This window comes from Trachinotus anak, unplaced genomic scaffold, assembly GCF_046630095.1.
Source record: "Trachinotus anak isolate AG129_WGS33_773 ecotype Australia unplaced genomic scaffold, CSIRO_AGI_Tana_v1 ptg000023l, whole genome shotgun sequence".
NCBI lineage: Eukaryota > Metazoa > Chordata > Actinopteri > Carangiformes > Carangidae > Trachinotus > Trachinotus anak.
In genome coordinates, this window is record NW_027273874.1 from 2,315,324 (window position 1) to 2,437,219 (window position 121,896).

The following is a 121,896-nucleotide window of genomic DNA, read 5'->3' on the forward strand; positions in this document are numbered from 1 at the left end:
CTGTTTGTACGAGTGGTGGTGATTGCGGGCTTTCAGCTGGATGAGCCTGCATCGCTTTCCCACAGAAATCAATTAAACCTGCCAATGCCCATCGATCTGCAAGGCACACATCGACCCAGCTGCTGTGGGATTAGAGGTGTCGTGGGGGGTGGGGGTGTTACTGTCTTCGTGTTAGCGTCTCAGTGAACCTTGACATAACTGCACATCATCTCCTCCTTACTTCCTGGAATAGGGGGCTTGTTAGCCTTTAGAGTCTCCAGGAAGTAAGCTGGGCTGTAATTGAATAACAGTCAGGTGGCTACATCAGTAAGGCTCGGGAGATGTGTTCCCTCCTCTGTCAATCCACTTAGATGATAAATGCTTCACACAAAAGTGTTTTAGAGGGTAAAGCTGAGAGGGTCTGCACAGTCTGACCAATTAGAACAAATACTCATCTTGTAAGATGAGGATTAGTGTGAAATGACAAAGACAAAACTGACAGGAAGCAACAAGATAAAGTATACATATATATATATATATATATATATATATATATATATATAGTTTCTATTCCTGTGAGAATAACTTGGCTTTCTGATTGCACATTACTGCTTGTATCAACCATAAAAGAAGAAAAGTAATGAATTAATAGTCTACTATACATGTCGGGTAACAACCGACCACCCAAGCACAGCTGCACCATTCTACTGAAAGAAAATAAAGCTTTAAGTATGATAAAACCAACATGAAGAACTTCTATCAGATTCTATAGTGGGCCCTGTAATTGCAAGCTTATGACAAAGTATCACTACGACTGAATTAATGACCATGCGCTCATGCGTGTCGGGGTATAATGCTTTAGGTTCACTGACTGATGAGATCCATTACTCTTAAAATTAAGTTTAATGTTCCTTTGGGCAGCAGGTGATTTTGACCATCAGGGTATCCGCCTGACTGGCTCTGCAACACAGTGCTATCACCGAAATGGTGCTGCAGATGTGAGCAGGCATGTATGTTTTGTGCACAAGTGTGTGTCTGCTTGCGCGCCATGGCAAGCATGAGTGCCAACGCATCTTGATTGTCAGGGTGTGAGTAGTGTTTATGAGAAATAATAACGCGGGAGTGAAATCCCGGCAGCGTTTAAGCTGGGGCATTAATAGAGACAGAGACATTGAACCAAAATGTATTATTCAGCACTTAAAAGCACAGAGCATCTGCTCAAAGCAGTTTAAAGCCCCTGTCCAATTCCACTTCTGCTTAATATTTCACGCACTCGCTGATGGGTAGGTACGTAGCTTTAGGACCTAATAGAAGTGCCAGATATTGTGCACACACTGGTGACCTTGAAGAACAGAGTGGTCAAAGGGAGCTAAAGCTGTTGTGTTGTGAGGTGTCAGTATGAAAAGGGCTTTTGTTGTAGCCTTTGGATACCTCAGTGCTGGGAGTATTATTTTGAGTATGTGTCAAAATATACTTCTTTTCCCCTTTGTTACACATGTTCTATCATCTCTGCAAGTGGAAGACAACAGTGCATCTTGGATTATTCTCCTCCTTTCCCTCACTTTTGCAAGCACACACACAGAAAAGCTCCAAGTCTCCTTTGTCTCCGGTCCCAATCTCCGAGCCCACACACAAGCCGACGTCACTTTCATTCGAGCCAGCCTACAGTATTTCCACTGGATGACACAGCGGCACCAGCAAACAGATTGCAGCGCCAGGATATATCAGATATCTCTAGGAATGTGACATTTATGGGTCTTGTTTTTCTTCCCCATTTTGCATAGAATCCATTCAGCTTTCGGAGTCCTTGCATCACCCCTGACGCCTGTCAGAGAAAGTTTGAGCTTTTGACTGAGCAGTTGCTAGATATTAAGGCAGGGACCTCATTCCATTTTTGTGGTGCTGACCAATTCTGTGCCCTCAGGTGGACGTGCACTTTCCACTTGTACTTGACTGCACATTGCCCGAGGCAGACATCTATGTATGGCTCCACTCTCAGCATCGTCAGACCTGCGCGCTGCCAAAGAACAGCTAAACGTCTGTGTACAGCTCTTAAGTGTTTTGCTGGAACAAGATGTGTGTACTTCATTTGATTCATGATCAGGTAAGACAGCAGAAATGATGGGAAGGAATGGTTAATGGCACTGGTTCACTGGTTCACTGGCTGTTAACATAAAAAAGGCATCACTCAGGTACAGCATGGAGAGTTTGGTTTATTTAATGTGCAAAGTAAATCCTGGCTTGATGTGCACTTGTTCTCAGGGAGTCTTCAGATTTGACTGCAGATTAGTGACTCATGCACAATGAGCCTCTGTAAAAAAAAGAATAGCATTGCTGCGTTGAATTAAACGACAGTGTTTATTGTTAGGCCCTAAATGACTAAGACTTGTCTGTCTAAATGTCACTTTTATACACAGACAGAAAAGCATCAGCTGCTTGTGGGCCATAAAAGAAGATTCCTAGATTAATGACGTCAAGCTGTTTAATACTTCCCCAAACATACTTGCATAATTTTTTCATAACGTCCTATTTTAGTGTAGGTTTCTGTGCATTGTTATGTCAAGCGTTAGTGCAAAGCGAGCCAGATGAGTCAGATGTATCATAAGATGAATGAATCAGAGAAAAAAGGAACTAAATAAAAGGAAGTAAAGAGAGCTATAACAGATAAAAACATCTACAGATTACCCTGTCCCCCAGATCTTGCAGAAATAGGTTTGTCTTCAACTAGTTATATATTTTCATTTTGAATAAATTTCTTATAAATCTCATATCTCAAGTGAATATCATATTTATACAAATTGATTTTTTGCAAACATCAGAGCATTTGATAAATGAAACAAGCATTCCAGGTCTTGTCTTTTTGGTTGTATTGAGAATCAAGCCCATAAACAATAAGTCATCAGAAAAATTTAAATCTATCAAAAGAAGATGCAAGTACTTATAGGAGGGGCAATTAGGATAATAATTATGGTTATGAGTCTTATAGCCATGTTATTATCAATATGCTTGGATTGTATGTGTGACTTTAGCAATATGCGAATTCTGTGTCTTGGTTTTGTTGATAAAAACGAGCTGCTGAAGGTAAAAAAAAGAAAGTCCAGAAAATGGCTAAATAAAAAGTCCACTAAGTGCGGACAAATCTTAGCAAATGTAGCAAATGCATCAAACCTTTTAGCTTTGTTGTAGTACTGAGTTCACAGTGTTCTTCAAGAGTTACAATAACAAGAAAACTTTAGTGGCCTTGAAAGGTCTCGCAAGCTCCTCTCCAGTAGTACTGTTGTAGCTTTAGGCTGTTTTACAGGCACTATTTTGTTCCTCGAGACAGTAATGATGGGGATGATACTTTCAGTAACAGTGATGACGCAATTACCATCACATACTGCTCCCCCTAAAGCCAAAATCTTCCCTTTCACTTAATGACATTTTGGTCCGTTTTGACTTAAATATCACCCATGAAAATTGTATTTGGTTTAAATGATGCCATGAACAACTGAGTGGCAAGGCTTTCCCAGTGATTAAAAATCTCCTTTCCAATTCAAAACACCCACCATTGTTAGCGAATGAAAGTCCATATCATACTTAACAAATACTACTTAATAAAATGTGCCCGTAACTGACTCATGTTCCCATCGTACCATTGTGATGTACTGTAGTTGTACTTGGTTAGATTTTTGGACAAGATAACTCATAAATGCCACCCTAATTCTTCAGCCTTAAATGTCAGAGCTTTCCTGCAAACATTTTGGCACAGTTGATTATTCTTTTCAATTTCAACATCTAAAAAAAGCTTTGCTAAATATATTCTGAAGCTGAAATCGTGGGAGCGAGTAATGGCATTGTTTTGTCACATTTTTTGTTTCATGCGCAACACAAATATTTAGAACTTTGAAATAAGTGTAATATTTCCTGAGCTGGTATCAGATTGCTACAACAAAGCAGGTATCGAGAAATATTGACTTTTACAGTGAAATGAATGTAGATCCACTTTGAGATCCAGTTTGAGCAGACAATATCCTGATGAATGAGGGCCATTATGTGTGGCAAACTGGGTGGAAATGACAAAGAAAAAAGTAATAAAAGTCTCTGGCCTTCAAAAACACAGCAAATTTCCTTCCTGAGACCAGACGAAACCCAGATGCAGACTTACAGATAACCTCTGAACACATTGGTATTAATGCTGTGCAGATATTAGTTAAAGAACATCCTCATCGACAGTTTTTAGAGATTTCACCATCAACTGTGATCAAATATTAAGACCACCATGTAGACAGAGAGCGGGATTAGAACTCTCACCTCTACCCTCAGAGCTTTTAGTCCACTCTGGGGGTGCTTTAGTTCACAAACCATAGTTCTGGCAAGTGTCGCTGATGACCTTTCAAATTATTATATCTAGGTTTGTGAGCTGCCCCAAATTCCCAGATGCTTAAGCCCCGAAGGCTGCCAGGCTTGAAATACACTGGTGGAAACCCAGGTAAAAATATCACCACTTAAAGGAGTTACTTGTAAGTTTTGCTATTGCTACATAGCCAGTGTTAGAATTAACAGCTGTTTACTTACCAGTCTAGATGAAACATTACAAATTTGGCATCAAACTTCATTCCTTTACTCTCCAAGAGCTGTTTCCAGCAGTGGAAAATAACCATCTTATTTTGCTTCTATTGCTATTACTTCTTTTCTTGTACTGAAGATAGCACGCTAACCAGCTAGCTAAGGCCCGGCTGAATCGTCTCATAATTTCCCATTATCATGTCACGGTAGCGTCCACGCCATCCTTAAGAAGTAGCACCTCTCACAACCTCTTGTCTTGTAAATGCAACCACGACTAAAACTGTTTTGCAAGTCTGGTAAGTAAACGACTGTTAATGCAAACGCTGCCAATGTAGCAATAGCAAAAATTACAAGTAGCTCCTTTAGCCTCTCTAAGCAAACGGGCTTGCTAAGTGCTCGCTAGTCGGAGTCACCGGATGTAGACTGGGGGTACAAGCCTATTGTTTTCAAAATCCCCTTTACTATTGGAAAACAACAACAAACTCCCTGCTAGCAGAATACATACATTTTAGCCATTTTAACAACGGTGCTCGCCTCCACACGGGCAAACAAGTTCCCCTCAGACACTTTTTTTGCATCGTCAGCTCAGCGGCTGCTCAAGACAACTGTGATTGGTTTAAAGACTTGCTAACAAGCCTGCGTGTTTTTCCCCTATAGCAGAATGATCTCGGGTGCAGCCAGCTACATGTAAACTTGTTAGCTCTGTCGCTAACCGGACAATTAATTCATTCAACATTTATCCAAAATACAAAAGTTGAGCTGTTTATACCCACACAGGGGATGGTTAAATAATGGTGCATGCTGGAAGGCTACAAAAGCTTCCTCCATTTCAGCTTTTCTGTTCGCTCATAGGTCAGCACTGTCTAAATGGTTTGCTATTAATCAATGCCACATAGTCCAACTCAACATGAAAGATTTGCAAGGATTTGACGCTCCCCTGTGTGCAAAACCTCCTCATCACAGTGATTTGATTTTCGCAGAAAGTTTCACCGTTCTAAATGTCGGCGTGGACCAGGTCCTCAGGTAATGTTTCAAATACAGGTGCGGTGAATATTTAGAGCCAAATTTGCCAGTCCTATCAATCACCATCAGATCTCCGCGTGGCAAGGGAAAATTAAGAAGGAAAAAGTTTTTTTGTTTTTGTCAGCGTCGGCTTGTAGATCATTCAGGTTTTTTGTTCTTTGTTTTTTGTTTTTTTTTTGTCCTCTGCTCCACTTTGATCAGAAAATTCCCAACTACTCTCAGCTGGAGCACAGTGCCAGTTGTCACCTTCGCTGTGCATTTCATTCCCTCTAATCAACCACACCTGGCGATACACCTGGCACTCTTGTCATTAGCTGAATTCCCTGATTGCGCCGAGCCGCCGGCCTCCCTGTGTCTGACTCGGATCTTTTGTTCAGCCAGGCACGCGCAGGGGTAGACGCCGTTCTTCTGCAGCTTCGGAACGGTTCCACTTGCAATACACTCCCTCGTTTCTTTAATTTAAACGTATATTCAGAGATGTGTGTTGTGTGGGCGCAGTTAGGAGCAAATTAACCTCGGAGCTAAGACACTTACAGATCTCATTAAGACGGAGCTGCAAGGGAACATGAAGTTGCTGAGAAATCTGGTGTGTTTCAGCTCCCCACTAACTGTCTTTTGCTCTCATTTCCTCCTTCTCCCTACTTGTTACCTTTCCCCTCCTGGATGAGATGAGCTCTGCCGCCATCAGACCAGGGGAATGAGGTGACTTTACTTGAGAAACAGTAGGATAGAAGTTACCCGCTAAAGAGGCCTTAGGGAGGAGGAGGGAGAGAATAATAATCATGAGATGCTGCTGTGTCTTAAGAGGGCTTCCCGCTGAGAGAGGAGAAAAAGAAAGACAGTCTCCCTCTTCCTCACACCCTTTGACATCCAGGAGTGCGGGAAATAGGAGATTGAGCTGGAGGCAAAGGAGGGCAAAAGCAGGGCAAAGTATAGAGGGAGGCAGAGGCTTTATGAATGTAAGTGTGAGTGTTTAGGGAGGAGAATCGTGTGCCCTGTGCCCTCATCAACAAGTCTCCTTATCCACCAGGGTGCAACGGCTCCGCTGACACAATGAATAATTCCCAATGTCCTCTGGCCCTGGCGCTGACCTGGCAAAGAGACCATAATTAATGCATAGGCTCTAGCTCTCATCAGTCACAGATGAGAGGGAGTAGATGCAGATTTGGATTATTAGATAATATTGTAGGAAGGACAAAAACTTACATTCGCAGCTGCTTCTTTGTCTCAGCTGTAAGTGCGCGTGGCACCTCCACAAAAAAGCCATTGTTTGGTATGCACATCAGTAAGTGCTTGCATATGCAGACTGCGACAGTTAGTTTAACGTGCCCAATGTCATACAGATATCCAGCAATGTCAAGATTTGTATTTCTCTGTGTTTCCAATTTCATGAGACAGTGATGCGTGACAGCGGTGACAAGAACTCCAAGGTGCCGCGCTGCCCAGGTATTCACAGAGCAGTGCTGACATAGCTGTTGAATTTTGCTTTTTCCCCTTCCTATTTCACTTTTCACAAAAAAAAAAAAAAAAAAGAGAGAAACAAATGAGATTTCAACTGTCATCCAAAGCTAAAATTTCCCCAAAGTTTGGGATGAGAAAGCAGGGGACTAATGTGAAAGCCAACAAAACCATCTGTTTCCATCAGTTTGATTAATATTTATGGTAATCTAATAAATCACATACGCTGAAACCTCTGCTATTACATATTTATAGACATTAGTCAACGTTCATTAGTGAAACTAAAAGATCATCTTCCTACCATTTACATTCAGTGTAGAACTACATAACCTCTGACCTTCCACCGTTTAACTACAAGGCTAATTCTCTTTCTCTCCGTAGTCCTGACACCGATCACCCTGCTTCTCCGACCAGCAGGTGAAAACAATCCTTTTTCTCTTCTCGCTCCATTTCATTCGTTATTATGTTAATTAGATTTTCCCTCCAAAGTCAGCTTTGAATTGGGTATGTCTGCCGGTGATTAGCTCCACTCCCGTCCTCAGCTGCGAGTTGAATACAGTATCAGGCTGCAAACGAAGGCAGCACGAAGGAGCGTCTGCAAAACCCACCAACTTCCCCTCCCCATGGGCTCGCCCTTGCACATGTCCTGAAATAAGAAAATCTTATTGATGTCTGAAATATAGCTGACCCATATCTGTGAAGAGAGATCGGGGTTGTATTTTCCTTCAATATGTTTTCCTTTCAACCCTCATGCATGCAAATGACGGCCCATTTGATACATGCTGGGAAAGAGAGAGAGAGGGAAAAAAGAAAAGAGCACTCGCTTATCTGTTCATTTAACTGCTGAACTTTAAGAGTGCAGCTGGTTTGCCCATGAGAGTCTGGGCTATTTGATGAGGTTTTGAAATGTGTTCATTCAAAGTTTCAAGTTTGAAAAAGTTTGACAGAATTAAAATATTATTTTTTTCTGTGCATCTGTCCAGCCCACCTGCTCTTCAACAGGAGGTTAGGTCAAATCGTGCCACGCAAAGTAGCAGCTCTTCAGGTTGTTAATTTAACCGCAATTTGTGCTGTTAAAGGGATACGCGGTTCAATCCCTCCTCCTCCTGGAGCCATTCTGTTGTTTTTGTTACAACAGTAACCTATTTTTCCAGAGGAAGGTCAGTAATTCAGTCCACTCAATCCCCAAAGAGAAATATGACATTGTTGGGGCACCACACCCCCTGAAGTCCAACCATCACCACAGGTGGAGACGTGGGGTTCAGAGGCAATGTCCCTGATTTCGAGTCTTAAGTTTGAATGCATTTGTGTTAAGTGGGGTGTTAAATTTTTCTTGCCCCCCAATTTTATGGAATTCCAATATTAAATTGTTGGAGTACCCCTCTACTTTTCCTAAAATCTCAGTAATTATCTGACATAGAGGGATATCTAGTGATAAGCTGTTACCCTCACCTTGTCCTCTTTATGCTGCTGAGTGAAAACAGACAGGTGTATGGCTACGGACGTTGCGTTATTGCTCCACCGCTCGCAGGCAGCCCAGATGCTAGAAAGCTGTCGAAACTGGCTTGATCCAGGTTTGGGGTTAATTAAACTTGCGAACCCCACGGCGGGGACGGGCTTCCAAGGCCAGGACTGAAGAGGACACAAGCTTGAGGTCAGCAGGACCTTGTTAGGTGAAGCACAGGCTTGACATAACAGCGATGGGAAATGGTTTGTAAGGTTCAGAGAAGGGGCAGAATGAGTAGGCCACAGCTGCACTCTGGGAAGGTGAAAAATGAAACTGCTTTAGCAGAGGCGTGGGAGTGCAGTTGATCCAGCCGCCGAGCAGGTAGCATCGCAAGACAGATGATTGCCAGCAACCCCCTCCGTTCAAGCCGAGTGTTGGTGAGAGACGCATGTTGGATGAGCAGCTGTACAGGAGCTTTCTGCTTCCTGCCAGCTTGTTCAGCAAGGTGACCTTAAACTAGTTTGGCAGTGGTCCCAAGGCCCAAGCTGTGAATCTCACAGGAGGGTTTAGTGGCAACAGAAATCACTCTGCCACTCTTGCCAACAATTATGAGGGCCATGTCTGTGAACTCACCACACTTTTTACTGTCCGCGGCCTCTCACTGAAAATGAAACAATGCAACTGAATGACAGTGAGAAATTACACCTTGGGTTTAATCTTCGTTTTGGCTGGTGAAGGATATCAGCAGCATCTACAGTATGTTTTATCACTTCACAGGCCATTCCAAGCTTGACATAAATCATTGTCACACAAGTGACAGGTGTCTACAATTTCATGTGTCGTGGAAATATATCGGCTAATTTTAGCAATCATGTACCTGCTGAAACTTTTTAAATGGCTTTGTTTGATGTACAACCACTGTGCGTTGCATTAACATCTGTGGTAGCAATGCGACTGTGTGATTTTCTCACCTGAAGATCAAGAGGTGCTTCACTCCCAAGTTGTCTCATTAGCACTCGGTGCAGGAATATGGGTATGAAATGACATACTGTATAGTGGCAACCATTATCATAAGCTAATAGGTCTCTTCTGACATTTTCAAGTAACTTCAGGCATGGAGCCATAACTACTGCAAGAATAAGGACTTAAAAGTGAGCCTTTGGGACCAGGAGCCGATCAGTGTGTCTCTATGCATCAAGGACCCCTGTCTCAAGGGTACTCTATTTTTCTCCAACAGAAAGGTCTTTGTGTTCCAAGTCTCACTTAACACAGTGAATATCTCACATCTCCCAGGAAGGATCCCCACAGAAACTGCAGTTAGTTAAAGTTGGGTGTTCTGAGATTATATCATTACCACTTTGGGCTATGAAGTGTGTCTGTGTGTGTGTATTTGTAGACTTTTGAGTACCAAATGTTGTAATAAGAGAGATGCTGCAGTGACACAAATTTATCTGAACAAAAAGCCACATAGTATGTACTATGTGGCTACTATAAGTATGTACGGAGTCCCGAAACTGACATATTTAAAGGTTATTCTATACACTATTTTGTTCAAGCTTTTGACATTATGAAACCTGAAGGATGACACAATTAAGTTTTTTCCCATTCTTAAAAAACATGACAAGAGACTTTTACATGAAGATGACATAGATAAATGTATTGAACTAAAATGCTTTACTGTTATAAGAGTTTAATCAGTGATGCTACGGCAGTGCGGGATAGAGATAACTCACATTACTTGCACCGGCTGCTGTAGTTTTATCACAGAAGTTAGCTTCAGCTAGGTAGCTTGCTAAAAACACTGGTGCTCAGTGTGTTTTCAGTTTAACTAGGTAACAACACAGTCCTATCAATTGCTCCACTGATGTGTGACACCCACACAAACCCTGGACCAATCACTACTCTGGCCATACATGGACACGCCCATTATGTTATCATATGATGCTACGTATTATTACATTACAAGGAAAGCAGATAATTAAAAGTATGCAAAGATATAGGAAATGATTTTTACCTAACATTATTTTCATTGATAAATATAGAGTTATATACTTGTAACATTTTCTTATACACTTAGCAGCCACTTTATTACGTACACCTATACAATCTAATGCAGTCCAATACAACAGCTCAGTCGTGAATTCCACCTTTACAATATATGTATGTGTGCGTCATGTGATTACACAGCTTTAATGTGGATTTACGTGTCAAGAGAAGAAGTTTGAATTGCTGAAAAGGGATTATCTTCCTCCCCTGTGTTTGGCTTTCCATCCTAATGTGACCTTTAGGAGAATTCCCCATTAGCCGAATGGGAGGCACAGAGCGCATGTTGTGCAAAGGCCACTGTGAAGGAAGCGTAGCGCAAAGGTCTGACAAAAACCTCACTACAGATGCCTTAAACAGTTGGACTGCAGCTATTGATTCCTGTGGAAAGCACTCTTAGCTTTAACACCCCTGCGTTGGGTTGACTGTGCAGGGTTACAGGCCGTCTCATTGCAGGAAATGTTGTGTTTTTCAAACTTATTTAAGACAGTTTACTTTTGAAAGAGTGTTACAAGAAAAATGTAATGTTGTAATTACAATGTACTAGGTAATTGTTGAATTATCTTCTTCATTTCTCCTAAATGTCTGATACCTTTTATATTGCAGAAAACATAAAGACATTTTTCCTGCTTGTTTTGTTTTGTCAGAGGCAATAGAGTGGAAGGTCACTTTGCTTTAAAACAGCTTCACCTCGGTCAAAAAGTCCTCACCAGAAGTAGAGATAAGCAAAACAAGCCCATTCTTATAATTCAAGGTAATAGCTTTTTCATCTCATTTACATCAAAAAACAATCGGGTTCTTCTTTGCAGCACAGCCATGTGCTGACATTTACGGCTGTTGGTGAATCTGTGTGTTTGAGAGAGAGAAATACACAGACAACGGAGAGAGGAGAGGGGAATAATTAAAACTTGAGGGAAAATTAGCTTTTATCTGTGTGGGTTTTTTACTTTTTTTTTTTTTTCTTTTTATGGTTGATGTTTGGCGGTTAAAAGCCACCTTGTTGAGGTAAAAACAGAAATAAATGTGTGCTGAGTGAGTGCGATTTGGGATTTAAAAAAAAAAAATGTTTTCAACAAATATAGCAGTTGCTAACAGCAAGAGAGAGACGAGAGCGAATGCATTGGTGGTTTAGGAAAATTAATAACCTTTCTTGTCATAACAATTATTACCTGATGAGTCATCTTTTAGTAAACAGTGCAAATTCAGTTTGATCCACCTGAAAGGCAACCAATTCAGTTATTCATGTAGAGTTTTGTTATGGTGCGAGAGGTGAAATGCATACTCCAGTTGAATATGAATTTTAAAGTTGAAAGTGGCTTTATTTGGCATGAATTGCCACTGGTGAACAACGTACTTCACCATTTCAGTCAAGACTAGGGTTGCCACCCGTCCCATGTAATATGGCATCGTCCGGTATCTGAAAATAAAATGTTGCTTCTGTCTTAAATCAAAATACCAGGTAGCTTTTAAATCTTAGTCCTTAATGCAGTTGCTTGGATTTGAGTCCATCTTGTGTCCTTTTGCCCCATGTTGACTTCTCTCTTCTCCAATAATAAGGTTGCATCCCATATTTCTTCACATAGAAGGTGGCAACCCTAGTCAAGACTAACCTATCTTACAATTATCAGATGGATTGCCATACAATTTTGAACAGATATTCATTGTCCCCAGAGGATGAATCCAAATAAATTTGGTGGTTCCCTGGCTTCCTTTCACGAAGGTCACTTTTGTAGTTTTTAGCATTTAGCATTTGCTCATTTTTAGAGCAGTCATGGGTCTCAGCTGATGTATCTCAATGACTTTGGTGATCTCCTACCTCCTAAGGTTCACATTTGGTTTCAAATTAAATATTAACAATACTGGATGCAATGAAATTTTTATCCAGAATTAAATGGTCCCCAGAGGATTTCTACTAATGACTTGGTGAGGTTAACATTTTTGGTTTTCAATTAAATGTCTCAGCAAATTTTGTAGGCATTCATGTTCCCTGCAGGATGAATTATTATGAGTGTGGTGATTCTTTACAGTTTCCTTTAGCGCTGTGCAACAGATTAAACCTGCAATACCAGAGACATTCACATCAGCCTCAGCTGTACTTTGAGTTTAGTGCTAATTAGCAAATGTCTGCATGCTTATAAATAAGATGGTCAACATTATTCCTACCAAACATCAGCATGTTAGCACTGTGACTGTGAGCATATTAGCATGCTAACATTAGCATTTAACCGAAAGCAGTGCCATTCCATGTGCTGCCTTGCAGAGCTGCTTGCATAGTTGTGGACCCAGTCTGTGGTCAACAAAACATACAAATCTATGGTTGTTATTTTCCGCAATAGTAGCAGAATGATTGCATTTACAGTACCTATGACTAACACAATATGTGCTGTGTCTTTTAAGAGAGAGTGTCAGACTGTTACTAGGCAGCAGGTGCATTATGTCAGTGCACATGTGCCTGCATTTGTATGTGCTATATGTTCATCCTTTTTTTTTTTTTCAGTTTAAACTTGAGTCTTTGATTGTGGCTGAATCACCTTAATCACAGATTATTGTTAGATGCACAATGGCAGTCAGAGAGACTCACACATAAACACATCCTCACACCTGCTCATTATCATGTAGACATATTTCTAAAATGGAACCACTTTAGCTGCATCAGAACACAGTGTAAAGCGCTGGTGTGAACATGCACCCTCCCTCGCTCTTAACAGGTACCTGCCTGGAGCAGGGAAATGGGGTTGTGATTGGACAACCTGTTCTAGTCAGGAGGAGAAAAAAAGGAAAAGAAGGGGGAAAAACAAGCCAAAGTGTATTGGATGGTGAAATCGAATCAGGAGAAAAAGTGAAACTTTTGATCAGAAAGTTTGAGACTGATGATGGCACTTCTCAAAATGCCATGTCCCAGTCAAGAAAACTGTTAAGTCTGCAGAGGAGTGCCCCCTTCATTTCATACTAGCAAGGAGCTTATTGCAATAATTAAATGCAATTTGGGGAAAGCATGGTTATGATGAGTGGGTAATAATAAACAGGGCTGAGGCTACAAATAATGACCATGAGGTGATGTGCTGTGTATTTTTATTTTTATTTTCTGGGAATTTGGAGGTTTTTATAAAGAACTCATTGAATCCCCATCATAATTTAATTCCTTGCAGTGTGCAGAGTGGCTAACCAGTGAAAACCATGCATCTATATATTTTTTCAGATAAACTTAAAGGGACATGCCACTGATTTTGCACATTAAGTTTTCTGAAGGGAGCTTTTCCAAATGTTGACGATGTCATCAGAGTTAACTGTGCTTTGGTCTCAGACTTAAACGGGTCTATAGAAAAAGGCTATCGCATTGCATTCTGGGAAATGTAGGTGTGAGTTTGACCTAGACTAAGAGAAAAAAACTAGGATATCTGAGCCTCTGCTTTGTCTCTTGTCAGTCCCCCGAACTTATAAAAGCACAGTAGTTAAGTAGTAGTTTATGGGTTGGGAAATTTCTACTACTTTTTAGGCAAAATAAACAATTTAAAAACCACTTCGAATTTTTTTTTTAATTGCAAAGTTTTGTTTGTTTTTTTTTTACAATTTAGGCTATCGAGTGTGTCTATGACTGCACAATTTAAACAGTTGAAATTTGTTGTTTACATTGACAAACAGTAACTAAGTAAAATTTTAAAAATTAATTCAGTGTCTGTTTGTTTTTTTTTTTTTGTTGTTTTTTTAATTACAGGGATTTGAAGTCGTGACATCAGTATTTCTAGACAGCTTGGCTATAACCCTGAAAATATATATACAGTATAGTTCCATATTGAAGCCTGTGTTCTGTCAAGTACAATCATATTTACCGTCTGATCTTTAGAAATACATGTCTTCAATATCAAGAGTACAATATTCAAAATGCTTTTTATTAATTATCTGACCAAACTAGGTATTTTATTTCCTGCCTGTTCTCTACAAATGAATTTTTCTTTTCCTTTAATTTATTTGATACACCTATCCACACAGGTCTCCCTCATAGGACTGTATTTGCATTGATTCGCTTGTGGATGTTTTGTTGCATATCCCAGGTGCAAGTGAAGCCTTGAGCGGCGCTCTTATCTGGAGCAAGATTACATACAGTGAGTGAAGGTGTGAGACATGCCCTTAATCTATGTTAATATTAAAAGCCTGATAAATGTGAGAAGGGCCTCAAATGGGAGTTGGGATGATTAATACTGTTTTATTTATGGCAGTCATATTCTGTGGTGTCTGAAATATTGTCCTGCACGGATAACAGCAACAAGAGAAGTAAAGCAGGGCAGCCGACGCACTAACTAAAGTGTGTTGAATTATCCATGTGCAAGTTTCATGTTTTAGATCAACCACTCGCGCTGGAGAAGAGAGGCCATCAACAGTGTTTGTGTGTTATTGTGCCACCGCTTCAGGCTGCAGGTTGACCTCCTTGTGTCTGTGGCGATCACCGGAACTCACCTTGAGAGCCGTGCACACATCTCATCATCTGCACACTGCTTCTTTGAAAACATCTGGAGGAAAACACACCCCTCTCTCCGCTGCCATCCGTCTTTCCTCCGTCTGCTTCCCTGTCTTTTTCCATTGGAACTTGGGCGTTTACTGCGGCCACCTTTACAGGTGTCGGAGGTGATAGCTCCGATTGGCCTCACACTGCGTCGCTGCGGTTGTTGTTTGGTTGTGGTTCGGCTGGCCGAGTCATGATCACGATTGGAGCCTGATTCCACGTCCACACTGTGAAATCATCTTTGTTCAATCAATCTGCTCTTCCATCCACACTGCCGAAGAAAAGGGAGGGTAAATAAAAAAAAAAAGCCAGTCTTGAGTAATTATGTAGATGGAGGAAAAAAAAATAGCTTTTTTTGAGAATGGTGACATAGGTTGGCAAATAATTAGTTTGGCTGGCACACACGCTTGCTGTTTTCCAACAAAAATAGAAGGAATATTGCCAAATATATCTGAATTATCTGCACATGGCCTGAGAAAAAGTGCGTGGGCAAAGTTATGTGCTGGTGGAGAGCTCAGACAATCAGGACTTCAGTTTCAGATTTGGAAGATAAAACCCAGCAGACATACTCGAGCTTACTTCCCACAGCCACAGGAAGTAAGCTACAGTATGACTGCATCACCCGCCTCCAGGTGGCTGAGGTATGTTTTTATTGTTTCAAGATTTTTTGGCACGTTCCACCCCACCTCTTCTAGTACCTGTCACCCACAATATATTTTTGTCAAATCATCAAAAACAGCCCGGGCTTTCCAGATGGTATCCCATAATATTTTGTCCTAAAATAGGCTATATTTTGTCCGTGCCGATTTGTTGTGACAGGAAGGTTTGGCCTGCTTTCAGACAGCTTCTTCAGCATGAACAATACTCAAGTTCTTAATGCAAATTTCCACCAATAGCAGCGCTTAGAAAGTGCGTGACTGTCATGAGTGATGACTCTTTGTTGTCAGTGAAGTTGTCTTGATGACTAAACATTTCATAATAAGTTGGGGGTTTTTTTATGCCATATTGTTTGACTGTGAATGAGTGAGTGATTCAGCAACCATCCCTCGCTAATGACAGTGCTTTGCTCTGAGTATTAACTGGTCTATGCTGCTCTCTTTGGCACCTGTTCATTTTGTTTTTTGTGTTGTGATTTTGTTTTTATTTCGGCATTTTAAATCTTCCATATGACTGTATAGTCATTGAGTCATGCAATAGACTACTGGCTCTGCCACTTTAGGGTTTGCATACTCTTATTTTTCTTTGAACTTTTTCCACACCCAACTTAAAGCAGTGTCCTTCAGTCATTTTCTAAAATATTTTCTCGCTTCATGATTTGAAAATAGAGGGAACCAAAACACAGACAGTCAAATTGTTTCCCCTCAAACATGAAATGAAATGTAATTTTTCAAAATTTCATGAAAATCCAAAAATATTCTATTTGATGTGCAAAAAAATAAATGACTAAACAGTGTAATGCTCAGCCCACAGGTGCACTTTGAAAAATGCAGTATGGCAGTAACACATCATCACTGCAGAGATGACTGCATCATCAACATCTCATCAGTGGAGTCTGCGATACTGTGCGTGGTGAAAAAGCAGACCTGGCTCTAGCTCCACGAGTATATACAGTGCATACCTGTACACACAAACATGCGTGCACTCACACCCACTCAAAACATTGCCAGTGTTCTTTCATTGTCAGTCACAGCTCTCTATACTGCCAAACCTTTCACTTTGCTTTGTCACATTTTGCCACTGTGGTGGTCTTCAGCTCTTTTCAAAGCACACCAAAGCATTTAAGTAAGTCCTGTAAAGGAGGGGATATTTACCTCGGAGCCGTGCCTGTTGTTTCATATTGCAGCTGTGGGGCTTATTATATATGCAAAAGTTTGCACAAACTGAACAAATTTGTATCACTTCTTAGGAGCTAATTTCCTACAACAGACTAAAGGGAATCAACCGTCATACTTGTAAAGTATCTCGTGTTTGTTTCTGAAGCATAATGTATCAGAAATATGTTCTGTATTTGCAGAACAAAATCCGTTAGTTTGTTTTGTATTTGCAAACCACAGGGTTTGTTGGTGAATCGTAGTTCAATTGTAAACACATTTCTTAAGTTTTGGCTCGAAATTAGCTCCATACACTCTGCTCTTTGAAGTGGCGGTTTTAGGAGGGATAAATCTTGGGGACTGGAAGCTGTCGGCGTCGACAGTGAACGTGATAATGAGACGTTTTGACAGTGACACACATTGCAAAGGTGAAAAGGGCAACAGTGATAACTAAAAAGACTGTTTTAGCAGCGCTGCAAACAGAAACTTGACATAAAAGAAAGTTCAAGTTTGCCACACAAACTCTGAACAAGACATATATTTTTTCCAAAAGAATGGCCTCCCTCTATCACCACGTCTATAACCACACCCGAAATATAGAGATATTTTCACCTCCTCAATGATTATTTTAATCAAACCCCCCCCCCTCCCCACTCTCTCTCTGGGATTTCACAGAGGCTTATCAGGAGGCAGGCTGGCTGGGGATCCGTCTTGCTTGGTAAGGTGTAGAGTCTCGGGGACACAACACCTTTCTGAAGCGCCGCACAAAAACCCTCAAGCGCTGCTGAGAGTGGCAGATATCACTGCACCCTGCAGCTCCATAATCACAAGTACATACATTTAGTCAAAAATACAAGGGACTTTGCTGTTGGGCAGATAATGACACTGCCAATCGTGTGAAAATGCATGACTAAAGGGGGGTAAAAATAACCAAGGTTACGGAAATGGGAAATATTGTCAATGGAAGATATACAAATAAAGCCCCCCCCCCCCCAGGCAAACCACTAATCTTCAAATATTTCACATGATTTGTAATAATGTATAGCATGACAATCCAGGCAGGGCATGCTATTAATCTACGTTGAATTGAGACAGTACAGCAAGGAAGCTTACATCAACCAACATCACTAACAAATGTGTTTTTGTTTTTCGTTTTTTATTACTGCGATGGTAAAAAATGGTCTAAAGGGCATAATGTATACAGACGGGCAGCTACTGTAAGCCATGGACACTTACAGAGAGGAGGAGAATTTCGCTGAGATGGTAAAGCACAGACTGGGACACAGTGAGTAATTGAAAACATCCCAGACAGGATGTGGTTACAAGGGAGATAGATTACACTTTGTTGAAAAGGATGTGAAGGAAACTAATGAGTCAGTATTTCAGTAATTGTCCTCTGCTAAGAATAAGCGTCAACTGAGACAAGTCTGAGACAGTGGGCCTCTCTTTAGACGGCACCGAGATCGCCGTGTCACCAAACCCTAATTGCAAGGTGACCATTCTATTTGAGAAACTCGACAACGATGCCGGACTCAGATGATGGGTGACTCTGCTGCAGCTTTTAATGAGCCGTGCTGCTGTAAACATGCTTCCATGCTTTTCGGTGGTAATTATCATAAAAGAAAGAACCTTAAGGCATATGTTAAAACTTTTTCATTATTCTTTTGCTGATATTGTTTGTTGTTGTTCTTCCTGTGTACTAGTTCAATCAAATAAACTGTAAAAGTGTCCAAAGAACACGGTAATTACTGTAACTTTTGCTTCATGGTAAATCACCCCTTTTAACACAACATTTCAAATGAAAGTAATAGTTTCTCTTAAGTGCAACACACACCAACAGTGCTGCGGAGTGTCACTTTTCATGTGTCAATTGACGCCTACATTTGAGACCAAGCACATCATATACAGACAGAAAAATTAGTCAAGGTACAGTAACTAGAATGTGCCGATCTGGGCGGCAAATGTGACAAAAATTGTTGCTTTTCTGGCGAGCTGAAGCGAGTCAACCATCAATGACGTCTGACAAGGCTTCACCGTTGTGTGGGTTTACATAGAAATTAATGAGTGGGAGTGCTGCGATGCGTGTCGTACGCTGCTGCCCTTAAACCTGCACTGATATTTTTATACAAACACTGAGTCAAATGGCTATAGTATAATGTAAATGGTGTTGCTCTGGGTGACGACAATGTCCCTCAACTCTGTGAACAACTTTAGCATCTCTGAACTCATTGTTTTGTTTTTCACATTTTGCAGCTTTACCAATTTAGTTCAGTCTCAGCACTGTCAACATCGTGTTCTGCCCACAGCAGGCACCTATTATAAGGATAACGGCTCCAACAATACGCTGTGTACTTCTTTCCCTGCACCAAACAGCAGGCAAAGTTGGCTAAAAAAAAAAAAAAAAAAAAAAGCTGGTGAACATCTAGGAGCATTTAGCAGCCTAAATGAATGTAGTTGATGTAGAACAGAGTTTAAAAGAGACTGGATATTGGACTTGTGGCCAACTTGTTCTTCTGCCCGGAAAGTGGCCAAAAAATAAAATATAGTTTGAAGCTGAAAATTATTTCTGGGGCAAGGGCAAAAGGGAGGGGTTATGCATTTAAAATTTTTGCTCAAGGAAAAGTGGTCCATATTAGTTGGGAAGACAGATACATATATATATTATTTTCAAGTACTAGAGGGAAGGGTTTCACAAATTGTTTCTGTGTCAGGGAGTGGATCCATTAAAAAAAAGAAAAATGATTGTTTCATTTAAATATATAATTTTCAGTGATTCTTAGTGATTTAGCATCCACTTCAGATATAATTTTACAATAACTTTTGTTATGTGTGGGTACTGTAATACCAAGGACCATGCATTTTTGATTTTCTAAATCAAATTGTTATGTTTTTTTTTAACTTTTGTTGACATTATGTATTTTGCTTATTAGTCTGGTAAAGCCAATGATTCAATAGAGGGTAAGTCATGCTGCTGCTGTGAAAAAGCATGTTTTTTGGAATAAACAGCCCTTTTTATGATTAAGCAAATAAACAGTCAAGGCTCTACAACAACCATTATGACAAATGTATCGTGACCATTTTGACACCTGCGGCAGAAAGTATTGTAACAGAGTTTAGCCGCCTCCAGCAGCCTGTTCAATAGAACTCATAAGAAACTGTGATAAAAAAAAAATAAAAAAAGAAGCCGAGCACTTTGCAGGCCAAATCAATTGATTTTTATGGTACCAGAGAGATAGATGAAAAGATGTGTACGTAGAATGTGGATACTGATGAATTGCCGGGCCAAGTGGATTTTCACAACACCTGACAAGATCACGACTCAAGATTCACCACTTTCAATCCCCTACAGGAGAGGGAAATTGGTGAGGCGAGAAGAAAAAAAATCCAATGGTCAAAATGAAGAGATAAATCAGAGTGAAACAGTTCTGATAATGGAAGCTGGTTAAATGTCATTGGCTGAGAGCAGTGGCCATTAAACTTCTGATATAATATCCTTACATGACAGAATGTGTTAACAAGGTTATGACAGGAGGTGGCAGCTGTATTTCACACGGTTTCATCTGTCATGAGTTAGTTTTACACAAACAACCACTGAGAAGCTGTTCACCCCCATAAAGTCTTCAACACCCACCCCTCCTCTTTTCTTTCAAACCACAGGTATCATGATGCTTGTTAAAGAAGACTGACATGATTGTGCTCCAGAAGGTCAAGGACGGCTTCAAGATCCAATCATCAGTGTCCTGTAGACGAAATTACAGCCAGAAAAGAAGACAAGATGTAATGGCCAGCTCACCATAGTGTGAATGTTCCCTCGTAGAGGTTGCTTCTGCGTGAATTTCAGTAACCCCAAAAACAGTCAAACTTATCAAAGTCACCATGTTAACTGTGACAAAGCTTTTAGGCAACTTTGAAGCATTAGAAAATTAGCCATTCAAAACATATGCAAAGGTCAACATTGGTCAGGAAGGGGGCGGTCAGCGTATAGCATGATTCATGACCATAATTTGTGTTTGAAAAATTAATAGGGGGTGCCTGATAAATCATCACCCAGACCATCCTTTGACAAAATCACTGAACTGCCATAATCTTCTGTGCCCTTTGAATAGAGACACATGCTGACTGCAAGGTCAAGATGAATGGGAGAACCATAAGCACTTCTCAGTGAGAGGAGGACGCAGACAAGGTGGTGTGTATATCGCTCAATAATGACATTTAATATCGACCACTTGTTGCCCATCTGAATGGGTCTCTCCTGAGCTGGACCTTGAAGTGCTAACGTGTACTCTTACACATACTTAACCTAGAACAAAGAAAAGAACATAGCAAATAATGTTTGAACTGGCTGTGAAACATAAGCCCTATTATTACTTGAGACTTCAAGTGGCAAGAAAACAGCAGTTTGAGTACATCTGGCCTCTTCAATTTAATATGCTTCCTGCTGGAATGGATATTAGGTTTGAGATTATTTAAAATTCCACGATGGTTTATATTTTGGTATTTCTGCTATTGGTATAGTTTGAGGTGGCCATGGATTTACTCTGGTATTTATTTTTAAATTAGATACGTATTAGGGTACCCTTAATTGTGGTCAGCTTGTAATATGAAACAAGGACATCCTGGTCCCCTCTGAAAAAATTCAACCAAGTACAGAATATTATCATCCAGCTGTGCAGCTCTGTAGCGCACTTTATCATCTTCCAGCTCCTTGATTTAGTGTTAAAACCCATAACTTTACTGTTTGGGTTCACTGTTATGCATCTTTTGAATCTCCAGCAGCAGGCAGCAAAAAAAAAAAAAAAAAAAAAGTTCTGATGAACTTACTGTCTATTATCTTTCCATCACCAAACAGTAGACACACAAAGTTAACAACTAGTAGCTAAACATGAACAGTAAACAATGTTTAGCATTTAGTGACTAATAACTATATGCGTTTTTTAGAGATTGCTGGGGACCAACACTGAAAAGTTAATATTGAAGTCACTTTGCATTTGTCAGGTGGAGAGAACTCCAAATGCTAATGTTGCTCATGTCTACTGGAATAGGCAGCTGGCAGCTGTTTGCTAACCCATATCATTGGCCATATCGACTTTATAAGGTGATAATATGTTCATGTAAATTCAAGTGTAAGGACTTTAAATTAGTAATTCACCTCTTGTATTTTTTGGTAATATCCTCAGGTCATTAAGCAGTAATTGCAGATGAGTTTGTACTGTGATGTCTTTGGTGTTCAGCAGTGATGGCCATTGCTGCTAATGCTAACTGCAAATCCCCACATTTATTCCAAACAGAAAATGTAAAAGCTTTATGCTAATTGACTGAGAACAGGCTGAATTGCATTGTGTTGTGTGTGTGTGCGTGTGTGTGTATGTGTATGCACCAGTATGGTGCAAACAGCTATATCTGAATCCAATTCTGTTAGCATATACTGTATATGCTATTTCTGTCACACTCACAGTTTTAATGTGTGAAGTTATAATAGGGACTGTAAAGATATGTAACTGGCAGCTGTCCTACATAATTGCACATCACGAAAAAAAAAAAAAAAGGAAACGCAAACAGTGTTTTAAATGACAATGACCATGTGCTAGAGGCCTTCTGTGCCCAATGCTGCAAATCATATGGTGAGGGAAAGGCAAGTTATGCTTCATGCAATAGCAGCCAGAGGGCAATGTCCAGCACCAAGGCCTCAATATCTGCTGTGTAACATGTGATTATCCTATCTCTCAGAGAAAAAGCCTCAACACAGAGGCTCTGCCTTCACAGCAGATTAATCTTCAGTAGTGTTGATGCTAAGCTTGGACGCAGTGCAATCTTCTCATTGCCAGAAAATGTTTGATTATAGTTTAAAATATTGAAACAGCTTGAGGATTGCTTGGGTTATCTTGCTCAGCACCCGCAAAGTTGGATACATCACTGGCAAGATAAGATAAATAAAGTGCCCCATGTGTTTTCTTCAACTATTTAAATGTAGCAGACTACCACTTTTTCCACCTTTTTATTTCACTCTACGTTACAGCTAACCCAATGGATTGCCAAATAACCATTAATAAGTGCAAACACACATGTACTCATCGGCTAATGTGCACCTGCAGCCTCTCCAAACCGTACGCATATGTGCACGGAAGTGTCCATATTTATTTTGGTCCCTCTCTCTCACTCACTCTTCTTCGGTTACTAAAATAGGAATATCAGCGATGAGCAGTGCAGCTGGAGACAATAAACTGGTAGAAGAACCAATTACCAGCAGGTGACAAGCTGGTGGTTCACGGCTTTCAACATGTCATTATCTGCACATCGACATTTCCAAGAGCCCTGACAGGCCATTTCTGAGGCTGCCATGGCAAGCCACCATGATAAAACCAGAGAAGAGAAAAGGGAGGTGGGGGGAGAGAGACCCTAAGCCATTCATAAGTCTCCCTCCTCTCAAACACTCACTTTCTTGACACAAGAAGCAGGAAGCATGCAGGTGCACACACACAGGCAGAAAAGAGAACTTCTTTTTTTTTTTTTCCATTTACTTCTTTACCATATAGATACAAACGTAGACATAGCTCTCATTTCCGCCCACCTCCCCTGAGTTGTCAAGCTGCTCAAAGATTATTCCCTTTATATGTGAAATGGTAATTGTATTTCTCTAATCTAATCCCATTAGAACCCCGTACCTCCTCTGCAAACTGCCCCGAGGCAATTACACAAAATGTCAATGAATTAAGTAATAGCTTGGTGCCAAGCCAGGGGTGCTCACTGTTGATCACTGCTGTCAGCAGAAAAACGCATCTGTCAACAGCAGTGCGCATGCCCGCATGGCTACACGTACACACCACACACACACACACACACACACACACACACAGTCACTGGTGTTGTTCTGCAAACCATTTAACCTCTCTGTAGGACACACACGCACACATTGCTGGCACTCTACAACCCATTAAACTCCTGTCCGGAACACACAAGCACGCCCAAACACACACACACACACACACACAAAAGAGAAGAAAATGCAGCTGGTAAAACCAAGTGTGTTGCTCTTTGTGGTGGAATATGTCCCTGTCCCAGAGTGCGCTGGCTTCATCTGTGTTACAGATAAGACACCACAGAGGGCAAAATATTCTCAGGACTTGTTTAGCTGCAGGCGTGGAATACAAATGGAGGTATTATGTTTGTAACCACTGTATACAATAAAGGATGACAGCTATTGAGGCTACTTTACACAAGCATTTGCACATAGGTCATGCTTTGCTAAGCACTCGGCTGGATAGAGGAGGCTTTGTATACGTGATATAAGTGACTGGGGAGAGGTGACTGGAAGTCAATTGGAGTCAGTGCATGCAGAGAGTGAGAAACAGGATTATTACAGTTCATGGTGGATGGGAAAACTGATCAAGCTGAACCAAAGTTAAAGTATAAGTGCCAGGTAATAAGGTTTCAATATGGTTTATATGATATTTCAAGCTGCTTTTAGGTGATATTTGATGGAAACCATTCATATTATGTATCAGCTTCGGTGAACAGTGCGGTAGATTTTCAACATGGACGGCAGCCTGGGCTCCCTCCACAACCTTTAGCTATATTTTATGATGCTGAGACAGAAAATGACTATAAATACTATCTACAGCATTAATACTGTAGGTTACTTATAGTATTATTAGCAGAGATCACATTGCAGTAATTACCATCCTCCCTAGCAGGACCTTTAGGTATAACCAGACAAAACATTATATTTCAGAAGAAGTAAATCGAGGTCAATGTTTTTGTAATAAATGAAATATTTCCTCCCAAATGTTGTGAAAAAGGTCCATACCTCCTTTGATAAATAAACACAGGTTATATTGCATGGAACTACAAATTCCAACATCAAGACTTTTATCACTATGAGGAATAATATGTCACATTTGGCCATAACTGTTGTAGACAGTATTTACAACTATGAAAAGGTTATTTAGGCAAAATTATGTTTTAAATTCAGAATGAATCACATAGAGCAACAAGTGTTTGGTTTGAATGCTGCATTTGTGTCACTCTCTCCAATGAGATAACGTGCTCTTGCACGTATGCATGTATTTTTAAATTCTTCCATAATCTCAGTATAGAGGCTCAGGTGAAATGTGTTCAGGTGTTAATGTGGAAGTATCCATCCATTCAGCTCTGGAGGACATGTATAAATCTTCTAGAAGCCAGTTTCTGCTGGGTTCTAGGTATGAAATTGAGTCAGTGGCTCTGTAGCTGTGACCCACTGAGGTGAAGTGGAGAGAAAAAAAATAGCCGTTCCTAGCCAGTGGGACGCCTCAACTTGAGCTCAGATGCTGTCACTATTTGTGAAAGTCCGATTTGGGCCAAAGCAAAACAGAAAGGAGAAGAAAACAGCAAGTGGTGCTGATTCAAATGACAAGCTCTGGAAATTATTTGTCTTAAGGAGAGGAGGAAGGAGTAGCTACTCACCATCTTATCTGTGAAAAGCCGGAACGCAATTAAGTTGTAATTTTTTTCTACACCTTTCACACCTTTTGCAATCCAGTTTGTGGAGTTTCATCTACAACATTTACTTGTTGCATTTTGATGGATAAATTACATATTATCACCATGTATCCCCAGCCAGCTGTCGAAATCCCTTGTTTGCCTGAAACGAGCTTTTCACTGATCCTTGAAATACCAAATGATGAGCAAATAGATGGAGGCCTGACACAAAAGCAAAGACAGAAAAAAGTACTAAGTCATAAATATACTAGAAGATCCAGTCTTTTTTCAGACCTCCTGCTTATATGCGGCAATTACTTCTGCCCCAGCCTACTACAGGATGAGTGACGGCTGTTTGGGTATAACTAAGCTGAAGCAAGGTGAGTATGCCAGTACAGCTCCTACCCCCAGGCAAAAAAAATTTCATCCTGTAGCCATCAGTAGGTAATGTGATATGGGATGAATCAAATCCCAGCCAATGTAGCCTTGCAATACCTTCTAATTGTTTTTGCAGGGACAACCACAAAGTCAAGGTTACTCACCAGCTTCAGATTACTTTGTCATTTCAGTTACAATCTATAGGCCAGGAAAGACGTTCAAATAATGATAAATCTGTACCGTACCTTACTGATGAGCAGAAAAGTTTTGTTTTGCCTCTCAGCTGGACTGCTTGTGTCCAGGATGAGCTTTTCATTTGTCTTCCTGGCTCATTTGTGTCATTTCCTGGTTGTCAGCTAATTTTTTGGCACTGGACTCAGCAGAGGATTTGCTGTTAAACGCACATTGTTTATCATTTCTGCATATGCATCTTTGCCTCATTTTTTTAATCACAGCAAAAGCGCAATGGAGCACAGATGACACCATTTCCTGCCCAGTGGCACCATCTGGCTGTAGAGGATTCTTTTAATTCTCTTTCTCATCCTCACCGCTTCCCTCCTGCTCATTTCTCTCACCATCCTCTTAGAGCTTCCTCCCTGGTCATTTCTCTGGCTTCACAAACATCCTCAGACAGCACTCACAGTGTGGTTCTTCGTCCATCTCCCGCTCTCTCCCTCTCCCACTTTCTTCCCCATACTTTCCCTGCATGCCCATCCCTCAGTGTTCGCCCCCCTCCCTCGCTTCGCTGTTTTTCACCCCATCTCTGTTCGTCGCTGACAGCTCCGCTCCTCAGGAGCACTGAGGGGAGCAGAGAAAACAAAGATTTGGTTCAGTGGCTCTGATCTTGATTTTCTGCAGATTGGATGGAAGATTAGGAGGAGCTTTTATTCATACACCACACAATCACTTCCCCCTGCAACTGCAAACCATGACTGCCGACCACAGGGGTTGCAGCTATCAGCACAAATGTGCCATCTGTGACAGGGCGTCGCTGTGTTTTCTACCTAAAACTATGACTAGTTGGGGAACACAGTGTACTGAACACAGGTCCCAGAGAAGCGGGTGTGAAATGCAGGATGGGAAAGAGAGTGAAACAACGGCACAAATGCATATGAGCCTAAAGTAAACTATCACATCACAACAGGACAGAAGAAATGAATCAATCCTAGTCTAACATCTTTGTTTTGCTGAGCTTAGGTTTCTTAATAGACACAACAAATTACACTTTTGCGATCCAGCAAATTTCATTTCCTTTTTTTTTTTTTTGTCAACCACGAACAGATATGAACTGCAAGCCATAGCCTTTGAAGACAAATATATGGTTAGCGTTTGCAGGAATGTACAAACCTTCATTCTCCTACTGAGAGATTCACACTGAGAAGATGAACTGGAGGAATAAAGGCAGCTCGGTGAACTCAGCAGTAATCCTGAGATTTAAGGGGGGGGACCGTCAGGAGAGGACATTGTCGTGACAAGCCGGGGTTGCAAGGCTTGGTGTGATATAGATAGTTACTTATGTGTGAAAAAACTTTTAAGATAGCAGAGATTATCTTCAATAGTTTAGCTTCATGGTTTATTTTGCCTCAAATTTCGACCAGCTCTGGTGCACTGTGTCATTCTTAGGTGACGGGCGAAGGCACAGCGAGCCCAAACAGTGAACCCGGCAGGTTTCCGGTGAGCCTCATTTCAATTAGGCGCTCTGTGACGCCTGCCATCTCCACAGTCATTGATCATGGCTCTGCACAAGCCCTGCTTTACTCGCCACATTTACTAGAAAGATGTGGGGAAGTTTTACTTTATACTTTCATAGGTGGCAAAGAAATCTCATCATGACAGATATTTCCTTCCCCTTTCAGCCTAAAATAGGGAGTAGTGAGAGGAAAGAAAAGACAAGGAGAGAAACCAGACACACACTCATCAGACAGGGCTTTCAGCTTCTCCTCTTTCATCTCTCCGGCTTTATTTCTGCTTTGATTTTAGATTTTAGAACACCCTCTCATATTCTCAAAAGCTGGAGATACCATAGCCTAGGTGGGCAAGATTACAGCAATAAAACTGTGTCTTGTAACACCAGCAATATAACTACTTGCTCATGTAAAAGGGAAGAAAGGGAAATAAGGTTATAATTCAAAAGAGCTGGGACCAAAGAAGCCAACTTTCAGGTTAATATTAGCTGGGTAGTGTGGAATAAACATATTTGAGTAATGTTATCTATTTATTTAGCATTTGCAGCCATGCAGGCAGCATGGCTGCAAATGTGTTGGTCGGTACACCCATGACTCTCAGATACCAAAATAAATTTGTGCTTGTTTCCTTCTGGCCCGGTATACGCCCAGTTCCATGGTCTGAATCTGGCCCAGACACGGCATATACACATTTTTCCCCCAGGAGATCAAGGAAGTATTTATCTATCTGATCTATCTGAAATACTGTAGTATTTATCTACCTTTCTATGATTGTCAGATGCTACCTCCACATCTGGACCAAATCTTGCACACACAGAAAATCCTGACTCTCTGCCGGAAGTTACATTTTTCAGTTTGTCTTCTGGGGCTAACGACAGGTTGACATTTATGGCTTGCATTGTATTTTCTGCTAATTAGCAAATATTTGCATGCTCACACACCAAACTAAGAACAAAATACCAGCTAAACGCCAACATGTTAGCAGTGTCATTGTGAGCATGCTAGGACACTGTAGCACTTGGCTCAAAGCTCAGCTATTCCCAATTACAGGCTGTACTCCCATCGCTAACGTGAAAGGTGTACACAAATGTGTTACACATAGACTCACTAAACATTTGTTGTGCTTCAACAGGTACCTTATCCATCACTGAACACCTCTTGTAACAGTGGCATGGGCAGTTTAATACTGGCATAAGTAATACAGTGAATAAGGGGACTGAATGCTCCAGTCTCGTCAAGCTAGCAGCTACCTGCTGTGTTTTTCGGGGAGCGCCCAGCGTGGCGCTTTCCTGAAAAGCCAAAATCTGTTTCTAAAGCACTTGAAAAGTTGAAACCCCTCCGATTGTGAGGCGAAGCACACGCTGCACAGTAATCTCAGTGTTGTAACAGAGAAAACGGACAGACAGTTTCCGATTCAGACGGGAAAACACTGGAGGCATTTACAGATAGATGAAAAAGAAATGGAATGAAGTCAAAGAAATCGTGTGGCAAAGGCGTGCCAGCTGCCTTCCTAGCGCCACGTGAAGAGAGAAAAAAAAAAAGATCAGGCTCAAATTTGGTTCCTATTTCTTTTCTAAGCTTTGGCAGGGGCTCCCCACTGTATCTCCAGCTTTCATCGTTTCTAAATAATAGTGTAGACTTCTCACTTTTAATTTAATTTTCTGGGCTCAGGTTTGCTCACTTGGGTATACAGATAAAAATGCACCCACCTGTAATCTCCCTTGAGTCCTCACCAGAGACCTGACCTTAACAATGCAACATATTTGACTTTGAAAATCAAATTACATATTCGTTTCACATAAATATACATTCACATCAGTGGCAATTTGGGGGGAAATAAATGGGGCGTTTACATCCTCTGTATTGATTTTCCCCAAAAGTGCTCTGGCAGCAAATCAGCTTCTAGTGCTCTAAGTGTTCTCTGCTCCATGTCACCACTCATGGAGAGAAAGAAGTCGACTGTTTTTCACTCACGCTTTTATTTCATTTTGAATTCAGCATTTTTATCCAACTGGGAAAAAGAAATTTCAATAGTTCAGAAGTCATTCTGGGAAGTCAGTCATCTCCCAATCCTCCCTCCTTCCTGCCTTCTATCTATCTCCTTCCTGGCAGTAATTGTGTCCAGGGCTAATAGGTGCTTACATTAGCACATTTATACATTATTCATGCATCTTTTTCGGAGTGAACTGTACACAGTCTTATGAACTGAACATAGCATATGCCTCTAACTTGTACCTGTGTTTGATAAACAGATGGCTGGGGCCAGGTATGGCTAAAATCAAACAATTATTTAGAAAATAAATTATTTGTACAGAGGAAGGACCGCAAAAGAAGCTACCTGCTAGGCGCACTGTGCAGGTAGCTTGTGTCTGTGAGTGTGTTTACATCAGCACATACGTCTATACACGCCCATTTGTGCAGCGTCCCTGTCCAGGCCCGTTCATTTGCACGTCTGACCTTGGTGTCCTCTCTGCTTGGCACTGAGATGAGAACCCTGTCTAATCACACTGAGCCATGCTTCAGCTCCTGCAGGATTTGGCTCGCCACCACCCTGACAATTTTTGACTCCACATGGCCCTTCTGTGGCCCGACAGCTAAATACCAACACATGCTGCTATCAATAGCGTTAAATGCCAATTACATGCTCTCCCCCAGACTTTACTGGCAATTAATGGCATTGGAGAGAAGCTGTCCTGTTACATGTTTAATAGATGTATGCACTGTCCTGTTGTTTTTGTTTGTAACCTTGTGGCAGTCAAGTGGACATTGAAGTCACATTCATTCAGTCACAGACTCAATGAATACAGTAAGGGACCTTCCAAAAATGATTCAGGTGGAGTGCGGGGGTTTAGACTCTCCCCATGACTTATAAAATGAAAGTCTAAATGTTTTAGTAACTATGGAAGAGCAAATAATAATGTGTGTGTTATCAGCTTGCACTTTTACAGAAACAACTTTTGTCCTTTGCACACGACAGCCATTTTTGATAATTTTACTCCTTGTTTAATTAATTCATTCAATAACTGTTTAATAAATCACATTGGAAGAGTAAAATCTGGCACGAGTAAAAAGTTAAAAACCCTCAGTTGCTTGCCCAAAACATGTTGACCACTCTACCCTCAAGGGGGAAAGAAATTCAATAATTTGTGTACGGTCCCTAAATAATGTTTTTACTGCAAGTTATCATTTGGAGATTATTATTGAAAATTAAACCCATTTTCAGTGCAAAACCCATTCAGATATGCCTATTATTCCAAACTAATAGCACTGCTGGTATTTAAATGAAATTAAAAAAAAACATTTCCCTGCTGCAGCATGTACTCAGATCAAGCCCCTCTGCTGTGCCCAAGAGGGATAAAATGGAACGAGATGCTTTTGTTTCACTCCAAAACAAAGCAATCATTCAGAGATTGATCTAATGCTAGAATAACTGCTGGCACTGCAAATGTATGACGGCTTATTTTTCCACTCCATCACTCTCCATGGTCACTAAAGACCGGACCAACAGCGTCGTCCTAAGGACATGCCGGTGTAATTGGCTCACTGGTTGCCTCGATTGAATTCTACCAGATGTTTCCATTGGTTAAGGTCAGACTAATGTGAGCACGAAGGAAGGAAGTGGAGTAGAGCTGACACAGCTACAGCAGCTAAGCTAACACAGTGGTAAGAAAAGTGCAGGGAAGACAACATTACGCCTTGCTGGATGAAAAATACAGTGGGTGAACCAGTGCATTTTACCCATGCTTCACTGGTCAATAGAGTAGAGAGTGATATTAAAACTGTTTTGTCAGCACTCACGGTTTCATAAATTGGTAACAAAATATCTTTCGTCCATTCATGATTTAGCAGCACATCGATCTATCTGCACCTTCTTTTCAAGTGTGCATTCTGGGAAACTAACCAGAGCTGAGCCGACACGTATAGTCTGTCACTCATTCGGAACTGGCTTGATGCAGACGTTCACATAACAATGCCTAACACGGTATAGTAGAGGGGAAAGATAGAGACAGCTTGGAGAGAGCCGATGAAAAATATGGGCAGTAACAAGGAACAATAACAAATGCTGGAAGGTGATGCAGACTACACAGTCAGCCAACATCCACTATTTGCTCTGGGGCCTGGCTGGTCTTCGTGCCAATTTCTTTCTCTGTCTGTGTTTGGGAGACAATATCACGTCAAACTTTCTGCCAGAATGAATCTGATGATTTATCGTGTCCTCGGTTAGCAGCAAATATGGTTACCTTGTAAAACAATGTGTGTTGTTTGACTTTCTCTCCCATACAAAGGAAAGGGATATGAGAACAGCAGCGGTGCCAAGAGACATGTTCTATCTTCAACTGTGCTCAATAAAGAAACTTAGCACTGCATGCTAGCTGCTCCGTGAGCTTTAGTTAGCGCTAAAAAGTTTGCCTGCGTTATCGTGGACGGGATTGAACCAGGACTCTCATGTAGAGCGGGTACATCCACGTCACAGGACTCTAATATGGACTCAACAGAGCGGGTGTATAATTGGAAGTAACTTTTTCCTTTTGTGACACCGTGTTATTGTCCTCCAGATAAAGTGTTAGTAAGAGCTGGAGCGATGTGGGGCTCAGCATTTACAGAAAGCGCTGTATTTTTCGGCACCGCATTGTCTGCAGGGGGTTGTTTGTGATTGTGTGGAATTGCTGATCCATTTTCATCACACGAGCACCCCCTAAAAAAAAAAAAAAAAAAAAAACAGCGGAGTTGTCTGTCTCATTAGCACATGTGTGAGATGGGTCTGGATTCTGAGGAGAATCCACTCAGCAAGAAAATAATAAGGGATCGCTGGCTGCCCTCTTGGAGACATTAAACAGGGGGTGAAAATATGGAAAGCTATACAGTTACAGTGTGTCATTCGTAAAAAAAAAAAAAAAAAAAAACAAGACACAAAACTGCACACTAGTAGAGCATCACCTGCATCCCTAATACATGGATTTGACCCACAATGCAAATTTCCCAACTTCAAAACTCAATCAGTTGCAGCTTCAGGCTCACAGACATAACTCATATTTGTTCTTAGGACAACAATGACGTGAGGGGAACAAGATAAGGAGAGGGAGTTAGGAAGGCGAATCCGGATTGTGCTTTTCCACTTGGTGAGGGTAAATTATGGAAAATCAGCTTACAGTAATCCCAGCACTCGTTGAAGGGGGGGATCATCCCAGGCGACTTGACATCATTGTGCACTTTTGAAAATGATGTGCTTGTTAGTGAGGAGCCTTGAAACACACTTGGGCTCGTATTTGCTGCTTCATAGCCATTACTGGAGCCTATTTGTTGCCCTTTATGCATCTCTCCTGTTTATTATGAACTCTGCATTCATGGGCTGTGGCTTTGTTGTTTGGATGTATTGAGCATACACAGTGGATTAAAAAATTAAATGATAATTAACGGCAGTGAGGTTTTGTGTTAGTTGCCATCCTGCACAGATCTAGCAACCATCTGAATTCATTAGCTTTTGTGGCTATGAATTGACGGCCTGTGTAAAGATGGCTGCCTCCTGAGCCTCCCCACAGTGCCGCCAATGTTTCTGAGCCCCCATACGATCTTCCACCAGATGTTGATGCTCACGTCGCGATGGCAGCTGAGTCACGGCGTCACTTTAGAGAGCTACCATATGTCTACACCTAGGGCACATTCTCACCTGGCGTGTTTACAGCCTTTTATTCAAAACCAGCAACATCAACTGGAACGAGTTTGTTTCATTTAGGAAGGTGAGAACAATGCTTTTCAAACTGGGATTTGCTGACAGTAAACTTGCTGAAATGCCTTAAAATTAGAGCCTCTTTCGATCATAGCGAAATGCAGTTTTATGGAGGTTATGTTTTCACCTGGGTTTGTTTATTTGTCAGCAGGGTTACGCAAAAAGTGGTGACCAACTTGCACAGGTCTGTGCTCTGTGAGGGCCATTATACTTTTGAATGTGAACATCCTTTTACCAGATGCATTCATATAGCTCTTAGAAATACCATGACCTGGATGACTGACAGTCTTCACAGACATCCTTTTACCGTTTACAAAAGGTACCAAAGAGAATTTAGCTGCAGACTCTTGTGCTTTTCATAGTATAGCAAAAGGGACAAACCACAAACTGCAGTTTGCACTGATGCTCATATGTCTTTATTTTAGAGAAATATTGCATTCACCTTTATGGTTTGAATTAGAAGAAAATATCAATACCACTGTCGTGCCTGACACTAGCTAGCAGCTAGCTGCAGGTTAGCTTAGCTCAGTACAAAGACTGGAAACAGGGTAAACAGCTAGCCATCTACCAGCACCTCTAAAGCTCAGGAATTAACATGACATATCTTCTTTGTTTCATGCACACAGAAAAAAAAATGTATAAAAACAACAATTTTCCATTTTATATGTGAGACTATTTCTCAGCTACTGATTTTGTTATATTTGGATAGAGCTAGTTTCTGTGCTAAGCTAAGCTAACTGGCTCCTGGCTGCAGCTTCATATTTGGCATACAGCAATGGGAGTGGTATCATTCTTTTCATCTAACTACTGGCAAGAAACCAAATAAGTGTATTTGCCAAAATGTCAAACTTTGCTTCAAGTCACAGTGCAAACACAATGGGTAGTTCAAGCAGTGACTGATCAGACCTATTTGAATTATTAAAGAAAGAAACATAAATGCACTTAAAAAAGTACAGTCTATTGATTGAATCTAAGTTGTTTTGTACCCATTTTAATTTAATTTGTCATGTACAGTAACATATTCCAAGATTTACTTTCATTATAATCAAGACAAGTAATGTTGTGTTTGACAGCAAGACATATGGTATGAGAACAAATCAGTATAATAATAATATTACACTATAACAACATTATGCTACAAAATGATAGAAATCACTTAAGACGTTGCTGTCATTGTCCATTTTCAGTATTTGCAACGCTTTAATGCATGAATAGGTAAGACTCCATTTATATTGCATTAATTCTTGTGTTAAAATTTAGAAAAGATCTAAAACTACAATCTTTCTGTAAATCAGCAGTTGTCCATCCCTTGATTATTTAAGTGCATGCTTGATTTCTCCAGCACCTGCCTAATGCGTGCTCATACTGCATATGTCTGCAAGCTCTGCTCTCTTTTTCCTTATGTGATAAAAGCCGTACAGCATAAGCATTAACACACACCCAGCCTTCTCCCCCGGGGCTGTTTAATCTACCTGCAGAGTTTATAGATAACGGAAACCATTTTCAAACTACGATGTTCATGACAAGCTATGCTTTTTAAACAATTGCTACTGTTGTTAATTTGAACTGCAGTCACTACAAACTAGATGTATACAATTTTCTACATCTGTACTCTCATAGAGACATAGATAACACTTTTTTTTTTTTTATCAGTGACACAGTCGGCTTTAATTTAAAAGAAGAGATTAACATTGATTTCAGAGAAAAAGTGAGCTATTGAACACTTCACCTCCTCTTAAGAAAAACAGTTGGCAATTTTCTTTTTCCTTCTATCCCCTCTAAGACAGAGTTTTAATCAAGAAATGTCTCCAAGTAATTATGCCAAAAAAAAAAAAAAAAAACAAACCAAGAAAAACAAGGGGACTCCATGAGTGGATTAATAAGCCACTTCCTTAAGGTAGCAAGTGTCACCTGTCCAATTACAAGAGAGGAATAGCTCAGTAAAATCACTTGACACATCCTTGCACTTAAAGTAAGAGCTTAAGAAACCAACAGTGAAAAGAAAACTACTCAGAGACCAACAGATCTTGATTTTATTTCCAGTATTAATCTTATTAATCTACTAATTATACTATCTTTTTAATTATCTACAAATATATTTATGACGAAATGCCCATTTGCCATTAACCATTAACTGATGCAATTTTCTTTTTTTTTTTTAACAACAAAAAAATGCCACTCTGTTTGTTTTGTAGACACATTTTCACAGTTATTTCAGAATATTGGATCAGTTTATAGTGTTTTCCTCCATGTTTGATTCACTATCAATCTATTTCAAAGGCAGCTTCTGTCTGTCTTTCTGCTTGTCCCCAGCTGGGCTGTTTGCTTACTGAAAAACTACAACCCTAGATTGAAAAAAGAAATCCCCTTTCTCTACTAAACTAATGAAAAAAAAAGAATAAAGAGAAACAGATCCCTGGTTTGCTTCTTGGGGATCAAGGAGAAGCGAGTGTGGAATTTGTCTGGTTGGGAAAAGGAAGAGGGATTTCTGGTGGGTGTGCAGTCTATTTTCATGAAGCCCCAAGACGCACAGTTGGCGGTGAGGTTTTTGACCTTCACTGGGAGGTTGTGGAGTTAGTGTGCGTGAACAGGCCTCCATGGCCCCTGTTATGAGTTGATGATGGCTCATGTGACACTTCTGGTAGTCATGGTGATGCAGATGGCAATGATGATGATGAAAGATGACAGCACTTGTTTGCGATGGCAGTAGCGCTGATTTTGACTTCACCTATTAGTGATGGAGAAAATGAAACAGACATAGAGGAATATTTGTTTCATAATTTTGGAAGATACACATGTTCCCTTTGTTGTCAAGAGGTAGATGAGAAGATTAATGCAATTCTCACATCTATATATAGAGCCAGGAGTCAGTTAGCTTAGCTTAGCATAAACACTGGAAGGAAGGGGAAACAGCTAGCCCGCATCTTCTCAAGGTTCTGAGTGACTTGGGATTTGAGCAAAGCCACATTAGCTGTATCCCCCTTTGTTGCAGTCTTGATGCCAGGCTAAGCTAAGCTACTCGACTCTCAGCTCTGTAGCTAGCATACAAACACAGAGTAGCATCAACCTCCTCATCAAATTCTCAGCAAGAAAGTGACTGACTCTATTTTCCCCAAGAGAACCCTGCTGTGAATTCACTGTCATCCTCTTTTATTGGAGATGACAAGGATTTACTTAGCTATGATCAGATGATAAGAAGTTGCTGCAACTTGTAGGCATATTCCAAAATTCATTTGGATTGAAAACATTTTTTTTTTTATGAATATAAAATATGCAACATTTAATTTTTTTTTTTACACCATGCACTGTGTTGAACATCACGTACAGTCACCAGAGCACATTTATATTTTAATTTTAAACTTAGTCATATACTGGATCCAGTCTGTAATTTATAATTATGTAAGTCACCACATGGGACCAGCGTTTGCCTAATGACCATCAAGGCAGCAGAGACTCTGAGGTTTAGATGCTACAGCGTCGTGGGTAGAGTGCTGTAACTGGCAGAGATACAGAGCCATTTGTTTTCCCTTGATGTGATTGGCTCACAGTCAGATAGATTATACAGTAGCCAGCAGAGACAAACAACAAGCAAAAGCCAAAGTATAGGCTAAGCGAGGCAGTCGAATGTTAATACCTCAAAAAGTTACAGGTATCTTTGACAGGTGACTTTGATGTATCTTATCCACCAAAGAGTAATTTTATCAGTATTTGGCACCTGACAGGTGGGAATGCCAGACTGGCGTGTAGGTGGCAGATGGGTGGGCTTCCGCTCTGTCAGATGACCATATCCTCTGCCTCTGTATGGCTCAGCAAGGTGTTATAAGTTATCCCCTTCCCCCCCTACCATCCGTCCCACTGACAAAACTTTCCTTCTCCGCTCTCTCTCTCTCTCTCTCTGCCCTGTCTCCTCTCACTTTTTCTCTCTCCCGGATCTGTATGTGCGTGGGTCAAGCCATTTGGTATGAAAAGCATAGGATCCGACATAGCTTGGGTTTGTTTGGTGAGACGGGATTAGCTCCTATGTGTCTGTCAAGCAGACAGTGTTGGAGACAATTCTGCAATATCCGTATATACTGGGAGAGTGTGAATCCACTTAAGCGCTCAACGTTTGCTGAGGGGTTCAGACAAAGAAATTCAAGAGGCTTTCGTCGTCCTTGTTCTCTCGCCTCCTCCATTATTCCTTCACTCTCTCCATGTTATTTTCATATCACACAATGGTGGGTGTGTAATTTCTCAGCTCACTAACACATTACCTGAAAGTGTGAAATGTTTCTTCATTCAACAGTGCACTCCCTATGAGGGAAAGAACTGAGTTGTGTGTGAAAGACAAGATTCCTTCTAATTCCCTTACATGTGTCGATTCGATTTCTTTCTCTTTTTTTTTCCACGCCCAATGCCACTCCCTGCTTCCAAACACTGACCTGTTCATTTCCATAAGAGAGTCACATAAAGGCCTCTGATCCTCATGCTTTGCCTCCTCAGATGGACATCTTGCACCTCATGAATTGCTGATGCATTGTGGGTTTAACAGACCAGCTCCAGTTCTTCCAGTTATAATGCCTTTCAAATGCTGATCCAGGATGCCCTTGCCACAACAGAACGGGCAAAGCCGAGAAAGCCTCAGGACAGAGTGGGCTGCATAAGACACTAACAGAGAGCAGAGAGGAGAGCAAAGCTCTATTGGATAACTGCCTGGCTTTTTCCACAGCACTTGACCCTGGCACACACACCTCCCCCTCTCTTCCACCTTCTTCTCTTCTTCAGCACCGGCAAATGAAGTGTCCCTGCTCTCGGCTCTGATCCTGAGAACCTATGACAGCCAAAGCCTTCCTGCTCTCTGAAGTAAGCCCTGGCAGCAATAGGCTAGTGTACTATTCCCCACTCCAGCCCAAGCCGCAAGGCATGAACACGGGCGAAACAAAGCCTGTGTGACTGCAGTGAACAGAGAGACGGAGGGAAATGAGCGGAAAGGAGGAGGATGCTTGACCTTACTTGTCAGAGTGTAACTTAAAGTGAGAAACGCTGCTCTCTCACGCTGGGAGAAAGAAAAAGTCCAGGTTCTTTTTGCTCCCACCTTCTAACAGGTCATACTTTATCGAGGCCTTATTGCATGTAACTACTGGTTGTTGATGTTAATAACTCCTTTGTTGATGCTTTATAAGAGGTAAATTTAGATGTGATGTATTTCCTCCACTAGCCTCTTGAATAAATCTAAATAGCTTATTATAAAGTGAGGAATTAGTCAATTATTAACTTTATTGATGATGTTAAATAAGTTTTAATCAAATGTTAGTTAAAACGTATTAACTAATTTATTAACTAATTGATTATCTCACAACATGGTAACAGAAAAGTCTTATTAATAGATTAATATTAACTTCCTCAACTTATAACTGCTTCTTTTATTAATGCTAATGAATCATTTATCAGTGCTTTATAAATCAGTAATTAGCCTTGAAGAAGAACAGCATTTGGGTCACCATACCAAAACAAACCTCTTTAATTCATCTAGTAAGAAACCTTTTATTAATGACATATTTACCATTATCTTTTAATGTTAATGTGTTTTTTTATGCGAAATTAAAGTTAATATTCATGATAGATACCTAAAATGGTTCACAACCTGGCAGCCAAAAAGTTGTCACCATCAGTAACTTATAAGGCCCTTTTAGAGTATATACTTTATTATAAAGTGGTGCTGAATTTTCAGGTTTATTTTTAAATGTACTACACTTGTGATTCATCCTCTGGTCTGCTCTGGTGCAGGCCAGAGCTCAGAGCTTCCACCCATTACAGCCTGTGTAGCCTTTACAAGGCCCCTTACAAACAGATTATCATCAATCCACAGCGGTAAGGCAATCATGTCTCTCTAAGACAGATTGCTCTGTTAAGGTGCTCCATAATTTAATATCCTTCTCATTTTTCATCTCCCTTCTTTCTCTCCCTCCTTCCCTCCCTCCATCAGCCTGGCAAAGTCATGCTGAGTTCCTTAAAATGTATTAAATTATGATGTGTCATGAAAGTAATTCTCTCCCAGGAGTATGAATCACATGACGGATCCCTCTCCGGCCTTACCTTTGACACAGTGTATGCACATAGCAGGGTAATAGATTAAAATTAGCTTCAACTTCCTTAAATTATTGACCCTGGCCCCTGTTTTTTGCCTCCTGTCAGCAATCAGTTTACAGCGAGGTGTGTGTGCTGATGCTAAATGGAGGGAGGGAGGGAGGGGTGGCAGGTGGAGGGCTTTACTTCACCTTGCCGTCAGGCCGGCCTGTTAGTCCTTCCTGAAGACTTTTGTCGAGCATGTGGGGAAATGAATGGATTAGTGGTAGGTGGGACTTAAGTTTCAGTGCTACAACACTACATCAATGAAATGGCTTGTTGGTGCACTCTTAATAATGTACCTTTAAAAATTCATGCACGGAATTTGAATTAATTCAATTTTTAATACCCACCATTTATTATTAAGCCTTTCCCAATGAATATTTCACATTCTAATCTTATTAACAGGACAGTGTTAAGACTTCCTTTGCCACACAACAGATTTTCCCTTAACTCGTGTTTACCCATGATAAACCCATTCTGGGACAGTCTCCAATATAATTCAGTCTGGACAAAATGAGGAGATTGGTATGCATGGTACTCACGTTAAAAGGACATGTGTGCAACTGCCCATTTGTTTGCTTTATTAAGTCTGGAAATATGGCTTCAGTGGAATTTCACCACGTCCTTGACCTTTAATGTAACATACATTTGTACTTTGAGAGATTTGGCTCCTGTAATGCTGATTGGGATCTGTTTGGATTTAAACATTTCTTTAGCCGCATGCACACTCGACATCTTTTGGTACTCATGGGCTACAGCTAACCGGCCACAAGGCTCGGTTTATGTGCCAGTGTTTTATTAATTCCCAACAACCTGCAGCAGAAACAGAAAACAGTGATTTCTCCTCAATTTCCCCCTAGTTGCCTCTCTGTACAGACCCTGCTCATCCCACAGGCTGTTTGAGTGTTCTCACTGATATATATATATATATTTTTTTTTCTTCTCTCTCTCTCCTCTCAAGCGACACAATATCTTTGTTTACGTGGTGATATCCTCCTAGAGGGTCAGATCACCTGCGTTTGTATACACAGGTCACATCTGTGGGGAGTTGTCAGCAGCTCTCAGTGTCTCTAATGAACTCCAGCCGTTTGACTGACAGATGGGTTATAGGGCCGGGAGTAAACTGCGGAGCGACGTGCCGAGCTGCTACGTGTGTGACTGATTGGATACAGGCTTAATGAAGCGACACACACACACACACACACACACACACAAGCTACACAGTGTCATGGATCTGTTTGGGGGGCATGTTTGGGAAGGGGAGGGGGGTTGTTGAGAGTGTGAACACTTCTGTATGTCACATGTAAATGTTTGTGCCGTGGTCTTTATGAGCGCACGAGGGACAGAAACTCTTTTTGCAATAGTGCGAAGTGTGCGTAGGTTAAGGTAGTAATTCCAAACCAACTCTTACCCCAGCAGGTTGTTCTGCTAGGGGAGGGGCGCGCATGGATGAGTAATGAGTCATCTGTAACACTTGGACAGTATGTGGGAGTGTGTCAAAACTAGATGTCTAAACGTACTGGATAAAAGGTTGAAACAGACAGCCAAAGGATAAACAGTTGACATTTCCTGCTGCAAACTTGACCAAATGGCCCCAGAACACTGACAGCTGTAAGAAAGCATTATTGCAACCAAATCCACATTTAGATAAGTAACAGAGCTCCTTTTGCATCACTTCCCTCGAACACTGGGACATGATGGGTGGTGTTGGTGAAGGGTTACTAAAGTTCAAATGAAATAAGGTCAGGAATAAGTGATGTATTCACCATCCGTAAAGATCCACAGTCTTCTTACCCAAACTACACGGTTGTATATGGCCCCAGACTGTAGCAGTATAAGTTTACAGTGTATATGTTGAACAGCATGAACTTTGTCCTTCTTGTTGTGTATTTGGCGCAGAGGACTGCCCGGGAAAAAGCATCACTCATATTCCTCATCAACAACAGCTCAGCAGCCAACACGGGGGAATCCAGGGCAATATAAAAGAAAATAGTGAACATCTCATACGGTGGCTGTCCCTCCATACTTTTTTTTTTGTTTTGTTTTGTTTTTCATTTTTCTCCTTTAATGACGAATACTGGAACCTCAGGTGTGTAGTACCTCGATCTGTGTGGCTTTGTTGTCTTGTCAGTGTCGTGACTTTGAAGTCATATTTTACGCCGCACAATGCTGATTTCCTTTCTTTTTATATTTATTTATTTATTTGCCCATGGCAGTCCAATATCATTATTTCCCCCCCCCCCCCCAACGAGAAAGAATGCAATGACGACGATAAGGGAAGAAAAAGAAAGAAAGAAATCCTGCCTGTGCCAATTTTTCCGCCGATTCTTGACTCATCTCAAAACTCAGTTACTCTTTCAATTATTCTAAACCAGAAAGATCCCTGCAAAGAGGTGACAACACTGACAAAGCTAGTGCAACATCTATCAGCTTGGAAATAATTTGATGTCAGTCACTTTTTATTTGTTGCATATCGAGGATAGTGGTGACAGAATTGATTCACAGTGACGCATTTTTCAGGGGGAAACACGAAGAGAGGAAATGAGAAAAGGTTGTGATTTACCATGCAGCGATTTCTTTATTCTGTCCCTCAACTTAATTGGAGTAGCCCAGCTAGCGGCTCACATAGCCCATCAGGTTGTCAGCAATGACAACAGAGACTTTCCATGTTCTTTCATTATAGAATCTAAATGTATTTATGATTTGCCCCTCAAATCAATATCACATCTTTGGTTGAACTGCCACAAAAATGGCAGCTGGTGTGCGCAGCAGCTCATCGTTTCGGCTCCGACTGACAGGAATCCAGAGTATGAAACGCTGCAGCAGATTTGTTAACAGCGAGCTCCCAATTTGATTTGATGTAATCCTGTTCCAGTTCATTGTGGGGATCTGAAGCTGGAGCAGAGACGGAGCCGGAGAGCTTATCTTAGTGTCTGTGTGCTGCAGGCTCAGTTGGCTCTGAAATCTGTGGTTTGATATTCAGCGCCGGCCACCGGGTCGTACTGCACCAGAGATCTCTCCTGCCACTCTCAAAAAGCAAAATAGAGACATAAACGCACATCCACGCTAACCCTGCAGGCACCTGGTGCGGTCTTACGTGTGCACACACACACTCACTCTTTTCTTAGCCGTACAGTATATTCTCCGCTCTAATGACTCTGTTTCACTCTCTGTTCGTGGCTGTCCAACTCTGACTGCTGCTAATGCTGCCACTGCTGTGTTAACAGTAGATAAATGGCACCGCTCACAGTCTAGATTACATTAGATCTCCAATCAAGAAGTAATGGGTGTTGTCATGGCAACCACATCCAACAGGCAAGGGAGGATGAGTGGGGAATTGGGGGGGGTGGGGGGCGACAAGGTTGAAGACTGTCAAATGCTCAAAGGCATCATATATTTCTGATTCCAATTTAAAATGAAGCTTTTCTCTAAACCTCTTTTATTTAATCAGATGCAAAGGGTACAATTCAAAAAAAAATCTCTTATTCTGTTATAACCTGTTTGTGGCTGCAGAAGCTGTTTTTTTGCTAAAAAAAAAAAACAAAAACAAAATATGAAGCCTTGTCTGATAAATCTCTCTGGGTGCAATATGAAATAATAAACGGGTCGCAGTTGGTCTTTATATTTTGCTCACTGGGCTTGTACAGGCCATGCAAACATGCACACGTGCACACACATTCTTGTATCTGGGGCAGGCTGTTTGGCATGAAGTGTGCGAGTCTCATTTCTTTTCATACTTTTTAATTCTTCTGACAAACTTCCACCCCTCTGGATATACTTCACTGACAAACAAAACACATCTGAATACCTCCTCGCAGGAAGAGTGTCTTTTATTTCTCCACTTGCACTAACCCTCGCAGACTGACTCCAGGACAGTGATCCAGCACACACTGAACTGACAGCGTGAAAGGCTTGATAATGTTTGCCCCAGAAGATACTGATAAATTTTATTGGATTGCTTTGTCTCATGTGACCTGATGTAATGTGACAGGAAAGTGTGGTGTTTGTGTCGAGACAAGAAATGTGTTTGTAATACAGATGAGATTCTGCGTCTCTCTGGAAGTCGAGTGTAATTTTCTCAAGAAGTCAAGAAAATAGTCAAACATCTGCTTCAGGATTGATAGTCCATATCTCTCTTAATGATCCACCCAGCCAAATGATTAAACTTCTTCTGTCCCACTATTTCTTTCTGCATCCTCACGTTACACTTAAAACACTCGGTTTGACCACATTTGCACTTGATATCACTGCAGTTTGTATCTCGATGCATTATCTCCCATACAGAAATGTAATATATGACATGTGTGCCTATATCAAGAGTAATGTTGCCTCTATGGAGATACTTTATATCCTTTGGATATCTGAAGATAAGTTGTACATTTATACCATATATGAAATACCTATAGTAAAATGTGTATATGTATATATATTAAAAATATCTATAAAATGATTTTTATGTTATTATATGTTGCCACCATATATGTAAACTACATATATTTAATTCATATATTTATGTTTATATATGTTTGTAAATGGGCTAGCTACTCCTCTGTTAAGCTAGTTAGCAGAAGTTGTAGTTTTGTTCTTTTGTTTGTGTTTTTGTTCTTGACTGAATTTAGCTACTGCCTCATTTTTGTGGAATAACTAACTGGAGATGTTGGCTCATTGCCGTGGATATTTTCCAGTTACTGATTAACTGTTGAGGCAGCTGGCCTCAACAGTTAGCTTGAATTTAAGGCATGTTAACAAAGTCGGATTCAGGTCTTAAGCCAGTTTTGACGTGTAGTTTTGACCTAATCAGAAATGGCCAGTGAGAGCAAAGTCAAACACAAAGGCAGATAATGAGGACAATTGCAACATCATAGGCAGCAAAGTTGTTATAAAGACTCCTGCCAATGTTAGCACTAAACTAGTCTCAGGTTTAGTGCCTTCTACCACCGACTGACTCCAGCTGCCTGACTCACCCCCACAATCAGTTTCTGATGACCCTCAATCACTTTTAGGTGTCCACACAAGCGCGCCCCAACTAACTGACGCAGAAAAGGTGCAGTTAGTCTAGGTGACGTTTCACCTGGTCGGGTGCTCATCAAACTCAGTTCACCCGTATACAGTATTGTGTGACTGATTATTTGTCCATGTCCGAGTTTTTATGCTGAAAGAGGTATTATTTCAAGCTTGAGTTCGCAGAATTTGTGGCCTTCAGTGTTTTTCAACTTATTTTTCTCACCCCGTCTCCTTTCTTTTGTATGGTCCAAACAGCAAATGCTTCATGGCAAATAAGGCTGATTCAGACAGCTTTATCTCTGTTTTTGTGTAATTCTGAAAGGTGCTTTCTTATTCAAGCAATCTACAAAAACAACCTCATTTAAAATACCGCAGCTGCTGTGCACTATTTCTTTGATAAACACCATTTTTGTACATTTGGAAACCTTGACATTAACTTTGCTGTTTTCACCCAACTAACCACACTGGCTCTTTAAAAAAAACGGGAGCAAACTGCTTATGTCTTTGTAAAATAGAGACTGAGATTTGCAGAGCTGCCAGTGACATTTGACTTGTCAAACTAAACTCTACTGCAGAAGTGAATTTTTCTTTTCTTTTTTTTTCTTCTTTTTTTTTATTTCCAGCAAGTGACAACAATGCACTAACATCTTCAGCTTTTTTTTTTTCCCTTATTCCTCCCACACACTTGAAGCTCTCTTGTTTTCTTCTTCTATCACAGTTGAGAGGGAAATATCACCTCAGGTCTAACCTCTCAAATGTTGGGAAAATGCTCACAACCTTGACAGGAGCTCTAAACATTTTGCCCCCCCGGTAAATATTAGGCTTTTTGTGAGAGAGAAGTCTTGGAGGCAGCCGCCACAGAGCCGGAGGGCAAACATGCAAACCTTGATTAACTTGTGTAGCGCCTGTTTTTCCCTAGAAAGTCACAAACTCTGCTCGCTAATACTGTCGGTTTCTATACATTGTTGTTTTTTTTTTTGTATTTGAAGTACTGCTGTTACAGAATTGTGAAAAGAAAGGCAGAGGAGTTTGCTAAATGAAAAAGGAGATGACTGGTGAGAATAAATATGGCAACATTATTTAATATAGGTATGATTGAAATCTTGTCTGGTGCATTGTCAGGGGGGACTTTACAGTGTTTCTATTACGCTGTCAGATAGATAATGGAATATGATTTCAAAGGGTTTCAAATGCACTCCAGTGTAGTACCACAGTCATTCGCAGTCACCATGATAGGACATTATTGGTGAAATATACTGTATCTAATATCTTCACTCAGGCAGCGGAGAGCATAAAATAAACCTTTAATCACTGAAGAGTGAACAGGATGTCCAAAGAGCCACTAAACTGTCCAGATAAATAGGCATTATGTGTCTGTGTGTGTGTGCTTCTGCCAGGTGTAGCTGTGTGGGTTTCTGTTGCATATACTGTATGTGAAACACAGTAGTAGCTTATTTATTTATCTATTTATTCATTATTTTGTAAATTGTGTTTTCGAAAAAGAAAAGAGAACAGGGTATTGTTTCAGCAAGTTTAAACAACCAGTTAAAGTTATAAAATGGTTTCAGAAGTTATCAGGGAAGCAACGGCAAACCAGTCGTTCTGCCGTAGTAGACAGGAGACAAAGAGGAAATAATACTGTAAAAAGAAACTGTCTTTCACAAATATATACATCTTAATATACCCAGTAGTTTTCAATACATACATTAAAACTGGAGTAGTGTTACAGCCACCTGGCATTGTAATACAGAATTCAACAAATTTAAATGCTGAACGCAGCCGTGTGTAGCTGAGCACGTCTGTGTTTTTGCATGTTCCGATTCGAAGGCCATTCTGCTGTTTTCTGATTAAAGCCAAAGGACCAGAATGCGACATTATGCATGTAATTTAAAAGGTGTGAATTAAACACGCTGAGATTTTTGACATATGGACATTTGCACCACCCACCTACATCCCCTCACACATCCAGGGATGCGTAGACACAGTGCCGTGCAGGTAGAGAATCAGGGCTATAATCTATATCTTTTTTTGCCTTGGGTTATAAATGTCCTATCAAAACTTTTTTTTTTTTTTTTTTCACACTCATATATAAGCTGTATCTATATTGTCTAATCCTAAGGATGCCACTTTTCTTTAACCAAAAGGATGTAACAGGAGACAGCTGTGTGACACATTGATGCTGCCCAGTTTAAGCTCAGTATCCTGTCTGCCAACCTCTGGGCTCCAGCTGCATGGTTGTTTAGACTGCCATTGTCCCTTTACAGTATCTACAAAGATACACATAAAAAAAATAAAAAAAAACACAATACAGCTTCACAATTACCTCCCCGCACTCCCTCACAAACACACGAGCTCGCTTGCCACCCAGCTCCTCAAATGTGACATGAACAGGGAGTTCATAATTAAAGGCTGTTTCAAAATACCTGCCCAACTATTCCTTTGGAAATATGGTTTCATAATGAGAAAGTAGTCCACAAAGGAAGCCCAGCCTCTTTGTCCCCATGGGAGGGAATAATACCTACCTTCATTAATTATGACTTAATGAAATACAAAATTGCCCCAGGTGCTGTTTGACTGACAGGTAGTCTTACAACAGAGGAAAAGCCCCTTAAATGTATATAGGCCTTGCAGTACAACGTTACCCTCTAATTGGCAATTTATCACCTGCTCAATAGTCAGGATTGCTTTCTCAATCTGTGGAGGTATTAGCAATAGTGTTTTTCAACATCCAGATTAATTTCTTAAAAGCACGCCTTAAAAAAAAAAAAAAAAAAGTGTAAGGCTTGCAAATAAAGGGATGTGATTTAAGGGGGAGGAAAGTGCTCATCTTGGAAGTATTGTGAAAGGGCTCCAAGGAAGTGATAGAGAAAGACAGAGAGAGGGAAAGATAGGAAAACACAGAGAGAGGCCAGGAGCTTTAAACTAGAGTGAAATAAATTTGCTTAGTAGGTACTTCTGTTGGAGTCGCCTCCACTGAAAGAGGAGATCAATCTTGCCGGTTCTGCACTGCCATTTCATCTAATCCCTCTCTCCATTTTTTTCATGAGCTTGGGAATCTGTCATTCACAGGCCATTCATTTTTAATACACTTGCCATTAATAGATACTATAAATACTCTAATATGTATGCTTTATATATTGGCCCAGCTGAGCTCGCATTCCACTGCCAAACACTTAGAGGGAAGTAAGTTAGAAATTATTATTCAATCAATCGATTAGACAATCAATGTAAATGACCAACAATTCTGATAAGAAATAAATAGTTCACATCATATTTTAAACACTAATGTTAAATATTTACTGGTTCTGGCCCAGTCTGGTTCCAAGTGTGAATCTTTCCTGGTTTTCTTCATTGTCTAAGATTATTAATTGAATATGGTTTTGGATTGGTTGGGAAAAACAAGACACTGGAATATGTCACCTTGGGTTCTGAGAACCTGTGATGGCCATTTTCCACATTTTCTATACAGAATACACATAAGTCATGACCTGACTTAGATAGATTTCTTCAAACCCAAATGAGACTGACTCAAGTGGCATCATTGTCTGAGGTAAAAAGACTTTTCCCTTTAATGTTGATGAAAGAAATGAAAGCATTTATATGGTTAACCTAACTTGATATATATATCATATCAAGCAGGAGCAACCTTCACTGGCTGATTCATTTGCATTACATTTACATTACATTCAGAGTCTGTTGCACAATAATGACTTGATTTCATCCTTGATTAAGTTTCTTTCCAGGTGTTTGGACTGCATGAAGCAGGAAAAAAAATGACATGTTTTTATTTGTCATTATAATGTATTATAATTACTGTTGGTTTTTATTCAGCTTGCGAACATATACAACACATGAAGCGCCTGAGCTGTCAATGCTAATGTGATATTGCCAGTAATACACTATAGAGCTGCTGGCAAGGGAGGAGTGCATCATGCCTGTGTCAAGAATACTTTCATTTCAGTAATGGATTGTTTAATGAAATTATATTTTAAAAAAAATACTGTACCAATGAGTAAAAGAATCATTCCGCCTTGATTGTGTTTTGAAAGTAGGTCCACAAATTAGCAGTGTCAACACACTGACATGTTATCTATTGTGGTATTTAAAAATATAGAGATGATAGACTTGTGTGTGTGTGTGTGTGTGTGTGTCCTCCAAAAACTCACCAAAAAAAAAAAAAAAATGATATGGTCTTCCTGTGAAAATCCAATCCAGCAAATGGCTCCAGCCACTTCACATCCACATCCCTCACCGGTTGTTTGTTAGCACTGGCAAAACTTTTTTTAAGTATGAGGTAATTAAAAGGGGAGGGGGGGGGGGGGGTAGCTGTAACAAAAGTACACTGCAATATCCTCACTAAATTGTCTGTAATGGCGAGGTGAGCCAGTTGCCTTAATTAGTCTTTCTTCGTTCTCTCTCTCTCGTGAAGTCATTAATGTCGACATGAACATTTTTCTCTCATTTGAATGGGTAAATAATGAAGGCGGAGTGACAGTTGGGGAGGGGGGGGGGCGGGTATGGAGGGGGTGAGCTAGTCACAACTTTTTAAAGCAGCAGGAAGGCAGCAATTAACAGGATCTGACAACCCAGGGGGACGCACAAACACACACACACACACACACACAAACACACACACACACACACACTCAGTCGCACAACACACACCCAAATACACTCAAAATTACATTCACTACATACTAACATACAGAGCCAGTGTTTGCAAACTTCCGACCAGCATAATACTCGAACACATGAAGGAATTAAAATGCAGTGTGTCTCTGCTGAGTCACCTTTCTTAGACGTGTGTATTATATAATAAAAAATCACACGCCCACTAAATCTTTCCTGAGCTCATTTCGATGCTCCTCAGTGTGTCACTGAGACCTTAAGTCTGGACTTTTCGTCAAGGTGAGAAACCTCACATCAAAACAGTGTGCGCTCTCTCAGAGAGATAGACGGACCGTTGTTCAATTAGCAAATGAAAGCTGTAATTGTTTGGATGCTGCTCTCCTCCGTAAATTTAGCAGTGATAATTAATTGTAGCGAGTAAAAACACTCATCAGGGAGATGAACCATTAGAAAGGTAGGTAAACAAACCCTGTCTATTATGGGTGAGTGGCTGATAAGGATTGATGAGAAAAGTTTTAATTTCACAGGAAAATAAAAAAGTGGAATTGGTAAAACTTTTGCCACCCTCGATCCAAATGAGAAGCATCTGCCCTCGGGTCAAAAAGTGAATGAGTTGTCACAATCAAGATTTCATTACATTAACTAAATCCTTATTTTCTCTTTCTTTGCTTGATTTGTCTGCTCCGTTGATTGCACATGCAAAAATAATCCAGTCCCATGTAAGTCCACTTTTTCTGAAACAAAATTAAAGCTGCGATACATCAAATTTTTAATGACATCAAACTTTGTTTTTGATAGTATCTGTGGTTTATATTTTTTTAGAAATAGTAACTCAACATATTTACAGTCCACAATTTCCTCTTTATGAAGTTGTTTTCCTTGTTAGCGGCAGAGCCTGCCATTCCTGCGCAGGATCCAGATTGCCCTCACACACACACAAGTGATTCACAGGAAGAGATGCAACATGTAATCCAGCATTACTGATTTGAAATTTAGCTCTCTGATATTAGCTTCAGTCTTTACAGCTCCCTGTCACAGCCTATGACAACAAACCACTTCCTTCTGCAGCTACTTTACATTGAAAGCATTCAACAAGCAAAACAAGGGGTGGCTTTTATTGTGAAATGGTGACAGGAAACGCAATGAATTTACAACTATCTTGTAATTGACACAGTTTTCTCATAATTATGAGACAGTGGGTTAATTCCAATGTGTTTCCATACCAAATTAACTAGGCCTAGAATCTTAAGGATGAAAACTATTTTATATGTATCTAAATTTATAATATTTACTTACAGTTTCTGTGACCGGTGCTACCTTCAATATCAGGGGTGTATCTCAATGCTTGAGTTCACCGCTCACTTGTCTAGGGCCTCCGGCATTCATTATTCATTAGGGACTTACCAGAATGTAGCTAAGAATTGTGGGTGAGACTGTTGTTTAACACATGCAAATGTGAAACCACTGTAAAAAAAAAATTCAATTGTTCTGCTCCACAACCCAGCCATGATGAGCAATTATCACATGCTGTCTAAATTCTGCCACCTTTTTTTTTTCTTTCTCCCGTCTTGTATTAATTCAAGTACGAGTAGCAAAATGTAGTTATCGTTAAGGTGCACTGTGATGTATAGGCTAGAAAGTTCTTTCAAGAAGAAAGCAATCCTTCATAAACAACATGAGTCATCACTTGCCCCGTCTGCTCCCGCGCTCTTACGTTAATTTTGTGTCAAGGTATGAAATGAATTAATTCTCATTAGTCTCAACGTAATATATGATGGTGAAAATGAAATATTCAAGCATCGCAGACTGACGCACCTCAGCAAAGTACGTCACCGGGCGAGAAAGAGGGCAAAAAGAAAGTTGAGTGAGTGAGTGATGGGTGGCGGAGCCAGAGGGAGGACAAAACAGAGCGGTGAGGGAGGAAAAATGGAGGAGTAGATGGAGACTGCCTGATTGGAAAATGGATCGGTGACAAAACGCCACAGCTTGGAGCTAAGATTAGGATTCCATCTGTCTTGAATGAAATATTCAAATATACGCTGAGAGGAGGCATATTACTAAAAGGATGGATGTGGAGAATATATGAAACAATGACAGGCCTCTTTACATCCAGTAGGGTCAGCACTCACCCAGACTGTTATTTAGCTTGGAGTTGGAGAGCTCGCATATTCCTGAGGCATATGTGCTGTTGCATTGGTGAAGAGACTGATAGGAACAAATTAATATGTTCAGACACAGTGAACAGTTGATTATACATAGATCACTCAGAATGAGTCGTGTAGCTTAAATCTGCTGTTGGGGCGTTCAGACCAAAAACAGCCATGTCTTCTGAAAGATGCATGGGGCGTGTTGTCTCCGATTCTGGTGAAACAAGTCAATACAATCCAGGAAAAACAACAAGAAAGAGAGAGTTAGTCTACAAAAGCCTGCTTGTGTAATAGATCCATGATTTATAAGACTTTTGAGGCCGCAAGTAATATAAGGAAGGAATCTACAACTTTTTCACAGCTGTCTCTTCGCAACCCAATCACCAGACAACACTGATACTACACAATTCTGCAAAACCCCAAATGACATTCAATGCCAGCATGTTTTTACATCCAGTGCCAACATCTTTTACATTCTTACTTTCAACTACAATATCTGCACAGGCACCTCTAAGATACGGTATGGTTGAGGTTTGGGAAAGACTGCGGTTATGGCAAATAAACTAGGGTTAAAGTATGGTTAGGGTTAGACAATAGAAAATGTGAAGGTTAAGGTGAGGCAATAGTTAAAGTTAAGGGGCGAATGTGCTTCCTGAGTTCAACAGTTTCTGTAACTTTCTAACCAAAAACCTGACAGTCAGTCTGGGTTAGTTCATGCAGTGTTTGACCACCCGTGCCGAGGTAAGAAAGATGGCATTGTTTGAACTTTCTTTGATTCCTCTAACTTTTTGGATTCTGACACAGGAATGGGAATGGAAACTGACTTGCTTGCTACCACTTTGACCTCCACACCCTCACTTTCTACCTCGCGAAGGGGTACACTACTTGCAGCACTGGCACAGAATTCTGGACGTACATCATAAAGTGAGGAGTTGTCCAATACGGATGCCATTCCCAGGATACTGGGCTGCTGTCTGAACATGGCCACTCGTACTGGACAGCATCTCTTGTAAAAGTGTAGAGTTATTAGTCTACAGTAACTGTGCTGGGTGGGTGTGTGGATCAGTAGTTGGGACTATAAGGTAAAAAGTAAAAAATAAAGATTATAAATAAAGTTTGAAAAGAAGTGTAACCCTACAATTACCTTAGGAATCTGACTTCCTTGTCTGTGGTCTCTTGAAGCACATTCTGACAGCCTGAATGTAATCTCTATTTCATCCAAATTTACTGACACTGATTCCAGCTCTTTCCAAATGCGGAGTAGCTCAATGAGCCTTCTGAACATAAAGCCAAAAATCTATAAAAGCTCTTATTAACAACTTTCACTGCAGCCTTTATAATTCTTGACACGAAGAAGGAGAAAAACAGAAAAAAAAAAAAAACATGTTCCCCCAAAACAGTGAAATGCTGTTTTCCCACAAGGCCTCTGCATGGCAGCCAATTTGTAGCAGATTTTTTTCACAGGAGGATAAAGAACACAGATGACCTCTGCAGTTATTACAAATCAGAGGAGGACCCTTGGTAATAAAAGTACTGTATGAACAGGGCTTTTGAAAGATAAATCAAAGGGCATCCTTTACAAGAAATTCCTTAGTCCCAACATTTGTGTCATTGCAGTGATGTTGAAAAAGACATTGGTGCCAGCACCTGGGCAACTGGTTGGAAGCTGACCTCTGACCTCTTGTGGAGTATGAGCAGGAGGCGTGGACGAAATTGGGGCTGCTGGGGTAGGGTTCGTGAGAGACTGCCAGTTAATTACTGCTCAGTTCAAAAATGTATGAAAAAAACTCAAGCTCATCCTGTCATATTCACTCATGTTGTGTTTGGCTGCTTCACCTGCTCTGTCATCCAGCATCAGAGGTGGACCGTGGACATAGTGATTTGCATGCTTTAAAGTAATTTAGGAGTGACCTTCAAAGAGAAGGCAAATAGTGCAAAACAAATAAGGCAACCAAAATGTCAGGACTGTTATGGGAGATGGGGTGTCATTAGGAAATGCACCATAGCAGATCCACCTTGATTCCTGAGAATGGGGATCTATCAAACCAACAGTGAGCCTCATTACAAAGCAATCAGATGAGATGCATCCACACATATACGAAGAGATGACATTGTATGAGGAAATGCTTTGGTGGTATTTTAAATGTCATATCGTTATTATTTCTTAGATGAGGCTTTTCCATGGGGTTGACAACTGAGGACTATGAAGATTTTCTTTTGAGAAAAAATAAAAAGTTTGATTTAATATAATTCCCAAGTAGGAATAGATAGTTCTGATTGGATGATGGGATGTACAGCTAGGATTTCTCTAAAGCAACATTTAGTTGTTTTTTTAAATTAATGCACGAATAGACCATAAATCAAGCAATAAAAACAACAAGATTAAAAAGATCTTAAGATTAAAAAATACATTTCAAGCTGCTCTATTATAATTTAAAATTATAATTTTATATTAGTCGATCATTTCATTTATTTCATTTAGTCATTTAGCAGACGCTTTTGTCCAAAGCGACTTATAGAAAGGGGAACAATCAAGGTTAAGTGCAATAAGAAGTGTTAGTGCAGCAATAAGTGCTAGTGACGATTCTTTAAGTGTGGATTTGTCATGTAGTGCTAGGAGAGAAGGTGCTCTCTGAAGAGCTGGGTCTTCAGGAGTCTTTTAAAGGTAGAGAGGGACGCCCCTGCTCTGGTAGAAAGTGGTAGTGCATTCCACCAACGGGGGACAACGTGAGAGAAGAGTTTGGATTGCCTTGAACGAATGGGTGGCAGAGCCAGGCGTCGTTCGTTAGAGGAGCGCAACAATCAAATACATTTCATGTGAAAGGGACCACTCGTAGTGATGAATCTACGGGGAATTATCAGTCATCTGACTCTGCAAGAGTTTTAAGACCAGAGCAAATATTGGTCTTGTATTCAACAGGTAGCCAGAGGCACGGCTCCAAATGAATACTAGTGATGCTCCAGATGAATGAATGAGTAGCCGTTTGCTAACAATTTAGCCACTTCAACTTTCTGCTGCCAAAGTGGTCAAAAAAATCTACTCACACTGGTTTAAAACAGTTTACCTTGTGCTAAAATCACAGTAGCATGAAAAGCAGTCTTCATAAGTATTTGGGGTTTTTTTTGTCCCTTAACTTGCTGCATACTTTTACTAAATATGGCTACATAGTAAAAATAAGTATAGTTTCAGGGTGGAGTAAGAGCCACCAGTTGTATTATTCATTGTACATTTGCTGTACTTTTTTCAATCTGTTGCAGGTTATATTTCAGCAATAAAGCAACTCATCATCGTATCATGTCAACGATGCGTAATAACAATGTTCACATGCTGATGCAGAACTATACACAAACGTTAGCTCCAGCTGACCAGCTGATGGTGCTCAGTAAAAATCAGTCAGCAAAGTTTTTGCAAGTCATCTTCCCAGGAACATGAATGTCTGTATATGTGTACGAAATGTTACAGATCCAAGAATTGTCAAGACATTTCAGTCGAAACCACAAAGGTCAAATGTTTGGTGGTGCTGTAGGGAAAAGTCAGGGCGTCGCAAAAGTCATTGAGGTACATCCTCTTGGGGCTATGAACGTAACTGCAAAAAATAAATAAATAAATAAAAGCAAATAATTAGGTGTGCATGTCTTTGTTTTCTAACAAACTCATCTTGATCTCACCTGATGGTACTAACTGCTCGGTGTGCAACACTGTGCGAAATTAAGAGCAGTTGATGGTACCAGTGTGTGTTCGTCTACGACATGCTCAACACACGCAATTAATCAGCTCTTGTAAAGGGCATTAAAACTGGTACAACTGTGATCAAGTTGTTTGAAAAGTTCAAACTTCTTGTTTTTGTTTTATTTTTGTTTGGAAATAAGCCCCCCCCCCCCCCCCCCCCCCGCCCTGTTCGGTAAAAGCAATTAGACCAGTCTGCCACAGTGGCTCACACATAGCTGCATTACGTCAAGGTGAACAATTATCATTTTGAGATGAATAAATTAGAGGAATGTAATTAACAGCCCATATTGAGTAGATGCCAGCCCAAACTCTGGCATTTCAGAGGTGGAGATTTAATCACGGCTCGGGTGCTTTGAAAGACCATTGCTTTCAGTGGTTGTGACAACTGTGGGGGCATGCGGGGAAGAGGAGGGTGGAGCTCGAGGCGGAGCACAGTGACTGTGGAGGTTGTGGAGCCGAGTCCTGCCGACTCCTGAAATAGCCCAGACAGCCAATCGCTCACATTTGTCCTGACTATGGTGAGATAGCACCAGGCCGGAGTCAGCACCAGGCAGGGGGACTTCCATTACACCTGTGAGATGGGAGATGGAGCATTCGGATAAGGAAGCACCGTTTCCTGTCTAAATTATCATATTTTGGTTTCCTTGTACTTAATATTGGCATTTGAAAAATAGCTTTTTCCCTCATCTGGTCGTTTCCTCACAGCTTCCTTTCTACCGCACAACTCGCTTTGGAAGTATGCACCCGTAATGCTTCTCAACCAAACCGAACAGTCTTCTTTAAGAACAACAAAGACCAAGATGACAACAAGTAAACAATCTGAGCTCCTTTTTATTAATGTGTCTTTAAAGTGGATTTTTTATTTCTATCTCTGATGGGATCCCTTTGTTCACGCTCTTCAGAACACAACACTCTCTAATGTGAAAAGAAGATGATATCAGTGTCATAAAACAAACAAGCTGATGCTTAATTTGATCAAACTTTTTATGGGCTGAATCCAACTCTCTAATTAAGGTAGCTTTTCAACACTTTCTCAGTTCAAAAGAAAGATTATGTGGTGTTATTCAGCAGTTAGGTGGTTCTTTATCTATGCATAAAGCAAAATTTGGCAACTGGGAGAATTTAAATGAGGTATATTGTTCCATCAGATGTCATTTGATTGCTTCTATTACTTCATATTGTATCTTCTGAAGCAAACTGAGCCACTGAACTGTTAAGTGCTTGGTGTTAACAATGTTGTAAATGAAGCAAGTCAAATTCCTTTCACTGGGTTCATTGGAATATTCATGTATGAGCAAAAAAAAACTGCTGACTAAATGCTCCAAGTTCATTTAGATGACTGAAGTTGGCCAAGTGTGAAAGCACCTCAAATCTGTGCAGCCAGACACATATTTGACCAGGCGTGTGGATTTATTTATTTATTTATTTGCAACAAGGATGGAGGAGAAAGTTAAACGCTTGAGACAGAGTTATGTTTGGAGAGCTACTTTTGTCCTTGGAGAAAATGCAATGTACGATACAAAGAATGTGGAAACAAGACAGGAAATGAGGAGAAAAAAATAAAAAATAAAGTATCTCAGCAGTCGCCCCAGGCCCAGCGGTGCACTCACCACTGCCACATGATCATAAATCCAGATCTGGGTTCTGCAGTATATGGTCGCTGTGTGCCTACAGCTTCCAGATGATTCCTCTCTGTCTCCCTCCCTCCTCCTCCCTTTCCATTTCCCTACACTGTACCTGTTGGAGGAAGCAAACTACGTCCTACATATCAGCGGGGGAGAAGGGAGGGGAGCCGCTAGGGGGCCAAGTCACCACCGACTCAAAGGATGTTGATCACTTGTGTCTTATCGCAGGCAGAGCCAGGCCACCCCTTGTGAATTAAAGGAGAAATAGTATCTCTCTCCCTCATTTTTCACCGCCCAGAGATGTTCGGTGGCTCCCTTTCTTCCGGCTCCTGTGCCAGAGAGATAATCCGGGCCCATTCCGGGCAGCAGAATCCATCTTTCTCGGGGTGTTGGACCGCTAGTCCTTGGCTCCTCTGAGGTCATTGGCACCCAGACTAAACTGAAGTGCTCCCAAACAGAATCCTCCTTTTCTTTCTGGTTAATACTGTTTTTATTTCCATTTTTTTAATGCCAAAAGTAGAGGACTCCTGCAACAAGGACCTCGATGCTGCATCTTTTAATTAAAGGCCTTAAATAATAGGGTTTATAGGGTAACTTCTCCTGCAATTCTGTTTCCAGTCTTTGCAAAAGAACATGTACTTCTTCACTAAAAAAAAAAAAAAAAAAAATCACACCTACACACAGAGGCACTTTGGTAATTATTATACTCCAGAACTCATTTTAAGCCCACATTATTTAATTTCACAATCACAGAGAAGCATCTTCAGTGGTATTTCATTCCTCTTGTTTATTAGAAAGGTTGAAGGAATCGTTCCTTGGTGTTGATTCCAGCTGTGTGAGTCCCCAGCTGTCACTTCAGGTTCAATTCAGGTAAATTTATATATATATATATATATATATCATCTTGTATGTGTGTGTGTCTGTGTGTGTGCATACATATGGCTTCCTCAAATTCCCGGTCATTTGAGGTTCAAATCAGCTGATGTTACAGTGTGGTGAGTGTTTTGTTGGAGGAGAAAATGTAAATTTTTCGACTTCAAAGCTTCTCATAACCAGTTGCAATCGATAGAGGGAAGAAAAAGTCCCTTCTGAAATTACCATACCACTTTGGCAACACCTAGACTAAAGGCACCTCAGCAGTGATCAGAGCTGACCTGTGCTTCTTATGAATATGGCTGATTTTTTTTTTCTTTCTTTATCTCATACCCTGAAAATGCATCTTGGTAGGTACCGACTGTGTGATTAGAACTGAGCACTTTTCTTTTTTTTTTATCTCTCAGCATAGCTCTCACTCTTGCTATAAATCCATGCTGGGTCATACCTCCAATCATTTCACATACTGTACATATGGATAATTCTGAAACCACACACAGATAGCATTTCTGTGCAGAGTACAGCTGACCTGTTGCTTCCAGTCACACAGCAGGGAAACACTAACTGCTCAGGACTTTTATTATCTGTTGTTGCTGTGGTGCACAAAGGTTTGTTTGTGAATGATATATCGCAAACTGCAGGATTGGCTGGATATTGCTGTGTGACGAGCTAAGCCTCGTCCTTGCCTTCTCCTCTGACAGCAAATAAAAAAATAAAAAAATAAAGTCAGACATCCTAGAACCCTGGATATCAGCACCTATGAAGCAGATGAAAACTGCCAGGATTGTGTGGGTGAGGAGGGGGGCGGGGGGGGGGTGGGGGGGGGGGAGTAAATAAATAGCTCAAAAGAGATATTTTCTTCTAAGATTTTCTGCGTCTCAGAGAGGCGACACACTTTCTTTGTAAGGGGAATATTGGTGTGACTTGACAGGAGTTTAAAAGATTTATGAAACGCACAGCGAGTGGGTTGTGTGTTCCTGTACGTGTACACTCCTGTAGAGGGTAAAAAATATCTCTTTCTCCTCACTCTACATTCGAACTATGATGCAAGTCTGGAAACTTACAACTGCAGATGCAGGTGCACAATGTGAAGCAGATCATTTCAAACTTGTGTCGGCGTGTGTTTTTGCCAATTTCTGCGCTTGGTTTCAGATGAGTGCCTTCCAGGCCACTAATTGGACAGCAGACCGTGCGTGCTGAATGGCATATGTTTCTGCCTCTAATGACCCTCCTGTAGTAGCTCAGTGACAGGACGGGAGGAGAAGAGGCACCGCCATCTGACCTGTAAATATGCCAAAATCCCTCCTCTTTGCAAAGCCTTTGATCTGGCATTTTGTAGTCCAAATGCTGCCACAACACCACTGCATGCAGAAGTGAGGGCGTCATGAGGAAATGTACTGTTTTCAAGTAGTTCTTACAGTAGAGATACACTTCGCCGCACAGATTAACAGAGCACTAGTGCTTGACGAAGAAAAAAAAAAAAAAAAAAGGATTCTATCATTCGTCTCAGCTCAGGAATTTGGCCCTAAATTAAGAAGATATTCATTGTGAGAGTTGGATTTCAGTGACAGCACTCCCTGCTGCGATTTAAATGTTAAGTGTGGATACATTACTGAAGGTCAAGAGCGCGCCCACGGAGAGTCCGAAAGAATAAGGGGGGGGGGGGGGGGGATAAAGATCTTCAGGATCTGAAGGGTTTCTGTCTCTTTCAGGTTGGCTCAAGGATGAGGACGGCCGGTTCTTTAGCTGGTGCTCGAGATTTTTTGAAGATTTCTCCATTAGAGCAGTCAAAGACGCTGCATAAGATAAGCCAGGGCCTGAACAGACAGGGAATGACTGTAGGAATGATTATAAAGGGTGCTAATAAAGAGAGGACTTTTTAAGGTTACCATCAGTCTTCATCTAAATCTTTTCAGTCTTCTGAGATGTTTTCGATTTTCTGCAGATGACAGAGTTTATTTCAATGGGCTGAATGCTCAACTTTAGATAATAAACAGCAGCTGCATGTCATGGCAGGACAGCCATAGAGCTGCTGGTGCCGCTTACAAACAAATACAAGTACACCATGTACAGCATCCAACTATCCATCCAAGTATCGGAGCAAAACAGCATGTTCCTCCAAACTGCTCATGCATTATATGTAATCTCGCATGAGGACGTATCTCGCTGTCAGTCGGCGGCTGCAACGGCCGAGTCGAGCCGTGCGGGTGATTTGCTCTGGGGTTTTTCCCCCGTTGATGCAACCGAAATCAGAAGTCCCAGACTCAGATAACACAGGCACATGCGTCGGGGGAGAGGAGAACCTGATGGGAAAGAGAAGCAGGCAGCAGCCAGACATGTCGGTTGGTGGAGAGTCCCGGATGCGTTTGTTTCAATTTAAATACCAACACATGTGCAAATAACATTTATGTACAACAACATTTTCCTTTACTAAGATTTATGAAAACGTCTCCTGCTGTAAAAGAAGCTGAACTTGAGCATCTGTGATATAAGTACACATTTCTAACACGCAGCTGCTTCTATACAATATCTTGTTTTTCCATCCAGGTTACGTAACAGCTGTTCGCATATCTTCACGCACAGACATGGAGCAATTGGACCAACAAGTTTAATTAAAATTGCATATATCTGTTATCATAAAGTTTGATTGATACGATGGACTTGGATGGAATATCAAGAGTATTCAGAAGTACTCTAGATGTTTGTAGGGGTTTTAATCATTTCAAAGGCTGTTAGGGTCTTTCAGAAAATTCAGGTTGGTGGGGGCCCTTGCTGGAATGTTCAGGGTTTTGGAGCCTGTGCCATGTTAAAAAGATCTGCATGTATCATAACACTTAGCAGAAGGTGTAGTTCAAGCAAATGTAGCAGCATGGATTCGTAAATATCTTAAAAATTAGGCTTATAGGATGGACTGCCATGACATCTGGTCTTGTCCTTATCCTACCTACCCTATGAAATATGTCCACATCTACCAGATGGACTTGCACCAAATTTTGTACTTGCCCCCATGACACTGGATCCACACATTCACGTCCTCCTCAGGATGAATTGTAACTTTGTTGCTTTGCAGACTTTTTACTTAGGACCACATTTTCCTTTGTCCAACACTTAAGGTTTGTGGCTAAATACCTGTAAAAGTTATGACATTCCCTTTGTTTTTAGTGCTAATTAGCAAATGTTAGCATGCTGACATCAGCGTTCGGCTCAAAGCATCACTGTGCACAGAGTTGCTAGTGTGGCTGTAGATTCTCGGTCTTGCTCTGGTGGTGCATGTAAATACCATGATCTACACGACAATAAATCTGCCTCTTCTCTGAGAATACGACACCGTGGTCTGTGCTTTGAAAATTCATTCACTGATTGCACCCTGTGCCAGACAGACAGAGGCAGCTGACGGTCAAAGGACGTGGCTGTCATGTTCCGGGCCCGGTGATTGACAGCCAGCTATCCTGTGGCAAGTTGCGTCTGTTTGTTATTGTGCCATGTAATCAAGTCCTTCCCTGGCATCTGTGAAGTGCTACAGTGGTTACTGGCAGTATGCTATTACAAAAACCACTTGACACTTTTTCTAATGTACCGGTTTTATCCTCCTATCATCACCTCAACCACCTACCCTTTTGCTGTTTACTTTTATTTATTTATTTAGGTTTTTTTTTTTTTCATGGCTTTTTAATTTCAGAGCTGCCTCCCATAGCAAGCATCAAAAGCTAACCTGCACATTCATCATCTTTCAATTTAGAGCCTTGAGATTCACCCTCCAAGATGCACTAATACCCCAACAGGGAGACGGATATTTGCATTTTGATTAGCGGGGGCCAACGTCTCTCGTCTCTCTCACCTCCAATTCCACCCGGCAATGCTGACGACAGCCTAACCGCAACTGCGCAGATTGAAACTATACAATTAAATAATGAATCAAATGGGAGGGGTGCTGGCGAGGGGCTCTGTAGGCCTCTTTGAATGCCGTGTCTGATGATTACTTCAGAGTAATGTTTCCCTGTCTCTTGGTGTAAAGAGGGAGCCTCAAAATCTCTTATGCGCCAGCTTTTTGATTTCACCCTGATCTTTTTTTTTTTTTTAAGGTTCGGGATCAATGACACATTTCATTGTTCAGCTGTTAAACGAGGAGAAGGGAGAACTGTCTTGTGTCACTCATAAAAAGTGTGCTGTGGGGGGAAAAACAGTTCAATCCAAACCAAACCTTGTGGGAGTAGTTTATTGCTTGTATTAGTAAGAGCTCTCCTTTGATGTTTCATCTCCTACAAGGACTTGGATGGGAAGAAAAGAAAACAGCAAATGAAATAAAACAAAAGTTTTCATCTCCCAAATGCCTCACCATAATTCAGTGTGCCAGAGGATCTGTGCGCTGTCTCCAAATGTTTTGTTTGTGTTGCATTAATTTCACAGGGAGTCTTGTGTACAAAGGAAGAGAGAGGGGGAAAAAAACAACATCTCCTTCCAATCAAATCTGCCTGACAAATCGGTTCGTTTGTGTGTGCATACACAAGCTTTTGCTAGCATTTCTTTCTCAGCTCACGCTGTGGGAACCCAGCCACCCCGATAGGTGAAGAAAAGGTTGACCATCCTCTGCAAGGCTGCCCGGAAAAAACATCGCATAGAAGCCAGAGACTGACAGGTGTCAATCAAAACTCCCATGCAGGCAATCCTGTAACTGTAATCGAGGCGAGTATGGTTATGTGTCAATAGACGGAGATTGAAGTAATGCATTACCATATGTTTGCATAACCTTGGGGCTCAGTAACCTTGAAAAAGACAGCTGTTTCTCAGCTTGGATGCTCAGTCATCGTGAGATAAGATTTCAATTTAAGCAGGAGGTGCAACTGTAGAATGTGTAGAAGGAATTTCATAGATTTTCCTCCAGTATCTTCTCACTTTCCCTCTGCTTAACTTAACTAAATCTGAGCTGAGTTCGGTGCTATTAATAACATTTATTTTTAATTTAAAACCAAAAGAGAGTTTGGGATGAACTCAGTACTGTCTCTCTTTCACTCTCTTCCTCCCTCTCTCTCTCTCTCTCTCTCTCTCTCTCTCTCCCTAAGGCCTTCCCGGTTCCAGTTGCTGTTTGTCTTGGGGCATTGTTTTATTACCTTCAAAACTCTACTGGGAAAATCTTAAGACAGCGGTTGCCTAGCAACAAGGACCTGACGGTTCCGCCACAGGAGCGGAGTGAAGAGCGGCCTGGAGCAAAAGGGAGGCAGGGAGAGGGGGGTAGGAGGGAGGGAGGGAGGGAGGGAGAGAGAGAGGGAGGGAGGAAGGGGAAGAGGTAACACTCAGACTGGAACAGCAGCAATATCGTCACAGCTGGAGCTGCAGGTTAGGACCTAGTGAAGCAGCAACAGCATGCTCACCTGTCCCCTTTGAGTCGCCAGCGGAGGCAGTGAGAGGTGATAAGATGAATGTGAATCAGTTTATCTGGGTTTACTCTCTGTTTATCAAATGGAAAGTACTTTAAAACTGCTGTGTTCCACGTACACTCACAGAAAAGAAAGCCCGCAATTAGTTATCTTCCTTTAATCATTTTCTTTTTCATTATTTTTCATTTAGTTTAAAAACAAATTCCTTGTATGTGGAAACATACTCGGCAATAAAACTGATTCTGATTCTGATTCTGATTCTGAATACTTAGATATTTTGGGAATTGCACATTCACTTTCTTTCTGAGACTTATACGAGAAGATTGATACCACTCCTGCATCTGTATGCTAAGTATGAAAAGCTATAGGCAGGAGCAGTTTAGCTTAGCTTAGCATGAAGGGGAAAACAGCTAGGCAGGGGTTGATCTGAATATAACAAAATCCACCTTTCAGCAACTTAAAAGCATTTAAATGAACACATTTGATGTCATTTGCTCAATTTGTTTCAATCTTGACTCAGGATGTCAAGAACCAGTCCAGTACATAGCCCCCAGTAAAACCAACAACTGTCACATGTAACATGTTAGCAAGCTTTTGAAAGTTTTATTTCCTCTTACCTTTGAACAGAGCTCAAGCTTCAACCATTAGTCAGTTAATCAATTTGTCATTTTGCAACTATTTCAATTTTCTCAAAATTGAGTATTTTTGTTTGTCATATGTGATCATAAACTGAATATCTTTGGCATATTTTCCCAAACTGTTCTCCTCTTCCTTTAAAATGCAGGCAAAATATTGACAAATGCCAATCACAAGCCACAGAAACCAAAGCTAACATATTTTTCTTTATCTCTAACACTCAAAAATATTAGAATTGCCTCTGTAAATTACTATAACTGATTATCAAAATGAATACATTTTCTGTTATTGATCATTTTTTTCTTATTATTCTGATGATTCATTGAGGAATCGGATAATTGGAAACATGCAGATTTAGCAAGCTCAGGTGTTTTTATCCGAATGCCAGTGGAAATGGGGGACCTGACACGGTGTCACGCCAGAAGGCTTTCTCTTCACTGTTGATGGAGTCTCTGTCTGTGTGTGTGTGTGTGTCTGTGTGTGTGTCTGCGTGTTCGTCTTCTCCTGTCTTTTTCCACTCACCTTTTTGGTTCAGGAAAGTTTGATAAGCGCGTTTGCCTACAGGCAAACAAAAATTAAGAGCCGTGGTTACAAATTGAGGTCAGAGTGACAGTGTGATTGTGTCAGTGGGACCTGTTCTCCTATTTAGGGTTTATCTGTGCTTATATGCATGAAAAAACGATAAACGTGTATGTATTCACATCAGCGCATCGCCTTAAAGCAAAACTGTGACTCCTCTTGACATTTGCACTATCAGAGGTGAGGATGTGCAAGCTGCAGAGGAGAGTGCTTTTCTGGCGCCACCCCAGATATTTAATCATAATTAACCAAACAATTACTGGGCTAATTGTTATTGGTGAGATATTGGAGCGCAGAGAGGAGAAATGACAAGTTTATTAGCAAGGGATCTTCATCTTCATCTTCTCTGACTTGCCTCTCTCTTGCTTCACTTTGGAGTGCCGACCTCATCCCTCACCTCTCCCGACGCTTGAAGCATGGCGAACAACACAAACACAAACTCTCTGCACCGAGATCCCTCTCTGAAAGACAAACCCAAACACACATCTTTGTATCGTCGCCACCTGGTCGAGCTTATTTGTGACTGTTCTCTAAAAGGGGGGGAAGAAAAGGTAGTGAAAGGCCACTTAAAGGCCAACGTGAATGGCAAGGCCTTTTGAGCATCAGCATTGTATTTTTACAAAAAAGAGGTCAGGCTCTAAACTGTGAGACAGATAAGTGTGGATGTTTCAGAAGGGTCACGCAGTGCTCGCTGAAGTGAGGCCCTGGCTTTGGCCATTGATAGTTTCACCAATACACCTCATGCAGGGCGGAAATCGATGTTATCTGGTCACTGTGAAGCTCATTTGTGCTTCTAAACCACTGACTCACACACAGAAGCCGAGCAAAGTTCATCCACAAAAAGTAGTCATTGTTACTTACTGCAACTTCCTCACTTTGCAAGTTGAATCCAATAGCTTGTGTTTCTGTGAAAACAGACGATTGCTGCTTTGTGCAAGGAAATTTAGCAGTTCACAGCATCACTCGTGTTTCCTGTACAACACAAGACTCGAAACAGAAACTCTCTATTGTTCTGGCATATTTGCATTTTTTTTTTCCCCCACATAAATTCTGCTGAGCCCTTACAGTTTACAGTCACTTTGATTCTGCTTCCATCTGCCATTCCCACGAAACCCATAATTGCTCATCTACTCATTTCGTCAACAGTCTCTTTAAAAAAAAAAAATCATCTTTGCAAAACGATTGGCTAGAGCAGGGAGAATCATGAGAGATTTAAACCATATGATTGATTAATTCCTTGTTGTTTTGTTGAATGGGAGATGCGAAGGGCGTCAGATGGCAGCTTATTACAGAGATTTCCCTTCTCCTTTCAAATTACAATCTCATTGTCATTTAGCCTTTGACAAGCCTGTTATTGGTCTAAAAGCTAAATTGCAAAATACTCAGTTTTGTGATTTCAGTTGCAATTTGTATTAAAAACAGGCTATTTGCATTTGAGATGAAAGAGATGTGTGTCTAAAGCAGGCCGACGGAGCCCAAATGCCGATCTAAGTCGGAAATGTGCAATTTAATCTTGATTATGAGTTAATACACCATATGCTTCTTGCAATTAGATGTCCGTGGATGACCCTCCTCTAATTTGTTAAGAGTTCAATGTAGCATAAAATCTAGGGCAGGTCATTCCCAAGTGTTTAATCTGTTCTTGGGTAAGGGAGGGAAAAGGTAGTGACGGTTGCCGCACAGGGTAATTAGCTGGGAGGATCATGGATGAGAGGCTGTGCTCCAGCGTGCTAGCACCTTCAACTCTCCTATACCCCGTTCTCCCACTCAGGCTCTTAGGATGAGCCAAGAAAGAACAGAGCGGGCGTGCGCAGTGCTAAGAAAGGGAGAAGAAGAGTAAAAGAAGCAAGAATGCACCAGGGGTGAGAGAACATGAGAGGGACAACGGAGATTTGCAGAAGAAGATGAGACATTCTTAGAAGACCAAAGGAGTTCTGCAGCCTTTCAGGAACAACTGTGTGAAGTCCATTCCTGTATATATCACAGCTCAAATGTTACAGTCTTGATCCTGGATATCAGATGAACCGTATTGGCTTGCATCTTTGCATCAGAGCTCGGTTTTACAGTTCAGCTGCATCGTAAATATTGTTGCAGTTAAGCTCATCAGATCTGGTGTCTGAATCTGACCTATTATCTCAGTGCAAGCAAATAATCGCCATAAAGATTAGAATCATATAAGCAACTGAATACTTAATTGTGACATTTAACCACTACTGAATGCTAAATGTTGAAATACCACTCATTTTGTAACACTGAAAGATTTTATTTTGAAAACCATCAATCTGAATGAGTCCGAATTCCACAAAAGAAAGTGTCTAATTTTCAATACTGAAATGATTTGAATGTAATAATAATGAAAACACAAAAGCAACTGAGAATATATATGTATAAATACTGGCTATAGCTAAAAAGTCATCATCCTCACCAGTTAATGATTCTTGTTGAAGAACTAGAAATAAAGAAGCACCATTGTTCGTGTGTTGCAGGGTAGCTGGTTAGTCTACCCCCCTGCTGTTGTACTGTATGCTAAGGACATACAGGGAACTGTATCACAGCATAACATTTGCTGCTTACATTAGAGCACACAGACTCACTGTCTGAATGTACCCAAGTCAATTTCAGCAACTTGTTTTTTCTACCTTTCTACTATATTTAAATTGAGGTTACTGAATTCGAGCAATTTGAATATATGAAGACCCCGATTATAAGACGGCCCATCACTGAAACCTTGTCTTTGTCTCTAGATGCTGTGAACTTTTTTTCAGCTGTCATGAATTTATTTCCTCCATGGCAGCACAACAGGAGCCTTCAAGAAACTCCTGCAGGTTAAAACTGTGCTGACACTTTAATGGTTGACTAACTCTATAAGATTCACTGCAAACAATCTTGAAGACGCTTCCTGGCGATATTAACACTACAAACAGCCCATAATTCACAACTCTCTTTTAGATCATGTTACACTGGTTCTCTCTCCATTCAGAAAGAATATGTGATATTGTCAACACGTACCCTGACCCCCACTTTTTCAAACCATTAAAAATAAAAAAAAATATGGTCTGAAATGACCAACATAGTATTGAGCATTTAATTTTCCTATCTATAAATTGTGAACCCTAAAAGATCATATACACCATTCAGTTGCTTATAAGATTCAATCTTTATGGCCCTTGTTTGCTCCCATATATTTGCACTGCCTTCCATGTGAAGTCATCTGAAATGAGTGTTAGAAGGTCAGCGTAGTTCCTCTATCATTTCCACCTGCTTGATTGATTCCAACAATTACCCACAACAATACACCACACTTAACTCTACCGACCTCACCGAGGACTCCGGCAACTAAAATTACCACAGAACATGCAGAAATCTGCAGCTATCAGGCTCTCCAACCTGTCCTAGGAGTGTGACACCGGCAGCTGAGCCCCCCAGCCCACACCCCTTCCTCTCACTCACACACACACACACACTTAATCAAGGTTGGAAGATGCATTTGGTGAATTCAGAATTTCAAGCACCTCTCTACTCTGCCAGTGTCTCGACTTTGCCTGATTAAAATGATAGAGGGTCTGGAGAATGTTTGATCTCCAAATCAATTTACATTTAAGATTCAATTTTGCACCTGCAAGACTTTGATTTTGGAACTTTACGCCTTCCCCTGTCTTGCGAGGATGGAGATTAATCTACACCAGCTGTTGAAGGTAATATTGTTGATTTTTTTTATTTTTTCTTCACTTTCTCTTTTACTCCCAAATAAATTCAAATAAATTCTCACAGATGTATCAAGCTGTGTGATATGTGAAACTATTTTTTTTTTTTTTTTTTTTTTTACGATTAAAGACCCGGCTTGAGAAATTTGTTTGGCTCAGGTGAATAATAACACAGTGTTTTATCGAAGACTATCTCTGCTGTTTACTACTAATATGCACAGGGGCACACATTGATGAGAGCATGAAAACCGTCTCTCTCTCACACACACATTCGCAAAATCCATAAAGAACAAACAGGAAATCCAGGTCCTTTGAAGCATAGAGGGAGTTGGTTATTTGGGGGGGGGGGGGCAAAGTGGTGGAATCGATTTTGAAAGGTGAGGAGAGAGGAACTCTGGGTGCAACAAACAACAGGACCCCCACACTGAATCACAGCTTACAGTCTTAATGTACGCCTCCAGGGGGAAATATCTGTTTTAGAACTTTCTCAATGATTTATTGATCCAGGAATCAAATTACGCAAGCCCTTTCCCCATTATACAGGCCAGCGACATTAAGACATGTTTGATGTTTGCATGCTGTTTAATTAAAATGGTTCTCAGGGGGGAAGTGTCAAGAACTCTGTTTGCTACGATATCCATTTTTTAATCAAGCTTCACTTCATTGCTTCATGTTTGAAAAATGATTAATAAAGGCAGAATAAAAGCAGATAAAGGTGATGTGATTTCCAGCTCGACTTCCATTAACTGTGAGCCTATTTTGCATTGCTAAAGGGAGAAATGAGCAATTTTAAATACATTTCTGATGTTCACTGTAGTACTTTTTTTTTCCTGAAAATGTAGGTTGCATTCATGTAAATCAGGAAAAATGAGAAATAGTAACACAGTGAGCTGTATATTATACTTAACCACAATGGGGTAGTGTCCCAAGTGTAATTAAGTCTCTTAATTATACTTATACGAACCCAAACACATTATCATCTACTGATTTGATTATCTGTTCCTTACCTAAGGAGCTTAAAAACAATTTCCCCCAAAAAGTAGGAGTTAAATACAAAACTGTATTTTCCATCAGAATAAGGCAGAATGCTCAAATAAATATTTTGGACAAATGCAATTCTTTCACTTTGATATTTAAGACAGGTTGGTTGCGGCATGGACATGATTTACAGATTTTATTTGAATTTATGTGAAGTGTGTTTTGGATTGATTTCTTGCATTTCCTAACATCAGATTAGACAGATGATACTGAAAGGTTGCAGACACAGTACATTGGAGTAAATATTCATGTCATGTTGGTTTGACAGTGATTTGATTTGCAGTTTCGCTGGGAAATGTCGGTGAATTTAAAATAGAAAATATCAAAACAGAACTAAAAGGTCTGAAGGCATTCAAGGGGCCCTTTGAGGCTACACTTAGACACAGGGGCCTTGGGCTAAATGTTAATGATGGCATGCTAACATGCTCACACTGACAGTACTGCCATGCAAATGTTTACCTTAGTCATCCATCTTAATTTAGCACATTACCATGCTAACATTTGCCAATGAGCACTAAACACAAAGTACCACTTAGTTTGAAATTGAAATTTTGGCCTGTTGATTGTGCTACATGAAAAAACAGAGGATCACCAAAGTTATCACCATTCATCATTAGGGGGATATGGGGGAAACGTGTACCAAATTTTATGGCAATCCATTTGTTAGCTGAACTGCTTCACAGGACAAGTGAATTTGACCTGCTGGTGATGCTAAAGTCAAGGTCATAGCATCATCAAAGTCATTAGGATTCATCCTCTGGAGAGGATGTGTATCTTTACCAAATTTCATGACAATCCATTCGGTAGTTGTTGAAATATTGACTAAACAAGCAAACATTTCTATCGTTAGAGCCTTGTTGCTCCATTGGCAAAAAAAAAAATAGCCACACTTATAATATAAGTATGGTTCCATTATTGCACATTGTGCTACCAAAGAAATGTAGAAAATGTAAGTAGCTCCATTCTGAAGAGACAGAGGTGCCTGAAGAGGACTGAGGCGGGAATAGAGATTGTTGTAGAGTTCCAAACAATCTTCTGACCTTCGGTAAATCTATATAGGGTAAAAACACATTGATGTGTTTCTGAATTGTAGGAAGCAGGTCTGTACTGTTTTCTTTAGATGTTCTTCAAAAGTCAAGCCACTGTCAAAACTCCCTGCAACTAATGGACAACAACAAAGCACTTACCAGGGTGCAGACCTCCACCGAAGCCTAATAATCTCCCCAGTTAGCCATTACTTTCACGGACAAACATTGCACTGGGTGGATGACAGAATGGGTATGATGGCCAAAGTGTGCAGCAAAATATTGAGCGTTCATGACTAACAGGTCAACAGTGAAGAACAGGGGATCACCACAGTCTGTTTCCTCCCGTTTGCAGCATGAATGTACATAAAATAAGTACGGATTAGGAGATACACACACGGTGGTGATTGAGAACAGGAAATTAAATTCCATCAAAGCACCTTAAAGAGTCATTTACACGTTACAATGTAAAATGTACTGTTATTATTAATATTACTGATTCAGATATATATTGTACTAATGTACTGTATCTGGGCATAAATGGGGACAGAAGATTGCAGTTATATAAGTTTTGTCAAATGAAGGAGACTACCCAACCATTAGCTTTGGCTGAACAACTTGTGTTAATACTCAGAGTACATGCTTTTAAGACAGTCTCACCTTTGTAACCACCAGACCATAATTCTATAGTGAGTCATGTAATATATATACATAGCTCACGATACCTATGGTATATAGATTGTGCAGCTAATAACACAGCACTGACTTCCAAAAGTGTGACTTTTCCATCCAGTTAATTTTCATTTGTTTTGACCCTGACCAATACAACTTCAGAGTCGAGTTTATCTGACAAATATACAGTATGATGAAAACAAATCTTACCTCCAGTCCAGTTTTCAAATTGGGCCAAGGCAAGAGTGTCAGTGAATTTAATTTGAAAGTCAGTGAATTCTTCAGCGCCTTATTGTGAAATCTTATTTGTCAGTAACAGTGACAGAAAGGGAAATTGCACCAGCCTTTCTGAGCAATCAATTCACTAAATTGCTGTCCTCTGTAAAGCCAAGCACGACAAATGGCAATCAAACTATCAGCCAGAATGGTATTATTGTGACAATTATTTTTAAGCCATATTTGCCAATTTGTCAGACAGTAACAAGCAGAGAAAGGCAGGGAGAACAGGAGAGAGATTGTTTGAGTATAAAGAATGCAACGCAACAATGAACATGAGTCAGGCTTAAACTTAAAGTGTATTTTGGCATCTTGGGATGCCTTAAGCGTATTAAGGGTTCCCATAAGCGTTCCATAAGTGTTTTTACAGCAACAGTCACTGGATGGGATCCAGTCCTGTGCACAAGTTGCCAATTGGGACAATGAGAAATCCTTCATGACATTTTACAAATGGGTTGCACATCAAAACACATCAGGAAAAAAAATGGCATCAATTAAACCAGGAGTTCCACAGATGCTTTGAAATTAGTGGAGTGAGAAGTCAAAACAAACACAAAGGCAAGTTTTCCATTTCAAGCTTTCTGTTTTACATTAAGGCCAAAATGTTTTATGTTAAGTTAGGTTTTGTGCCTCCTGGCTGCTGCTCTGTACTTAACCCACAAACATGAGAGTGGTAACTATTTCCTCAGCGAACAGCTGTCAAGACAGCAATAAGAATATTTACCATAACATCCCACTGTTCCGGTTACAGGGAACTAACAAAGATTAGCAGCTTACTAAGTACTTCATTCAACCTCACACCATCAAAGTATATCATGTGACCCAGAGTTGAGTTGACTCATCATCAACCTAAAGTCATGTTTTCTTCTCTTTCTGCTGACATGGGCAAAAAATGGATTTCTGTTGGGAGAGAGAAAGAGACCGTCAAGGATGAGAGGGAGTGTCAGTCTGCCAAGATCAATAGATGAATCAAAACCACTGCTGATGTTTCACTCTTCACTATCCCTCTTTTATGTATTCACCTTCTTCTTTCTCTATCAAGGCTTTCTTCATCTGACGCTGCCAGAAAGCCAAAAAATGCTGACAAACAGTCGTCTGGGCAATTCCAGCATCTTTATTTGCACTCGATCCAAGAGATGAAAAAAAAAAAAATCTGTAACCTCTAGCAGCCCTACACCCCCTCCTAAACACTTTGTCTCTCCCACACTCTGGCAAAGCTCCGCTCCATGGGTGATTGAACCTTTACTGTTGCCGACCCCGAGCTGAGGAACACTCTAGCTGGGGCCCTCAGTGCCACCAACTCTCTTACTTTACTTAAATCAAAGTCTCATCTTCAAACTTTCTATTTCCAACTAGCCTCCCCTTTGTCCTCCTACACTGCTCTTCCTGCTTTGACTATTGTTGGCTGCACTACTGGTTTGTTTGTTTTTTTTCATGCATGTTTACAGTTGAATTTTGTGCATGCACCATATTTTTTATTGATATTCCTGTTATAAAAAGGTTCTCGCTTTTGTCCTGTGGAAAGACATACAAAGGAACAAACAAGTTCCGGTTTTATCTTATGTTAACAATGTGGGGTATGGAAAACTGATTGTCACTTGGCTAAAGAAAATAGATCCACACCTACAGTACAACAGACGACAATGTCACAAATATAGAGTCAGGTCATTGTTGCCAGGCCTTCATTGTCATCACAGTTTGAAAGAATTAGTGCTCAGCTCTACACCTAAGGTGTGTGTGGGAGACATTAACAATGCTTGATCTGATTTTCTGCAGGGAAACAACCATCATAAGCTACATGCCAGAGCCTCCCCCACTGGACTATTCAGACTAATGTTGATGTTTTGACAAATGTGCAATAACAGTGAGTCTGCTTTTCAAATTGAAATTGAATTTGTATAGAGATGAGTGGAACAGCAGCGTCTGCCCAGCACAAATAACTTAACTCTGTCAGTTGCTCTTGGCGAGGCTGAATTCATTTGAATCTATTAAGTGAAGAGACGAGAGAGGCAGGAGGACCACACTCATAATTCCAATCTCTTATAATGGGGAAGTTATCTTAAAGTATTAAACATCACCAGTGAAAATTTTCCAAAATAAAACCTATAAGACTTTGTATGCATCATGCATTATAGTTTTATATGACACAATGACAAGGATGTTGTAAGCCAGGCTATATATTTTCAGGCTAGATTTATTTTGGCTATAACGTGTTATAGGCAATCATAGGTACATAGAAATCCCATCACAAATTTCTGTACTGCACCATTAAGCATTTTAAATGTGGTATGACCTGGGGTGGACATATCAAAAAAATGGCCCATACTCCAGAATCAGACTGGCCGTCCACAACCCACCTGCAGATCACTGCTTTCAGGTGAAAACTTTGTACCTCAAATGTTGGGTTCTGAAACTTACACCTTTTTTTTTTTTTTTTTTTTTTTTTGCTAAACGAGCATGCATTTTGTGGATCATTCTTTTAATAAACAATCCCAAATTGGAGTTACAAGGTTTTCACATAACACCACCACCTTCCACCATGACCCTCAAAATATGAACACATAGTACCTTGTGGCCTTTTTTTTTACATAATCTTTGAAAAGAAATAGGCAATTCACACACCGGCTCATACATTTTTATTAAAAATTTAACATCTGAATGAATTATTCTGTATCTCATCATCTGAAAGGCCCAGGGTAAAACAGATGTGGTATAATGCTGCCCTCAAGTGCTCCCTGTATGCTCCTCTTACCGAGGCTGTAAGTTGTAAATACGACTTATTGTGTATTAAAGTGCCTTTGGTGGTGAATAAGAATAAAACAGACAAGGGGAAAAGTTCTTTGGTTGATGTTATGCTAATATAGGCTATTACCCACTGTAGAGACACTGTGCTAAAGCAAGTGTTCGAACAACACTTTATGTATTTACATTTTCTGAAGCAGGTTGTTGTGTTGGAAAAAAAAAAAAATCTAAACGTAAAAGTACGGCTGCTATTTTAAACCAGTTGTTATTACCCCGGCTGGGTTTTTTTTTTTTTCTTTCGGGAAGTAGGATGTCAATTATTTCATAAATTTTTGTTTATGACGTTGCAGTTGGCATATCTGATGGATGACCTACAGTGTAGCTAAACAAGCTAAAGCGTCGCAGCTTATGGGGTTGCTAGGGCATAGAGTTAGAAGGATTTCGGGAAATACTGAGCTTACTTGCTTCCTTGCCAAGAGTCACAGAAAAAGACGTACACTACTTTTATTTCTGTGCATTAAATATGATGCTACCGGCAGCTGCCAGCTAGCTTAGCTTATTAGCACAGAGAGCGGAAACAGGGAAACAGCGAACGGGGCTCTGTACAATGGTCACAAAATCCAGCTACCATCGCTTTTGATCTCACAATTTAACCCGTTACATTTTGTCAGTTTAATCTGTGTAAAGAAAAGTTTGATTCATTTATTATAAACTAGATGAAATATTGTATTGTTGTGTAGTGATGGTGCAACTGAACGAATTTGTAAGTTTAGATTTACACCAACGAGTCACAACAGCAGCCACAGTAGCATTGATTTTACACGCCTTGTGCTCCACAGTGTAATACTGCAAAGAGCTCGAATATTACATTGAAGGTAACTTGTTCATAGTGTAAACTAGATGGACATTTACAATTTATTACAAAGATATTACAGCTTTCTTTTTAAATGCAATCAGCCAATATTCCGCAATTACTGCTAAAGTTGAATGAATTTGTGAAGCTCCATGGAAGCATTTAGTTACAAGGAGAAAGAGTACGTGTATAGACTTATAAGCATTTTTGTACAGCCTGTGTACATTTCCCACACATCATTAAGCTCTTCTTGTGGTATTTATTCTCATTGTTTCTCTGGCTGAACTGACGGTGGCACAGTCTTTGTTTTTTCTCATTTCCTTTTCATGTCCATTAAATTTGCATTTCAGAGACAGTACACCATCTTATCTCTTCGATCTGCTCCAATATTGCACCTTTTTTCTTTCACCAGAAAGAGGAAATTAAATGTTTTGTTTGGCTTTAGGGTTAGTGTATGTAACCTTCATATAAACCATATGTATAGATATATTTTGTCTTTATAATTGGAAGTGATATTGGCAGCTATTAGATTTAAGTCCAGCTTAAACCAAAAAACACAGTGAAAGGAACTTGATAAGAATAATGAATAAATGTGGTATGTTAATATGTGGAAGATGAGCCACCAAAATAAGTGAAATAGATTTACAAGCCATGGAAGGTGAACTTTAAATTTAACATAGAGGCACCTTCTCACACAGATGGTTTATCACAAAGCAGTAGCATCATAATCCAATGAATGGATTATAGTGATTAAGTTCCAATTGTGGAGCTAAAAACAGACTGCACAGGATTCCTCTCGACAAAAGTGTGAATTCCTGTGAGGCAAAGCAAAAATCCGCGCCCCAGTTTTCGATTTTTATCAAATTTAGACAACCCCTGCCGCATCAAGCTTCACTTATCACTCCGAGAGCCCCCGCTCCTCGGTTTCCTTACAAGACCCAGATGGATTTATCTTTTGACCTTGTCACTAGTTCATACATGACCTGCACTGACCCGAACTTCTGTCAACATAAGCTTCATCTCTCCCAATCACCAATGTTTTCTTTGACAGACAGACGGGCCTGCAAGAGCCATGGTTCAGATGCCAGAATTTGACCACGGATCATAGATGCCATGGTTGGTCCAGGATGAAACATTGCAATCTTGCTCCTGTCATAAAAAGCGACAGATCCTTTTGTGTGAGGGCGATAGGACTACCAAAACTCCTTGCTGTGCCAACAACTTTGCTCTGTCTTTGGGACACGGGGGTCCATGTGTGCTACGAGCCGTCGGTTTGACGGTGCCCTGGGCGCTCTGCAGGACCCGGGATCCACGCGCTTTGCACAGAGTTGTCACTCTGTCAGAAAAATGTACCGCTGAGTCTTCATGAATGATGCCTTCTGTGATATTACCATGTTTTTCATCAGATTCGGTTCGACTCACACGGTTTATGGAATATGTTCAGTGGAATGCTTGGGTTGTGGACAAGGTCATAGGTCATGATGAAAGTCACTGCAGCTTATCTTGATTGGTGAGCACTGACTGAACACTGTCATCTGACGTCATATGAATGAATGCGACATTCTTAAAAAATTAAGCTTGTCTGGCCAACTGAATGTAAACTTGCAGAGTAAAACTAACTCTGAAAACCATAAATAGGTGGAAAGGGAAAGAGAAAAAAAAATACTGAGACAGAAACATTGAGGGCAAAAAAAACTGCATAAAAAATCCATATAGGAAAATGTTCCCACCTCCTGGTGCTGCAGTGTGCACCGTCAGATTCTTCACCCTGGGACTGTGGAGCACTTAACTCCGTGCTATCGTGATTTCTCCAATTACGGGTGACAGCTTCCAATCCGCGTGGGAGGTGGATCACCTCTGGAAGTGCCAGGCAGAATACGAAGTGCACCACAACATTAATAATTCACCGAAGGTACATTCATATTCAGTCTAAGCGCTGCAGTTTGGGGCCCATTAGTGATAAAGGCGAGGAGACGCTCCCTTATACCTTTCAGCTTGATGTTCAATCGCAGGTATAAAGCCCACGTTTGATTTTTACGAGCCGAAATGCTTTTATTTCATTGCTTTGCACTGGGGCAACTATGGGAACAAACTTCATGAATGTTCATAAGGTTCCAGACAAGTGAGGTACTTTGAGGTACTGCTAAGAAGTTTGTTATAGTCTTAAATTTGATGTCAGCTGCTTAAGGAACACCCAGCAGATACTAATTCAGCACACAATGGTGTCTGTCTTTCTTTCGCTTAATTATTTACACGTACTTGAGTTTGCAAAGACATAAAGAACAAGTGACAAGGAAGTAAAAAAAGTTTGAAAGACTCACTGAAGCAAATTGTCCATTGTTAGTGATAACTGCTAGCATCCATGCCAGACGGCAGCAGTGCACAGCAAGCACATGGTGTTCCCAACCAACTGCCTGGGCTCAGCAGGCTACAGCACACACTGCTTTTCCTTGAAAAAACAACACACCTCCTCTCCAGAGGAGCAAAATAAAATGAGCTGAAACAATACAGAGCCGGCATGAAAAATGGATTGCATGTGGGAGCGAGGACAGGAAAAGCTGGAAATGGAGGTCACAACAAAGCAGTGAGCTTTGGTCGAGACAAGTTTTAAATGGCTCCGTCTTGTACGTTTAAATTGTAGTAACAGCACTTGTGGAGCTGACTTTCAGGAGGGTATACAATACACCTGGGAGTTAAACTGGGATTTAAGGGAGCCTTGATTTACTAGGACTGTCAGGTTTGTGAATGCATGTGGGTGGTGACAGCAGTGGCAGCAATTACAGGGCTGAGTATTATGTCTTATAGTGTATGTCAAGACATTAATGATATCCTCTGGAAGTGACAGTGCTAACTTATATTCTGGTACATTATGTACAAATATAATAGGTCACAATGGTACCATTTTCACTAACAACCACTGGATTAGTAAGCATTCGGTATTGTGGCTAATCACTAGCTAGATAGTTTGTTTTTGGCACAAGTTATTTTATTTTATTGAACCAGCCTAAAGTCTTGTTGAGATTAAATTCTCAAGAGGGCAGCATAAAACTCATTGTTACAACATGAAAGGACAAAGAAACTGTTACACACCATAATAATCTACACAATGTCCCTTAACATGATTTACAGCTTCCTGTGTTGTTTTCATCTGCTCAGGTCTGGAAACATAAGAACTGTCCTTCACAGCAACAGGTGTGATCAACGGTGTGAGCTGCCAACTTGTTGGCTTTGTAGGAATTATGGGGTTAATTTTGTCCACGAGTAAAAATGCAAAGAAATGCAGGAGTCTCAAACATCCAACAATGACTGCAACCCAAAATTATAGATCCATAATGTCAATACAATCATACAATCATACAAAGAAATGTGATTTGCATCTGAAATAACAGCTCCAGCTTCACTGTGTTGCCGGTCTTTTGATTTGTGTTTATTTTCAGTTTGCAAGTCATAGTTTTTCTTTCCACTTTTCTGCTGTTCTTTGCATTAACTTTGCAAACACTTTGTTATGCTGTAGGCAAATTGAAAATGACGACCAGCTGTGCTAAAGTAAATGAAAGCAACTGACTTTCAAATACCAAGAGCAGGAGTGACTGCCCAGGAACCTATTGGTATTTTAATTCTAACCAATAAAAAGTGTTTGTGGTGCCCAATCTTATTAATGTGATGTGTACGATGTCAGCCTCCTTCCCCCAGTCCTGCCTGTGCTTATTTCTAATTACAACAATAATGTGAAGGATTACACATGATATATTCTCATCTACTTCGCACTTAAGGTGAATTGAATTCAAGCGCATCAAAAGTGGGTTCCAGAGCAGCACGTGAATCCCAAGGCCAATAAACCACAAAGCTCCCGCACAACTGCCTTTCATGACACAAGCTCATGGTTGCTTTCTCCGAGACAATGCCGAAGAGCAAACAACCGCTGTGATATCCTCATTCATCAGACCGGAGAAAGACAACATTTGAGCACCCCTGAGTCACAGATAAGTGAATTTTTAAACCGTGTTTTGCTGTGAACAAACAGCATAAGTCATCCAATCTGCTCTAGTTTCATCTCAATGGAATCACAGTGGTTTTTATGGCTAATGCAGCTCCATGGTGGGAATTTGAACACAGTTGGACTGGGAAAGAAAAATCTCTGACACCACTTGCTAAATTACGGTTTTTACAGTATGCAAGTGCCTCTTTGCCCATTGGGGCCATTTTTTTCTTTTCTTATCTTTGAAATGGTTTGGTAAGATTTAGGTATTGCTAGACAGTCATCCATCCACCACTGGTCCAGACTGAAACATCTTAACCACTGTTTGATGGATTGCCTTAAGGTTTTGTACATTCATGGTCCCCAAAGAATGAAGCCAACTGACTTTGGTGATCCCCTGGCCTTTCATCTTGTACCATCATCGTCATTCAATTTGACCATTACATTGGTTTATGTGGCTGCAAAAGTCATATTGCATAATCTCAGCCAGGACCTGTGTTTAGTGCTAATTGGCAAGGGTTAGCATGCTGCTAAGCTACACTCAGATGGTGAATAGGGTAAACATAATACTTGCTAAACATCAGCCTGTTAACATTGACATTGTGAGTATGTTACCATTCTAACATAGGCATTTAGCTGGAAGTACTGCTAACAGCTAGCATGGCTAGAGACCCTTTTTGTTAATGCTCTAGCCAGCTCTATAAACAAATGAGTATATAGAGTTTTTGTGGTGTGGATTGTTTGGTAATTTATTCTCTGCTGTACTGGCCTGTACATTTGTACTTTAATTGAGTCTTTATGTCTTAATTTGACCTAATTAAAATATATTACATAATTAAAACATGATGTTAATTAAACAAATGAGATAATAGAGAATGATTAATATACTGTCAGACTGGAATCAGTGTTGCAATTTGATGTTAATAAATGTGCAGCGTTTTGTCCCACATGCAGATTTACATGTGACACATATGGAGAAATTTGTTATCAATAATCTTGCAGTTGTGTTACTTGTACACAATGGCAGCTGCATATAAAACGCATGACATTCTGGGTGCTTGATGTCATGTTGCGATGATGAGTACCAAAATAAAAAGTACAATTTCTCCATCACATCGCCTTTTCAAAATGACAGTTAACCATGTAACTCACTGCGTGTAGCATTTAGTTTGCATACTGTGTGAGGATAAATACAGAAAACAAGTGCCACACTGAGACGTCTCAGTGCATGTAGACTTGTAAAAAGAATCATTACTAAGTTTAAAGGAAAGTGATGACATTCGCCTGTCAGCAGGTGAGCGTGAACTCCATGAAAGCCATATGACCTTTTTCGCACAAAGCCCGCTCTCCACTTAGGAAGAAGTGAAAAGGGTGAAGAAATTGCAAGAGGAAGAAATATATTTCATTTAAGATTATGAACTCTGTATCAATGGAGGCTGCATAGCGACACCTGATTCTTAATAACATGATTTCTTCAAAGGTATTCAGCAAATCGCTGCACATTTACATTTCAAAAGGAGAAAAATTGCTTTCATTTCACTCACTCAGTATTCCCCCCCCCTCTAAAGGTGACTTTTATTTCTGAAAGTGTGTTTTTAGGAGTTTATCTTTAAGTGGGTTTGTCACAGAGTGATGTCACATCAGCATATGTTTTGGACTGTCTCTGGAAATGTCCTTGGGAATCATTGCAAAGTACTGACACAAATTGGTGGTTTTTACATAAACGAGTACTGCTTCAAACATTTTTGGGAGAGAGACTCAAAGAGAGGCGTGACTACACATTTTCCTGTGCTGGGGCAGCACCATTTTCAATCATATTTTTTAGGATTTCACAACATTTAATGTTTCTTTTTAATGAGGACTAAGTTTGCTTGATCTTGCAAAGTCTGTTCAGCGTTCACATATCATCTGTACTTTGTGCAGCCAGTTCCTGTATGCATCTTAGCCTTATACCTCAGTGTATGCGTTTGGCTTCACAGCATCTGTACTGATTACATGTGAGCTCCCTTGCTTTTGCCAACCACCACGCTTGAATTCACAACACTTTGAAACATGTAGCATCACGGTTTTTGCACACACCTCCTGTGATTGCTTGAGGTTGAAGGAGGTGTTAAAAAAAAAAAAAGAAGGAAGGAATACATTTAAAAGAGTAATTAATCATCTTAATCACATAGATGCAATCCTCCACTTTGGTATTTTGCCTCAAACGCTGTGAGCTGTTCATCAAAGCCAGCCATGTAGGTAATAACTTCCTCAGTCCTTTCACACCCTTCCTAAATTTGCATTTAGATCGCAAGATGATCCCAAGCAAGCTCTTCATAAGGTTCATTCATCCCTTCCTAAAGCTGCAGCCATGCGGTATGGCATGCTATATGGATGCACGGAGTGACACAAAAGTAAGTATATAAATGTAGATTGATTTGTACTGTCTATTGCTTGCTTCGTCTTGCACAGAATGAGAGGCCCTGTTGTGCTTTAAGGAACAAACCAAAACAAAGTTAATCTGAAAAAATGCAAGCTTGAGTGAACGGGAGGAGTTGGCAAGTGGTTGTGACAGATGAGTGAGAGAGCATGATAAAAGAAAAGAAAAAAATCTTATGAAATAAATAATGACATGCTCATCATAAAGAGAAGCAAGCAGCTGCTTAGAGCAAGCAGTCGACAGGGAAATCACCACTTTTAATTTCATCTCCGCCAGTTAAACATATGCGCCTCACTTCCTCTTTTCTCCTCGCACTCACACAGACCCACACCGGGGATCCCGCGCTGCTGTAGGTCATTACAGAAGGTCACAGTCATGGGTCCATGCCAGCTTAAGTATTCTGCTGGGATGTTATGTGAAAATAGTCTGCTACATTGCTGTTTGTGAACAAGCATGATATTACTGGAATGTGTTGGTTTCTTTAGTTCTAAATGAGTATTGTACAGCTTGCTCTTCAGGGTTAATTTCAACAAAAGAATCAGATAAGCTAATTTAAGGCCAATTCATGGTTGAACAGCCATCATGGACGTCCATGTGCAGCCCAAAATTTGAGTCTGCGCACCACAAGTGCACCAACTGCCGTTCCACCAGAAAAGTAAACTGGATGCTCATTTTGTGCACTGTATTTAGCATCCTTCGTCCTATTCTGGTTAAACAGTTGGACAAGTTGTTTTCTTTTTCATAAAGTTGATATGTGAGCAAGATCGCAAGCATCTAAACATCCGACAGACACAGATCAACATTAGCATTGATTTGGAGTCTTGTTTCCAGACGGTCCTTTGTTGGTTTTTCTTTAATTTTACAGATTCATTTTCCTGCAGTCGGCAGGTGAACTTGTTTTTAACTGGGTCTGTCTGCTGTTGAGTGCTTAGCAGATAATATACAGAGCATTTTTGGAGCTTTATGGTTGAAAACAGCTGTGTATTGCTTCTGGAAAAAAACACTTGTAAAACTGGTGAAAGTGAAGCAAAATGGTAAAGTTGAGGGCCTTAAAACCAAACAATTACCTTAAAGATGCTAACATGCTCTGTACAGCTGAGGGAAACTGTAGAGTTGGATGATCATTTCCTGTGGGTTTGTCTCTATGGGCAACCCCTTTCACATTATACAGTCATCTGACCCACTATTGGTAGATTTAAAGGAGCTATTTGTGAGTTTTGCTATTGCTACATAGCCATTGTTAGCATTAACACCAAACTTGCCACGAGCTTGGCTATGTAGCAATAACAAAACTTACGAATAGCTCCTTTAAGTATATAAAGGTTTAGTTATAATATGCTGTTCGCTGTTAAGGCTTTCTCCATGTAAACCTGTTGCCTGAAAAATTCAGGATGATGAACATTTTTAAAGCATTTGCCATTTGAACCATTACAGTAAAACATGACACGTCACCACCCCCACACTCTTGTGGTTTTCATCAACAACCAGCATTTGTTTGATTCTGCCAGCTATACTCCATACCACACCATACTCCCTTATTATGAACCTGGATTGTTTTGTACTCTATTTTAAACATAATTTAAGATCATTTTAAACGTGACCTTTTCACATGAGGAATAGGTCACATTTAAGCCATATATAATAAATTATATGAACATTCTTCTGCAGTTCAGCATTTGCATTTGATTGTACTGCGATAAGATGTGAAAACCCATCCTGCTCCTGTAGAGTCTGAGTCACTGTGGTCCTCAATGTGATTTAGCCACTTCATTTGCATAGGTTAATTTCAAACAGCACCTCAAATTAGGCTTGAAAGGATAATTACTTAATCTTCCCACTCCTCTCCCCTTCGCCCCCCTTCTACCTCACTGCTGTATCTTTTTTCTACCCAGGTTATGAAAATATATCTTCCAACATCCACTTTCTTGGGCATCTGTTTTCATGCATAGGCCAATCCAGTGTCTATTTTTCTTCTCTTTCCCTCATAATATTGGTTGGACATTTCTTTAATGCACTCCCACTCATGTACTCTAGAGCAAATTGCCTACACAGCCCAGATAATTTCCACAATATACCTGGAGCCATCAGCTGCAGTTTGACGGCATGAGGGCAACTTCATTTCCATTCAGTCGTGAACATGATGAATACACACACACATGGAAGGCCAGCAGGCATGTCAACTTAGTTGCGGTCACTGACAGTAATTATCTTTCTTTGAGCAGCGGTCATGTAGCATTCAGATACAATTTTCTTTTGAGGAGACTTTACATATGTGGAATGAAAAGCAAAAGAATCTCCCAGGCTCAGTCCACAAGAAAAAAAATTAAACAGAAACTACAGATATGTAGATGTAAAAAATATTATCAACATGTTCACTGTACTTAAATCACACTAGTCTGCTTTTGATCTTGTCTTGACACTAACAAGCTTGCGTGTACCACAGAAAAGACCAGTGCCCAAAAGTCTTGAGGCTGACCCAAGTTCACTGTGTTGGCAAGAAACAGATTTGAACTTTGAGGATTCTCCAGCAACCTCTGTGCATTTGTCTTTTGGACTCCACACAGCAAAACAAAACTACGACTGGACTTTAATTATTCAACTGTTTTGATGGTTTAGCAAAAGATGCAAGGGCTAAAATAAGTGGCAAGAAGGCAAAAGATCTTGCCCTCCTTCTAAGTAAAATGGCCTGTCATATAAAGTAGTGCAGTAGCTCCTACTTCTATTTCTTTTAAACCAAGGAAGCATGTGAGATGCAATGTTATTTAAAGATGGTACATTTGGTCTTAGATTTAAATCAATGCTTTCTTTTAGAAGGAAGATTCTTTTGTGTCTTTTTAACTTCATCGGAATTTAGTGAAGATTCGATTTTCCTCGTACGCCTCCCACACTGCCTTCCCCATCCTGTGCTGGCCTTGCCGCGGTTTCTGTTCTGTTTTGAAATTCATAAGGAGCGATCTTTATCATTCAGGTCAAAGACGCCCACCCTATCTACAGTAACAGCAGGTAGCCACATCCAGGCCTCCAGGCTGACCACACTCCACTCGTAGATGGAAGTCCAGTCCTGTGTCAGTGAATGATGGGGGAACGAAGGTGCCAATATTTCAGCCGATAATTGTTTACTCTACTTTTACAACTGTTTTATGTATGAATTTCAAATGATCAATGATTCAAATTCTGAATGTAATCCCAATGACACCCTTTGCTGGTAACAGTTATGGCAACAAATAGTAAAAAAATACCATTATTGATTACTGATTGGTTTATGCCTTGTTTTCTACTGCTTTCATTGGTAAACAAAGAAGAGGATTTGTGCATTAGCCTTGTATCCCTGAGGAAGGTCCGTTACCAAAAGCTTAGATCCAAGTGTCCAGAGGTTTTGGTGTTAAAATATAATTCTTATTTCAGTAGCTAGCAAAGCCTCTCAGCCAGATGAGCAGTTAACATCTTAGCTGAGAGGTTTCAGACTACCTGCCCCAGATCAGCCGACGAAACAGTTTCAAACAGAAACAGTTTTCAAACAGTTCCCACATGTTTAGACATCATTATTACATGTGGTATAGAAATTATTGATTGCTATGTTCCCTTTTATTTTTTTCCCCCTATTCTAGAGTTATTGTCTGTTTCTAGTCACAGGACTACCACAATGAATAATAGAGAGCACATGGTTTAGTCTACATCAATAACAATTACCTTAAGGATCTCCTCTAAAGTAGGTTTTTCGACCTTTTTAGGTGCAATCTCTGATGTCTAAAAAACTTCCACAGTGTTCAGCCCTGTCAGTCGTTCTGTTATTACAAACATGTCTAAGCTAATGCCCATTGACTTGCCTCTTCTATCGACATTTAACCCACGGTGACCTGAAGGCTCATGAGAAATCATGTTCTTGAGATGCGGCTAAAAAAAAACTGAAAGATTGAATAAGCAGGCATATGAAGTGAACCACACATAGTGTTCTAAGGCTGGATTTGGGGGTTATCCTCATCTTTAAAAATCAGCTTTTCATTTCATATTTAACAGGCTGCACCTAACTCTGCAACTTTTTAGCAAACACCAGCAGCATTCTGATTTATGAACGTAAAAAAATTGACCTAGAGGACAATTTCAAGAATTTAATTTACTGACGTACTGTTTGCAGAGTTTATTGTGTCTGCATGTTGCCTCATTCAAGCATGGTATTCAGGCGGAGTACTGAGGTATTAGCTGTTTCATACATGCTTCCCATCCCGTATCAGTGTTCTATGTTGAAATGCACAAGGAATGATCTTTATCATTCAGGGGAAAGACGCCTACTACATTACAGCAGGTAGCCTGCGAAGAACAACATTTGATGTTTATGTATGTTAAAGGGGGATTGGTTATGGTTTAGGTCTCCCTCAAAGAGCAGACCTTTTTCCTCTAAATCTAACCATATCTGTCTGAACCAGGAGAAAAGTCTGAGCATTACTGTACTAAACATGCAGTCCTGTAAGACTCACTTCAGTGCGTACAGAGTTGAAAATGAATTTTTATTCATTAAAAACACTGGATTGGAGTTCTTCCAGCTGGTGTTCAAGCCATCCCCCCTGTGGCACACAACCTGGCCTGTGGCCTCCAGGTAATTTGTGGTTTGAGAATCCTGCTTTAGCTCATTAGCTAACTTTTTTTTTTAACTAGAAAGCGGACATACTTTCCACTTGGTTCACAAGGTAGCCTACAACATTACATTATTGATGGCTTAAATAATGTAAGGATGGACGACATAACATTTTTGTCACCATTTACTCAACCTCAGGTCAGTTGAAAGTCCACTTTTTATGTAAAATCAATACACAGTGCAGCTGCATGTCTCTAAAACAAATGGACAGACCACTGAATGTGGGTAAGTAGAGTCCTCTCTTCGATATTTAAAAAAAGAGAAAGAAGGGAGACACAAAAAGAGAGACAACAATCGCACTTCCCACTCACCAGTAGATAACTATTGTCTCTTTTAACCCAGGGACATAAGTCAGCAGTTTAGCGGGCAAACATCATGATGAGCCACCTGCAGCTTTCACAGCTAATACTATCATTACTGGGTTGCTACGCACTTTATCACTCACCACCCCCACAGACACCATCTGTCCCAACACACATAAACACACATACAATCATCCAAAGACAAGCAGTCCCAGCATCGCTTTGGTCAGAAATTAAAGCTTAATCACAGTGTTTCAAAGAGAAACACTTAAAAAGACAGAGAAACAAATCTGTCTTGATTTTATCATCATTAGAAACATTTAATCTCTCTCCTGTTTACCACCCTGTGCTTTAGTCTCTCTGGTTTGTTTGCTTCTGTATGTCCTTCAACAAGCCAATCTCTTTGCATCATGTCGGTGCCTGCAGTCTGGGTGGACTGCCAGACCCCCAGGATGTGTCATGTGTTAAAGTACCACTTAGCCCCAGCAGGGTGCCGCTTCCCTGGCTGCATGCGTGCTCCATCCACCTTGCAATCAGAGTTTTGCTTGTGCAGCCCCTGAGCGCAGGTGGTCCATACAAAGCTCTTCATCAGGAGACAAGATAGAACCCAACTCCTGAAAATGGCCAGTGCCATAGCCAGGATGGGTTTGTGTGCCCAGAGAATCGCAACGGTCATTTCAATTTGGAGCATAATAATGCTGTCGTCTGTGGTGGAAGGGGGAGGTTGAATGGCATGTGGTGTGGTCTTTTTAAAGTCCTGTGGTGGAATGCTGTGTATGGGAAATACAGTGTTACACAATGCAGGTATTTTAAGGCAGCATTTGTCATCTAAAAGCCAAAAAATACCTGCACTCTGCCGCCTCTTTCCCAATTCTCAGGCCCTATGAGGAATCTCACAAACACGTCCACCTAGTCTTGAACAGGTGGTGTTCATCAGATTGAAGCAAGCAGCTTTTTACTGAAACATTTGTATGAAAAAAGCCTCACAGAAAAAAGTAAGAGATAGTGTTTTTCATGTACATGTGAGGTTTTGAATATGTAGGTAATTAGTGATGAAACTTCAAATCATCACCCCCTTATTCTATAATTGTAAGAAAAGGTGTGAGAGCTACATATAAACCCAGTCTTCAACTCTTGGGAGTGACTGCACTAGTCCCATATAGGCCTATATATAGTATTTAGTTCTCTCCCTTCAACACAGACCAATGCAGTTTCTGTCAATAACTCTCAACTAACTGATACATTTATGAGTTACTTTAATTCCACTTTGCAAATTCTGAATTTCATGTCAAACAAAAGTTTTTTGCATTACTCACCCTCTCCAACCCTTTTTAAGGTGTACTGCAGTTAAGTCAGCCCCAAACCTGGAGACCGAGAAAAGAACAGAGAAGTTAAACATTGGAAGGAAGAGAAATGACTCTCTGAAAGGAGTAAAAAAAAAAAAAACCAAAAAAAAAAAACCCTTAAACAAATGGTGAAACTAGCAAGAAAAGAAAGGTAATTGCAGGTAATCAATATGTAGTGATTCAGACTGCTAATTCAAATGCAAATATCAGCATCAGATGTCATGGCTCAGTGCGTGTGCCCAGGAACCGAGGAGAAAAAAATAACCTGAGTGAGAGAGTGGAGACATAAAAATGCAGCACTGGAAAAACAAGTGGTCTGACCACCAGGGTAATTAGTCAAACAGACCTTTCTCCTCATCAAAGAGGGCCAGCGGCCATGACTCTGCTGCCACATTATCAGCCTCCCCTTTGTCCTCAGAGGTAAACAAGCAAGCTAAGGCCAGACAACATCAAAACTAAACTCCAGAAATCCCTGCCTCTAACGAATTGAGAGCCAGAGGGCGGCTTTTCTCTATCAGGTTTGCGAATAGAGAAATTTAGAAGCAAACAACAAATTAAAGTGGATAAAATTGCTGCTACGGTGACAGTATTTTCTGTTTGCAGTCACTGTGTTTAAACAGACCTGGTATCCTATTCAGAGATTTAACATTTTCCACACATTATGGAAAAGGAGGAGATATGCTGAATCCATGTTACTGTAAATCATCTGCGATTTCCAGTCAAAGGACAGGTTCGATATCAACGGCCCCAAGGAATAATCAAGGCACAGAAGGAGTGTTTATGATAAGACACTTCAATGCGTCACATCCTTTCAAGGCTTACTCGATGGTGACCCGCTTTTTTGCCCAGTTTATCCTCAACGAGTGTCGCCCTCCACTCTTCAAACACACACGCCCACTGAATGAGCACTTCAGAGGGGGCGCCTTGAAGGTCAAGAAGGTTGTGGGACAAAGTGAAAACTCGAGGTGAGATTTTCTCATTTACAGGTGACAGTTGAGGCGGAAATCACACGGGGGGGGGGGGGGGGGGTTACCTTTGAGTCAGGACCCAGACGGATCAAATAGAGAATATCTCTCCCTTTAGATGTTCTGGCCTGTTTGTACAGCGTTCATAGACGGTACTTTTTTAGATCTCATGTTGTTTGATAGATGAACATTGATGAAAAGCATGAACCTGTAAGGCAAATCTTCATTTGCATTAAGCATTAAAGACATTAGGATCTATTGATCTGGTGAAAAAGACTGATACCACGCTCACTCGTGAGCGTTGGGTAAATGGTCTGAGCTAATCCTCGGCAAGAAAATCAACAAGCGTATCTCCCAATATGCAAAAGAATTTCTTTTCACATTTTAAAGCAAAAGACAACAACTATAATTCAACTATTATCATCGCTGTTACTCTTATGTGTTTGGTAGTTTGTTGAATTTTGTGTGATTTTGTGGTCACACCATCGTATCATAGAATACAATGACTTACTCACACTAGGCTAACAAAAGATTAACAGCAGAGTAGTAACATTGTTGAGCAATACATGCTATTAAATATGCCTCAGCTTTTTCCCACTCTCTCATCATCATAATTAGTATTTCTAGGGTTGCCGGCTGCCAGCTTGTTTGCACATGTTGGTCATTTGAACACATTTTTGTTGTGTCCTCTTGCTCTGAATTGAGCACTTCAGCGAGGCTCTCTGTGTTTGTCAGTGCTGGTGGAGTCTACGGGGGCATCTGTAAGCCTGTCAGGGTGTACTCACAGGATTAGCCCCAATAAGGTACAAGATGGTGCTGAGACTGGATGTGCGAGCATGAGTGTGTTTACTCTCGCTCTGTGCCACTTCAGCAATGTGTGCACCTCAAGCACCTAGAAAATACCAGCACATTTGTTTTTCTTAATCTGCACATTTTCAGCTTCCCTTTACTGTTCTTCTTTTTGTTCACAGTCAATCACAAACCTGGGCTTTGGGATGCCCTAATCCCTTTATTAGGCTGCAGCTGGATTTTGCTGTCGCTTTGGAGGACCATGTCTGTATCTGTGTGAATGCCACTAACACGTTGCTGCCAAAAACCTTGTGCTAAAAAATTCGATGAGCCATTGAGTGTACAAAATTATTAAAGAAATAGTTGCACATTCTGGGAATTAAACTTTGTCTCTTTAGACGAGGGCATTGTGAAGTGTGTCAAGTTTACATTATACAAGTGAAATAAGAGAAATAACAATATATAAGAAGCAGTAAAAGAAAGAGAGGATTTCTACACTTCCATGTCTGCACTAATGCCATGTCATATGTATCTGGTTTCAGTTGATAAGAAACTTCTACAAATATCGAACACAACAACAGAGGCTAGTTTTGGCTGTTTAGCCAGTGTGACTGCAAGGTTAACAACATATTATCTTATATCCAACCATTCTTTTACATACAGCATTAAAATCTTAAACAAATACTCTTGAAACATGCTGGAGTTGTGTCTGCACTCATTTTTGTCAGTCACATTATTATTAAGCAGTAATGTAGTTTAAATGTAAATTGAAAATTGATCTAAACAGTCTGCACTGCATTACCTCATAATGACAATGCAACTTGACTTCACTCATGAGTTTTTGTATTGTATGGAAATAAATGAAAACCGATGATTGACTGGAAATATATTTCAAAATAATAGCATAATGTTTGCAAAGTTGTCCAGAAAAATGCAAATGTAACAAGTACTTCAAGTTAAGTAAAATTTGCAAAAACACATCTCTTCACAATGTCTCTCTTTCTATATTTGCCCTCTTCCTTAAGCTCAAATACTGTAGGCCACAGACAAGTTTAGCAACTTGTCAAGGCCGTGAGGCCACCAGGGGACCGAGCCCGAGACCCCATCTCCATAAATTACCCGGATGACGAGGCACGTAAGCATGCTTGTTAAAATTGTAAATGAATTAAATTGGGGAAAGATAGATGGGTGATGGGTATGGAGAAGGATGCTGTGTGAATAGTAGGTGAGGAACACAAAGAAAAGGAGCTAGTTGTAGGATGGGGATGCCAGTGGTGGTTGGTTACACTGATACGCCCACGTGGATCTGTCCAGGGGATTGGGATCAGATACTTCATTTGAGCAAAGCCACGCTACATCAAAGACATTCAAATGAAGTAGTCTTCTATTGCAAATTAAGCTCCAGGGGTGTGTGTGTGTGTGAGTGTGTACACGTGTGTGAGTTTCTGTTTGTGCTGGAGAGGGGTGAGAAAGTGAAAAAGGAGAAAGAAGAAAAATCAAGGGATGAAGAGGTTGAAAGAAAGGTGTGTAGGCCTAAGCTCTTTATCCGTATCTAAAAGAGGCATCTATAAGAAGTGTACAACCTCCATGTCTGTGCACAAATCATTGTTATCTATATGATGTTGAGCAACAGAAAGCAATGCATGTGGGGATATATAGCGCTTTCATGGTGAATTTTCAAGAAAAAAAAAAAAAAAGGTTCAGATTTCACAGTGAAAATGCTTTGATAAGAAATCATTTTCTAAACTTCGACTGAAAAACACTTTCAGCCAGTGCCACCGTATTTTAAAAGCAGCACGTTTCCTTTCATAGCTGACCACATCACCTTAACCATGCATTCCTGAAAAAAAGATCACATGCCAGCACAGTAACACGTGCCACGAAGCAGATGCATGGCTTTAAAGCGTCCTCGCCGACTTGTTGGTCACTAATTGGATCTTCTATCAATTCCGAGTGTGTATTTAACATTGAGGTGGTGGGTAAGTTCCCATGTTCCTGCCACTATGTCTCCCACTGCCTCCATAAAACATCAATAAGCTTTCAATTGATCAGCTCTGACTCAGACAAGAAACTGGTGCTGAGGTTTTACGCGGAGAGGGCGAGGACATACCCGAGTGTAGCGAGCGTAAAAGGTATTCATAAACTTTTATGTGCATCAGGAAGCAAATCTTGACATAAAAGGGAAAAATTACAAATCTTCTTTAACCAGAATGGTGCTAACACTGGTCAGCAGTGGAGGGGAGAGGGGCTTCTGTTTTTTATTGGGATATTATAAATGTCTCATCCAGCCAAATAGGCTATTTCATTATTGAGCACATTGTTCAATGCCCCCTCGGTATATTATCATATCTAAGGGAGGCCTTAAGCAGGGGTTAATCTGCTAAGGTGCTTTAACATTTTTGCTGAGTGTGTGATACAAAATACGGCTGTACTTCATTTTACCTCCATGCTCAAAGCAAAATGGCCACTAAAAAGTCCAGTAATCAGTGTTTATGGGGTGTAGCTACGTGACAGTGAGAGAAGCTTAAATTCTGTTTGCTGTGAATGTTTATTTCCTGCCAAAGATTAGAAAATAAATAAGTACATACAACTGGGTGTGTTTTGACTGGCACCCACCCTGGCTAATACGCTCTAATCCAATGACAAAACAGCGTCTCCTCGTCACATGTGACAAACGTCCAACTGGCCAGAAACTTCCCGTGTGGCGATATCTTGCGCAGGTAATACCATCCTGTCACAGCTTTACACCTTCAAAGCACCAACACTATCTTGTTTCACCAGAGACAATCGCTGGATTTCAAAGGAGTTGCTGGGACATTTACAGAGCATACACACGCGTGCACACACAGACACATGCACACACACACACGTGGTAAATCCTTATTTTTCCGACTGGAAGTTAGAGAGGAATTTTAGGTGCTTGAGGAATGCACCTCTGCGGTTTGGACCTGTAGATAAACCAGCGAAGGAACTAATCTTTTAGTAATTTACACAAAACCTTTTTACCGCCGGCAAGCATCTCCCGGCACGATTAGCAAAAGGATTTATTTTTATATTCACCAAGCTGGGAATTAATATTTAAGTCCCCCTAGTACCAGCATTGTGTCATTTCGAAGCTGATAAGTGTATGGATGTGTCTGTGAGATTTCTCTCCACTTGCTAGTGGCACGATGGAGGTAATCTTCCTCTGTCTCCAGTTTAGACACGTGAATTTATTGTGCCATTTATGAGTTTTCTAATGAAAAGTCTCCCCCTTTTTTTTCCTGGATAAGGAAGTGTTTTCACATTTTACTGACCTGTACAGAGCGTTTTACTGCCTTAGTGACACCTCCTTGCAACAGGGGGGGAAGGCGTAATCTGCTCAAGTAAGCGACATCGTTTTATCAGAAGCTTTTTAGTCATGCATTAAAAGTAAACACAAGCCGCATTTAAAATACTGATTAGATGGAAGGTCATAAATGGGTTAGACTACCTGTGTTTGCAAAGGCTGCACCTTTGGATCACAAATGCTGTCTGTGTTGTTCTATCTGTCCTTGTGCAGCTCTCTTCCATGGTGGATACACTTCTCATTGATTGATGGTGACTCCCAATGACTGACGACTTTAAGGTCTTTAAACAAGAAGCTTCAGCCTTGGTGCGTCTGTATACATGTTGATGATGTCCGTTTGTACAGGTATGCTTGCCTTGATGTTGAATGTATGTGCAGGTGTTACAGTGTCTTTAGCTCAGGTGTGTTCATTTGCATTGACAGTCAAGGCATTCAGAGTGGTATACAATGACTGCATTCAGCAGTGCTCTCCATAGAGCCGCACTCAAAGCCAATATGAAAGGTTTCATTCTAAATCATGGATTGGCAGCTTCATTTTGTGAAAGGCTGGACTGCTTGTTTTGACTGTCGGAAGATAATTCCAGCTTATTACAACTTCGGGTCTTATTTTTATAGTTTTGGCTGATATTTCTATTTCAACCGGGCAGTTTGCAAACCACAGTTTTGTTATTAGAGATGAGGAGGAATGACAGCCAAATAAGACTTAAAGGGACACTCTACGAACATACTTTACACATAAAATTCAGTTTACTTGTCATGGAGAACGCTACTCAGCTTGTAAAAACAGCTGTGTAATGTCTTTTGTGGCTGTGGATGAGCTTTATCAAGTCTGAAAACATAAGCCTGATGATGTCATCAGGGTTATTTTGAGTTTACACTTCAATGGAGGACAAAAAGACACATTTGACTTGTATTATTGTAATTATAGGATCTAGCACCATAATGTATCCTACTATTCCATACTAAAGGTCAGGACCACTACTAATTATTTTATTAATCTACCTCTTTCAAGTCCCCAATCTTTATGTGTGTCCCAACTCGTGAACTGCATCCTTCGGAGGACACAGTTTACGAAGGTGTGGCCCTTCTTGGCTGTTGTAGACCGCGAAAGCTGAACTAAAAGCTGTGCCCCCCTTTACCGATGCTATCATCTAGCCACTATGACAACATGTACCTTTTTTTCACTGAATCCAACACTTACATTTGAAAGTGTAATCCTCAGGCTCTCTGTCAGTGTCATTTGCTTTCATTACCAGTGCACAATGAATCTTGGGATAGGTTGGCCCACCCATTAGGTCCTTTGTTGCCCAGGAAAAGAAGGACGTGTTTCTCGGCTACATTTGAAGGAGCCTTCGAAATTGGACAGCTTAGTTACGTCGCTGTAACGCAATTGGTCTTCTATTGCAGACACTGGAGCAATGCGGCCTCTGAATTGGGACACGGCTTAAATCTCTGGAGATCCCAGTTATGTTGAAATGAGTCATCTTTCAGCTCTTCATCTATAGCCACGCTGCAACATGATAATGGCACAAGGATTAGAGGCAGAGGGACGTAAACCAGTCAGCCTCTGCTTCTGTTGCTGTGATTCAAGCAAAATCTCATTCTGTACTCCTCCACGCCAGGGGCAACTCATAAAGTGCTTTAAAATAATAAAGACATTTAAAGTGGCTATTAAAGTCAATGTCGCTTCAGATTAACAAATGCACCTCTGTGTGTGTATGTCAGTGTGTGTGTGTGTGTGTGTGTGTGTGTGTGTGTGCGCGCATCTGAAATAGACGTGACGCTGCTTTTATCAAACACGGTCACAGTGTTAGATGATGTGCTGGCTCAAAGCATCAGCCTGGTGAAGTTACATGCACACACAAAAACAACAGTCTTTAAATTTAGAAAAAAATTTGCATGTTCGCTCCACCAAAGGCATCACATTTACCGCCAACATGATGGGTGGAATAATCACCTTCATCCTCTAACATCTTTGTTCATCCTTTCATTTCTTGCTCTCAGTCTTGATGAACTGAACTAGAATATAATTGGACGGACTTATCAGGGTATCGAGATGCAAAAGGTGTAGATGTGACTGGAGGGGTTTTCACTCTATAGCTCCTTCGTTGCTCACTTTTCTCATCTCATCTTCTTTCTCACCCTCTCATGTGTCCACAGTCCTTTTCTCAAGCTGCTCCTAATATATGGATCCATTATGTTCACTTGAGTCTGACAAACAAATGGGGATGCGCCTCTTCCCCCTACAAATCATCGCACTCATGTCATGGAGTGACATGTAAGGTGGAGATAAACACAGCTTCATCTCTGACACACATAAGAACATACACATTTACAGGCACAAGTATATTTCCAGGCAGCCACATGTAAGAGCATGTGAAAGCATGCAAAAGTGAAGTGTGTGTTTTTGTATCTATCATTTGACTGAGCCCAGAGAGACGGTGGTGGTGAACGCGCATTTATCGCTACACAGATGTGAGGACGGGAACAGTGCAAATCCACATCTGGCTCAGGCAGTTACACATTCCCACGGGTACAAAATAACAAGGCAAAGAGAGAGACACAGAGAGACAAAGTGAGGGAGGGCAATAAAAAAGAATCGTACAAAAGAGGTGAGGGCAGATGGATGCATAGTGGGTGGGTGTTGATTACTTTTCTATATGTCAGTTTTGTCTGATTTCCTTTGACAAGAAACTGCTTTAAATGGGTTTCAGGATGACAGGTCTTGTGAGTGAAGGATAAAATGAGAAAAGAAGAGACTTTGACAAAAGATTATGCACATATAAATGGAGAAAAACCATTTTGAAATATCTAAAGCACTCAGCATGAGTGAGAGACAATCAATCCAGTGGTTTGACAAAGTGCATTTACATTGCTATCAGTGGCATGTCAGTGCCATCACTGCCAAACCATTTTTTCTTTTCACGTTGAGACAATTAACATAAACATTTTAGCGATGACTATTTGTACCTTGTTCATACAAGGTATCAGTGCATCTATAAAAAGTCATGTTTTAAAGTCATATTTTTAATTATGAAAGGTGTTAAATTTTTTTGGAGTCACAAGAAATTACGTCACCCCACAGTTATATACAAAGCCTGTTGTTCTTCAGTGTCAATCAAGTTTTTTATTGTTCTCTATGTTTGGCCTTATTCTGCACACGCCATCTGCTCTTGTGATTTACTCTAAAGAAGTAAACAAAGCACTTACAGATGATGCTAAGCTAAAGACAGCCCGGGGGTCTTCAGCAGAGAAGCACTTGTTATCTCTGTTTGGTATTAGCTAGAATCTGGATGTACCTTCAGTCCTTGAGTTTAGCACAAAGTTTGATAAAGTTAAAGGAGCTATTTGTAAGATTTGCTAATGCGACATAGCATACATAACAGCTGTTTACTCACCAGTCGAGAAGAACAGTTTTGAGCTCAGCATCAAACTTCATTCCTTAACTCTCCAAGAGCCGTCTCCAGCTGTGGAAAGCAACGTTACCAACGTAACTCTTGTGTCTATTACGTCTTTTCTTCCACTGCAGTTAGCACGCTGACTAACTAGCCCCAGCCCATCCTGTCATTTTCTGATAGAAACCTGTCCAATCTGCCCTGAAGACACAGCGCTGCTCAGAGGGCTTATTATAACTTCTTGTGTTATAAAGACAATGATGGCTGAAGCTCTTGTCAAGCAACAACAAACACCACCTGCTCCCGGCAAGACAGCACATTCAATGGCAGAGATAATGTACAAACAGCCACGTTACGATGGATGAAAGGTTAATACAAATGTGTCGATTCCTAACTGCTAAGGGTTACATTAACAACTTAAAGTGACGCAAATTATAATATCAGGAGTTGGTGGACACCAAAACAGAGCTGAAAGGAGAGTCAACACTGGACTTTGATTCATCAGATAGCTGGAAACACGACAGAGCAAATGCTAATTTTTTTCCATATGTTCTGGATGTGTTGTAGGAAACTGCTTGCTAACATATTCACCATATCAACTTCATAGGATGATAATATGTATGTTAATGTTAATTTGAGTTGGGATTGCAGCTTTAAAAAGCTTCTCATTGCACCTTTAAATCTGTAAATTTAACACACTGATTGTCCTGGCTGACAATACAATACAACCCCAGATGCTTCTTTTTCTGTGTCTTGAATGCCTCAACAGTTATAAATGTAAGCTTTAACTACAAATATATACAGAAATGTGGTATTTATCATACATATTATCTGTTCAAAGACTGTTCGAATATAAATACCTTAGGCAGCAGCTGACAACTCATAGCACTAGCAGTGTGGGCACGACAGCTCTCTGCGTCACATGGAGAAGCTGCAGCTAGTAAATGGGCCCTCACTGTGCCTGTGCTCATTGTGAGCCCAATTTAACAAAAAAAAAACCTCTTATGAAAACCCCTGCCCCTCTCCTCCAAAGGTCACAAGCACTTTAATGGGGAACCCCTATTTAGCCAGCAGTGGGGAGACAAGGGAAAGTAAATTTGCCAGCGAGACAGTTTCCTGCCTTTCCCTCTTGCTATACAAGCCTGTATTCTGAAGCTTCTTGGGAGGATATAATGATGTAGAAAAAAATCAAGCCTTGCACATGAGTCATACCACCAGCCAAACCCCCCACCCCCATCCTTTTTTCTTTTTTTCTTTTTTGAGCAAACAAAAGTGTTTTGCTTTTCATCTCATCCAACATTGGGGAATAGGAGAGTAAGAGAAGAATAAGTAAGTAAGGCACAGAAGGGGGCACGAGGTAGATTTTGAGGAGGTGGAGGGAGGGAGAGGGGGGTATGTTACATGATTAGGTGTGGCAAAGACAAACGAGTTCCCCCTTTTCTTCTCTGCAGTGCTGACATGCTATAGTGTACATGTGTGGGCGGGTGTCAGGGTGATGGCTGCATATATTTGTGTTTTAAATGTGTGTGAGATCAAAAGCATACCAGGTTTTATTCAATGTCTTTTAAGATAATCCAATAATAAAGAACAAAAGACTAATGGAGTGTTTTAAAGACTTAAACTATTGAAGCTTTGCTTTGGAGTTTATCACATAAATATGGCTATAGGCATCAGCAGACTTTGCCAGGCTCAGATGAAGATGATCTATACCTTTCTCCTGGTTTTCACACAGTGTTCTTGTGGGCATCGCACGGATCCCACGCTACATCGTCACATCGTGTACTGCACACCCTCAAAAACACAAGTGTGTGCACTCCTGTCCTGCTGTGTATGAGACTGTAGTTAGAGGTTTTTTAGATGCAGCCTTCATGCTGATTGATCCACTTGCTTCCTGTGGGCCTCGATCCAACACAATGTGATGGGAAGAATTCATCAGCAAGAATCTCATTACTGCAAATGCTGCTTTATTTACTTCTGCAGCCAATCCCCTTGTGTTCATTTGTAATTTTTAAGGTTATTTGTCTGTAACATTTGTTAAATATATATTTGTGACTCTCTGTCATTAACTCTGGCTAATTGCAGCCCATTAGCTTTACAGGAGACTTCCTTTTATTTTGGAAAACTGGGGAGGCCGTTCTGCAGAAGTGTGATGCTCAGCATCTTAAGTTTCCCTAAAATTCAAGAAGTAACAAAACATAAATTAGGAAAATTAGTGTTTGAGCATTTTTCAGAGACACTCCTGCACTCATTAAAGATTGGAGAGGAGCCTTAACCTCAGCATCGATTTGTGTATTGAGCCAAGTGTAACAGTTTCATTAGCAGGAACAGCTACAGTAGCATCTAGCACAATGGTTGCTCTACATTCAGCCAGCCAGCTTTAAGAATCTGTTTTATCCTGTGCTGCAGGAAAAAAAAGTGCATTAAATAAAAGCTTTTTGTGTTAAACTTGTGTTCTGTTTTGTGTCTGTCTGTGTCTGCACAAGTGTTAAATACACCCAAACTACATCAGCAGACCATTTCTGCTCTGTATCTCCCAGTAAAACCTCCCCACCCTCCTGTCAGAAGATTGGACCGCACAAGCTTCACCCACAGCGTCTGCCTGGTGTCACTTGTCCCCCTCCCTTTCCCTCCCTCCCTCCTCCTCCCTTTGCTTCCTCTTTCCGCATCTCTCTTCTTTCTTGTTTGTTTTGTTTGTGTCCCTCTCCTCTCTTCCTCCTCTTTTCCAATAAGAACAATAGGTTATGGAACGCATTTTCCTGCGGCATTACTCACAGGCACCAGCCGCCACATGCCATTAGGCTCAGCCGAGGCAGAGGAGCGTTCAGCGGCGGTGGCGGCGCAGAGCATGCCTGCCATCTAGTGGTGTGGAGACAGAACTGAAAGCACAGGAAGAGAGAGAGATAGAGGAATGACACTGGCGTCCATGAGCCTGGTTGAAGATGGCAAATATCCATCCAATTTCTTGAGAGCAGAACAGAATACTTGTTTATCAAGCTGTTTGTTTTCCAGCTGAACAGGTATGATTGGATCTGGCCCAGATTCGTGCCATCGTCATGTCAAGTTTCATTCAGAAATATGGCAGTGCAACATGGTCTTGTTTATTACTAATTATTTAGAGATATTCTTTAATAAGATATAGATTCAATAAGCCAGACAGGATTATTTTTTAAATGTGGTTTACTTGTTTTCCCAGCACTAATGTCAATTCTACTCGCTGACAGTGAAATGAAATTAAATGGGATTTCCAACATGCAACACAGGTGACTCATAAGGTATTAGAATTCATAAGATATTGTTTTTTCTGCAACATAGCACAAACTGATTCTAACAGAGTTGACAAGGTTACTGATCTATATTATTGACTGGGGGATTATTTTTCTATGAACAGAGATTTTTGGCTTTCTATCCTCACTGTCCAGCTATTATTTGTCATTTGTTACTTTTTGGAAGTGAAATTTAAAAATGATGATCTCCACATGCACAGTGGGTGGATCATTTGGGATAAGCCATGGCTATAGAAAGAGAAAGGTACAGGCTCTACCATGTTGCAGCATATACAGTATGTGGCAGTTCCTGCTGCTTGTTGGTAAAGGTCAGTTAATAACATTAATTACTCCATACCCTGTTGAGGTAATCTCTACCGCTGTGTGTACATTTGACATTTGCATCTGTGCAATAATGATTACTGTGTGTCAGAATACACCGTTGCAGCATTATGAAACCGTGCACTTGTGGCCACTCCCCAGTCTGTGGTGTCACCACAGGTGTTTCGATTGTGACACCTGTTTTGACATCACTGCGCTGTGCTACTGATTCTCACTCATTACTGGAGATTCCAGCTGTCTTCATCAACAAACACTAACCAAGGTAAATAGAAAGCTACCAAAAGTTAGCTTATTTTCCCCAAAGAACGTCTCTCTGCCTTGCAAGCAAATTCTTTGCTGAACCTTTTCAAATGCTGCTATACAGGAGTGTTCTTGAAACTGTGTAATCATACCGTGCGATAGTTGTTTTACCACTGTTTGACATGTGACGGCCAATTTCATTGTCACCATTAACAATGGGCTTCGGTAGCACTTCCATATATGTTATGTTAGATATGTTGCTTTCTGAAAAGTCAACTTTCCCAGTCATGAATGGTATTTACAAGATGGAAACCGGTAACTACGGTAAGTCCGATATGACTCGAACACAGCATTACTGTCCATCAACAGCACATTTAAAAAGCTGGTGTTTAACATTTACATCTATATCCATACATTACTGTGAACTACACTTTCCAGGCACTCAGACATTCATAAAAAAGATTACAGGAAGAATGTTGAAAACATGAAGCCACCAGATAGAGGACGAGCTTCTCACCAGCTTTTAAAGTAGAAAAACACAACGTGAGGAAGATGGGGAAGGTGTGGATTCACAAAAAAATGGTTTACATCATCAGCATAAGGGTGATTTCCATTAACGTCAGGATTTCTTCCTTGCTCACTGACTCACTCATCAACAGTGTGTTCAATGCTGACAATGCTTAGGCCTTTCCTCAGTCATGGCTGGGGGTCCTGCTATTGTAGATGTTGGGTCACTGTCACACTGCCACGAACTGTTGATGTTATTACTGACACCTGTGCTTTTCTTACCAAGATAAATCAAAGCGTCGTCTGTGAAAAATGTCTGTTACAACAATACCGATTGTCAAAATAGTTCCATTTATGTTGCTTTTTCCTTTTTCTTTTTCATTTCACTAGTTAAGAAGATTGTCCTCCATCCGGTGAATGAAATTTATGAATGCCAGAGTGATTGAATTACAGTTCAGTCAGTTGGAGACTCTGAAACAAGAGGATTTCTAGTGAAGACATCCTCCTCCCCATCACCGGGTTCAAATCACAACAATTAATGTTTCTGCGAGTGTTAAAAATGAAAAGCTGGATAAGCGAACGTGAGCGAGCGAGACCGAAAAAAACGGAGTTAATGTCAGAAGAAAGAGAAATAACCGGTGCAGCAACCTTTAGAGGAGGAGGGGGTGTTGGTGGTGCAGACTTCTCAAACCCTTCTCTTGTTTATCTGATGGGGAGAACGATCCACAAGTGAGCGGCAGCAGCAGCCGGCAGACAGTGGGTGAGCTTTCTCTAGCTCCCTCTTGTTTGGCTCCCATAACCCCCCCCCTTCTCTCGCCACTTCTCCCTCTATCTGTTTCTGTTGCTTTCTCCTCTCTTTCCATCTCCCCTCCCACTCCCCCCGCCGTCTCCTCTGATAAATCTCTCACTCACTGCTTTTTGCCTCCTCTGTCTCTCCCCATCCCTCTTCTTCGTCTTCTCCCTCTCTCTCTCGGCCGCTCCCATCTTGCCTGCATCTACTGCTTTATCTCCCTCCCTCCCTCCCTGTTCTCCCCTGTCCTTTTGTTTCATCCTCTCCTCTCCCTTTCATTCTCTTCCCCTTCTCTTCCCATTTGACATCCTCAATCTTTCGCTCACTTCCTCCTTTCCTCTCTTCCTCGCTCAGTCTCCGCCTGCAGGACTATTCAGTAGATTAAGTTCGGCGGTGGCGGCAGTGTTGCTGATTCAGCCATATTCTTTCAAATGACCCAAATCCTCACTCTGGAGAAACCTCATACACACAGTGATTGCATTTTTCTCTCTCTGTCTGTCTCTCCTTCTTTTCATGCGCACAGAAATACACAAATACACACTTCTTATTGATCTCTGAGAGTTAGCCTCTTCCTTTTTTTTTTTTTCGCAAGACCCTCATTCTGTTTCTAAGCCTTGTGTGTGTGTGTGTGTGTGCGCGCGTGTATGTGTGTGTTTGCTCTCTCTACAGTAGTTATATCAATATCCATAGCAAACCTGCAGGCTTATTTCAGGACTATTTTTCCTCAGCGTCTACAATCTTCTTTTGTTTCTCCTGATCACAGTCAAGCTGGGATGGCATGTTCACGAAGATAAGGCCGTATTTTTCCCTCTTCAGCCGCAACGTCAAAGCCGCTTGATAGAGAATGTCTTCACAGTCATGTCTACAAATGAGTTTTGAGGACCGCGCGTTGAATGTCACTCGCAAATTGACGCCCTGACTGCATACATTTTCGCTTACTTTGATACGCCCCATACTTTGCTTTTGTTCTGTCAGATACGTGGCACTTTTATTGGCAAGACTTGAAAGGAAACAACAAACTAAATCAAAATTTGCATACGTTATCCCCATGATGTCAGACAGCCAGATGTAGAATGAGGGAACAAGGAAGTTTTCCAGAAAGTTAGCGAAGTCAAAACACACGGTGTCCTCGACGAATTGCTCTGATATTGAATGGGCGGGACCGTCTTAACTTTAGGCAAGTTTTTGTGGTTGAGAAATTACACTGTTTACAATAAGTTCAAAATGTAGTTTCCCCGCAGAGGCTTGGTGTTTCAACATCACTGGATATAAAACAGTTCACTGTTTTCAGCCGTGACTTGAAATGAGTTTTGCTCTTGATTTAAGTACATCAAGTGTTTTCTCTGTGTGAATGGTACTTAAGGCAAGCCCCAGTTTGTCCTTAATGTACTACCATTACAGTCAACTTACAGAGCCAAGCATCCAATTTTTATAAAATTGAAAACAGAAAGAGGGAAAGAGCTCCATGTTGAGTTATTCTTTGGTATATTTTTATGTTTCCATTATCAGACAACAGCGCAAGTCTGCAATGCCACCTGGTAACCAAGTCAAACCAGAGACTTTATATAAAGATGGATGTAGCCTTCGTGACAGCACCCATAGGTCTCTGGAGAGTGGTTTGGAGGCTAAGAGTTGGCTGCTTCGCCATCGCCATCTTGGCAGTGCCTGACGCCGCCAAACTCCCAGCTAATCCAAAAATGGGCAAAGTGATGAGACGTGTCTGGGGCCAATTGCATGCCAGTTTATGGCAAGTATACGCCCACCCACGTCACTCAAAACAGCACCCCCCAACTATACATACCTTTAAGCCTGGATAAAATTCCACCCCCCACAGTTGTCTTGAAGGGGGAAATGTTTTGTACCAGGCAGTAAACATGTTTTTTTCTGCTGTAAAGTTGACTCGTTTTTGGAGCTCACCATTCAAGGCCCTGCAGTTTTTCAGTTTTCAGCCCCGCTTGAGTCAAACAGAGTTGGTGAGACTCTTATTCATATAACTATATTGTGCTCATATGGTTCTGCGACAAGATAAATGTAAATACAAATCATTCAATCAACATCCACAAAGGGAGATTGGCTATGCTGACAGATGTTTTCATAAAGAGAGCAGAACGCTACAGAAAGTTGGCCCCCTGCTAAACATCAACCTGTGATCCTGAAGGTATATCTCACAGAGTGATTTGGAGAGGCTTTCCTCATTCATACCAAAGTGATCTGCTTTTTTTAAAATACAAAAGATGAGTTTTCAAATGTAGTCAATTTACTGTGCCTGTAAAACACTACTACATCCCACACCAATTATCATCGAGTTAAACAATGCACTTAAGCCACTGTTGCTCAAGTGTTTCCTGACTGTGACTAACCAACATCTGTGATCCAAGTGTAGCACTTCAGGGCATTTTCACACTTTGGCCAATTACATGATGCAGAACTTCAGGTCATACTAATCTCTATAAAAGTGAAATCATCCATTTGACTATTTCTTGGCTTTTCTTTAATAACACAAACCTGGTACGTAAGGCTTAAAACACTACCAGAAGTTGCAGAAATTGTACTACAACTCATTTGAAAAGTCAGTATGAGTATGATGTAGGCTCTCACGCCAAAAGGTCAAGTGTTAGTTCATCTTCAAATGGACTATAAATTTCTACAGACAGATACTATGGTGTAACTCAGTGGTTCAAACACAGCAAAACAATGCGTTACTGTTTGCTCTATTTACACCATGTCAGACCCATAATAACTCAATGCTAATGCAAACGCCACATTTTACTGCTGCTGCTTATTGTGAAGCTAGCCCTGCACTGTAACCGTGGGTGTTGTCAAATCAACCGTGACTGAAATCTTAATTATCACAACTTTAAAAGCCTCCCTACACATATCAAATATTCCCCATCTCAATTAAAAAAAAAAAAAAAAACATTTTGGAAACCCAGCCTGTATATCAGTCCTGCAGGCAAATTCAAAAAGGGTGTTTATTTCAATCTTTAAATATAAACTGCTACAGCTTTCCATACTGGGTGTGAGAACGCTGTAATACTATGCAGGGCAGTGGTGGAAAAGAGCAGGAGTGATTGGCATATAGTCACCATATCTGAAGAAGAGAGAGAACATACATATTCCATATATATATATATATATATATATATATATATATATATATATATATGTATATGTATGTATATGTATATTTATATATCAAAGTACACCTCAGTGCAAGAGTTTATCTTGCTCTTGAGCATTTCATGCTCCCAGATTCAATTCCCAGGAGAACATGAGAAAGGTAACAGCAGGGTAGAATAGTGTTGTAACCAATCACACATTTGACTCTTCAGAACAGCCACTCATCCTCGCCGCGAACCAGACACCAAATCACCGTCTGCTCACTCTTTCTCAGCCATTTTGGTCACAGAACATCATGCAAACATCTGAGATGTTATGTCAGTTATTACCTATCTATATTTGTGTGTCTACAACTTCTCTCTGCCAGCCCAGCGTGGTGCTCACTCTCAGGTCCGGTTGATGCAAGACCGCTGCTTGATAGCTGAGCCTTGTGCTACATGGATGCTCACAGCGGGGCGATCTGGCAGGAAAACAATGGTATAACACAGTTTGACTGTTACACATGTTCACGTGCAAGCACATTTGCAATGGAATACTGTATAAAAATAAAAAATGAAAGAAAAAGAAGCAGTGTATGCTCAAATGCACATGCCAATATACAAGCACATGGTTGTCTGGGGGTCCCAGGTCTTGCTTGATTCAGGGTTTTTATTGGCATTTTGATTGGCCAGCGGGGCTCCCTGTGTCTACACAAGGCTCCACAGGAAAGGAAGAGCAGTTTGTAATTTAGTGCAACACTTTCTTAAAAGAAAAGAAACAGAATCTCAAGTTTAAGATCGTCAACTTTCTCAACAGTATATTCAACTTCATTTTTTTCCTTTTTTTTTTTTTTTTTTGTTGTTGGCTGGGTGACTAGGAACAAATCAGATGGAGTTTTTTTTTTTTTTTTCTTGCCACAAAAATGTCGTTTTTCCTCTCGTGTGATATACTATCTGGGATATTACCAAGTGTGTAGGTGTTAAAATGGATGGGGATATAAAAGAGAGGAGCGACAATGAAAGAGGCAGAACGAGTGAAAGAGAGAGACGAGGAATGTGTGAAAGAGGCAGAGGGGCGCGGGAAGCCGGGGTGAAAAATATGAAAGCTCCGGCTGTCCCAAATTCAATCAACGCAAATGTCGAGAAACATTCTGAGCCTTTTTGATCAATTAATCTAGCAGATGGCTCGAGAAGCAATCAAGAGAGATAATAGTGAGCAAGTGAGCAGTAGAGAGGAAAGAAGCAGGTGGAAGGTGTGAAAGTTCCTCCTTTCATGTGAAAGCTACGATTCTTTGCTTTGAAACGCAGCAACTGATAAGACAGAAAGAAAGGTGTCACGTGAGAGACAGATAAATCTGTGCAGTGTGTGTGTTTTTGTGTGCATGCATATTCCCGTACACCGTACATGTGTGCTTGTGTTTTATGTGTGTTCGTGCGGCTGTCAGGATGGAGGGCAGCAGATTGCTAAAAAGAAAGGCAGCTGAGGAGCTTAGCCGGCCACCACAGACAGACAGCGAACATCCAGAGATAATCAAAGGACGACAAAGCTAAATTCCATCTCTCTTGCAGGAGCTACCTGCTGGGCAGAGCCTGTCTCCGTCTCCTTCACCCTCACCGGCTCACCTCTGAGCTGCTGTGTGCTATGTATATTTTAGCTGTGGAAGTGGTTTGAATATGGCTGCTTCATAATATGATTTGAAAGGGCTGAAGAGGCCCTTGAAACAGACACTCGAGAAAGAGACAAAACAGTCAGTGACAGTGGTAAAGATGGAGAGCTGCACACCTGAGATGTGGCTGTGCCTCCACCTGCTACAGCAAGAAAAGAGGCTATGTCCCTGAAACAGCTCAACCATCTCTCATCCTCATTTGTCTTTCAACACTTCCTTTGTACCAGACACCTCAGATGAAGAGTGGAACCAATCAGGGTCAGGCTGACTGCGAGTTCACCTTAATTTACACCCCGTGCATAAGGAGAGACAAAATCAAAACAAAAACAAAGGCAAAAGGCGCTGCCGGGTTCTGGATTAACCACAGGCTGTTTTATCTCCGAAATAAATTGCCTTGTAGACAAAAGAACTAATTCACGGGGTTAGAAAAACAAGAGGAACTCGATGAGGAGCATTCTCACTGCGCGTCAGCTCTCTCTCCCGCCGACGCAGCGTCTCTAATCGATGAATATTGAGTGGCTCCCGCCACCAGCATTTTAAAGGCAGGGAGCACCCACCATCGTTCATATCTCATATTGATATTTTCGTGCCCTATTTTCTCTCTCTACTCTTCCTTCCTTCATGCTCCTGAAGCCTCCGTCAGCAGCGTTAAAAGTTTCTCAGCTCTAATAACTGTGTTCTAACTTTCCAGCTGTAATGACTGTAGGTGTTTTGCTCAGTTGATTTTTTTTTCCTTCACTTTTTTTTTTTTTTTTTTTTCCCTGCTTTGCTCTTTTCATAATGAAAAGGTTGCTGAGGACCATGTTCCTCACTGTTATTTATTTCGCCTGCATTCCTTTTTTCTCGTGTTTGACATTCACAGCTCACTGGCGCAACAAGCCTGAAGCGCGACGGCAGAGGCATTTTTTCTGAAGTAAAAAAAAAAAAAACTTAAGGTATGCTTGTTGCAATTACATGACACACACTGACACACATGGGCATGTTTTAGACACACGTGCAGACCGCACACATGCAACTGAGCTGAACCAGATTTGAGCATGTACCACTGGTTAATAGCCCAATTTATTCTGAGAATATTACTTATTCATTTGCATAATGATTCAAATGATTCAGACATTTGTTAGAGGCAGAGTACCGTGATTGATGGAAATTTAATTATGACACCTCTTAGTTATTAAACGGTAATCAAGCTAAGCCACTTATCTTTAACACTTACCTTTAGCACACAAGGGCGGGAAGAAATTAATGGCAGTCACCGGTCTCAAACGGAAAATAATTTCTTTTTTATACTTGATCACACCTTCAGCAGAATACTGGCCACAGCACTGACGAGTCCCACTCATGAAAGACAACCTAGTTTTTGGCTTTTTTGGCATTTACCCATAAGATTTGTTTACTTTGCTAACCTGAGCTTTTTGATTTCTCTGCCCAGTGAGACGTTTGTGAGAGAAATGCTAATGGACACACACACACAGATGGTTCAAGCTCTTGATCACCACTCTCTTCTTTAACCTGTTGTACCCTGCTGAGGGGTGTCTCTTGACAGAACCCATTTAAATTTGAGACTCACCGTTGTGCACTTTGGCTCGCTTAAGAGGACGAGTCAACTCCCACCGAAACCTAAATTGCTTTGACAAATCATCATTTGAGCCAGGGAAGCATTTATCTCCCTGAGCACAGCTAAACACGCCATGGATACCACATCGGGACTTGTAAGCAACCAAAGATAAAACGGCAGCGTCTCAAAGATAGAGCAGCAGCTTTGAGCGCTGAACTGAAAGTAATTATGCAGTAATACCGTCGAAAATGTCACTTATCTCCCTGTTTACATTCTTTCGTGGAGAGCCGTCGTTCACGAGGAGTGAAATAGCAGCAGTCCTGGAGCACACTAGGAAGACGCAAACCTTTATGCAGCGGAGTAAGTCGTGCTGAGAGCTTTCTGCTCCTCTGTCACGGAGGTCTTACTGTGCATTTGCTCTGCTGAACTCAACTTCTCCCATTCTTTTTCCTCTTACCATCTTTGCCGCTGTTTCACAGGGTGTCTGTGGCAGCCAAGGGGCAGGGGTGTCCCCTTTGAAACAACATAAACACTCAGTCATTCCTTACTGAAAGGACATTGTGTCCGTGTCTGTGCCTGCAGAAAGTTTTCCTCCTGCCTGAGGCCTGTTTGTTCTTTATGAACATCCCTCTGCTTCAGCCTATTAGCAATGAATGTGTGAACGTGCAATATAGGATGCTGTGACTCCATGGCCACAGAAAATACTCGGTCCTGATTGGCTGGCAAGTGACCATTTAATGGTCATATAACTACACCTTATAGAACGTGCAAGAGTGTGAGTGTATATTAAATTGCAGGTAACCATAGCAACAGTGCTACTGCTCCATGACATGTTACCATTTAACTGTCACTGTGGGTTAAACTGACAGCTTTATGGCTTCTTTTGTTCGGGATCTGGTAAGTGGCAAACCTGGCTCCAACATTTTTTTTTTTTTTTTTTAGGTTTGTGTACTGCTGGCAAATACATTTTGGAAAGTGCAATTTCAATGAGCATAGCTGCAAAGTCTCCAAATATTTACGCTAAATCTATTGCAAATGTACAAAAAGTTCAATGACAGTGTACAGTATATCATTTGTTTTCCCAATTTTATTAGTACAGGATTAGTGTTTTTATCATTTTGTTCGGTCAACTCAAATAACTTTGTTAAAATCATCATGAGACATTTTTGCTTTTTTTTTTTTTTTTTAAAAAACATAACCAATCTTTTTTCTAACTTTCTACTACTTAATACAACTGCTACTTTTTTCTGCCTTACATTGCTATACCTTGTGTCTTATTTACATACATCTCGGCAACCTAGATTCTCACCTTAATATCATCCTCCTCCTTATAGTATGAAGTTAGTTGCTTTTTTCCTATCAATCCTGTTGAGGGAGACAGGTGCTTTGCATGTTGTTGCACAAGAACGGAGGACATCTTTCTGAAGCATGCACAGCATAAGTTATGTTCATTTCTATGTAGCCATTTATAGCAAATCAAATGAAGTCATGCAGTGTAGAAGGCCTGTACAACAACACCAAGCGCCAGAAAGCAGAACAATGCAGGAGACACCAAACTGCGTGTGGCGTGACAAGAAAAACTCTCCCATTAAAACAGATAAAGGAATTAAATTCAAAGTGGCGTCCCCCCACAAATACACCTCAGCATGCAGTTAGTGAGAGGATAGAACCATAAAAGACCTGAAAGAACAAATGCATGAAAGAGAATGAGACACATTGGTGGCAGAGAAACTGGACTTTTGGTGCAGGTGTGGAAACAGTGACTGGATTATCTGTATCCACTGCCGGTGCAATTGTGTCAGGCCTAAAAAAAGATACAAGCACACAGACAAACACTCAAAACAAATATATTCAGCCACGTGCACACTCGTACAGACAGAGACAGAGGAGGTGCAGTATCCAGGAGGCAGCCCTTACCTGGCTCCCAGCAGTGGGTTTCTACATGAATGCTGTCTGGGCTGAGGGAGGAGAGGAAACTGGAAGATTCCCCTGCCAGGAAGTGAAAACAGATAAATTGTGAGTTTGGATTTTAGGGCTTCCACAGAATTTGCTTCCCTAATCACACGAGGGAGCCAATTCCAGAGACGGTGAGCTCAGTCGGAAAACACTGTTGCCTGCTGATTTTTCTTGTGTCAGTCAGGCCTGACGGCAATCTAAGGACACATGAAAGGAACAATGAGGACAGACAAAATGATGGTGTAAGCACATGTAATGAGTTCTGTCTCAACAGAAGCACTTTAAAGTAACATGTGGCTTGAATTGTGAGCTTCAGACTCTGCTATATTTAACAGAGGTTGATTTTTTCTTTTTTTTTTTTGCAACCATGTACAGTGTTCATAAACTTTTAACGATGTGGTGAAATGAGGGAATTGCTAGTGTTGTTTTTAAGTGCGACATTCAGACAACACCTAACTTAAATATCTTTTTCATAATATCCTTGCCACGAACACAGTGTCCATGCCTTGGCTGTCGAGTAACTTTCGAGGGAAAACAGTTAAAGGCTTTGCAAACCTAGTCCAAATTTTACATCTGAAATTGCTGCACATTTGAATATAAATATGACCTCACACTGTTTAAATCACATTTGGACACAGAATCCAAAACATATGTCCATTATTTAAGTTTTTGGAACAGATTTTCAACATTTTTTCACATCCATCAAAAGCATTTAGGCAGCTGTTTGACCACTGAGAGCCACTGTACACGCAAATGTCATTGTCCAAAATGTCAACTCCAAGAAGCTGATAAATTGGTGGAACAATAAATGAATCTAAAGGTGTAAACACTGTGAATGCATGGACTAGGCGATGAGGCAGCTCAGCTACTGACCATGATCTTGTATGTTGCAGCTTTTTGAGGCTTCCAATATTGTAAGAAGCGGCACACAAAACCGATGCTGATGAGGCAGTTGAACTGAACCAAAACAATTAAGTTTCGGACCAGAAAAACCAAAATAATGAGCTTAAAGACGCTATAAAGCTCCACAGAGACGGGTTGAACTATAGAGTGATAGGCCATTTCCCTTAGGCCAGGAAATAATATGCCTCCTCAGTAGCGTCATGTCTTCATGGCAGACTGAAGGCTACAGTGAGTCACTATCAGAAAGTGACTTTATCGGAAACTTCTCTGTAAATATGTGAATGTGTATTTTTCTCTATCTGAACGGTTTTCTCTGGAACTAGACATGAGGAAAAATTGTTTTCTTTATCGGAATAAACACATTCTTAAAACACAAATTTCTTACTGGGTCCACCTGCCTCTCACATTTACGTCATTTCTTTTCGGCTCGTCTTTTGTGAGTCTCTCAGACGCCCAAAAAGTGCATCCCTGCGACTAATTTTCACTGTGCTTATTTACACCACGCCTTGTTTCCCTGCTCTCTGACAGCAGCTGTTCAGAGTAAACATCGACATGTCAGCTACCCCACTATTTCACCCTACATTTCTCTAACGTAATTATATGTATCAGTTTCTGGGCAGAGAAATAACTACACAGCACTCTTCGCTCCTCAGAAAATTGTGACAGTGTTCCCTCCTTCCTGGAGTGGAGAGTTTAGTGGAGTTGTGGAAGTTAACATACAGTTACAAAACCGCTGATTTCGGAGTGGAGAGGATCTCTGCTGTGTAAGCGACGGGCCTCAGATGTGTCAGTGCTGCTGGAGCACAGGAGCAATGTGTGATTATGTACAATATTTAAATATAACTGTTCACCAGTATGTTTGGAGAGACCGTTTCTGAACATATTCAAGTTTTTTATTTGATTTGTCTAAGCATAATTATTCACATTATTTGTCATTTATTGTTATATTTCTCTCTCTGTGGTCCATAGGTGGAGTCTGTAACATTTGCTAATAAATGTCACTAAACACAGGTACAAGTACAGTTGAGGCTGAATGGGAATGTCATTGGTTTTACAGTTATTTGGTCACAAACCACAGGAATGAACATAGCATTGTGACGTGATGGAGGAAAATGTGCACTCATGGGTGCAACTTAGTTTGAAGGAAGTTTTAATCAAATTTAAGTTGCTTATTGATTTCCCAGTGTAGACCTGTGTTTCTTACTGTACGTTTGGATGGTTGAAAGCAACCAGAAAGTGAGGAGGTCACAAAAAAAAAAAAAAAAAAAATCAGTATCAGTAAATATGGGAAAACTGCACATCGTGACAGAAGCACTTTCGTCCTTTGTCTTCAGTCAGTGAGCCTAAAATAACATCTGGCCTAATGTGTAGACTCTGATATGAAAAAAATAAATAAAAAATCAACTTAGCCACAATGAAATAAAAATGAAAGGGAAGTCTGAATAAAAGCAAATCTGTTATGATAGATTATCCAGCTCAGGAAATTTAAAAGCTGCAGTAGTAGCAGCATGAAATAACATCAAGCGGTTCCCTCTGAAGGGAAGAAAACACGCCCTGGTTTTTCCAACTACACTGACTGCATGAAGACAAACTGGAAACCACAACAACTCGCGAAAGCATCGATATTATCCTTGTTATCCTTTAGTGGCAATGTGGGTGATTGACACGACCAGACAGCAGAGTGACCTTCGCTTTGACAGACTGGAATGCAAAAACAACGCTAGTTTGTCTCATGTTGACTCTCATGTATGGCCCGCCAGAATATATCACACATTGTCATCACCTTCACCTGCCACTGCTGCACGTCTCACACACATACATGCACAGTGTATATACAGCGCAGTCATGCACGCGCACAACCCGAGCTCATTTCATGGCAGAGCAGAGGCCCATCTGTGTGGCGCAGCCGACTGCTGCTCCGGTGAACAGCGGCAGGATGGATAGCGGTGGGAGCGGCTGTAACCATCACATTGTGCTCCATTGAAGAAGGAATTGATTATGTTCACTTGGATAGCTGTGTGGCTTCGGCGGTAGACATCTGATGGAGCCGAGTGAGAGGGATGAACTGGCAGCGGAAAGGGTTGTAAGGGGCAGAATGCAGGGGGTGATAGAGGGACAGATGGGTGCAGATTAATACACGGATATGATAGATGACCAGTATCGTATGTATCCATGGCTTTACTTAACTCAGATCTTTTTGCTTTTCATTATATTTCATCTCCGTACAGATAAAGTTTTACAACTTTTCCCATCATTGAGGCCTGGTCACACCAGAATTTAAGACAAAATCAATCTCCCTTGATCAGTGGATTTATTCACCTTTTTTTCTCATCAGCTTTGGTGAACTTTAAAGATATTGGGCCATTTTCCAAGAGCAAACCCGCCTTGACAGTGCTTTGACAAAGTAGTTTACGGTACGCGTATCTTTCGAATAAACCATTATACCAACCAATTGACCAAGCTGCGAATTCAGAGAACAAAATGACTGTGTGGAAAAAAAACTGTGGCTGATAAGTGCCAAAATATCCCAGCTGGCCAGCTTGTTTTCAGTTAGCATACCATCTAAACTTCATTTCTTTACTCGTCAAGAGCTGTTTCCAGGGGTGGAAAGCAATACCAATGTTTACTCGTCTCTATCACATCTCCTCTTCTGCTACAGTTAGCGTGCTAACACCAGGAACACACTCCCTGCCAGTGGTTAAAAATATATTCATATTTTTTTCATGTCTGTGACATATTCAGATTCAGAGTGGACAAATACAACTTGAGTGAAAGGTGTCATATCATGTAATGTTGCAGGTGTGATGTTAATATGACATTAACAGGTCTTTGTCTGTTTTGGCTGGCTGGCCTAACCAGCTAGCCCCGGTACGTCTCGTCACTTTCTGTCACTGTAGCTTCCAATCTGCCCTTAATACATAGTGTTGTTTACAACCTCTACTATTATAGGGACAACAAACCCTACGCACAAAAGCTCCCCGAAGTGACAATCACCACCACCAGCTCCCAGCAAGAAACAACATTCGGCGGCAGAGAAAACCTACGAATAGCCCCTTTCAACTGAAACCACGCTTATGCTTATATGTAACTTCCTGCAGACAGTGTATGTACAAAGAATATCCAACAAACTTACAGCTATAGAGAAGTGCTTGACGTAGATTTCACAATCAAGGTGAACTTACAATGCAGATACCACTGTGGAAAAGATTGAGAGATGGTGGCTGGATGTTAAATCTACGGAGGAGACACCATGAGCCGTCAGAAAAGCTTCAGTCCTTCTTGGCATGAATACTCTACAGGAGAAGGTTCTTCTTAAGATATTCCCTCATTCAGTGCTTTGATGATAGATGGATCTCACATACAGAAGGTGTTGATTGAGATCTTGTGAATGTGAAGGCCAAGGCTGATGATTCACACCTTCAGTCAGTATCGATCAGTGACCCATTCTGCTCTGTATGGGAGTATCTGCATTTCCCTGTACTTTGTCATCCGTCTGAGTGCAAAAGAAATCCTTCACTACAGACTGCTTGTGTCCAGGACAAGGTCTCATAACATGTAGCAGCTGGCTTATTAAAACATAGAAAAAAGAAAGAAATCATACATTTTGTAATTACCTCCTATTGCTGTGGTGGCACAAATAATGCAACTGATTACAGCTGAGGCATTTTAATTTTGTGTTGTCGTTTTTTTTGTTTGTTTGTTTGAGAAACATACAATAAATACAATATTTTGTTTCTCTTGAGCCACTCTGCAAGGATTCTGCAAAGGTAGGACTTAATACATGAACTGATGAAAGAATGAACTAATAAAAAAGTTATTGTTCTTAATTGTAAGTTATCCTAACATAAAAAGGGTAGAAACTGAATTTCCAGCATGTAAATGTAACTAGAAACTGACATTTTTCTTTCAAAATTATGTATCTTTGAGAATCACTCCTCATCTCATTGCACATCATTTAAATTCAGTTGTCTAATGCCACAGGTTTCTGCTCATACGCGGTAATCAAACACAGTCTCTTAAGTTGAACGTTCTATTTGTTCGATTATTTTCAATATGCTCCTTTTCTTGTGTAACATTCAGCTTGGTCTCTAGTCTCTCTACTTTTTGCAAATGCAACGACCCATTTTCCCGACAGGGATCATTAAAGTTTCATCTAATCTTAATAAATTGTTAGACTCCTAATAGAAAGATGAGGACTATGGATGGAAAAATGGAGCAACTACTCACAAGCCGTCTCTGCAGAGAACCCTTGAACTGAAGTCAAGCACCTCCCCTGTCTGCAGGCTGTGCATAGTGAATGGAGAATGGATTTCCATCTCTGACTTTATCCTTTTTACTGTCTGCTTTTGTGCCATTTGATTGAAGGTAGCATAGTTTCAGGGGCTGAAAGAAAGCGACAGCTGCAGCTGTGTCACACAGACTTCGCTACTCCCAGTGCGTTCGTGGAGTGAAAGAAGAGTTTTAATAAACATACTGGGAGCAATGAAGTTCAGCTCTCATTTTTTTCCCCCTTTTCCATTAGTGCTTTTATCCATTTGTCAGCACCTCCCGTAACCTCAGCATGGATGAGTGTCTCTTCTATACGCTTGACAAAAGAACAAAAGTGCTTACACATTATAAACATAGATCATAAGCTCCAAAACATATAAACATTTTTTTTTAATTCAACATGTCCTCCTTTCTGTTTTTGCCAAGCTGCGACTCAATAAACACCGAGGTAACACCTGGACTTACCGGTTGACCAGAGTAACACCATGAGAATTTTCATATGTGTATGGAAATCTGACAGAAAGAGAGGGTGAGACAGATGTACTGTAGCCTTTAGATGCGTCCAGAGGAGCGGGGCAGTGTGTGGGGCGTCGAGGAAGACAAAGAGGTTCAGTGTGCATGACAAAAAGCAATGGTGCAGAGCCTGTCTGCTGGCAATGGAGAAGATACCACACAGACTAGTGTGGGATCATCACCTTTTTGTCCGTGGTACGTGTGTGTGTGTGTGTGTGTGTGTGTGTGTGTGTGATGTCTGATTGCTGCGATGCACAACATGCCAGTCAGGTCACTGCAAATTACCTCTTGCTGAGCATTTATTATATACACGCCCCCATTGTCCTTGGAAATTGGAGGAAAAATTGGAAAGTCATGTTTTCGCCTGTGCAATTTATCACATGGAAATGTGAGGAATGTGGGTCCAGACATAAATTTACACCTGCCACCTGAGAAAATGCCACACCAAGGATTTAAGATGCAGAAGATGTCGATTTTAAATTCAGTTAAACTCAATTGTGATTATACTATGGTTGTGTTCTGTGCTTCATCTCAGAGACGACAACAGACAAAGCTTAGAGTTTCATCACCCGCCTCTGCAGTTCCCCTCAGCTCTCTGGCGTGGTTTAACATCTTTCTGCTCATTGTTTTAACCCAAGCTTTACAATTTTGGTTCACTCTCACTGCTCTCATCAACAGGTAGGTGTTCTTAGTGCTAAAGCTATGATGAATAAAGACTAGCAGCCCGGTGTCCAAAGTAAATAGCGGAGTTGAATTAATTCATCAGATGGACAAAATCGCAACTCCAACTTAATTTTGATATTGCCTATATTTCCTGCTTTGTGTGTAAACTGTTAATTGTTTCCTCACGTGTTTGCCATATTATGGGGCAAAATGTCACTGAGTCCACAGCTTGTTGTGTTGTGGCCACGAAATAATCAATCTGTTAATGCAGGTTTAAGGATAGATCATAACAGCGTTTCAAGTAGAGGCTGAACATCAACCCACATCTGACCCGTCCACTCCCATCCAGCAGTGCTCAGTTTATGATTCAAACATTATGCACGGAGTCTGCATCTGTCAGTGGTGGTAACTTAAATAAGCTTCTTCTATATTATGTTGAGTGGTGTCCATAGCAACAAGCATCATTAGCTGCAACAGCCACCATACATCAGACTCTATGGAATGAGGAGGTTATAAGAGAAATATGACCCATCTATGCAAATTCATATGCATCACACAGTTAGTTTTGTGCTTGTTGATTGGCTGATTAATATGTTGTATGAACTGCTGCAGGCGTAACCACAACTTATTCTCCTCACATTCGCACAGCCTTGTTACAGTAAAGTTAGACTTTAAGTATCTTATTTATTATTGTCTGCACCTCCATCCGTTTCTAGCTGCTTTGCAAAAAGTGTTTGAAAAATGATGTCAGCACAAGAACACCACGAGTCCTGCTTGTAAATACAAGTAAGTGCGTGATTGGACTGTTTATTATCTTAAAACTTACAGCTCCACGTGTGCTTTCATCTTCTTTCTCTTCTGCTGTACATCTTTCTTCACACACACAATTACACTCGGACCTTTTTTCAACCAAGCCAAAGAGGGACACTGAGCCCCCAAGTAAATCCTCGGTGTCAGGTGCTACTTGGGTGTAATAAATCCAGCCAGGCCGGCTTGGGTGGGAGGAGAGGGGAGCCGGGAGGTAATTTGTGGCCAAAAAAATGGGGCATTTTTTCTAGCATAACCCTCATAAACTAAGACAGCCAGCCTGGCACATCCATGGATCGCCGAACTCTCCCCTCACCAGCTGAGGGGTTGACATCGCCTTCGATCATGTGTAAACTATTGCAAAGGGAAGGCCTGTCATTTATTTCCCATGATCCCGTGGGAAGCTGGAGGAAGGGAGGGCAAAGATGTGAAGGCGGGATCACACAGAATATTATGACCTCCTTCTCTCCCCTCTCCCTCTCTCGTCTTTCTTCTGTTTTTGAAAGGTGGTTGGGTGCAAACGTGTGTGTGTTTGTGTGTGTGTGTGTGTGTGTGTGTGTGTGTGTGTGTACGCGCATGTGTAAGGAAGAGGGAAGAGCTTTGATTGTGGGCAGTGTGAGTGAGGTAGTAGCAAACAGAGAGATTGTGTGGGAGGGGTGTCAGTTGGAACCAGCAGAGAAAGCAGTGTAAGGCAGTTTCTCTCATGAATCTTTAACACACACACACACACACACACACATACTTGCACACACACATTTAATTTTACAGCAGCACAAATGAGAGCCCCCCGCCATCAAAACAAGAGACACCCTTATCCCCTGGCTCCTCAGTGTGTGTGTGTGCAGTCGGATCCAAACACACATGCAGTAGCAGGCTGCAGTCGTGTTTGTCCCCATGTTTAAGGCTAAGAATACAAACACACACATCCTGCGTGGAGCTTCTTTGTATGTACACATATGCACCTCTTTGGTCAGTGTTATTACCACCTAATAGCTTGCTGGCTGTGGATTTATAGTCATGTGCTACTCTGTCTGTGTAGCCCGTCCCTTCATGGATCAATGCATTAAAGCCTGCTGCTTTGAATACCAAACAAGGCTTTGGCTTGCACCTCCAGCGGCCGCTGTGCTGAACAGATGTGGTCACTCTCCTTGCCGCACACCAATCGCCTCCCACAGAAATGCCTTCTTCCCCCAGAGCAGACCGAGAACCACTGTGGTGCTATTTAATAGCAGCCCCAGCCGTCCTCTCCTGGCACAGCACGCAGCCTGCTGAGGCTGGCTCAGTAAGCAGCGCTCCCTCCGCTCCCACATGCAAAATTTATGACTGCAGAGAAACACAAAAGAAGAGCGGGATCCAGTTCTGTCTCGCAGAGCAGATATAGGTTTTCAAATCCCATACCCCTATACCCCAAGACATTGTTCGGCTGTGTGACAGTGGCAGAAAGAGTGAGGGAAGAGGGAGAGAGGAAAAGATTAAAGTGTTCCTGTCTTGCATGTGTCTATTTTCATCCTGCTCTACAGAGTATAAGAGTTTCTGTCTTATTACAGTTAGAAGAAGGAGCAGACTCCCAAGCACAACTGGGCCGCCTCTCGTCTTCCTGTGTACCCTAGAGAAGGCTCCCGCATCTACCTACACTGGGTAGAGGTGGAGGCTGGGCCTGTTTTTCTGGAGCTATAAAAGCAGCGCTTTCCTCTAGAGCCAACTATCTAAAGAAACAATCATTCAGGCACAAGTTTGGAGAAGAATATTAAATCTGAATATTACTCATGAAAATCTACTTTTTATTTTTATTACTGCTTAGGCCACAATCAGCCGCAGCCAGGCAGACACAGACTTGGAGATAAAACACAGGCAACAGCACAGACATGGGAATTCATCTCTCTGTATGAGTAAGCCAAAGACAGACACTACTGAGCTATGATAGCATAGAGTAACACCAGCCACCTTTCCATCCCACTTTATTCTCAAATGAGTGTAGGGGGTGGTCGGGTATTAATCTTAATTAATGCACTGCAAAAAGCATAATAAAAAAAAGGATTTGGCAAAGTACAAATAACTAAGCCATCAGGGTATGACAAAAGCTACCCAAAAGAAGCTCTTTGCAGGCGTTGTCACCAGCAGACAATACACGACCAGTATCATGGTGTCAGGTAATCAGGTGTCAGGCAGGTTTTCTTTCCAAACACAAGCTCTACCTGAGCACATCGTGAATAAGATAAAGGTTATCAGTCAAACTAACCTGTCTATTCGTGCAAGCGTATACATTCTTTTGCTGTATTTGAGAGTTTTTGACAAAAATTGCGATGTTTCCATCACTCCTTTTTAAGTTTGCAACTTGAAATTGCGCATGATGCAGGTTAATGGAAATGCATTTATTGTTGACAAAAAAAGGAGGAGGCAAAGATAAGAAGAGGGTTAGATCACAGATTTGACAGAGGAAGACGCCAGACTCCACTGTTGTCAGATTTTAGGCCATTTATGATGGGGGCTATGTTACTCGCTTTGGCAGAGTAAAGAAGGAACCTGACTCCTCAGCTCCACACTCACTCTGATACTGATACAACTGGCCCTTCTGCAGCAGAAAACAGAGAGAAGAAGCAGGTTTAAGCTTAAATCTGTTCATGGATGACACAAACAGCCATTTTTACCTAAGTGTGAGGATGGTGAGTGTTGAAATCACCCTAAACTCAAAGTAAATATTTGACACTTATTTTCAGTTACTCCTGCAGAGAGTGGCTCACTGAGCCTCCAGGCACAAGGCCCATGGAGAGGTTGATGTAGTCCTCCTCCCGTATTGATTGGATACCACATCTGCAGAATAAAGGGACAATTCCGATGAACACAATCACAGTAGGCTTTATATCACAAATGGACGTATTAAATTTTCATATACATGGTCATGGACATACATGGGGCATCTCTACAGCCTAAGAATTAAAATGTCTGTGACTGTGATTTCATACCCCTTCCAGGCGATGTGAGCATTTACAGGGCTGGTGTACCTGAGGCCCACGTCGACTGCTGCTGCCTGTAGATGGAAAGTCAGAGACCTCAGCGTGTCCAGCAAACACCTTTTGTTTTGTCCATGTTCAGCTGAAGGTAGTTGTCAGTGCACAAATGTGTGAAATGAGAAATGCAGTGTTGATAGGTTGTAACAGACTTACTGTCACTGAGTAGTGAGGGTACGGCCGTGTCATCTGAGTTTGTGGTGATGGGTGAAGGGCTGATTCTGTTCACTCAAAGCTGAAACAGAAAGCCTTCATCACAGCTGACAGCCATCTCAAAAATGATCTTAAATGAAAAGTTGCCGATTATGGCTGATTCTCTTGGAGTTCTGTCCTCTTCCCTGTCCTATAACCTTGATCATTTCTGGTTGCCATCTTGCCCCATGTGAAATGAGAACCAGGCAGTTTTTATTTATTTATGTGTTTATTTTGCACAGGCAACTCAGGAGTCTGGCATTGTCTTCAAAACAGCAATGAGTTCTTCTATACACGTTGGTAGGTGTTCTAACTTTGCCTAGGGGACACTTTAAAGGAGGCTATTTGTAAGTTATGCTTTTTGCTACATAGCCAGCATTAGCATTAACAATGTTTTGCTGACATTGTGAGTTCAGCATCAAACTTAATTCCTTTACTCAGCAAGAGCTCTCTGTTAACTCTTGTCTCCAACATGTTTTTTCCTCTACAAAAGTTAGCATGCTAACCAGCTAGCCCCAACCCATCTCGTCACCTTCTGATAGCAGCTCACTATAGCTTCCAATCTGCCCTGCAGACTTAGCGCTGCACAGAGGGCCTATTATAACCAGTTGTCTTGTAAACTCAATGATGACTCAAGCTCATGTCAAGCACCAATCACCACCACCCACTCCCGTGAAGAAACAACGTTCGGCGGCTGAGAAATAAAAATAATACAATGGAAAACAGGATGGTTAGTCAGTCTGATTTCAAACACATCTAATGCAATATAGTGATTTATTTCGGCAGCTGGGGCCATAAAAACCAAAAGCGCCTTCACCAACATTTGTTTTAACTCTCAGAGCAATTAGAGGACTTGAGCCAGAAGACCTACCAGATCTGATTGGCTCATATTGAATGAGCTAATTTCTTAACAAACAAGTAAAAAAAACAAGTTTTGGCAGGAAATTACTTCCATACGATGCTTACTGAAAACATGGGGGATGGTAAATAAACTTTGAAGGCTTTTTATAATAACTGCCCCCCCCCCCCCACACACACACACACACACACACACATACACAGCTTTACCTTTTGGATACCACTGAATTTAAGGTCAGTCATTACATGCTTGACCTCTGTCGCGTGTCCTCACTTCTTTCGACACTCCTGTGCTCATTAATCTGTATTCTAAAATGTCATTTGGTCTCCCCCTCTTATCGCCGTCCTCAGGAAGAAGTGATAAGACAGACAACGTGGGTGGATGAGCAGGTAATAGCTTGCCTGAGTTTGTGGTGTCTTATGCTTGCCACCGTGCTGCACAATTGATTGGCCTTAATGGTATTTTCAAAGGCAAGAAGCTGAACGGAAACAAAGTTGAAGAAACAAAGCTGTCCAAAGTCCTGACAGACCTTTCTGCTGAGAGCTGAGTATCTATCTAGTATCTAGAAAATCACTTCTTTACTGCTGTACAATTAGCATTTTATTATATTATATTTCACTTTCCGCCCTCTATAACTAGAAGTTAGTGGACTAGGTTATAGAGGGTGTGAGTTAAGATTCATGTGAACAAAACAGTATTAAATACAGCAATAGACAACATTTAACTTTAGTGGCTTTTTCCTCCTTCATTTGAGTGCTTTAATTAGCATATCAGATTTAATGAAACCGCAGCAGCAAACAAAGCAAAGATATCCTGCTAAATAAACTCTGACTAGCTTCCTGTTGTTCTCTGCCTACTGGTATTTGTATTGGACTCACTGGGAGATGGGCTGGGAGCTGTAGTCCTGAACCCACTCTGCTGCTCTGCTGTCTGCAGAGTTGCACAGCTGTCTGAAGTGTTTGGATTTTTATACCTCTGCTCCGGCGACAGCCAAGAGCCAGAGGCATATTGTTTTCAGGTCGTCCGTTCGTCCCATTCTCGTAAACAGGATATCTCTGTAACTGGCCCCAGTTTGCGTAGTGGCCCACCGGGAAAAGTCCAGGTTCTGCCAAAGGAGACTTCAACATTGATCTAACTTGCCCTTGCATCCAAGTAACATTACATCCATCTATACAAGGTCAGTCCCTCTCTATCTGGTAGGCGTCCTCCATCTGAAGACACCCAGCAGGTTCAGGTTTTATGTAATGTGTAAAAGCAGGAATACGAAAAGCTCCAAACTGTTGCACAGTCCACTACAACAAAAATATCATCAGCATAGCAGAGATCTTCACTTCAACTCTCTCGTTGTGTTAATACTGTATGTTTTAATTTGCCTCCCTGCACGTCCATTATCCATTGTCAAATTAATTATTATTATTATTATTATTATTATTATTATTATTATTATTATTCAAACACTGTAGCTAAACACTCAAAAATGTTGACCAAAAAAGCAACATTAATTCTCCTTCAAATGTAAATCAAAAAGAAAAATCCTGCTGTTTTAGAGTGAAATTCAGTTGTATTTATGTGACAGCAGAGCCTGAGTCAAGAATAGCTTGTCACAACATGTAAAATACAAGTTTAACACAGTTAGTAATGAATCGCTTGAGCAGCCATGTGGGAAATATGAGCTTCTCACGCTAACAGTTATCTAAAGTTTCTGACATGCCAGAAATCCATCCAACTGTCCAACAGCTTGATAGTCGACTGTATCAACTCAGTTTCAGTGACATCCCTCAAACTGAACGTCAGACAACAGCTGATCTGGTGGAAACTTGGCCCAGTTTTAAAATCTGCAGGAGCAACTAGTTAACAGCATTAGTTGTGTTGTATTGGTGGATAATAGCAAGTCAGACCTGTCCCCTTTATAATGTAACTGACCCTCCCTACACAAGCCTTGATCCAATAAACTAAAATACTTAACAGACAGTTAGAATATTGCAAAAGTTTTGCATTATGCCGTGTCATATACTTCACACCCACACT

At 40.9% G+C, this 121,896-nt stretch overlaps 2 long non-coding RNA genes across 4 annotated transcripts; both read right to left on the minus strand.

Moving 5' to 3' along the window:
* Positions 1 to 32,584: 32,584 nt before the first annotated feature.
* On the minus strand, positions 32,585 to 115,040 carry LOC139607126 (uncharacterized). Of its 3 annotated transcripts, XR_011684793.1 has the most exons (6): positions 113,785 to 115,040; positions 108,616 to 108,687; positions 108,008 to 108,502; positions 103,825 to 103,955; positions 86,727 to 86,774; positions 32,585 to 35,786 (listed from the first exon to the last, which is right to left on the minus strand). It is a non-coding gene; the product is annotated as an uncharacterized lncRNA (long non-coding RNA). The 3 variants fall into 3 exon arrangements; XR_011684792.1 differs by lacking the exons at positions 32,585 to 35,786; positions 86,727 to 86,774; positions 103,825 to 103,955 and having other exon boundaries at positions 104,376 to 108,502; positions 112,740 to 115,040; XR_011684791.1 differs by lacking the exons at positions 32,585 to 35,786; positions 86,727 to 86,774; positions 103,825 to 103,955 and having other exon boundaries at positions 104,376 to 108,502; positions 113,785 to 115,037.
* Positions 115,041 to 117,527: 2,487 nt separating this feature from the next.
* Positions 117,528 to 121,685, minus strand: LOC139606980 (uncharacterized). Its single transcript, XR_011684750.1, has 4 exons — positions 120,078 to 121,685; positions 118,974 to 119,052; positions 118,773 to 118,837; positions 117,528 to 118,620 (listed from the first exon to the last, which is right to left on the minus strand). It is a non-coding gene; the product is annotated as an uncharacterized lncRNA (long non-coding RNA).
* Positions 121,686 to 121,896: the final 211 nt, after the last annotated feature.